Source organism: Dipodomys merriami, unplaced genomic scaffold (assembly GCF_024711535.1).
Source record: "Dipodomys merriami isolate MVZ:Mamm:240054 unplaced genomic scaffold, mDipMer1.0.p SCAF_70, whole genome shotgun sequence".
Lineage (NCBI taxonomy): Eukaryota > Metazoa > Chordata > Mammalia > Rodentia > Heteromyidae > Dipodomys > Dipodomys merriami.
In genome coordinates this window covers 6,953,417-7,095,582 of record NW_027206291.1, presented here as the reverse complement: position 1 = coordinate 7,095,582, position 142,166 = coordinate 6,953,417, and the positions used below count along the sequence as shown (strand labels likewise).

The 142,166-nt window shown below is 50.7% G+C and overlaps 1 protein-coding gene across 3 annotated transcripts; it reads left to right on the top strand.

Annotated features, from left to right (window-relative positions):
* Positions 1–41,885: 41,885 nt before the first annotated feature.
* On the top strand, positions 41,886–141,576 carry LOC138817640 (phospholipid-transporting ATPase IH). Of its 3 annotated transcripts, none has more exons than XM_070008134.1 (30): positions 41,887–42,052; positions 86,054–86,176; positions 91,952–92,041; positions 92,484–92,564; positions 94,399–94,506; positions 97,387–97,515; positions 99,226–99,329; positions 99,650–99,700; positions 102,813–102,877; positions 103,434–103,515; positions 104,496–104,646; positions 105,932–106,129; positions 109,047–109,220; positions 110,724–110,896; positions 112,567–112,638; positions 113,388–113,461; positions 115,214–115,317; positions 119,711–119,892; positions 121,817–122,068; positions 123,045–123,219; positions 124,806–124,908; positions 125,064–125,209; positions 125,714–125,773; positions 126,218–126,345; positions 127,940–128,075; positions 134,109–134,174; positions 134,751–134,854; positions 136,240–136,405; positions 137,660–137,744; positions 140,744–140,830. In XM_070008134.1, the coding sequence occupies exons 1-29, from the start codon at positions 42,014–42,016 to the stop codon at positions 137,735–137,737; spliced, it is 3,414 nt and encodes a 1,137-aa protein (XP_069864235.1). In that variant the 5' UTR covers positions 41,887–42,013; the 3' UTR covers positions 137,738–137,744; positions 140,744–140,830. The 3 variants fall into 3 exon arrangements, with proteins under 3 accessions (XP_069864233.1, XP_069864235.1, XP_069864234.1); XM_070008133.1 differs by lacking the exon at positions 137,660–137,744 and adding an exon at positions 139,580–139,683 and having other exon boundaries at positions 41,888–42,052; XM_070008132.1 differs by lacking the exon at positions 137,660–137,744 and having other exon boundaries at positions 41,886–42,052; positions 140,744–141,576.
* The last annotated feature ends 590 nt before the right edge of the window (positions 141,577–142,166 follow it).

The window sequence follows — 142,166 nt, the reverse complement described above, 5'->3', positions numbered from 1 at the left end:
TTTTGCTAGTAATTTTGGAGATGGAATCTAGTAGACTTTTCTGCCCAGGCTAGCCTCAAATTACAATTCTCCAGAACTCAGCCTCCTAATTAGCTAGGATTACAGGGATAAGCCACTGGCACCCAGCTTAGTGGTTTCTCCTATAAGCAAAATAGTTCTTTCCATGCTGATTAGCACTGTGGACATGGAGAGTTTGGACTGAACACTGGGGTGTCTTTCTGTCTTTCTGTGTGTTGTCAGCCCTGGATTCCTTAAACCTTCAAGGTTTATGATTATTAGGCTCATTGCCTTATGAATAAGATTAGTTGGGTTAATAAATTAAATGACTATAATCTGCTAGCCTGACTGTATTTTGTTGTTGTTGGTCGTGGGGCTTGAACTCTGGCCTGGGCACCGTCCCTTACCTCTTCAGCTCAAGGCGAGCGCTCTACCATTTGAGCCACAGCACCACTTCTGGTTTTCTCGTGGTTTAATTGGAGATAAGAATTTCACAGGCTTTCCTACCTGGGCTGGCTTTGAACTATAATCCTCACATCTCAGCCCCTGAGTAGCTAGGATTGCAGGCATAAGCCACTGGTACCCGGAACCTGACTGTATTTTAATGAGTCTTCTATAATACACGAATGATTCCTTCCATATTCTTTATTGCTGAAAAGTAAACTGCAGAGATTCTCCTCACTCCGCTGTAGTCCTCCCATACCACGCCATGCCTCTTTGCCACACTCATCTGAGAAGCCTTATTCGGCTGTTCACATGCATAGCTAGCTGAGGAGCAAGGTGCTCCTCCCCAGCTAGGCATGCTCTGAGCTCAGGTGAGTGAAGATTACCGGTTTCCAGGGGGGCACCAAGTGCACAGTCCAAACATGGCTTTGCAGCTGGAAGACATTCTCACCGAAGCCGCGTGCTCTAGTCCTCGTTTATCTAAGAGCTTTGATGCAACACCTGGAAGGCGGGCCTGAGGTAGCATAATGTCCGCCAGAAGTGCGAAGGGATGGGAAGAAGGAGCAAGAAAGTTTAACGTGAGATGACACAGGCTCCAAAGCCCTCTGTGTACATGCTCACAACACAAGACCTTCTCCGCAGTCTCGGGCAGATCAACGTCCTCTGGTCAGAGGGACAGGAACGGCAAGCTTAGAAACACTGCACACTCACTTTGCAAGTAGATACTTCATGTCCATGGGGTTTTGCTTACACTACTATTCTCGGAAGCCATTATATATTTTTTTTAACATTGTCCTTTAGTGGTACATTACTACATTGATTAGCACATTTAAATAATGAATAAGTGGTAAAAAATAAATTTGTTGAAAACAAAAGAAATATGTTCATGATTGTGTTCACAGTCAAATAAAGCAGCTGAGTTGGTGAAGCACGGAGCAGAAAAATTGTCAGTGTTTTGGATAAACCAGAACAACCCTCTGATAGGGGCGCTTGGTCATTAGGATGTTATGATTCTATAGACTGTCCAATCAGATCTGTTACAAACATCAAGAGTTCACACTTCCTTCCTTCCTTTCTTCCTTCCTTCCTTCCCTCCTTCCTTCCTTTTTTCGTTCTCTCTCCCTTCTTCCTTCCTCCCTCCCTCTCTCTTTTTCTTTCTTTCATTCTTTTTTTTAATTTTAATTTTAATTTTTATTGTGAAAATACTGTACAGAGGGGTTACAATTACATGGGCAAGATAAGAGTACATTTCTTTTTCTTTCTTTCTTTCTCTCTCATGTGTATGTGTATGGTTTGAACTCAGGGCTGAGTGCTTTTGCTCAGCTTTTTCACTTAAGACTACTCTACCACTTGGGCCACACCCCCACTTCTGGCTTTCTGCTGATTAATTGGAGACAATAGCCCCACAGATGTTTCCATCCAGGCTTGCCTGGAACTTTGATCCTTGACTCTCAGCCTCTTGAGTGGTTGGGATTCCAGGCTTGAGCCACCAGCCCCGCCTTGGGGCTTGTTTCTTTATACAAGAACCCATTCATTTCATAGTGAGACAGTTTTAAATATTCAGCCATATGCTTGAAATATTGATTGTAATCTATCTTTGTGGATTAACAAATTTCAATTCCTTAAATTGCTGTGTATTAAATAATTGTTCTGTTTTAAAAGTTCTACCTACCACCAATTGAATTTTGCCTCTCTAGAGTTCAGGGAGGATAAACAGACCAGAACACACCACTCACAGAAGCAGTGAGCACTTTGTTTATGCTGTGTGGTGGTACACACAGGGTCATGGCTCACACAGGGTCACGGCTCACACAGGGTCACGGCTCACATGGGGTCACAGCTCACATGGGGTCAAGGCTTACACAGGGTCATGGCTCACACGGGGTCATGGCGCACACAGGGTCACATGCATGTGATTCCCCAGGTAGGCACTCGTGTGTTTTCTTTCCCTGCATTCGTTCATACTGAACCTCACTTCAGACTTCAGTCAAGCTTTCTGCTATGTCCATGAAGAAGTAAATGAACCAGAATGTGAATCTGCTAACACTAATATTTGACTAAGATGCTCCTTTTACTTATGGTTTTTTCCTTGTTGGTTGTAGGGCTTGAACTCTGGGCCTGGGTGCTGTCCCTGAGCTCTTCAGCTCAAGGCGTGCACTCTACCACTTGAGCCACAGAGCCACTTCTGGTTTTCTGTGTAATTTATTGGAGATAAGAGTCTCATGGACTTTCCTCTCTGGGCTGACTTTCAACCATGATCCTCAGATCCCAGCCTCCTGAGTAGCTAGGATTACAGGCGTGAGCCACAGGCGCCCGGCAAGATGCTGCTTTTCTTTTGCCTGTTTTCAGACTGGCGATGTTTCTCCTCCATTAGTCTTTCATGAAGATTTCTCTACGGGCTTGAAAGTACTAATAGCCTTTTGGACTTTCCCTAGCTTTATTATTTATTCCTCAAGCTTGGCAATCAAAGGAATGTATAGATTTCCGGGTGCCGAAATTGGTCAGATGCTGTTTTCTGTCTGTTTCCAGCATCCTTCCTGATGAGACTCAGCAATATTCTGTGGCAATTTTTGTTGACCACAGCGGTACACAGCGTTTCGATTTCTCTGCCTGAGCTGGAACGCTTCACCTGAATGCCCCTCTTAACCTCAAGCTGGCTCATCTGGATCAAGCCCCATGCCTTCCCGCCCCTGTGTCTTCGTCCTTTCTCTCCTCAGTCTAGAGAGCTGGCATTGGTCTTTGATCCCTCCCTACCCAGTACTTGTCACCCAATACATCCATCTTTCCTTCCATACCTACCCTTCTCTCCATCCTCTATCCTTTCCACTTCCATTGCCAGACACCTCCTCCTCCTCCTTCTTCTCCCCTGCCTCCTCCTTCTTCAAGGGTGTCATTTATCCATGTCTTCTGCAGCCCAGAGCTTGGGCTCCAGAGAGGAGCAAGCCCTGGCCTGCTCCTCAACCCTCACAATGTAGTCACAATAGCACATAGCTGTGGACGAAGAGGACCATTGCCTTACACTGTGGTACACAGGCGAAACACCCTGCAGCCGTGGGGGTTTGCACTGAGCAGGGAGGTTTTTCCGCAGCTCATCCACACTGGCCTCTGCCCTCCCCCACTGTCTCCAGGATGCCTGGCACAGCAGTCAGTGGCCTGGGGACCCTCGCCCCAGACTCAGTGGCCTCCCCACTGAAGGACACAGATGCCTTTCCCAGGAGGGAAATCCATGCATGCTGCAGTGGGCAGACACTAAGACAATGGTCCTGTCGCCAGCCAGGCCTTCAGGTGGATACAGAAGGAAGCAGCATGGTCCCCAGACACAGGGCGGTGAGTGGGGCAGCAGCCAGGCTCCCTCTGTGGGAGCTGAATGTGGTTGCTGAAGGACAGACATGGGAACCTCAGGGTGCGGCTGCTGGGCGGGCTCAGGGCTCTGGTCAGGACTGAGTTCAGACAGCCAGGGCTCACAGGAGCCCCTGCCACGCTTGGGTCCAGGACCCCAGGCAAAGCCTCCACCATGCCCATCCACCTTCACACTCCACCTCTCCAGGGGTGCTTGCTCAGCCCAGAGAGTTTGAAAGCCCCTGCCACCGGCCCAGCACCATTTTCTCCTAGTGCTGCTCCCAGGCCCAGGGGTGCTGGAATCAAGTCAGAGGTGGTTCATTTCCAAGGGAAGACATCTGACCCAGCACACCAAGTTACTAGGAATTTTCTTCCACAATGACAGTGACATTGCAAAATTCGTGTCTGGTCCGTCGACAGACAGAGCAGAACCATAGGACGCCAGAGGCGGCTACCCCGCAGAGGGAGGGGATAACCACAATAAAACAAGAAAGCAAGTAAACACTGAGCATACTTGCACGTGCCCACAAAAGCCTTCCTGCACAAGAGAATGTTAGGCTTTGGTCATCTCCACCCCTTGGTTTTCACACTTTTCCCTGGACCCATCAAAACCAAGCCTGGAGGACAACCCACCATATAGGACAGCCTCCAGGAAGTGTGGACCGGGCCCGACCCCAGTGATGGGTGCACTTGCATTCACATTTCCAAATACCCTGCATGACACATGACATGAAGGCACTAATTCCCTCCTCGTCCACTCAGGATGGTGTGGAAGGTCAGGGAAGGTCATCCCAGGGCCTCCTGCTCTGGGCACAGAGAGAGAAGTGACCAGAACCCAAAGCATTGCGTCCTGGGAGAGCATCTCTGATGCCAGCAGGTCAGGGCCAACTCAGCCACATGCTGGGATCCCGGACAGAATGCAGCCACACCCAGGAATCTTGAGTGCCCGGATCCCGGGATGAAGCTGAACATCATTCAGAGGAGTATGTAGCAGAGCAAACCTGCCCACCTCATGGTGACCAGGAAGCAGAGGGACAATGCTTGCACAGGAGTCCTCTTCCTGTTCCTCTTCTGGTCCGTCTAGGCCCCCACTGGACTGCATGTGGACACCACATTCAGGAGAGGCCTGGCCCTCACAGTGAATCCTCTCTGGAGATGTCAAGAAACACCCAGAATGGCAGAACACTCTAGCCAAGCACACCCTGATCTGGGCCATAGTCTCTCTGAACACACCCTGGTCTGGGTCCCAGTGACAGGATACTGAGCCCTGTGCTTGGCTCTGCAGCTCTCCCGGGGTACAGGGGTGAGATGGGAGGGTGCTGAGCCCTGTGCCGGGCTTGCAGCTCCCCCGGAATTCAGGGGAGGGGTGGGAGGGTGCATTAGCATCTGTGGCCACTGTGGTGTTGGATAGAGAGGAAATGGCATAAGAGGAGAGTGGTTAGTTGGCTTTTAGAAGCCCTAGAAAAGGAAACAACAGACTGAGGTTGGCCATCTCTGCTCACATCAAGGTCACGGCGAAAGTCAGGAGGGGCTGACAGTTCACAGAGGGCCTCACAGCCTGCTGCGGAGGCCACTGCACTGGACACCAGTACCAGGGGCAGCGGCATTGAGCAGAGCCACAGGAAGCAGCATGAGTTGTGATGGCCATACCCAGGGCCAGGCCTGAGAGCAAGGAAGGAGCCCCAAGGGCTCATGTCCTGAGTGTCAGATGCCCTGTGCCCCAGACTAAGCAAGCAGAGAGGCTCCCTCCCCTGCTGGCCTGTGGGAGGTGTGCAGCCACAGTCTGTGTTCACGCTCATAAACTCTGGTGCCTGCTGCAGAGAAGGAACCCCAGGACTGGCTGAATACTTGTGGTCCCCAAATCCTACGTTCAAAACTGTCCTCAGAGGGAAGCGGTTAGGAGGTAGAGCCCGGGGCTGGTGCGAGGTCCCAGGATCTGCGCTCTTGTGTAGGGAACGGGGACCCCAGCGAGAGGCACCACCCATACCCTGCTCGTGCCAGGAGGGCAAGCACCTCCCCTAAGTCCTAAGGTGCTGCCCAGAAAGATGGGGCAGCGACTAAAGGCTGTAGGCAGACCGGCTGGAAAGAGCAGGGAGCTCAAGTGGGGGTGAGCAAGGTCTCCCTGGGATGCAGATATGACTGTGCTTCTGGCCATGTTGCTGTGTGCAGGTGGATTCTGACATGTGCCTACCTGTTCCTCAGCCACATCACTCAGAAAAGCCTGAGGGAAACCCACCTGCTTGACCCTCTGAGCAGAGCTCCCGGCCTCTCCAGCTCAGAATACTTGAGAAACCATGTGGGTTGCAGCTCCATGCCCACCAGTCTCTGGGATTCAAACACGATGCTAACCACCAGGTGCCAATGCAGATCACGCTGCCTATACCAAGACACCCCCTTTCAGATACCAATCACAAGCCCCCAGGTGACCCCCATATCCATCCAACTTGGCTATAAACTGGGGTTCCCCGACCCCTCATCAAGCCTGGTAACTTGTTATGATGGTTCACAAAACCTGGAGAGATGCCATGGCTGGTCTGTCACTGGGGGCAAGGGGCAGGAGGGAGAGTAGCTATCAGGTCTCAAGCACAGGGGCTCCGACCCCACACAGCCTGGAGCTGCAAGTTCTGTTAGGAGCCAGCCAAAAATACTCATTTTCCCTCCACATCTCACCTCTCAAACTAGCTTTTCACAAATTAGAAAAATAGCCGTGGGGGGGGGGTAGATATGAAGGGCAAATGCCACGTGTGGTACATCTCCAAAGAAGATTGTTCAACCGACATGTCTCAACGTGGTCAGAGGCTAAACTATTTGGAAAATCTGGAGCCTTGTAGCAGATTTTTTGAGGCAAGCACTGAGAATTTCCAAGTCCCTTTTGCCCCAGGTTTGCCTGCGGTGAACATTGGCCTGTCTGCTAGTTTAGCATTTCTGTTCTTTTGGTCCACAACACAAGATGTCTCCTGTGCACCTCCCCCACGCTATCTGAGAACGAGCCATGCTCTGTGCCCTCTGCACTGCCTTCTCCCACTGAACATCCATCCTCCCTGTAAGCATTTCAACGCACCTTCACCCTGACCACAGCACCGCTATCCATTTCAGCAAATCTGACACCAGCACTATATTTCCATCCCGTCTGCGTCCACATTCCACTTTTATCCCCGGCCCCACGTGCGCTGTCTTGTATTTTCCCCTGGGAACAGGGTCTATTCTAGGCTCCAGCGTCACATCAGGTCCCTTGTTTCTCAGCCCTCAGCTCTTCTGTCTTTGGTGACATTGGCGGAGTGCTTGCACCGATGACCCCGACAGACACATTTGTGACTCTGTAGCCGTGGTCCGATGAGACGTGGACCACAGTGACAAAGCTACAGGGGTGTTGGGGTGGACGCCGTCAGAGAGTGGCCCTGAGCCCCAGGCCCTCACCTGCGTCTCTTCCCTGAGGCTTTCTAGAACCTCTGTATGATGTTTCTGTCACGGAAACAGCCAGGCACAGCCCATGGGCCAAGGCCTCATCTCTGGTCTTCACCTGCACCTCCTTTGCCTCTTCCCTGCCCTTGATGGACAGGGCAGGGCAGGAGAGAAAGGAAAGCCCAGGAACCCCAACCCTCCCCACACAAGGCCCAGGTCACACCTGTCAACTTGGAGACCTGACCTGGGTCTCCAAGAGAGACATGGGCTGGCCTTGGCCAAGACTGCGCTCTGTGTTCTCTGTGCCCTGTGACAACCTGGGACCTCCATGGAGGGAGGCTGGGGTTCAGCTCTCCTGAAAGATCAGGGAAGAACTGTGCATTGTCTGCAGGTAAAGATACCCGGACATGTGCTTAGGTGATATTCACTCCTGGCTATCTGAACTTAATGGTAACCCCAACTATTTCAGGATTTTAAGCCTTCAAAGGAGCCCCTGTATGCATGGCGGGAGTGCGGGACTACAACTGGACACAGGAAGCCTGAACTGGATGATGGGAGGCCACAATGTCCCCAGACTGGGACCCGGGTGGCACCACTTAGTCACACGTGGAGATTCCAAACGTTTCTCTGAGAAGTAACAGCAGCGTCTTTCGTGGACAGAGCTCATCCTCCCTGAATTTAGCATGCACGACTGTCCTGGTTCTTTTCTGTTCTTTTCCACTCTTCCCCCAGCAGCTTTTCTCTTCTGCCGTACTCCTTACTGTTTCTGCCCAGCCCATGCTCAGGTATTTTCAATCCCTTTTGCCAATTAACCAAGTTGTCAGAGCAGAGGAGAAGAACTGCGTTTTCCTTCATATTTTAAGACGGTGAAGCCAGCTGCCGGTCAGCAAGTCCAGTGGCCAGCAGCAAGGCCAGTGTGAGGTAATCATGGTTGTGGACCACATGATCCTGTCCCAGCTGAGGGACAGAGCCCCCCACAGGTAGCACAACTGAGTTTCTATGCCAGCCCTGACTTGCGTAGGTGACTCTATCTTGTGTTGCCGATGAGGATTCTGGGGGCTCAGAGGGGCCAGGTTGCTGCCTGTCACACAGCAAATGCCATGTGCAGGCTGCCAGCAGCCCTGGTGTGTGTGTGTGAGCAGAGGTGGTCAAGTTCTAATGCTCACATAAAAGCTGCGTGCCGCCCAAGTAGCCCAGGTTAAGTTAACGGCTGCCATCCACCTGCCCCCTGAGCGTCCTCAGCTCCCTCTAGCGGGGCACCAGGAAGTCAAGGAGAACTCAGGAGCCCAGGCTGCTCTGGGTCTGCAGGGTACAGCTGACGTGGAGCAGGACCCGGGGGCTCTTGCTCCTGGCAAACCCATGGGGCTCAGCTAGAGCTCAGCTGGGTGAGCGTTGAGTGGCACAGAGGGGCAGGGATGGTGGAGAAGGGGAGATGGAGGGATCCATGGAGGAAGTGCAGAGACCCCTCTTCTCATGGGTCTGTTGTGGACTGGCTGAGATGCTGCAGGGAAAGGCGAGGTGCCCGGAGGAAGAGCAGGATCAAAGGAAGAGGCAAGGCAGCTTTCCTCCAGCACCTTGATATCAGCTGGAGGAGCCCCAGGCCTCCCAGAGGCAGTCCTGAGATGTGGCCACCTCCTTGATTCCTTGTGCAGGGTTCAGGAACACGGGCTGGGGGCTGTGGTTCAATCCATGGAGCATTGGCTCTGCAACCCAAGCATGCGAGGTGTGTGCACTCCGCACCCAGCCCTCTTCTGGTAAGAGGTGCCTGGATAGCCGGGGAAGTGCGAGGTGCCGGTCAGGGAGAGGGTGAGGGAGAGTTGGAAGCACAAAGCCGCCCTACCAGGGGGCTCCTCTCCCAGATCCGGTCAGTCCCTTTGGCTGCTCCTTGCTGTGCCTGAGTCAGCACCGCATAAAAATTGTACTGTTGTTTCCAATCAGCAAGAAACTAAAGGACACCACAATTAATAAGCCAAATGATAGGAGTCTTTGTTGTCCTGCACAGACCACGGCTGCTCAGAGGTCATGCTTCCCAAATTGGGCAGCTCCAAGACAGCTCCCAGTTAGTTTGTTAAAGACACAAATGGCAAAGCTTATACAGATGTGAAACTGAGCTTGATCAGTAAGTTTAGACTTGCTTCCTGGAATACTGGGCAGCTGAGATGCTTTGGGGAGATTTTTTTTCCAGAACCTGCTGAGTAAACAACAGTTCTGAGGCCAGGGACCTTTTTCTTTGGGGGACAATATGGCATCACTTCTTCAGGCATAACCCACTTCGCTATCAGATCAATTAGCTGCTGCCCAGTGCTCTGGCCACAGAGGCGGTAGCAGCCATCAGATGTATGGCATGGAGAAAGTTGTCCACTGACCCTGTGCATTTCCCATGACTCAGAACCAAAGCCTCGCTCTTTCCTTCCCCGGGTCAGAGCTTAACTCTACTAACTCCAGAGGTGGAAAAATAGATCAATTAATTTGCATTAAGCTCCAAGCAGACTGATAAAGCTTCCCATGTCTGCTTTCTATTCCATTAGCCACAGAACCTCGAATGATCTGTGGAGTGTGTTTGGAGACAATTCTCCCCAGGCTTCTCACATTTCCACATCTCATGAGCCTCTTGTCTTTCCTGGAAGTCTGCATAGCCAACAGCTTTGAAAGGCAGAAGCAGTGTCTGCTCCAGAGCCAAGGCCGGACAAACCCACAGCCGAGAGACCCGAGTCCCCTAAGCTCAGGGCCCAGGGTTGCCGTGCACACTCAGCCCAGCTTGTTCATGGGGCTGTGGGATTGAAGGCGTTAACACTGGGACCACAGTGGCTGCTCTGTCACGCTGATAAAGTCCTTCGTCTTGACTGGAGACTGGTGGCGGGCTGATGGCAGCTTGTAAATAGATTTAAGCCTTAGTCACATCACAGCTCTTACACTTTATTTGGCTAGCTGGGATATAGTTGTCAGAATAATGCCATACCCCAAATCATGAACAGCATTGTGTGTATGTGGAGAACGGGGTCTACTGGGGATTGAACTCAGGGCCTCCTATGCTGCCACTTGGACCAGGCCTTCAGTCCTCCTGATATTTTTCCCCCTCTTTGCTCCATCTGCTTTATAGCAGTGTGTGTGTGTGTGTGTGTGTGTGTGTGTGTGTGTGTGTGTGTGTGTGTGTGTGTGTGTGTGTGTGTGTGTGTGTGTGTGTGTGTGTGTGTGTGTGTGTGTGTGTGTGTGTGTGTGTGTGTGTGCTGCTTCTGGGGCTTAAATTCAGGGTATGGGTCCTGTCCCTGACCATAAACTCCACTTCCAGCTTTTTGGTGGTTAATTGGAGATAAAAGTCTCATCGAGTTTCCTGCCTGGGCTGGCTCCAAACTGCAATCCTCAGATCTCAGCCACTTGAATAGCTAGTTATAGGCGTGAGCCACTGGCACCTGACTATAGAAATACAGTAAAAAAAAAAAAAATCAATGCATAGCCTTCAAAACTAAAAAGGTGAGGGAGGGGGTGGGCTAGGAGGGTTAGATGAGAATGTTGAAAGGGGTGATGTTGATCAAGACACACTGTATTCTTAAACTGAGTTGAGGAACCACTACTCCTTTGGGCAACTATTTTAAGATAATAAAAATATTAAAAATGTATATTAGCATAAATTAATCATACTAAGGAATGTCATTGCTACCATTACATATATGCATGTATTGTCCTCAAATTCACCCTGTCTAGGTTACTTTTTCTTAACTCTCCTTCCTTCTCCACTCTCAGTTTTTAGTAAGTTTCAGAATGTTATTTTCATAATTATATCACTCGCTCACCTTCTCCCCCTCCCCTTCCTCCTTGTTCCTTCAGACAGTTCCCTTTTTTTTGGAGGGGGGGGTCAGTCATGGAGCTTGAACTCTGGGCCTAGGCGCTGAGCCTCAGCTCTTTAGCTCAAGGCTAGCACTCTACAACTGAAGCCACAGTACCACTTCCAGTTTTCTGGTGGTTTATTGGAGATAAGAATCTCAAGGACTTTCCTGCTTGGGCTGGCTCTGAATCCTGATCCTCAGATCTCAGCCTCCCGAGTAGCTGGGATTACAGGCATGAGCCACCAGCGCCCGACTAGGCAGTTCCCTTTTGCAATTATCATCATCATCATCATCAGGTCTAAACTCCCCACTGGAGCCAAAACATGCCACATTTATTTTTCTGAGCCTGACTTTTTGCTTTCAATTGTTTTTTGTTTTTGTTTTGTTTTTTGGGTCCAGTTATGGGGCCTGAACTCTGGGCCTGGGTGCTGTCCCTCAGCTCTTCAGCCCAAGGCTAGTGCACTACCACTTGAGCCACAGCACCACTTCCAGCTTTTTTCTTTTTGCTTATGTGGTGCTGAGGAATTGAACCCAGGGCCTCAAGCATGCAAGGCAAGCGCTCTACCACTGAGCCACCTTCCCAACCCTCAATTGTTTTTAGATAGAGTCTGGCTCTAATTTTGCCCCTGTTGGCCTTGAACCATGTCTTCCTTCCTCTATCCCTCAAGTAGCTGGGATTCCAAGTGTGTGACACCATACCCAGACTTTGAATCTTAGCAAGTCACTGAGTGAGAAAGTCTAAAAGTACTACAGCAAGTTCAGTACTGTTTACTGAGTCAAACACAGCTGGACCCACATTCATCAGGAATGTGTTAGAGTGCAAACCCATGTCAAATTGAAAGCATGGAAGGGTAGAGCAAACATGAAGCCAAGAGTTCAAACCACAGTACTACCAATAAAGAAATGAATAGGTAAATAAGGCCTGGGCTCTGAGAGGCCAGGCTGGGCCTGCAGGGCAGCAGCTGCTGCATCCCCAGGGCAAGGTCCATCTGCACCCGATACCCTGAAGAGGAAAAACAAATTCAGGCTTTCCCTGGGCCTGAGGGTAGGCTGATCTTCTGAGTTAATTTCCTTGAAAGGCAGATTTGCCCTGAGCTGAGGACGCTGTGGATGGAATTATGTGTGTGGTTTAAAATTAGCTAATAGGAAATAAAATATTAAACATGGAAAAGTGGAATTTTCAAGAGCCACTCAACCCAGGACCCTGTGGGGGACTCTCATGGCGTCACCTCAGCTCTCTGTAACCATGGTGAGTCACCTGACATAACAGACACATGAAGACAAAAGCCTCATTGTGGCTCAGCGTTGGGGTTGCAGCCAGCATGGAGTAGTCTATAGCTTTGGGGCTGTGGCAAAGCAGCACCTTGAGAGGAAGAGTGTGGGGTGTGCAAACTGCTCTTCTCATAGCCAGGAGGAAGAGGAAGAGAGGCTGAGGAAGGACCAGAACTCAAACCCCTTGAAGGGTTTGGAGGCTTGGTTCAGTTGGCAGAGCGCCAGTCCATGAGCAAAGGGTCAGGAACCAAGTTCAGGTTTCAGTCTCACAACCAAAAAAAGAAAAGGAACTCTCTTCCACTTCTTCTCACCCCTCAAGGACTCCCCTAGGTGGCATCCCTCAAAGTCCACAGGACCCCCCAGCAGCCCCACCCTAGGGGCCACCTTTGCCATATGGGCCTGCAGGTGTGGCTCGGGAATCTCAGCAGCCACCAGTCAGCCTCGAACCCCTGTGCCCGACTTCCCTCACTGCTCCTATCTGCTTGTGGGAAAGCATCCTCGGAAGAGCGAGCTGCCATCCCTGGGTGAAAGGCTGACGCCACTTGCTGGGCTTCACCGGGTTCACCATGCAGAGGCCTGGCCACAGGAGTGTGGCCTTTGCCGGGCAGCAGTGGCACAGAGGCCCCTTGAGCCCCTGCTGGTGGCTGACCTCACCTACCACCTCTGGCCCACATAGCCGTCGCCAGCCTGTGAGACGGGTCACGATGTCAGCAGGGCACGTGACCTCACCGAGGGACAGCGCTATATGAATACACTGTATTAAAAATAGACAGGAAACCAGGAGATGCTCAATTCAAGGGTAAACATTTCCTGTGTGGCTCGATAGGCCATGAACTTACCGAGGAAGCTGTGGATAGCTGAGGGTGAAGGGCAGGCCAGCTGGAAGGCCTGGCCTGAAGTCAGCTGTGAAGCACCAGGGACAACTGTGTGGCAGCAAGACACCAACTGTTGGCACGGAAGCCTCCGGGTCCCACTTCACAGAGGAGATGCCAGATGCCCAACATGGGCTCCGCTGCTTTGATAGATGGCTGGGTGACGGTGTCCTGCCACAGGCAAGATGAACACAGCCACCAGCAGGCCACGCCACAGCTCTGCCCCATGCACAGCGTGGTCCTGGGCGAGCTCCTGCTCTTCGCCTGGCCCTCGGCCTCTGCTGGCAGAGCATGCTGTGCTGCCAGCCCGCCTTGAGCTGGGGTGGCTTGGGCCAGCGTTGGTACAGTGAGCACTGAGGCTCTGGAGGCGGGGGGAGCAGAGGTCAGTGCTGCTGTGGTCCGTGTGCTGTCATGCTGGGGTATGCAGGTCTTGTTTTGTTTTGCTTTGTTTTTTTGGGTCCAGTCGTGGGACCTCTGGGCCTGGGCGCTGTCCCTCAGCTCTTCAGCTCAAGGCTAGTGCTCTACCACTTGAGCCACAGCACCACTTCCGGCTTTTTTCTTTTTGCTTATGTGGTGCTGAGGAATCGAACCCAGGGCCTTGAGCATGCAAGGCAAGCGCTCTACCACTGAGCCACCTTCCCAGCTCCGGTATGCAGGTCTTGTAAGCCACCATCTCCCACCCACTTCTCCCTGGAAACACAGAATTTAACAGACTTCATTTTCCACCCCGAATGCCAGGGGAACGTGACTAGTGGATGGGACAGCTGGACGCTATCCCACAGGCCTGCATGCTGTCGCTCAGTGGCTTGGGCTGTGTTTCCAGTGGCAGGCCACAGATCTGAGGGCCCCTGGGGCTGTTCGCAGGCCCCCCACAGATGTGGCACAGGACAAGGCTCAGAGGCAGCTAGTTTTGTCAGGATATTGGTTTTCAGTATTTCATTGTAAATAGTCTCACTAAAAAAACAAAAAAAAACAAAAAAAACAATTGCCTAACCTTAACTATTTGCTTTGTGTGTGTGGTGTGTGTGTATGCGAATATGTATTATGTATGCGTATATGTGTATGCAATATATATGAATGTGTGTATGTATGTATGCCTATATATGTGAATGTGTATATGTGTGCATATGTGCACACACGTGTGTATGTATATGTGTGTGCATATGTGTGCATGTGTGTGTGCTAGATCTTTCCATGGAGTCATCATGGTAAGCCACTCAGCTTGTCTCGGCACGCCTCTGGAAGATAAGATTCTCGCACAATGGAAGCATGCCTTACACCTTTGTGCCTCCTCTGTCCTATCCAAACTCAGGTGACACCTCCGTGGCCAGTGCCTAAATCTAGCCATAATCATGTGTGATTATTTTGCTTGTATATTTCTCTGGCTTTATATTCCAGTCTAGTGCCTTCTCTCAAACTTGCCCCTGTCTCTAATTTCACAGAGTTTTTTCTTGGAGAGACAGAGCCTGCGTTCAGGGGTCACACAATTGCCTCCTGTCATGTCTCTCTCTCCCCTATATTTCTGGTAAGCCATTGCTTGTAATCATCTATTGCTTGTCATTTCCAGGGCTGGGTATGGAAGCAGGCTTCTGTTTTTATTTTTAATTTGAAAGTAGTTTTGTTTCCTAATGAGAAAATTCCAGTTCCTTCCTGGCTGTCTGTGTCCTTTCTGCTCTTCCCAACCACTTCTCTTGCTGTTCTGGGGCTGCCTCGCATTTCTATTCCTGACCCTACTTCCTGCCCTCGGGACCCAGTCAGGACCTCTGGCTTCAGACTGGAAAGATTGGTCGGTGCACAGGTCAGCCAGCACCCCCAGGCCAGGCCCCACAGGACAGGGTCAGCTGGCACCCCCTAGGCAGGCCCTGCAGGACAGGTACCTGACCTTCTTCAGCAATTAGACATCAGCAGGGTAGGATGGGATCACGCAGGAGTGTCTGGGGACGGTGCCACTGCATTCACATGGGGAAATTGGCCACGCCAGGAGAGGCAGAGGCTGCAGGAATGTTCCACACCTCAAACACCAAGGCCAGTCTTCAGTCCCCAGAGGCTGGGGGACCAGAAAGGACCCTCTCCTGATACCTCAAGTTTTGGGGCTTCAGAGATTAAATAGAAGTCTGCAGGCGTTGGTGTGGGTGGCTCCCTGGGGCCACTCTAAGGAGGAAGTCACAAGTGATGTCCTGAGGGGCAGGGCCCTGTTTCCACAAGGTGAGCCTTGGGGAGGAAGGAGGGCACTGGGAGAAGTCACACCTGGGAACGGAAGAGGAAAGCTGACCTGGCCGGCTGAGTCTGCACACTTTGAAGCAGCCCAGGTTGAAGGACGGAGCCAGAGAGACTATGCAGAAATGTGACATCATGGGCTTCTTGTTTGAGTGCAATTCACACAAGACATCCTGGCCTGACTACTGACCCCACCCCATGAGGATGGTCACATGGCAAGTATTCCAATAACTATACTTCTGTGTGTCAGTACTGGGGCTTCAGGGCCAGGGCGCTGTCCCTGAGTTTTTTGTTGGTGGTGGTGGTGGTTGTGGGTCTTGAACTCTGGGCCTGGGTGCTGTCCCTCAGCTCTTCAGCTCAAGGCAAGCACTCTACCACTTGAGCCACAGCTCCACTTCTGGTTTTCTGATGGTTAATTGAAAATAGGAGTCTCATAGACTTTTCTGCCCGGGATGGCTTTGAACCTGGATCCTCAGCCTTCTGAGTAGCTAGGATTACAGGCATGAGCCACCGGTGCCCAGCTCCCTGAACTTTTTTGCTCAAGGCTGCTGCCTTACCACTTGATCCACAGCTCCACTTCTGGCTTTTGGTAGTTCATTGGAGATAAGAGGCTCATAGATTTTCCTGCCCAGACTGACTTCAAACTAGGAGCCTCAGATTTCAGCCTCCTGAGGAGCTAGGATTACAGGCATAAGTCACTGATGCCCAGCTTTGTAACTTTTAAAAGGATATATTTTTCTCCCTCCTTTTGGTCTCCTGGCTTACAGAGCACATGGCACTCCATTTCTTACCAGGGTTAACAGAGTCCCCCTAAAGATCACACTCCAGTCAATAGTTACTTTAAAAATAATTTTCAGCCGGGCGCTGGGGGCTCACGCCTGTAATCCTAGCTACTCAGAAGGCTGAGATCTGAGGATTGTAGTTCAAAGCCAGCCCAGGCTTTGAACAATTAACCACCAGAAAACCAGAAGTGGCACTGTGGCTCAAGTGGTAGAGCACTAGCCTTGAGCTAAAGAGCTGAGGCTTAGCACCCAGGCCCAGAGTTCAAGCCCCATGACTGACAAAAAAAAATAATAATAATTTTCAAATGAAGTAACTATGTTATTTTTTCCTTAAAGGGAAGGAAAGAAAGAAAAGGACAGTTGAAATGTCTTTTCCTTTGTAACCTTTCCTATCAGAGTAGGCCTTTTAAAATTATAGTCTGCCAAACCCCAGTTCTGCATGGCGGTGTGATTCTAGGAGGTGTGACTACAAAACAAGCCACAGCTAGGCTCCCCTGGAATGCACCTTTCCTAATGACCTCTCGGTTAGAGTTTGATTAAATATTGAAAGCAAACTCCAGAAATATCTAAAAGGAAGCATGCCAGCAATATTGTATCGATTGTGCTAGACTGATTAATAATTAATTGATTGGCCCGCCTTATGTTTGAATGTTCCTGCTCATTCCTCAGCACCAGAAAGAGTGAAGAGGGGCAGCTGGCAGCCCACATGTCCTCCGATGTGGCAGGCTGGGTCTTAGCCAAGCTTTGTCTGGGAAGAAGCAGAGTGCCCTGGCCTTCCGGGCTCTTCACACAAGCAAGGACACGGCTCTTAAGCAAGGGGCTGGCCCAGAGAAGGGCTCAGAGCCCCCTGTCAGACAAGTCAAAGCAGTGCATGACAGAGGGGGTCAGTAAGTGTCTGATCAACTGCCCAGGGCCTTGGCAAAACCAGAAGAGAGCCCAGTACCGAGCCTGGACACACAGATGCTGATCTTCCGGCTTGCATGTGGGATGGTGACTCACACAGACATCCGGTGAAACTCAGAACACTGGTCCTGGTCCATGCTGCATCTCCGCAGAAGTGACCTATGTCACCATCCAGCTACAGCATCACCCTCAGCAGTGACCTGTGTCACTGTCCAACCACAGCGTCACCCTCAGCAGTGTCCTATGTCACCTATCCATCCACAGTGTCACCCTCAGCAGTGTCCTGTGTCACTGTCCATCCATGGTGTCACCTTCAACAGTGTCCTGTGTCATTGTTCATCCACAGTGTCACCCTCAGCAGTGATCTGTGTCACTGTCCATCCATGGTGTCACCCTCAGCAGTGACCTGTGTCATTGTTCAACCACAGTGTCACCCTCAGCAGTGACCTGTGTCACTGTCCATCCATGGTATCACCCTCAGCAGTGTCCTGTGTCACTGTCCATCTACGGTGTCACCCTCAGCAATGTCCTGTGTCACTGTCCATCCATGATGTCACTCTCAGCAGTGACCTGTGTCACTGTCCATCCACAGTGTCACCCTCAGCCGTGACCTGTGTTATCCATCCATCCACAATGTCACCCTCAGCAATGTCCTGTGTCACTGTCCATCCATGTTGTCACCCTCAGCAGTGACCTGTGTCACTGTCCATTCACAGTGTCACCTTCAGCAGTGACCTGTGCCACTGTCCAACCACAGTTTCACCCTCAGCAGTGTCCTGTGTCACTGTCCAACCACAGTTTCACCCTCAGCAGTGTCCTGTGTCACTGTCCAACCACAGTTTCACCCTCAGCAGTGTCCTGTGTCACTGTCCAACCACAGTTTCACCCTCAGCAGTGTCCTGTGTCACTGTCCAACCACAGTGTCACCTTCAGCAGTTACCTGTGTCATTGTCTATTCACAGTGTCACCCTCAGCAGTGACTTGTTTCACCCATCCATCTACAGTGTCACCCTCAGCAGTGACCTGTGTCACTGTCCAACCAAAATGTCACTCTGAGCAGTGACCTGTCACCTGTCCAACTGAGCACTCCTGGACTGGAGGAAGAGGGATGTGCGCACAGCTATCTCCATTCATAATCAACCCTGAGCTCACAGAAAAGCTGGATGTCAGAGCAGGCTCTGTTTGCTGGGGTCTTACTTAATCTTAGCCTAATTGAATTACAAATTGAATAGCTACAGCTACACTAGTGGGAATAATTCTCTAGAGAACTCTGCCAACAGGAAGGGCTCAGGATGGCTCATTTCAGGTTTTTGTGTTGTTTCCTCAACCCACACAAAGCAACAAAGTCTTCCTTATTCCTGGCAGGAATCCCCTGGGGCCCAGCACACCAACAAAGGCCTTGGCCATACACCTGAAAGCATGTCCAAACCACTCAGACCAATGGAGGAGCGTGGGAACTGAAAGCAGAGCTATGGAGTTACAGAGGGATGGCAGTGACTGCAGGACCTCCAAGGAGCAAGGAGAGTGCTAACTGGGACCAGGTTAGGGAGAGTCTTGCTCTGTTGCTCTAACCTTTCTTAGTATCCAGTTTTAAGCACCATTTTATTAAGGTTAAGTCCTTGCATTACCCAGGACTTTGGAGTTTATTCAACTACCAACTACAGTTTGCCTCGGCCAGAGACCAAAGAAAACAGTATCATATCCACCCACCCATCCATCCATCCATCCATCCACTCATCCATTCATCCACCCATCCATCTACCCACCCACCAATCCATCTGTCCATCCAACCATCCATCCATCCACCCATCCATCCATCCATCCACCCACCCACCCACCCACCGATCTGGTGCACACTTGTTAGGGTGGAGCGAGAAGCAAGTATATGAAGCATTTACAGGGGCGTGTAGATACCTAGTGGCTCTGGGTCCATGGTGGCTCTGGGACTTTTCACCGCCGGACACCACCCTAATGCTGTCCCACCTAGCGCACCCACCTCTGAGAACAGTCTTGGGTGGGAGGTCCACAACTCAGAGCTCCACCCTAGTCCAGGGAATGCTGGCCTTGGCGCCACTGTCCTGAGAATGTCTAGTCTAAAGTCAGAAGTGAGTCCTCTCTGCCATGACAGCCCCATCCCCTAGAATTGTCAACACACCAGGTAAGGGAGCTCTCTGAATAACCCGCTGACAAATCTCGTCCCCTGCCTAGATGGGAAGTCTCGAAAGGCTGCAGGCCAGGTCCCCACCTCCATGGATGATCTGTCTCCTCTGACAGACTGCATGATCAACCCCTTCCCCCCGCACCTCACCTGCAGACAGGAAGTGTGGTAGTCCTCCTGCCCACCTTGAGCCCATGGCCAGCCCTTCCATGAGGTGGGACCACCCCTGTATAGACCACAGGAACCATCTCCAATGGACCCACTTCTGTATAGACCACAGGAACCCTCAGCAATGGACCCAAGACTGGAATAAAACATCTAGGATGAAATGCTGTCCCTGAAGAAACAACTTCACAAAAGGCTGGGAAAACTGGGGGACTGGGGGGCTTGCCTGATACCTTGCTTTAACCTCCCCTCCCTCAGCACAGCCATCCCACCTGGGAGAGGAAGGGCATGACCACTCTCATTCTATCCAGCTCTCAGCAGCAGGGGAGACTCTCTCTCTCTCTCTCTTTCTCTCTTTCTCTCTCTCTCTCTCTCTCTCTCTCTCTCTCTCTCTCTCTCTCTCTCTCTGTCTCTCTCTCATACACACACACACACACACACACACACATGCACACACACTCAGAGAGCAGGAAGTGTACACACACAGAGCAGAAAGTGCACACACAAACCAGAGGAAGAAGTACACAAACACACAGAGCAGGAAGTTTACACATAGAGCAGGAAATGCACACAGCAGAAAATGCATACACAGAGCAGGAAGTGCACACATACAGAGGAAGAGGTACACAAACACATAGAGCAGGAAGTACACACAGAGCAGGAAACACACACAACAGGAAGTGTACACAGCAGGAAGTGCACACACAAATGCAGAGGAAGAAGTACACAAAGAGAGAGAGGGAAGTACACACAGAGCAAGAAACACATAGCAGGAAGTGCATACACAGAACAGGAAGTGCATACACAGAACAGGAAGTATACTGCAGGAAGTATACATAAAAACACTGAGGAAGAAGTATACAACACGGCAGGAAATGCATACACAGAGCAGGAAGTACACATACAAACACTGAGGAAAAAGTACATAAACACATGACAGGAAATACACACACAGAGCAGGAAGTACACATAGCAGAAAGTATTCACACAGAAGAAGTACACACACACAGCAGGAAGTATACACACACACAGCAGGAAGTATACACACACACATACACACACATAGGCCCTAAGGCCATTCTTCCAGTGATCACAGGACCACCTAAGGACTTGTACCAGCAAGTCTCTCGATCTCTCCATCATCTGGCTAAAGGCGTCTAGCAAGAGGCTGAATTCTACTCTATTCCAGAACAGTGAAGAGACTGACGATTGTGGGCTGAGCACGCCCCCCCTGTTCAGAGCCTCCTTTTTCATACTAAAATGAAGCTCTTTGCTCACTTTTCTTGAAGTTCATGACCAGTTATGTGTAATAACATTGAGGGACTAATGGAGTTTTTTTTCCTTTTCTTTTTTTGGTGCTGGTACTATAGAACTCAGGGCCTGGGTGCTGTCCCTGAGCTATTTTGCTACTCTACCACTTGAGCCACATCTCTGCTTCCAGCTTTTTGGTAGTTTATTGGCCATAAGAGTCTCATGGACTGGGCTGGCTTTGAACATCAATCCTCAGATCTCAGCCTCCTGAGTAGCTAGGGTTACAGGCGTGAGCCACCAGTGCCCAGCCTGGACTTCCTTTTTTGGTTCTGCCATCCTCTCTACCATCTCTTTCAAGCCGGCCATCTTTGCTCTCCACAGTTTGCATGTTCTTGTTTGTCTCAGGCTTGGAGTTTAAAGCCAGCCATGTCTCTCTGCTATGCTGAAGCTGAGCACAGACCCAGAGAGAGCAAGGCCAGGGCGCACGCCTGCCCAGCCAGTCAGAAAGCGGTCCTCTGCGCCTTTGTAATTCAAAGACCAAGTGAAGGTGGAACTCAGCATAACCATCACAACTACCAACTTCCCTGGTGACCAGCGAAGCACTTCTGAATGACCGCTGATGTCACAGGGGAAGGAAGGAGACTTGGGGGCCAGCCTCCTGTGATTTCCCTATCTCCTTGCAAGTGCTCTGCCTGACAATCAGACTGGGAGGCAGAGCCAGAGGTGGGGAGGGGAGAAGAAAGTTCAAAGACAAGTCTTGGCTTATTAGGAAGCTTGCGCCCCAACCGCTGTGCAGACCTGAGACTCAAATACTCGGGAACTCTAGGGGACTCAGGTTTTTGGCAATCAATTTTTAACACTTGTCAAGCAGAGAAGGCCTTGAAAAACTTTCGAGCATGATTGGCATTTTGCCATTTGAAGCTCTAAATGAGCCGGAATCCTAAGACATCAGCCTTTGAAGTTTATTATTACCAGGCAGCCTCTTCCATAGAAAGCCTCACTGTCCTACTGAAATCCAGCTTCACGAGCCGCACAGAAAAAAAAAATCAGCTTTTATGGCACAAGAATCAAAAGACTCAAAATGAATATGAAATCGGTTACAAAATGCCTCTCCTCCCTTCATGTCTTATTCATGCCGTACCTCATCAGCATTTAGACCTCAGAGAAATTTGTACTCTAAGTAGAAATTCTAGAGAAAATGGCTAACTTAAAATCTCTGCCTTTAACTAGGTCTATGAATAATACATTGTGTACCGTCCAAGATGCTTATCAAGTTTGACTTAAAAAATGAAAGAGTAAATTAATGAGGTAAGAAGAAAATGGAAATCTCCAAACCTTTAAGTACACAAGATGCACAATAAAATATCATAAACACTGCAATGCAATGACCAAGAGAAGTTCTTCTCCTTGGTCATCCAGTGTGGGTCAGGGAGGAGTCACTTATATAGAAAGTCATTTAATCAAAGTGGCTTTCTGTATATCAGGTATATCTTGGTCTGTGGACAAAAATACAATTTCTTTCTGACACCAAATGCCTTAGGGGATCCTTAGCTTCTCTTCCAGTTGTCTGATAACACTATACAGAGAAATTCTCCTTTAAGAAACAGAGAGGTAGCTGGGTGTGTTGGCACATGCCTGTAATTCCAGCCTCTCAAGAAGTGGAGACTGGAGGCTTGAAGCTTAGCTGAACAAGAGTTAGCCAGACACTATCTGAAGCAAACCAATTGTGGTGTGCACACTCAATCCCAACTACTAGGGTGTAGTGGTGCACACTCGTATTCCCAGCTACTCAGGTGTGGTGGTGCACACTTGTAATCCCAGCTACTCAGGTGTGGTAGTACACACTTGTAATCCCAGTTACTAAAGAGAATGTTCCTGCCCAGCACTGGCCTCAGAGTGAAGCTAAGTAAAAAGGACTAGAGACCTGTCTGAGTCTGGGCCTAGCAACACAAACTGTATTCTATCCACAGTTCCATAAGAAAAGAGAATAGAGAACTTTTAAGAGTCTGATAGCCGGGCACTGGTGGCTCACGCCTGTAGTCCTAGCCACTCAGGAGGCTGAGAACTGAGAATCATGGTTCAAAGCCAGCCTGGGCAGGAAAGTCCATGAGACTCTGATCTCTAATACACCACTAGAGTGGCAGAGTACTCGCCTTGAGCTGAAGAGCTGAGGGACAGTGCCTAGGCCCAGAGTTCAGGCCCTATGACCCACCAAAAAAAAAAAATTAAAAGAGTCTGGTGGACTCTAGCTGGGCATCAGTGGCTCACGTTTGTAATTCTAGCTACCCGGGAGGTTGAGATCTGAGGACTGTGCTTCAAATCCAGTCTGGGCAGGAAAGTCTGTAAGACTCTCATCTCCAATTAACCACCAAGAAAACAGAAACTGGTGCTGTGGCTCAAAGTGGTAGAGCGCTTGTCTTGAGCTGAAGAGCTCAGGGTCAGCGCCCAGGCACTGAATTCAAGCCCCAGGACTGACAGAAGAAAAAAGGACTCTGGTAGGCCAAAACCATTCAGTTTCAGAAAAGACAGATTTAGAGCCCTATTAGGATGGTGGGGTGGGGAGCTCCCATAGGAAGACCCCAAGTCCAGTCCACAAGGCCCTCGCTCTTGGGCCAGCCCTCAGGTCCCTTTTGCCACCCTGAGGTAGGCACATCCTAGAGGCCTCTGGCAGTCCCGGGTACCTCCCCTGGGTGCCTCAGTTTCTCCAATTTCCCCTGCAGCTATCCAGGCTACTGGCAATCCTGAGCAACTCCCATGGGTGTCTCAGTATCTCCTCAAATAGTTAAGACCGCAAGGATCAGGGGCTGAAACTAGAAAACAGAGATAAAGATCAAAAGTAGAGTTAGCATGGTAGTACATGACTGTAATCCCAGTTCTAAGGAGGCTGGCATGGGAGGACTGCTTGAGTCCAAGAGCTCAACTCACCAGTCTCACATAGAGTCTGAGAGAGAGAAAAGAGAGAGGGAGAAGGAGAGGGAGATGAGAGGGAGAGGGAGGGGTGAGGAGAGAGAGAGATTGAAATGATGACATGGAGAGGAGAGAGAAGGCACTTCCTGGGCAAAGGTACTTCCTGCATGTACTCCACCTAGGCACATAGGAGAAAGCTGCACACAGTGAGACCAGCATCTCCCAGTGTAGGCAGAGGGCAGGGAAGAACAAGAAGAGAAAGGAAGGGAGGGGTATGGCTTTCAGGTAAAAAGTTTAGTTCAGGAACTTTGCGTTCCTTTCCAGTTCAAAACCTAATTCAGTGTTTCAGCGGCGGGCGTGTGGGCTGTGCTTCCTCATGTCAGGTAAATGGTCACATGGTGGCAATTCTATGTAGGTGACACTGTGTCACTGAGAGGGGCCACATTCGGGCCACATTCAGGCCCTCCACACTAACAAGAAAAGACTAAGCAAATCAGCGTCAAGTCCATACCTGGAGATGCTGGTCCTCACCGACAGGGCGCGAGCAAGGTGCTCCCGGCTCTCCCTGGACGTGAGTGTGCCATGTCCTGCTCTCCTTGTACGTAAGTGTGCCATGTCATGGGCTTACTGTGGATGTGAGTGTGCTGTGTCCCAGCTCTCTGTGGACGTGAGTGTGCCGTGTCCCAGGCAGGCGCAGCAGGTGTCTGCTCCCAGGACGTGTATGCAGGTGCAGATGGCCTGCCCTAGGCGGGGGTCCAGAACAGGCAGGGCTCAAAGGCAGCACTTCCCACACCCCATGGAGACGGCGCTCTCCACAGGTGACTTTGGTCATTGCCACAGAAACCCAGCAGCCTGGCTGGTTGTGTTTCTCCCTTATACAAGGGAGGAGGCAGGTGACTCCCTAGGGATGTCTGCCATGGAAGGGGGAGTCTGGGGTCCCCACCGGGAACTCCCAACTTCAAACTACATCAACACATGTTCACTCCATTCTCCCTGCTCCAGAGTTTTCTCCTGACCCTGACCTAGGTGCCTTCACAAGGTGGTAGGCAGTAAAGACTCAGGACTCAATGAAGATCGGGGGACTCTTTCCTGGTGGGAACTTGGGGGGTTCCGAGAGGCAGAGGAAGGCCTCAGCCTGGTAGGTGCTCAGGCAACCTGTCAGGGGGCCAATCTGTCCCCTTGTCTCAAACCAAGAGTTCCCAGAGGCAGGAATGGCAGTGTGAAAGCCTGGGATTGGGGGGTGGCGGGAGGCAGCATGCTGGTCGCCCAGGCCAGGCCTTATGTCTCTGTTCTCGCCACAGGGACCACCAGACTAACATGGCTGTCCCAACTGCCACTTCAAGTGGGACCCCATGAGTCCCACTTGGTGCAAGGCCTGGTTCCCCACTCATACTGGATTCCTACCATTCGCCTAAAAGGGTGAGGCTCTGGCATATTTATAGCAGTAAGTGCTTCTCAGAACGTGCATTAGCGGGACCCAAACACTGACAAAACTTCTCTATCGACTTACCAGTGCTCCTGCGGTGGGCGGCCAGGCTTCTGTGTGAACCCTAATTTCACATGTTAAATAATTCAAGACACTGTCAAGACATTTGCAAATGCCCTGCCTCTTGCTTAGGGTTCTCCTTCCAAACTTTGGTTTGAAAGAATGAAGCTTAAAAAGATTTCCTCTTTCCCCAGTGTGTGGTAGCCTGAAGAAAATGTCTTGAAGGTGATTGTAGGAAACAAAGTGAAAATTTGACACTTGTAGCTATATTGGCCCAAGAGAAGGAGGGAGGAAGGAAGGAGGGAGAGAGAGATAGAAAGAAAAAGAAGGGAGGGGGATAGAGAGGGAAGGAAGGAGAGAGGGAAGGATGAAGGGAGAAGAGGAAGGGAGAGATAGCAAAAGGAGGGGGGGTGAAGGAAGGGAAGAAACATAGGTACACAGATTTATATTATATGAATTACACACATACTCCCTTGGGATATACCAAGAATATGGAGTTGATATTAATAAAATTCACTACTACTCACATTTAAAGCTTGGAAATAAGACACATATATTTATGTGGTGCTTGGCCTTGAAGTGACCACATACACAAGCAGCAAGAATAAAGGGAAAAGTTTGTCCCCTGCAGGCAGAGGACAATGTCCACTGGGCCTCTGAGTCTACTCTGTGTCATTTCCCAACCTCTGCCTCCTTATGGGCATCAGCTCACCAGGCCTTAGTGTGTCCATCAGAGACCTAGCCCCCAACCCTCCCCGACCTCCATCAGAGACCTGGCCATGTTCCTTGCCAGGGGCTGTCAGTCCCCGCACACCCCCCGAGCAAGGCTCTCCTCGCTTTCCCTTGAACTCTGCCCCCATCTAACTGTCCCTTCATGGCTTGCTGCAAATCGTCCGGTTTGGCTGTAACACCTGCTTCTGCCTGTGACCTGGTTCTGACCAGTGAGAAATAAAGCCAGTAACTGAGACCATGCATTTTCTCACTGTTGAGTAAACTCCGAATGCCCTCATCACAAAAATATATTGAATAGTTGAGCCGATAAATATGTCAATTCTGTTGATTTAAGTATTCCACTGTTGTCAGCCCAGTGAGTTCCCTTCCCATAGCTTAGTCCACTTCTTCCCCTCTCTACAGCTTAGCATGCTACCTTCCTAGGCAACACTAGGCCCATGTAGTAAAGGCAGTAAATAATCAGCCTCTAACCCCCCTTTACCTTAGGATGGCACTTCTCTGGGACAGCTGCCACCATATAAGGCAGCAAGAGCCCCTTAGAGTGGCCTTCAGATCTGGGCAGTTGCAGGACCCTTATCTACTATTTGGACAGCAGCCACAATCCTAGTCCGCCATGATGAAGCCCCTGGCCCTCACATCTACAGCAGGGTCTCTGCCTCCTAGTCCCTTCTAGCCCTTCCTCCTAGGTTATGTAGGTCACCTCAGACAATAGCCTGTGCTTCTTCTCATTCCTCCCTTATGAGAAGGAGTCTTGCCAGTCCCCTTTCCAGGCAATAAACCTTCCTTTGTTCTCTGTACCTGGATATCTGCATGGTTTTCTGGCAAAAGTCTAAGATAATCTAATAACTGTATTAAAAATATAACATGAATTTGTATCTCATAAACACATAGACCTATAATTTATTGCTATGTAGGAACCAAGAAAGCAAAAAATGAGCAAAGAGCCAAGTGTCAGTGGCCCATTCCTGTGATCCTAACTACTCAGGAAGTTGAGATCTGAGGATTGTGGTTCAAAGTCAGCCTAGACAGGAAAGTCTGTGAGACTTTTATCCCCTCTCCCCTGCAAAAAAAAGCCAAGGTGGACCTGTGACTCAAGTAGAACACCAGTATGGAGTGAACTGGGACAGCGCCCAGGCCCTGAGTTCAAGCTTCAGTATACATACACACAGGTGTGCATATGTATGAAAACACACACACACACACACACACACACAGAGGCAGCTGCCTGAGGGGGAACACTAGGAGGGTGGGATGGAGCGACAGAATTGGGGGCGGGGCCAGGAACCAAGTCAGATTAGAGAGAAAGGAACATTGTCAAGAACTAAGAATAAACTCTGTGTTGTGAATAATTTGATGAAGAGCACACTTTTTTCTAAGCTCTGCACTCTAAGGCCTGCAATGTACCCTGGAGCAGCAGAGTTCTCCCCTTTCCAGTCTGGCTGATAAATGACCTGGAATCTAAGTGAGCTGATCTTTGAGAAGAACGTACTTGTTGCAAAAGCCTTCCCCCTCCCTCCTTGATCTAGTTACAGACAGCACATGCCTATGTTGTAAGGACCCCAACAGGACATAGCAGTTTCTGGCCCAATCAATAATAAAACTCTGTAACAGCAAGAATGGTTAAAATGTACCAGGTACCCAGAACAAAGAACAATCTAAAGAAATACTCAAACCAAAGTCCCTGCTCCACGCTGTCCAGTGGATACGCTAGGGCCTCTTGGCAGTGGTCTGATGTCTGCTCTCAGCCTAGGAGGCACCATCTTGGCTTTCTGCTTTGCTTGCTGATTACAACCTTGTTTCTAAACTTGAATTCTGTACTTCAACCCGTTGGGCCAAAGCTGGAGCAGCCTACCTCTAGATTCCTGCTCACCTCAGGTAGTGAAATACTTTTATGATTTAAGACAGAATTAGACAGGAGCCCATCTGTGTGCAGCTGGATGTGCCCTAAGGGACATGCGACATTAGTGTCCACCCATGACAATCCAGCGGGGCTGGGGTCAAGCATGTGGCATGTCTTCCAAGGACTTTTCCTCACATGTCCCTGTGTGGCCCTGTGTCCAGTGCCTGACTCACCAGGACACTCGCAGTGGAGCCATCCATCCTGGGTGCAGCGTTCACAGCTGCCACCTGCTGCTTCTCCATATTCCGGTCCATGACACCTCTGCTGCCCGCCTCCTGCAGCCTCCTCAAGTACCATACTGTGGCCTCGTGCACCGCGGCCTCGCCTGCCCGGCAGCTCACACTGGGCCACAGAGGGAAAAGTCTCCCCCTAGAAGGTTTCCTTTGGCGCTTCCGTCCTGGGCGCAGGTCCTACCTCTCCCCTTCTTCAAGCAAAGGGGTCCTGCAATCACCCTCCCTGGCGTGGCTCCCTCTAACAGCTTACTTTACTTCGAGAATCTTATCAGAATGGTTTTTTTTTCTGTAAAAAAAATTCTTCCAAAGGAGAAATGAAAATTTCATGCATTGTCATAGATGGTTCATCCTATGAAATGTGGTCATACAGGTTAATCAATTCATATATGACTCCAATTTTGTAAACATGCTCCAAATGAGCAAGCCAGTGGGGACAACAGAGGCCTGAGTACAGGGGCTCTGCTGCTTTCCCACCCCCTTCCCATGACTGCCACCTCCCTTGGCCCTGCATCACCATCTCCACTCGGGATGCTCTGTCCCTCCAAACAGCTTCTTCTGCAGCTTCTGCCTGGGAGCGGTGCAGGTGGGGCAGAATCCCGACCTATCAGCTAATTCCTGACCAAATCAAGGAAAGGCTAGGGGTTTAGGAGCCGATCATCAGCTCAGCACTCCTGTCTGCAGAGATTGTGGAAGGACATCTTCTCAAGGAGGCTGACTTCCTTCCTTGCTTGATGTTAAAGTCAGAATGCAGAGTGAGGAAGACTCCCTGCAGATCCGGCTGTCTGAGTCACCTGGACCCAGGTGGATCCCGCAGCGTCTTGGCCCAGCTGCTGTCCTGCGGGGAACAGTGCTCAGCCTGGTGCAGCGCTGCTAGGAAAATCTCCAGAGCCAGGTAGCTCTCCACATGTCTGCTTGGCCTGCTAGAAAGTTCTTCACTGCAGTTGTCACCCCAGCTTTTTCAGAGGGAGAAAGCAGGCTCCGAGTTTGAGCTGATTCTGGGCAAGATTTAGAGGAAGATTCTATTTCAAAAACATGCCAGGCACCCCAGCGTTCTCAGCTGCCGGGAAGGAGGAGGTAGGGGTCATGGTTTTTAGCCCAGGCAATGTTTGTGTGAGAGCGTACATGAGAAACAGACTATAAAAGAATAAGGACTGGGGAGTATGGCTCCAGTGGAGGAGTGTGGGGTGAGAGGGCCTGTGTTTCATCTCTAGGGGTGTGCAAATGTACACATGTGTATACACACATGTACACACACATTATGATGGCTCCAAGTGTGCTGGTGACCTTCGAGCAAAACTTGTGCCATCTGCTTTTGACCAGTGTGACTGTTAATAATAAGTTCTTTAAAAACTTTGCCAGGGGCTGGGAAGGTGGCTCAGTGGTAGACTGCTTGCCTTGCTTGCATGAGGCCCTGAGTTTGATTCCTCAGCACCACATAAGCAGAAAAAGCCGGAAGTGGCGCTGTAGCTCAAGTGGTAGAGTGCTAGCCTTGAGCTGAAGAGATGAGGGACGATGCCCAGGCCCAGACCAAAACAAAACAAAACAAAAAAACTTTGCCAGCTGGGAATATGGCTTAGTGGTAGAGTACCTACCTAGCATGCACAGAGCCCTGGGTTCGATTCCTTCGCACCATATAAACAGAAAAAGTGGGAAGTGGCACTGTGCCTTGTGCAAAAAGAAGCTCAGGGACAGTACTCAGGCCCTGAGTTCAAGCCCCAGGACTGGCAAAACAAAACAAAACAAAACTTCACCAGGCATTGGTGGCTCATGCCTATAATCCTAGCTACTCAGGAGGCTGAGATCTGAGTATCACAGTTCAAAGCCAGCCGAGGAGGAACATCAGTAAGACTCTTATATCCAATTAACCATCAGAAAACCAGAAGTGGAGCTGTGGCTCAGGTGGTAGAATAGCTGAGTTGAAGAGTTCAGGGACAGCACCCAGGTCCAGAGTTCAAGTCCCATAACCAACCAAAACAAAAACAAGAACAAAAACAAAAACTTTGACTTCTCTTGGTTTCTTCAAAATTGATTCAACATAATTCTTGATTGAACATGACAAGTTATCCCTAAAGGTCTGCAATGTCTTGAAACCTCGGTGGTGTTCCATATGAAATCTTGACCACAATTCTGTTGGACCCCACTTTCTGACATTGCTGTCTGACCTCTGCTCCCTGTCCTTTCCACAGGCATGATGGAGACTGCTGTCTGACCCCTGAAGCAGACATGCCAGGGAAGAGGAAACGTTTGCAATGTCCACTTGGGCCTGGGCATCACTAAGCCAAACCTCTCAGCCTCAGCCTCAGTGATGTCTGGGGTCATGGGCCCCTCCTGTATGCTGTGGGTGCTCGGCAGCCTCTGCCTGGTCTCTGCCCACGAGATGTCAGCAGCAAGCTTGCACTGTCTTGTAATTGAACAACAAAGGGTTAACGTCAGGTCGTAATTCATGCATAGCGCCTAACACACATGGCCAGCTGTGTTGCCAGCAGTCTTTCAGTGTGTTAATAATGCATTAGGAAATGTTTTCATCCCAAATAACTTGTTGGACAAGGGACTGGATGTACTCCATCTCCTCCAGGTCGTGCTGCTACCAGCTGTAAAAAACCAAGTGTGAGATGAGCTGTTCATTCTGAGGCCTACGCCCTGGGATGGGGGAGGGGCAGGCATGGGTCTGATCATGGTGGCTGGAGTAAGTGGAAGGTTGGGAGGGTTTAGAGCTCCCACCATCATGTCACGCAGTCTCCAGGTCAGCATCCTCAGCTGGGCGCCAATGCACCCTTGCACACCCACACATGTTCTGTCCAGAGTTCTGCACAGGGCCAAAGAGCAGAGCCCCCACACCGCCATCCACAGGGGCCAGCCCCACCACCATCGCTCCACGGAAGCCCCTCACAGAACCTTGGCACTGGTCCTCGGCACACCTGCGTGGAGAGGAGGCTGGGCCTCCTCAGCCACAGCAGGAGTGTGGCCAGGACATTGGGGCCAATGCGCTGTCCCTGCATGATGTATGCTGTGCAGGAGCGGGCCTGGGCGAAGGGAAGGCCGGCCAGTGGTGCTCGCCGACACGCAACACACACGGACATGAAGAATGGCCACAGTCCCAGCCACAATCACCAACCAATGATCTGTCACCAAGAGTGAAAACAGTGATCAAACCCAACTCCCCAAGGCCACCAGCCTGGGGACCTAGAAGATGAAATTGCTAGAGATGTGGCAGCTGCTGCTGCGGAGTGCATCCCATGCAACTCCGCACTCCATGCCTCACGCTTGCAGATGGAGGATGTTAGGGCTCTGAAGCCAGTCCACTGGCAGAGCCTCAGCATGGACTGCACCAAACAGGCCGCATCTTTGGACCAAGTGACTCCTCTCACGCTGTGGGCCCAGAAGACCAGCTCCACCTAGCACATGGCTGCTCCAGGACCAACCCTTTACACCACAGATGCCTGGAGGATAGTTAAGATCCAGACCATAACAGTGGACTCAAGAAATAAGGTCAGTGGCTTTAAGTTATTCAGTCAAACATCAGTCTGTAAAACAGTATGCATGAATGACCCCTTCATAGTCAAACATAGCAGATGAAATAATAACAAATATTCACATAATGGCACAAATTCAAGACATACTTGAGTCATGCAATCCCACATTTGAAGAGCAAAGGACTCGCTCTATCCCTGTTTTACATCAAGTCTTACAGAGCACACACATCGCAGCTCATGGTGCCCACTGGTAAGTGTCCTACCCAGGGTGTGAACCCAAGCAGCATGACCGCGAGTCTGCAATTGTGGTGATTACAATGACCATCTCCTTGTTGGGCTCCACCTGTCATCCTAGCTACTCAAGAAGCTGAGATCTAAGGATTGAGATTCAAAGCCAGCCTGAGCAGGAAAAGTCTGTGAGATTCTTATCTCCAATTAAGCACCCAAAAAATCTAGAAGTGGAGCTGTGGTTCAAGTGGTAAAGTGCTAGCCTTGAGTGAAAAAGCTCAGGGACAACACTCAGCCATCAAGTTTAAGCCCCAGTACAAACACACACACACACACACACACACACACACACACACACACACACACACACACACACACACACACACACACGACCAGCTCCAGATTACCACATGCATTACAGCTGCCATCAACACCACACAGGAGATGCAAAGACCTGGGAAAGGTCAATCTGACAGGGCTCACAGTCATAAGTAACAATAGCAAATCAATCCATCTTTCTACAGTTGTCAAAGCACATTAATTGTAGTTGTTAATGGGTGTCACAGAGCAGGCCCATAATGTGTGTGTGTATATCATGCTTTGTTCTCTCCCAATATTCCTTTTACCCCACAGCGCCCCCTCCGGCATCCTCCTACCTCCCCTCCTCCACCCTCGAACCTCCACCAGAGTCCCTCTACAACTTTGAAATCATCTCTCTCCATATATAAAAGTAGATATGTGATACTTGCCTTTTTTGGTCTGGCTTATCTTGCTTAACATATGACCTATGGTTCCATCCATTTCCCAGTGCCTGGTGGGAGGGCTGCCTGGGAGCGCCATTCTTCCTTAGGGCAGTTTCAGTCCTGATCATAAAGTTGCCCTTTCTAGATTCCCAGGTGGCTGCCAGGAGAGTGCCTTGGAGCAGAGGTGCACTAAATGCAGGCTGTAGTGCTTAGATTTCTCTTGCTTTTTGGTTAGTTCTTGAGCCCAAGTAAGTAGTCGGTGCTTTTCCTCAAAAAGAACTCTCAAGCACTGGTTATAGCGCTGCGTTTGGGTAACTTGTGCAAGAACAGAAGCTCTGCCCTCTGGTCAGACATCACCCGCTGGCTCAGAGTTACGCTGCTCCAGCTGAGAAGGAGGAACGGGGTAAAGATTAATCTGGAGTTGAGAATTCCTAAAGTAGTAAGAGGTGAGTGACAGCCAGGACCTACCCCCACCCTAGACTTTGCACAATGCAATGTCCTAATGAGGAGATCGGGGATTGCAGAAATCAAGCAGGGCGCAGGTAAAAAAAAAACAGTCTATAGGCCCTGCAACAGTCAATCCTGGATCCTGGCAGGGTGGCTGAGTGTGGCTGGCAGGTGAGGGCGCATGTTGCAGTCTCTAGGTATGGAGGAGGTGGGTGGCACAGCAGGGAGGGCATGGAAGGCCACCAAACAGGTCCATCTGCTCAGCTCACCAGCCCTGGTCATTTCTGTCAGATGCTATCCCAAGATCATGGTGGCACCCCTCACTGGGGAGGCACAGAAGCAGCCTTGCAAGGCCAACCAAGAGCCCCAGGAAGCCAATGTTTTCTTATTTCTACATAGCAAATAATCATGAACTTAAAATGACACCCATTTGCCACTCCCCATTTCTGAGGGTGAAGGGTGAGCTTGGCCAGGGAGGCCTGCTCAGATCTCCCAAGGGTCACCGTCACCCGGGTGCTCGGAGGCTTCCATCTTTTCTCAGCTCTGAGTTCAAATTTCCAAAAAGAGCCTGGGAACCTTGCTGGCTGTGGCAGAACTTGGCGCCTTGCAGCTGTGGCAGCGAGGTCTGTGTTCAGCACAGAGGGTGCATGGCGGTCCATCACCACCAGGAGTACTTCTCTACTGTTCTAATCCTCTGCCTGCTCCCAACTTTATCCAGGCCTCACAGAAGTTCCCTCCTGGATTGAACCCACAGGGACTGCTGGCACACTGAGCAGCTGGTTCCAAGCCTGGAGAGATGGCCCTCTGCAGGTACCATCTGAGGAAGGGACACCAGGGGACAGGCACGGCAGGACTGTGACTACCGGGAGCTACCCCAGGACCCACCTCCCTCCACACCACACAGCAGCATTCCTGTACAGGCTTGACCAGCGCACAGGAGAAAGGTCCCGGTGGGTGGCAAGAGAACGATGCTGACCACCACACGAAAGTCCACTATACAGATTGGGGGAGGCTCTGAAAACTACGAGGGCTATGTTTGCATTCCCTGCTATCAACGGGAATCTGAGCAAATTAATATTTCACCACTGATAGAGTAATTCTAAATTTAGTAATTGTATCTGGTTTTTATGGTCAAATCTAGGTAAGTAACATGACTTCATAATTATACTATAACAAACAGTGGAGTTTTAAAAATAGGCTCCCCCAAACGGGGCGCAAGTCTACGAGCTTACTGACTATGAGGCCAAAAAGCCACCCTCATCTAGGAAGCCAGGGCATCGTCTTTAAGGGTCACCCTGCCAGGGTGCTGTGACATCATTAGTTCCTGTAAAGCAAGGGGCAGGATGCATAAATGCCCCTCTTCTTCTGACACTGTTTTTCCTGAGCCTCTGGCACCAGGCCACAACCACGCTCTCAGGTCAGGCACAGGCATTCAACAGGTCATGGAAGGAGGAGAGGAGAGGAGGGGAGAAGAGACCAGAGAGCAGCGTAGAGAGACAGCAGCAGGAAAGTGAATCCTGTGGTTCAAGAAACCCAAGAGGTTCTGAGGCTCCTCACTGAGGCTTGCGGTCACCTGAGCCTCCCCAGGAACCCATGGGTCACCTGAGCCTCCCCTGGCTTTTACCAGTCTCTACTTTGTTTTCAAGTCCTCAAGAATAATCACAACCAAGAGTCAAACATTTTCCTCTTTTCACACGTTAATGTGCATGGAATTCTGAGTCCTGGGATCAGAGCCCTGGCAGGCGAGCAGCTCTGAGGCCAAGCAGAACTCTGCAGACCCGGGAGCATCTCTGGTCCCCTGCACCCAGCTTGTTACAGGCAGGACATGGGCAGAACTCCTGGCTGTTCACATCTCACCCGTCCTTGAAGGGACAGAGACAGCAATCTCCAGAGACAGCAGCTGCCTATACTTCCTGCAATTTTTCCTTCTTGCTTGTTAATTCTCCCCTGCAACAGATGGAAGAAATGGTGTCTATGTGGATGTGTAGATGTGAATGTGTGTATATGAGGGGCTTTGCCGATGGGAATTAGACACTGAGTCACTCTAGTGCACAATTACAGATGAAGGGAGAAAGAAAACGAGGCATAGCACAGGAGAGAGTATTATACAGCACTAAACAAGAGTAAAATCCTGTCACTGGCAGCAAAATGATAGGATGTGACAGAGAGACCGGTGCCACACATTCTCTCCTACAGGGGATCTAAAAGAAAGTTGACCTCAAAGTGGAATATGATGTCTAGGAACAGCAGAGTGTGTGGGCTGGTCTGAGCTCAGGGTGTGCATGTACACAACTTTCATGCTGCACCCTACTAATATTTACAGCTGTTGATAGAGAACAGTTTTCTTCTTACGAGCTTCGTCTTTGAGATAGAAGAAAACCTAAACAGAATGCTAAACAGCTAACCCTAAACACCATGCCTAAACAGAATGCTCTTAAAGTGATGATATTGACCTCCAAGTAACTAGCTCCAAGAGTAAGTATAAATTACTTTGAAGCTGAGGCTGGTGGCTCATGCCTATATATAATCCTAGCTACTCAGGAGGCTGAAATCTGAGAATCATGGTTCAAAGCCAACCAGGGAAAGAAAGTCCATGAAACTCTTATATCCCCAACTAACCATCAGAAAACCAAAGTGGAGCTGTGGCTTAAGGTGGTAGAGCACTAACTTTGAGCAGAAGAGCACAGGGACAGTGCTCAGGCCTTGAGTTCAAGCCCCACAATTAGTAACAACAACAACAAAAAGCTAGATAAGTATTTATTGTGCCTATTTCATGTGGCCTCTTAATTCATTGATCTTGTTTGAGAGCAGTAACAATCTCTACCCAAATTACTGTTTGAACAGTGAGCACAACGGGTTGGTGTCATTACCTTTATTGATAATTTTAAGCACCATAAAACTTGCTTAAAAACCATTTGTTTAAAGTCATGGCTCTTTCAGAGAAATACAAGAAAGAAGAAGGGTGTGTAAAACATCAATAAGGACAAAGGAAAGAATCTTGGTGTATTTTTTCCTTTTGTATAGTCTTCTGAAGAATGAGAGAAAACGGGGCCCTGAGAAAAGCAAGTTGAGTCTGATTAGCCCCACTCAGAGCTGGCCACTCTGGCTGGCTTCCCTTCGTCAGGTGTGAAATAGAGCCTCCAGCTTGGCTTCAGAAACTGCCCTGTCAGGGAACAGGACCCGAGGCTCAGTCCTGAGTGTCTGAACACCTGGAGGAAGACCATCAGGGAGAAGGCTCACAACATGGACGAGACGATCTCAAAGGCGGAATTAAGAAAGGTTGGTCTCTCACAATGGGGAGGTAGAGGGAACCAGGAAACTCCAGCCTCAAGCCTCACCATCTGGAAGACTGAATCTCCCTAATCCTTTAAGATTACTACTGTCTATTCACACATTTTGGAGCAAGAATTAGAATGAAATATAACTTGTTCCTTTTTCAATGCTTAGGTAATGAGCAGATCAAAGTACATTTTTAAAAGCAAGCCAAGTATGGCAGTGTACGCTCGAGGAGGCAGAAGCAGGAAGAGCTTGAGTCAGAGGCCAGCATGGTGATGTTTGTTTTCTCTGCCCATTAAGGAATCAACAGGCAGGAAAGTGTTTAAAGCAGACAGCAAATTCATTCAAAAGCAAAAGGGAAGCAGCAAAAGCCAAATAGGGGCCTCTGCGTTCACTGAGGACATCTGTGGAGGCCGATTGGGAGGGAAGATTTTATGTTCCTCGCGCCTCCCATATTTGCATGGATTAGTTGACAGCTGTGTAAGACTCTCCAAGTCTTTTCATTGGTTGAGCGGACACCTAGCGCCCTGTGGGAAGAAGGAGCATTTGATTGGAGCCCAAGCCACTTTGGGAACAAGAAGCAAGATATGCCAAAGTGAGACTTGTGCTATCTGCCACACATTAGGTCCACCACTCTAGGTGCCCCCCTCCCCACAGTTACTAGAGTTTGAACCCAGATCCTAGGCATTGTCTCTCAGCTTTTTTTCTTCCTCTCAAGGCTGGTGCTCTACCACTTGATCTACAGGCTCTACTTACACCTTCTTGATAGCTCATTGGAGGTAAGAGTCTCACAAACTTTCCTGCCCCAGCTGGCTTCAAACTGCAACCCTCAGATCTCAGCCTCCAAGTAGCTAGGATTATAGGCGTGCACCTCCACACCAGGCTTGTGTGCTGCTTCCATCTCCTCCTACCCAAGAGTTCCCTTTCTGTCCGCCCGTGGGCTGTATAGTGGTATTTTGCCTCAAAATAAGCAAATGAACAAACAATAACTCCCTGGCAGTGCTCTACAGCTGCCTCCAGGGCACATCCCATTCCAGGGCCATAGGGGGTCAGCAGGGAGGCAGAACATGGCATCTACCGGAATTCAAGACCATTCCGTGGGGGAACCTAGCTCTCACCGTGGCTCCCTGGCTACAAACTGCACTCTGGAGGGATTATCCTGGACTGCTAGCTTCTCTGCTTCAGGAGCCCACGCTATGCTTTCAGCATGGCCCGTCCACGCTGAGTGGCTGGAATGGTAGTTTAGGTCTAATAGAATCGTTCTCCAGTTGTTGAGCTTCTATGTGAACAAGACACCATGTGGGGCCTGAGTGGCCTTGTGGGCACCATCTACACATGCACCCTTCTCTGGGGAGATGTGCAGAGCAGGGGCGTCTAACATGGAATACCTGGGAGATTATGCAAAGTGCCAGTATGAGGGGCCTACTCCAAATCCTACTTGAACCAAAACATCCATGAGGAAAGAAGCCTCAGGGATATTAAGTGAGCATGATGTAGGAGAGACAGTATTTATAAGTGACAGTAAAGGATGAAGAACGGTGAGACAAAGGGGTGAAGATTGTTCCAGAAGAGAAGGGCCAGGGAGCTGGAGGGACTCTGGCATTCTAGGGCCACCCCAAGGGGAGAAAGCTGCCTCACTAATTCTGAAAGAGATGTGCACGGAAGATCTTACCAGCTTGGGGGGGGGGAGACTGTCCCCCACCCCCAGCCCAAGCTCTCTGCCCTGCAGTGGCCACTGCTCTTACACACCAGTGAATAATTTATGCTCCCTTTGTTTCCTGCAGTCAGCTTAGCTTCAGGCTTGCCACATGAAGTCTCAATGGCAATAGTTGTTCTGAATTGTTCTTACAGGAAAACTCCATCCTCCTCCCAGCCTGCCTTCCCTTCCTGAGTCTTTCCCCATTATGAGTCACAGTCTCATGTGGTTTATTTCCACCCAGGTTTCCAGCTCAGGGAAGTGTGGTGGGCAGGTATCGTGCGGCTGTGCACAGATGTGGATGTGGGGTTGGAGGCGGCCTGCAGCCTCCCCCTTGGGACCCACATCTCTTCAAGTGGCCACGTTTACCACCTCCTTACCCTGCCTGCATACTGAGCAATGTAACTCTTTGTGGGCCATGGCCTCCTCCGGATCATTTAATTCCCTTCAGGTATTATCAGGTCAGGGACTAACACCCACCAGGCTGAGACAGTGGACCCTAGATTCTGTCTCCCGGTGACTGGCTGGCCAGAAGTCAGTCAGGTGAAGGGAGTTGCTGGTGATGGTTTCACTTTGAACTCGCTCCACTATCGTTTAAGCCCTCACAAGTTCTCCCATCCAGGTCTGCACCATGTCTACTTTTGTTCTCAAAGGTGGTCTTAGAAGTCACTTTCACCGAGAGTGTGGTGAAGTAATGTTCTGGGACTGTGAACCTGAGCCTTAGAGATGGTACAAGGTCCATTTTGTCCCTCCTGGGATCCATTTGCCATGAAATTCAGGCTAGACCACTGAGCGTGCATGCTCACACACACCAATGTGTGTGCATTCACATACACACACACAGACACACATTACAGAGACCATTGAGCTCACATGATTACACATACAGATAACCCAGGTCTCTACTGACCTGAGGAAACACCAGATGCCCTAAGCCAGGGGCATCTTACAGCCCAGCTGGGTAGCACAGGTCTACCCCAGGTCCCAGGTGATGTAGATGGAGCCCAGATCCTGGGTAATTGCTGTTTCAGCTCCCAGTGGAGTTGCTTTGTTCTGCAACAATAACCAAATGGTTTGAAAGATAAGGTGGAGTTGATCCTCCTTTGAGAGAGTACTGACTTGTTTTCCTAAGTTTAAAGTTAAGATGTTGAGAACAATTACTAGTAGAAAATCCACTTTCCATGGTTTACAGGTATTTTATTTCCTCTCACAACTAGAAATTCCAGGTTAGGAGAGCAGCAGGATGAGTTAACGACCCCATGGTCTCACCAAGGACTTCCAATTTGTCCAGAAAGGCATCCCAATGTGAGTATGTTCCTCAGGCTGGACACTGTCACCTCCCCCACCCCCAAACCTACAGTCCATGGACAGGTTCAGCAGGATGAGAGGAGAGGAGGTTCTTCTCAAACAGCCACTAGCAGGTTTCCTACCAGGACACAGTGTGAATCTGTTTCACATTAATACTGGAAAGAAGCGAATTACCAAGGTGATATGAACTGGGTTTACCCCTAGCCACAGCGTGGACACCTGGATTTTTGTCAGTGGGGGTAACCAACAGTGTCTGTCACAACTAGAAAGGGGATCGATACCTCCAAATGAAGGTGACATTTCTGAAAGACAGGCAGCCTTTACCCAGTGGCCTAGGACAAGTCTCCCACCCCCAACTCCCAATATTAGTTTGCAGGATGAGACCTTAGTCAAAGTCCGGGGCCAGCTGTCAAGGCCTTGGTCATAAACCCTTTCCAGGAGGGTAGTGTTGAGACTGGGTCGTTAGGCCCCAAGGAATCCCCCAACTTAGGTCTGACCACTTATAAATAGGGAGGGTTGTGGGGCAGTGGTGAGAAAGGTATGCAGAGTTCAAACAGTTCCAGGTCACAGGTGTGGCCTGGTCTGCACTCAGTCTAGATCTGCAAAGGCCAGAGGGTGTTCTGTGGCCTTTGGCTGTGCTCTTCAAGGTAAGAAGGCAGAGCCTGTCTGCAGGGTAGTTTGCCATTTTGTGTGAAGATGCTAACAGGTGAATCCTGTTCTTGGGGCCCAAGGTGACTGAAAAGTGATGGTGGGAGAATGAATCATCGAAGGACACAGATGCTAGGGAACAGGGTGCTGGATGCCCGGCTTTTAGCTAGTTCACAGGCTGGCAAAAGCAGCTTTTCAGGGTCCTCTTAAGTAGGGGTTAGGAACCTGTGCTGAGGAACTGTGGATCCGGTGTCTGGGATCAGCGAACAGTGTGCCCAAGGGATGAGGATTGTGACCCGGAGGCTGCCCCAGCCAGGCCTCAGGCTGGGGTCCACCATCCCTGAGCAGGCACGCATTCCTGCGTCCCTTCGAAGGCAGAGCTGGGAAGGAGCAGGAAGAAAGACTCCAGCCCCACCGTCTGGTCTGTAGACCCTCTGCCTTGCAAGCACAAAGCAAGGACAGAAGGGGAGAAGGGAGATTTTGGTGAAAAATAGAAAAATAGTTGGCACAAAGAAGGATGAACTTTGTAAGGCAGAAGAGGGTTTATTGAGAGAGCAAACTGCACAAGATAGGAGGCATAGGTATCAAGAGAGCTTACTGGAGAGGGTAGGAGAGGGGCGTGGCCACGGGGACAGGCAGTGACCTTAGAGGGGTACCCCCACTGCCCTCAGGCATGCCAGCTGTGGGGGTTATAAGCACAAGCAAGACTTCTAGGGAAGTCCCTGTGGGGAGAGAACCAAGGGAGGGGGCTGTTTCTCCCCAGGGGACCTGACATGCTTTACTGTGGAATCACATCACTGTCCACCAACACTTTTTTGCTAGTGTCTAACCCAAAAGTGGGCGTTAACAATTCTCTGTGCAGTCAGAGCATGTGTGGGTCAGACCTAGAACACCTCTCCACTCTGGTCTGCCATGGACAGTGTTTTCTGTTTTAAAGAGATTACCTGAGGCAGCAGTGGGGCTTTGAAAGCAAAGCACACAGTGAGGTCTGGACTGATCACGGTGTGCAGGCAGCCTGACGGCCGGGAACAGGGGCACTGGGCAGTAGGCTGCTAACCTTGGTGGCATGGTCTTGTCCTGTCCTGTCCTGTCCTGTGGGAGGCAAGAGCATGAGGCACATGGCCCTGTCTGTCCTGTCCTGTCAGAGGCAGGGGACCCGAGGCATGTGCCCCTGTTCTGTCCCGTCCTGCCTGGGGCAGGGGACCAGAGGCAGACCTTGGTGACAGGGCCAGGGATTGGGCTTGGCCACAGGCACAGAGGTGCCTGGAGATGCCGGCCCCTGATGGAAATTACACTCAATGATGGTGATGGAGGCTCTGGGGCCCAGGCCGAAAGGCCAGCCAGCTGGGGGGCTGCCCCCCTCCTACCTCCATCCCCCCCACCTCCTTTCCCTCCTCCTACCTCCTTTCTCCCTTCCCCCCTTCCCCCCTCTTACCTCGGTCCCCCCTCCCACCTCCATCCCCCCATCTCCTCCCACCCCCTCCCACCCCTTCTCCCCCACGTCCTCCGCCCCCTCCTCTTCTCCCCTCCCGTCTTCTCCTCCCTCCTCTATTCTCCCCCTGGCCTGCGTCTTCTCCCTCCTCCTCTGCCCTCCCCCTGCCCTCCTCCTCCCCGCCGCGGGAAGATCGGTTCGGGCAGCCACCTGAGGAACGTGGGCCGACGGCCAGCAGGCGGGGCCGAGGTGCAGGCCAGCGGCCGGTCCGTCCCGCCCGCCACGCCCGGCGGAGGGTCCTGGGGGCGCCGTACCAAATTTCCCTGCGCGAGGGGAGGCTCCAGCCGGGTGCGCGTCCCCGCGGCTCTCCCGCGCGCTCCCGCGGCCCAGGCTCCGGGCGCGCGCCCCGCCCGAGGAGGCGGAAGCAACAGGGCGGCGCCCGCCCCCAGCTCCCGGCCGACCGCGCGGGCGCGCGAGGGGGGCGGGCCCGGCGCGTGCGCGCGGCGGGGGCGCGCGGCGGGCGGGGGCTGCGGCCGGGGCGCATGCTCACACGCGCCCGTGACGCGCCGGGCGGAGCGGGCCGAGCCGGCTTCAGAGGCGCGGCGGCCGCGGAGGAGGAGGCGGCGGGGCGGCGGCCGAGCAGCCGGGCGCAGGCCGCGCGGGTCCGACGGGAGCAGCGCCGGGCGCGGGAGCGCCGCCGCCTGCACGCGGGCGGGCCGCGTCAGGTCGCCGCCAGGCGGGCGGGCGGGCATGAGCGCGGAGGGGCCGCGGCCGCCCCCCGCACCGCCCAGGCCGTGACCGGGCGGGGGGCGGCCGCTCGCTCGGGGCCCATGGGCGCGCGGGGCCGGGGCCCGCGGCGCTGAGCGACCGGAGCAGCCATGGACTGCAGCCTCGTGCGGACGCTCGTGCGCAGATACGTGAGTGTGGCGCGAGCCGGGAACGCGGGGGCCGGCGGGGGGACCGGAGGGGAGACCGGCGGGGACCGGCGGGCGCCCCCGGGGGAGCATCGCGCGAAGGGCCGCTCCGAGCCGGCGTCCCGCGCTTCCGACGGCGCGGCTTCGTGCGCGTCCCAGTCTGCCCCGCGTCCGGGCTGGGAGCACGGAGAGCGGCGCATCGTCGTCCGCGCGGCCGGCGGGACGGGGCGGCTCTGGCGCGCCAGAAAAGTTTTCGGTTCCCACTGCCCGGAGCGGAGCGACGGCGGGGCGAGGGCGGCCCGGGCGCCCGGCGGGACCGCTGGGCCGACCGGGCGAAGTCGGTTCTGTGCGGCGCCCGCGCAGGGCTGCGGGGCGGGACGGGCTCCGGCGCCGGCGCTACCCGCTGTCGAAACCTGGGGTCCCCAGGGCCGCGGCGGAGCTCTCCGGGAGGAGCCCTCTGGCCGCGGCAGAGCCCCCGGGTAAGCCCCGGGCTCTGCGGGGCGGCAGGACTGGTGCGCGCCCTGAGGCGCGGCTGTGGGGGTGGCGGCGCGGGGCAGCTGGGGTCCCGCGTGCCCAGCCCGGGGCCCTGGGATCCCCGCGCTCGCCAACCCCTCGTGTAACGGGGTCGCGGTGTCCCCGTGTCTGTGGGGAACACGGAGGGGCGACCCCGCAGCCTTCCAGGCCAGGACCCTTCAGTGGTCTGCGCCCAGCCCCGTCCACGGAGTTCCTGCCCAGAGCAGGGACCCCGCTTTGATCCAGGTGTGGCTCCCCGGTTCCTGGTGAGCGCAGGTCCCATCACAGGCCAGCTGAACGGACCCGGTGTGGCAGTTGGAGGGGCGGGTGCCCCCTCCCTGTGCACTGCCCCCTCCCCATCGTCCAGTCTGTGCCCGGCCCCAGCCACCGGCCGGTCCATTCCCTTCCTGGCCAGGTCCCAGTGGAGGCAGGCAGGCTGTCACCCCTGTCCTCTGGGTATCTCCAGATAAACTGTTCTGTGTTGTCCTAGCTAGCTAGCTACGTTACACCGGGGACATCATTGTCTCTCAGACCTGGGCAGCCGGAACCTACATGTTACTTAATGATGTTCCTGGAACGCAAGTTGGTTCTACTTTTCTCACTTAGCATCCTTATTTGCTGCATAGTCATTTGCTTCCTTTCCTGTACTCGGGCATTCATGTCTGTGACTTTAAACTCCTGTCTAGGCTATTCAGGCTAATTTGACTTTTCCCAGAAACAGTCATGATCTGTTCTTGTCATTTGGTTGTCTTCTACTATGCAAGAGTAAGTGATATTTCCTTTTGCTAGAAGATTTAAAAAAAAAGAATGCTGGGTTTAATATTTGTATTCTCAGAATTTCTAGATGTAACTTGGCTTACAAAAGTGAGTATATAGTTTCTTATTCTTCACTGTTCACATTGTTAGAATTCTTCCAGCTCCCAGAGAGCCATAGGAATAGCCAAAGATGAAGAAAACATTGAAAACCTTGCCTGTTGGTGTTTTGTTCTGGGTTAGAGTGCCAGAACAGGTAGGTAAATGAGTGCATTGTCTTCCGGGTCAGGCCTATGTGTTTCCCTGTGTTTGGGTGACGCAATCCTTGTGTAGGACCACTGTGTACTTGGCAAGGGCACAGTGCCTACTTACCATGAAGTAGCTCAAGTGCATGGAGTAGTTTGATCTGCTGTTGTAACTTTTTAAAAGCTTGCAGAGGGCATGGGTGGTAAGTTAGCCTGGCTTCCTGTTTGAGGTGGAACATAAAGTCCAGTGGTAGGTGTTCCGAGGGGAAGTGGTAGAGCTCTGTGGGTTCCTGGCAGATGCTGCCTGAGGCTGCTTAGTGCCTGCCTGTCTCCCACTGCCGCCATGTAGCCTGGGCAGATGGCTAGCCTTGTCCTGCCCCAGTGCTCTTGTCTGAGGGTCACAGGGACCCATGGTGCTGTCCTGATTGACGTAGCACACCAGAGGAATTAGGAGTGGACCCTGGCCCTGAGGATGGGCTCCGCCAACTTGTCAGCACCCGCTGTCTGTAATAGGGTGCTGGCCCTGGGCAGTGTTGGCCAGGGAGAAAGCAAACAGGCCTGTTTTGTGGGGAGGCTCCGATCTGTGGGTGAGGGTCAACAAGTTCTCTTCAGAACAGTGTGGAGGGCTGTGTGTGTGTGTGTGTGTGTGTGTACGTGGAGGGCATCTGATTTTTCTTCACATGTCTGTATCTCAAGAGCTTGAGGTCACTGTGTGATTTGTTTTGTGATTCAGCCTGGAATGGAATTATTTGTTTGTTGTTTGTCAGTGTTTCTGACTAGATGGTGCTTTTACCCTTGGAAACTTGTAAGACAGCAGACTTTAGAAAGTCTGAAGGCTTTACTTGCCGACAGATTATTTATTTTTGGAACAATTGTGTGTTCCATTTGAGTTTTGTTATAATAGCAAAATAAATGGTTTTGGTCCCTGAGGATACCTTCCCAGAATCTTAGCCTGTGCCAGCATGCAGTTTTACCTGCTTCTCTTTATTACTACCAAATGGTTTGTAACATGGATACCAGTGGTGTTGGACCGTGAGCTTGTCCTCATAGACTTACTCATTTGGTGCAATTATGCCAGTTCTGCACAGTGTTGGTGTTGCTTTTCATAATCTAGCATTGATGGCAAATCAGAGTCTTCCTGTTGTTTATCCTGGGAGTCTGCATCCAACTTTAACCAGCACATCTTCAAGTGTTTGAAATAAGTGAATCCTCAGGCACACAGTCCCAGACTAACCCTTGGTCTGTCTGTCTCTAGCAGGGTGGTAGTGGTCTGTAGGATGGACTTGTAAAGTTTATAATTAACAAGGCAGCAGTCTGACTAGTTTGCTTAGTGCCTACCTGTCTTCAGGGACTCCTGTGTTCCAATTGGATGTTTCAGTGTAATTTGCCCAGCTATGTAATTTAACCTGTAGGTTAAATCCTCCCATTGTTCTGTGGAGCCCGTTGAATGCCTGCTCATTAGGGACAAGTGATCCTCAGATGCTTTCATTTCATGCCAGAGGCTGAATTTAATAACCTGAGGGAAAAGGGTTATGTTATTACAGTCAGTTAAATTTCTAGAGTTGAGGGCACAAGCTTCGATCACTGACAGTGGCATTGAATTTGCCCATGAATAGACATGCCCAATACTCAGGATGTCCTCTGTTTGGGGATGTGCTATACCCTGAAACCAAAATGTACAAATTGTCCTTTGGTGTTTGGGCCATGTGATCTAACAGAAACAGGGTTAATGAGAGATTCCCCAGTCTCACACTTACAAATGCACTTTTTTTTTGGCCGGGGGGGGGGGGGGTCGGTCCTGGGTCTTAAAATCCTGGCCTGGGTACTGTCCCTGAGCTCTTCAGCTCAAGGTTAGTGCTCTACCACTTGAGCCAGAGTGCCACTTCTGGTTTATTGAGTGGTTTACTGGAGATAGAGTTTCTGGGTTGTTCCTGCCCAGGCTGGCTTTGAACCACGATCCTCAGATCTCAGCCTCCTGAGTAGCTAGGATTACAGGCATGAGCCACTGGTACCCGGCTTACAAATGCACTTTTAACCATGTTTAGCTGCAATTTATCTTCCATACTCATCAACAGAAAGCTGTCTTTAAAGCACTGAATCAGCAAGATTGAACAGGCACTTGGATGTTGCTATCTGAGAAGTATCACCATATCATAGTGAAGAGATTCGGCACTAGTAACAGAACTGTACTCATCTCTCCTGGCCACTGTCTGAGATTGTGCTGCCCAGTGTAAAGGGGGCACCAAGGAGGGGACATTCGGTGGCTTTGAGACCAGCTGAATTTCTTTCCTTTCTTTCTTTTCTTTTCTTTTCTTTTCTTTGTCATGGGGCTTGAACTCTGGATCTAGGCACTGTCCCTCAGCTCTTCAGCTCAAGGCTACCACTCTACCACTTGAGCCACAGTGCCACTTCCAGTTTTCTGAGTGGTTTGTTGGAGATAAGAGTCTCATGGACTAGCCGGGCGCTGGTGGCTCACGCCTGTAATCCTAGCTACTCAGGAGGCTGAGATCTGAGGATCGCGGTTCAAAGCCAGCCCGGGCAGGAGAGACCGTGAGACTCCTATCTCCAATAAACCACCAGAAAACCGGAAGTGGCGCTGTAGCTCAAGTGGTAGAGCGCTCGCCTTGAGCTGAAGAGCTGAAGGACAGCGCCCAGGCCCAGAGTTCAAGCCCCACGACCGACAAAAAAAAAAAAAAAAAAGAGTCTCATGGACTTTCCTGCCCAGGCTGGCTTTGAACTGCAATTTTCAAATCTCAGCCTCCTGAGTAGCTAGGATTAAAGGCATGAGCCACCAGCACCTGGCCAGCTGAGTTTCTTATCAGTCCTAACGGTAGGCAAATGCTCACAAACGTCCACATTTCCCAACTCTTCTCAAGGTCAAGGCTAGGGTTAGGCAGTACTAGCCAGCTCTTGCCCTTGATGGTGTTGAGCCTGGAGGTCTAGTGCTGTATGCATGCCTCTCCTAGCTGTGTGGCCTGCCCCTGCATGCCCTATTCTGGTTGGCCTGATCCTGAGGAGTGTAAGAAAACCATTCTTCACTTTGATTTTCAAGTTCTTAATTGTGCCTTTCCTGCTTCTTGCCCTGTGACTGCTTGCTTGTATCTCACAGGATGTGAGGAGCAGGAGAAGGTTCCACTCACACACATCCTGAGAAGGAAGGGTCTACAGGGTGGACTCGGGGCCTTTTCTGTCTCCCTGTGGTGTCCTAGGCTCATGCTGGACCCTGTACATGAACACAGCAGCCGGCTAGTCATGCCTGTCTCTAGCCCAGTCCTTATATGTCTCCCCCGTGAGTGGAGTGGGGAGCTGAGTTTGCGCATGATGGCTGTTCACTGTTCTCCCCTGCACACACTGGATTTATCAGTGACACAGTTTTAATTATTTGTAGTTGCCTTTGTTCCCCATTTCCATCATTTACAGCACAGTGGAGGTGGTAATTTTCAAGGACAAAGGTGACTTAAATGTATATTTTCAAGTCTGGCTCAGATGTGCTTATTGACCACTTCTATCCACCTCTCCTGATTTGTTCTCGCACTTTTTTATTTTTCACTTTTGTGGCTGTCAGGACCAGGCCACATGGAAAGCTTTGCAGCAGGACCAGGGGGCCTGGGAGGCAGGTATGGCTGCATTGCTGGGGGTCACAGGTCTGTGGCTTGACTGCAGAGGAGTTGGGAGCGTCAGTGGCCACACGGGGGGCTGGTGGGCCACTGAGAGATGGGCAGAAAACGTTCTCAGAGGTAGAGTGTCACAGGCAAGAAGGCTCTGGTCCTTCACATGATTTACTTTGCCAAGTTGTGACTTCCCACATCTGGCAGCTGTTTTTTTCACAGAGCCCATGCTAACCTCAGTGAGATTGGCACATGTCATGGTTTTTGGGTGGCCTGGCAGCCTGATAAGTCCACTTATTGTGGACTTGAGTGTCCAGACAGGTTGTTGGTGGTACCTGCTGGACAGCTTACCAGGTCCACCTGTCTTGGCCTTTGGGTATCCAGACCGCTTGCTGGGTTGAGCCCACGGTGGTCTTCTGGTGGTCAGGCAGCGTGCAGGATTGTGCCACATTAAGTGCTTTGTTTTCACAGAGGCAGCTGAAAAATGAGAGTGATGGCCTTTGCCATCTCTGCTTCGCTAAGAGGAGAGGATCAGATGAACTAATGTACATGGATACAATCTGTACATTGTAAAGTGCTATAAAAATAACTCAGCAAAAGGCTTGTCAGTTTCTCCTGTCTCATGTGACAGGTAAAGGGAATGACAATAATATTTTTTAGGTTGGAGAGGGTAAGAAAAGATTTAAAGAGGTTTGCTACACCTGAAAGCAATTATTTGATCAGAGCTGGGAAGAGGGTACAGCCTTGGGTGTTTCCTCATCCTTGGTCTTTGCCCTCTACACAAAAGAGGAACCGGTCTGCATGGCATCTGGCTTATTGAGCAGACAGATGTTTTGGCTTATGTCACACAAGTGGATTGGGCAGGGCTGCTGCCTCACAAACAAGGAGGCTGCCGGCTGGTGAAGGGAAATGGAATTGTTTTCCAGGGCTTACTCGGGATATCTTACCAGGCAGGGTTGGGCAGCCATGGTTGGAAGTTGGTGCTCAGGTGCACAGGGAATAACTGGATGTTCCACTTTGTTTGCGGTTGTCCCGAGTGATGGAATCACGAAGGGGGTTCGATTAGTGACCGTACACATGTGCCAGTAGAGTACCCTTCTGGCTCCTCTAGACCAGCAGTAACTCCTCACACCAGCTGCAGACTTCACTTTTAGTGTGTGCTTGTTCTTTTAAATTACAAAAGTCTTACTTGTTATTTGCTGAAGTTACATCAGAAATGATACATGGTCTGTAGTGGTAGTTTGAAGAATTTTGGAGATTTTTTTTCTCTCGTTTGAGAAGATGTCAGCTGAGAGGGCCTGTGCTATCCAAAACCCTTGCTGCCATGTTTTGTGTGAAAGCTCCAGGCCCCAAGTCGCCTTCTCCTGCTTCCCCTCTATCCAATGCATGGTTGCAGAACCAGGCCCAGATGCTGCTTGGTGTAGACCTTGGGTTCCACAAGGATATGGGGGGTCTGGCTGGGGTTACCCACGTGCCCGCCCTCTGTCCCTGCTGCGTCAGGTATGGCCCAGCTCACCTGGGTGCTTTCTCTTCTCTGGACCTTCCTCCTGCCTGGGGAGGAGGCCTAGTTAAACATTTCAGTAATCTCCTTCCCTTAGAGAAAAGAGGATTTCCTCCGACCTATTTTCAGCAGAGGATTAGGGACAATGAAGTTCCACCACAGGGTGTCATCTAGATTTTGTGTTATTTTTCAAGGTCTGACATTCACTACTGCCCCCGTCAGTATCCTCAGAGGTGCTGATGAGGTCATGAGATGGTGTTTGGGGGTAAAGTGGAACCCCCTAGGTTTACAGTTGCTTTGAGTCAGAGGAATGTAAGACTTGACATTATTAGGTAGCCATGAATTTTTCACACATTTTTTTCTCAGTCATGAACAACTTTGATTCGAAACTGAAATCACATGTAGGTGAGAGCTGAAGTGATTGTCACAGAGGCTAGAGTTTCTGTCTCTCTGATGTAATTCAACTCATTTTAATCACTTTTTGGATGCAAAATGAAAGTCCAGTGGCATTGGAAAATGTATTTACAACCATCCCCACTGAGATTCTTATGAAGAAATGGCTTAGTACATGCCAGGTGCTTGACACTCATTGCTTTTCTGATGCTTATTGAGTACTGGCAATAGTGCAAACTGTTGGCAGTAGGAAGAAACGGTGAACACACGTGAACGAAGAAGGGGTGAGGCTGGGGACAAGAGGATGGCTGGGGTGAGAGGGGCCTCCAAGTGGACAGCAGCATGGCTCGCCAGCCCTCTGGGTCAGGAGGAGGATAGACACAGGATGGCCCTGATTGTGCTTTACTTCACAGGGTTCATGTTGGCTGCCCCTTAAGTTTTATGGCTTAACCTGTGGAATATGCATTACATTTTGATGAAGTTTTAAATTTAAGAATATGGCCAAGAAATTGTTACAGAATATCACAATAGAAACTTAGGAGGAATTTTTAAATTGAGTAATTTTTTTTGTTAATATATTTCCACCTTGAGACTTGCACATGCTTTTGGGCACTGTGTTGTACTTCCGTGCACGCGTACATGTGTAGTGCTGAGATGAGGATAGCTGACGTGTCTCTCACCTCACACATTTAGTATTTGGTGTTGGGAACATTCAAAGTCTTTTCTATGGACTATTTTGAAATATCCTAGTAATTGCCAGCCTTTGCCAGCTGCCTGTGCTTAAACTTCGGGAAGTAGTCCTCATAGCTAACCACAGTACTATACCCGACACCCATTCTTCCCTGCCTCCCTCACCCCTCCTCCCCACCCACCTCCTTTCCTCCTCTCCCCTCCCTCCCTACACACTTTGTAGCCTCTCTGAAGTGAGAGCTGTTGCACTAACTCTCTGAGATCAATATTTCCATGGTACCAGTAGTGCTGGGCCTTCTGCGGCTGACTTACTTTACTTAAAACAATGATTGTTAACATTGTAAAGATGTGTTGACTTATTGAATGAATAAACAAGTGATTGACCCTAGACAGCTTCTTATTGTATTAAAATTATGTTTTGAGCTGGGTGCTGGTGGCTCATCCCTGTAATCCTAGCTACTTAGGAGCTAAGATTGAAGCCAGCCTTGGCAGGAAAATCCATGAAACTCTTTATCTCCAATAAAAACTACCAGAAAGCTGAAGTGGTGCTATGGTAAAATGCTAGCTAGCCTTGAGCAAAAGAAGCCCAGAGACAGCACCCAGGACTGAATTCAAGCCTTAGGACTGGCACAAAAAAACCCCAACAAAATAAAAAGTCATATCCATGCTGTAAAGACTGTTTTGTATTTATCCTTTTGTGTTTGTGATGTGAAATTGACTATAAGTTCTACAGCCTGTCCTGCAGCTACACTGCCTTCGATATCTAGAACTTCCGCATCGTCCCAAACCAGAACCGACCTGTGGGCAATTTTACGTATGGAATTTATTGTTTGATATTGTATAGCTTGATTTTTTAGGAACACTTTTTAATCAGGAGAAACACTAGCAGGGTGATGAGAAGACTTCTTGAAACTTAAGCATCAATTAAATTTTAATGAAAAAATGTACCCAGATGGGAGGATTTTTTTCTCTTAAGTAATAGGTGATGGTAAGGGTTTAGGTGAGTCCTTGAGTGTGAGCGTTTGTGCAAGCCTGCTCTGAGCTGAGGTCTGAGACTCAGACTTTCAGACAGAAATAATTATTCCAGAGAGGAATGTCTTGATTAAACTTAGGCTGGATAATACTTTAGCAATAGGAGACAGACAGCAGCAGAACACATAGCTGCATGTTTGAGGTCAAGCCTCAGCCATTTTGTGGCCTCAGGAAGCTGTGGGCCCTCTCCCCAAGAGCAGCTGCATAACGGCAGTGCTGTGTGTGAGCATCCTTCCAGAAGTCCTCTTCTGCTAACAAGTTTTCTCTTTAACTTATAAAATTGATGATTTTATTATCTAGAAAATCCTTATTTCATGGATTCATCAGATTTATTTGTATTTGAATGCTGTCCTAAAAACTTGTAGGTTCTGTGAGTTTATTATTGTTGCTTCTCCAAAGGTGGTATAAATTTTTTGTTCTAAATTGATGTGATTTATTTCATCAGTTGCTGTTGCTTTTGAAAGGAAAGCATGGCTTCAGAAGTTACAGCCTTCTTCTTAGCACTTGCTTTGTTAATAAGACACTTTGTTGTACAATTGAAAGTTGGGGGACACTCACACATTTGCGCTGGAGAGCTATATGACCTAAAACTGATAGGTGAGTACAGGTCAGGAGCAAAAATGTACGTAGCTTCTTAGTCCCACATGAGCTCACTAAGCATCGTTGCTTCTCAGCTTGTTACCTTGCACCTTTGGAAGTGATGTAGGTCTGGTGGAGAGACCTACCAGCTGTGGCTTTCCCACTGACATGTGAGGTCTGGCATGGCCCTGAGGACTTGTCTGAACTCTGCCACAGTCAGGTCTTGCAAGTGTCTTATCTTCCTGGAGAGTGACCATCTGTTACCTGTATGCTAGACATGTTGAAGTTGAGTTTGCATAGAGAACTTAGGGTTGTATGTGTCTTGTTTTATTTGATTTGTTAGTGGTCTTGGGTAAAGGAGACAGGGAAAAAAAATTAGTTTGTGTCTTGGAGCAAAGGCTGGTAGTGGAGGACTTTCTCTTGAGCAGCTCTGATGTCAGGGTGCCGAGTGTTTATCAGGACTGTTTGTGCAAGGAGGAAGCAAGAGGATGGAGAAAGTCCTGTGCCACCACCAGCTGCCCAGCGGGACCCTTATATACTCTTGGGTCCTCTCTCTCACAAGGAGGAGCTATTCCCAGGGAATGACTGCAGGAGGCCTGAGGCTTAGTGCTGATGGCCCTTGAGCAGTGCTGACCATGGAGGCTGGCCATGTCTGCAGCTAGGCATCAGGGTTCAGTAGTGAGCATCTCCTGGATCCCACAGTTATTACATGGACCTGATACTCTCTACCAGTCCTCTCCATGGTCAGCACATGGACCTGGTGCTCTCCACCAGTCCCCGTGGTCAGCACATCATTGACCAGGTGCTCTCCACCAGTCCTCCCCATGGTCAGCACATGGACCTGGTGCTCTCCACCAGTCCTCTTTATGGTCAGCCCATGGACCTGGTGCTCTCCACCAGTCCCCGTGGTCAGCACATCATTGACCAGGTGCTCTCCACCAGTCCTCCCCATGGTCAGCACATGGACCTGGTGCTGTCCACCAGTCCTCCCCATGGTCAGCACATGGATCTGGTGCTGTCCACCAGTCCTCCCCATGGTCAGCACATGGATCTGGTGCTATCTATCAGTCCTCTTCATGGTCAACACATGGATCTGGTGCTATCTATCAGTCCTCTTCATGGTCAACACATGGATCTGGTGCTATCCACCAGTCCTCTTCATGGTCAACACATGGATCTGGTGCTATCCACCAGTCCTCTTCATGGTCAGCACATGGATCTGGTGCTATCCACCAGTCCTCTTCATGGTCAACACATGGATCTGGTGCTCTCTACCAATGCTCTTCATGGTCGGCCCATGGACCTGGTGCTCTCCACCAGTCCTCTTCATGGTCAACACATGGATCTGGTGCTCTCCACCAGTCCTCTTCATGGTCAGCACATGGATCTGGTGCTATCCACCAGTCCTCTTCATGGTCAGCCCATGGACCTGGTGCTCTCCACCAGTCCTCTTCATGGTCAGCCCATGGACCTGGTGCTCTCCACCAGTCCTCTTCATGGTCAACACATGGATCTGGTGCTATCCATCAGTCCTCTTCATGGTCAACACATGGATCTGGTGCTCTCCACCAGTCCTCTTCATGGTCAACACATGGACCTGGTGCTATTCACCAGTCCTCTTCATGGTCAACACATGGATCTGGTGCTCTCCACCAGTCCTCTTCATGGTCAACACATGGATCTGGTGCTCTCCACCAGTCCTCTTCATGGTCAGCCCATGGACCTGGTGCTCTCCACCAGTCCTCTTCATGGTCAACACATGGACCTGGTGCTCTCCACCAGTCCTCTTCATGGTCAGCACATGGATCTGGTGCTATCCACCAGTCCTCTTCATGGTCGACACATGGATCTGGTGCTCTCCACCAGTCCTCTTCATGGTCAGCACATGGATCTGGTGCTCTCCACCAGTCCTCTTCATGGTCAACACATGGATCTGGTGCTATCCACCAGTCCTCTTCATGGTCAACACATAGATCTGGTGCTGTCCACCAGTCCTCTTCATGGTCAGCACATGGACCTGGTGCTCTCCACCAGCTCCCTGCAGTTCTCTGGAACTGAGGTTCAAGATGTGGGAGACATGAAAGAACCGGAGCTAGACCTCAGGCAGTCCATTCACGAGCCTGCCATGTGCTCCTCAGTGTGGCAGCGTAGCCTGCTGCACCAGTATGGTATCTGTGGTTCTCTTTGCAGCTGTGTAGCATGTGGAGGGGATACATGACTTCCAGGTTGGCCTCATGGGCCTCAGAGAGAGAGAAGGCCAGCACATGGCCTTGCACACTCAAGATCCAAATGGCTGTCCCACTGTCAGCGAGTTTCTGCACTTGGTGTTGCCCTGGCATCATTCAGTCTGCAGATATGGGTTTCAGTTTTGGCATTGCCTGTGGAGTCGTTTGGCCTGCAGATTTGGTGTGCCTAGTGAAGCCTGGACTGTTTGGCACTGCTGGTAGAGTTATTCAGCCTGCAGACTCGGTGTGCTAGTGAAGCCTGGACTGCTGGCACTGCCGGCAGAACTGTTCAGACTGAATACGCAATGTGCTAGTGAAGCCTGGACCGAGAGGAATATAACTGCTGATGCACTTGACACCCCGGTGGGCATCAGTGCAGAACTGGCTTTTTCCAACAGGCTGTGACAGACGTGGGTGAGGCAGGCATAGCCACTCCCCAGCAAACAACCAGTGGGGATTTTCCTCTCTTCCTGATGCATGCCAGAGCTTTCAATACCAGGCTAGAACTTCATATCCAGCAGCCATGCCAGAGCCTTCTGGAGGAGGGCTTCCAGAGGAGGGCAAGGCCCCATGTGGTCAGCATGGTAGAAGGCCATCATTGAATGTTTACCACCAGGAGCAACGCAAGAGGTTGTTCACAGATTGCCAGCATGGACAGTGCAGGAAGAAGTTAGTTCCAGACAGTAACGTCATAACCATCTGCCATCCCTGTACGGTGGGCTCTCAGTGACCATCTTCTGCTGCCCTCTGTGATGGGCTCTGGTCCTTACCATGTGATTGGTGGTCTTGGGCCCTGTTCACCTAGGGGAGGGAAGAGGTTAGAGGAGGCCAGAGGGTCAGTCTGAGCCTGTCGCAGCTGTGGAGGAGCTCGTGGTGCTGGCCAGGTCATCAGGACCCACTGAGTGCCATCCTGGTGCTCACAGAAGAGAATCCCTGCCCCTGCCCGCTGAGTGTCATCCTGGTGCTCATAGAAGAGAATCCCTGCCCCCACCCACTGAGTGCCATTGCATTGCAGGCTGTCCTGCTGAGGCCCACCTTGTAAATTATGATGACATGTTCAGGAGTATAATCTATTTCACTGAGGTGATGAAAAGGAAAGGAAATGTAGAAGACTACATTTAGTGTGGCCTTACTGCATGTTCCTGATTATTTGTTTGAAATATTAACAAGTAAGCGTTGGGCTCACCTTATACGCTTTCTTGAGGTAAAGTAAATATTCTTGTCCCTATGTAGGAATTAAATATTCTTGTCCCTATGTAGGAATTAGCCCAGAAATCATGGCTTGTGTGCACAAAGATGATCATATTAAACATGCTCCTGATTCTTGTGAGGGAATGTGATGTGGGCTTTTCTTAGTTTCTTTGAGGCTGAGTCTCACTCTATAGCTCAGGCTGGCCAGGAACTCACTGTGTAGCTGAGCCTGTCCTTCGTCTCATCATACCTCCTGCCTCAGAGTGCTGGGATTACAGGCATAGGCCACTACGTCTGGCTTACAACAGTGTACACAGGAGATGTGCAGGACCACATGAGGATGTAGGGGGTGCCAGTGGAGTAGTGAAACAGTGTTGAGGATCCAATCCTGGGCCACCCTGCAGGACATAAACCTCTTTGTAGAAGATGCTACCTGCCACACTGAGGATGGCTCGTGGGTATAGGGTATGGGATATGGGGTAGGTCATTTGTCTGAGCTCCTGCTACAAAGAAGGTATAAGTGGGTAAAGGGGTCAGGAGAGATGCGGGCCCGCTATGATAGAGGGGCACATCCACACAGGAGCGGCTGGCACTATCCTTTGTCTGCAGGAAGACCCCCGGGGGCTCTGCCGGATATCTGAAGGCAGGGAGGAAGCCCTGCTGTGGGGATCAACTCAGTGGAAATTGTGCTCCTAAGAGCTCTTCCCAGGAGAGTCCCTGGTCCAACCAGTGCATGAACTCAGGCTAGTCGTTAGTCTGGCCCCTGCCTGTGTTGCCTGCGTGTCCTTACCACGCAGCCAGCCAGCCAGCCATGTTGCTGCTAGTGCCATGTTGGCAGGCAATAGAGAAAACCAGCTGCCCTAGCTTACACACTTGGAGAAATGTACATATTATGGGGGGTAATTTGAAGAGCTAAGAGGAGCAGAGAATCTGTGTAAGGTTTTAAAATTACTGTTTGTTTTGAAGAAAAGACCTGACAATAAAAACTGTGCTGTGTGTCCCTGGATACCCAGCTCTAGTGGCAAATGTGGCTAGTAGGAGAGGAAAGCTCATAGAGAGCTTGCAAATCTTTTGTCTGGTGGGGAATGCCTGGCCTGCAAGGACACAGGAGATCCACGGAATCAAGGGCCTACGACGGGACAGAACAGAGATGTGTGCCTCTCATCAGCTGCTGAGGCTGCCTGCCTATACTGATAATTTTCTGGTGCCCACAATTGATGTTATAAATACCCAAATGACTTTTTGCTGAAAAAAATGTTCCCCACCCTGTGCATTTTGAAAACTTACAGATATCACGTGCATATTGTGCACAACTTGGCATTATGTGCGTGGATAAGTCTGAACTGCTCCTAGTGATAGCTTGTTTTTAGCAGGTTTAACTACTATATTCTGCCAGTAATTACTGACAGTCCTCTAGAAATCAGCTACTGTGCTCAGTACCAGAAATACAGTAAACTAAACAAAAAAGGTGAGACCTGATCTTTCAAACAAGTGCCATATAGAAGTTGTCATAAGTGACATATTGTGCACAATACATCTTGCCTTGTCTTTGCCCAAGAGGAAGTTGGGTACCCAGTGGACTGGCCTGGTTCACTGCTAGTGCATGCATCCTTGAGGTCGGCTAGAGGGCTACCTCCACCTCCATAGGCTGCCTCTGCCTCCGCCGCCACCACAACTACCACCTCCTCCTCCTCCTCCTCCTCCTCCTCCTCCTCCTCCTCCTCCTCCTCCTCTTCCTCCTCCTCCTCCTCCTCCTCCTCCTCCTCCTCCTCCTTCTTCACCCCCACAGCCTGCCTCCGCCTCCTCCACCTCTACTACAGGCTGCCTGTTTCCTAAGGGTCACTGGCTACAAGGAGACCAATCAGGATGCCCAACTGAAATACAGATGACTTTGATGTTCTAGAACTAAATACTACAGTTGCCAGTCAACTGAAATACAGATGACTTTGGTCTTCTGGAACTAAACTATGGCAGTCAATCACACCAAGAGCTTAAGCAGCTGGGCAGCCAGGCATTTGGGTACAGGTTGAGCTACAGTCACCCACGTGCTTGTAGTCATCTCACTGATGAGCATAGGAAGTAGTCCTGTCTCTAGACAGGAGGGAGGGATTCAAGCTTTTTCTGGAATGAAAAGGAGAGATAGTAAGCATTGTAGAGGCCACATGGTCTGTACAGGACATGGCCAGGCAGGGTATTACGGATACAATGTCTGGGAACCAAGAAACTTTATGTAACAGTGTACTGATGCAGACTTTCTAAAGCTTTGTTTTGGTATGTGCATGGGTCTTAAGTCAGTCCAGGGTAGGTCCTTGACATCCTCAGAAACTTTCATCCAAGGCTAGAAGACTCCTTGTTAATGTAGAAGTTGGGGTGTGACTGCGGATGTGACAGTGGGTGATCCTGGTCCAGGAGCACAGCTATGTGTGACATGCCACCCCGTTATTGACCAGATACCATTGCTAGAACTTTTCACTATGTTTGTTTTCCTTCTGCCTGGTTCCCATGGTCTCTAACTGCTCCCTGAAGAGGGACAAGCCAGGCCAGCTCTTCATTCTGCCCTTACCTCAGTCTAGCCAGCGTGTCCGAGAGTGAGAGGTGTCGGGAGGAGCTGCCATGGCGCTTGGCTATTTTTAGTGACCCTGCTATCTTTAGCTGATGTTTTCAGGCCTTGTCTGACAAGGCCAGCAGCCACCACGACTCATGGGAACTTTAAGAAGTGGTGACACTAACCTCTACCCTGCTTTGAAACCAGCCTGTTTGGAGATTTGCTATTTGGAGATTACTTTTAAATAGCTCATAATAATGACTAAGTGAATACCTATATATAATAGTAATCTATACTTACAGCAGAGTTTATGCTATGCATTACAAAGAAAAGCAGAGTTCTTGGTTATAGATTTTGGAAGTGGAGCAGGGGTGGAGGTCCTCACTTCTGTCCTGTGCCCTGGTGCTGTGGACAGGCATGGGTCATCATGAATAACTCAGTGGAAGTGCACACATAGCGGGTCCCACAGGCCTTGGTCAGCTGTCTGAGGGCACGTGTTGACATGCAGTAATTAGAAAGTGCCTCCTAGAGGGGGCTCGGCTGCACTGTCAGCAGCTCAGGCAGCCTAGACTCCCTGTACTGGAAGGCTGCTCCCTGGTGCCACCTGGGTCCATGGTGCTCACTGAAGCTTTTGGAGTGAAGATGTAGAGGAGAAGATGGCAACAGCAAGTTTTGATGTGGGGCAGGCTGCCCTCAGAGCAGTGACTTGGACACTCACAGTATGCCACTGTTCCCTAGTGTGACAGAACAGGGGCTGGTACCCCAACAGTTTCCTAGTAAGTTAGGAAAAGACACTTGGGTTTGGAATGAATGGAATTTGGGAGATGGGTGAATCATCCATCACTGGATGGAGGAAGTAGATCACTGTAGGTGGAGGAAGTGGATCACTGCATGGTAGGGTGGATCACCGGATGGAAGATCTGGATCACTGGATGGTGGGGTGGATCACTGGATAGAGGAGGTAGATCATTATAGGTGGAGGAGGTGGATCACCAGATGGAGGAGGTAGGTCACTGGATGGTGGGGTGAATCACTGGATGGAGGGGGTGGATCACTATAGGTGGAGGAGGTGGATCACCAGATGGAGGGGATAGATCACCGGATGGAGGAAGTAGATCACTGGGTGGTGGGGTGGATCACTATAGGTGGAGGGGGTAGATTACTGGATGGTGGGGGTAGATCACTATAGGTAGAAGAGGTGGATCACTGGATGGTGGGTGGATCACTGGATGGAGGGGGTAGATCACCGGATGGAAGGGGTGGATCACTGGGTGGAGGAGGTGGATCATCGGATGGAGGGGTGAATCACTGGGTGGAAGGGGTACTTACAGTGGGACTTAGTGTGGGCATATGGCTCAAGATTATATAGGTGTTCATGTTGGGCAAACAGATACTGTTCTGCCTCCCAGTTGGAGCCAGGGATGGTTCACACCACGTATTTGTAGAAGACCTATACAATTGTAGTTTTCAGATATTTGGAGATGGGTTTCTGTAAAATTGCCAAATGGAAATTAGTAAATATCCCTTGGTTTGTTTACACAGATATAAGTATACACCATTTGTACTGAATATCCTTCACTTTGGGTTTTACCCAGTACTAGAGACAGCTGCAATTACCCACATGGTTTCTTTAGAAAGGTGTCAGTGGTGTCAGGCTGGTGGATGGGGAACCCAGGGCAGTCTATGAGTCTGGGGCCCTTGGTCACATGAAGGCAGTGCACCTTTTCATCAGAGGATTATTGGCTGGTTCTTGGATAGAAATGTAAGGTTTTATCTTAGATTTTATTACTAACTAAGTGCTGTAGAGCCAGCTAAGCTGGATTTCAGACTTGTGATAGCTGTCCATAGCATGTGCCACATTGCCTTATACTTCCCACTGGGCATAGCCCCATGGCTTGTTCCAGTCTGCTGTGGGCCGCCTGGCTTGCAGCCAGGTAGTTGCACAGAATCTGCTGGCTCTGTCTTGTTTTTTGTTTTTTGTTTGTTTGGCATTTTTAAGTGGGAACTCCTGTCAATCCATGCACACTGGTAACTGCCTGTGAACGGCCAGGCAGAGACAGCTGGCAGAGGAAAGAAGAGGAAAGAGGCTTGGCTCACATTCCCAGCTGTCCTGTGTAAGATCTGGGCAGGCGTGTAGCGCAGGTGGGGAAGGGAGATGGCCTGTCAGAGTCTGTGGAGCTGCAAAGAAGACGTCTTGCATCAAGAGCAAAGTGATGCCTCATAGTTGGAAGAAGTGAAGGAGGCAGATGAGCACCAGCATGATGAGTTGTGGGGCACAAGCCCCAGGGTGGAGCAGTGGTCAGGTGACTCCAGGGAGTGCTGCCCCCATGGGGTTGTGTGGCAGTTAGAGGCTCAGCAGGCTAGATCCTGTTGGGAGGGTGGAGGTGTGTCTTCTCAGAAGTGCTAGGTGCATGGTAGTGATCACCCCATATCCTCTCGTGTGCATGTATGGGGGAGGGGTTGTAAAAAGAATGTGCATTTCCAGTGTCCCGGTTTATTCAGAGGGCAGCACATTCAGAAAACAAACTCTGATCTATTGCTGAGCAGAAAGAAAGCTTTGCACCAAAAAAAAAAAAAGTAAGAATTAATAGAAAATTAAAAAGGATGGGGGTCTTCCCACCTCCCTTTTTCGCCCTTTCTCGTCTGCTTCCTCAGGTAGCTGTCCTTGGTGGTGGAGCCTTGAAATGGAAATGCCTGGGAACTCTGTCATAGGCACATCCACCTTTAAAAAAGCTAATTAGTCTTCGCATAACTCGGGCAGCAGATGTGGTGTTGCAGGCATCCAGTGTCGGGTTGGAGCAAGGGATAAATTGTGTCTTAATTTACACAAAGATTTATGTGCCTATTTTTCTTATAAAAATACATTGCATTGTTAAGAGTGAACTTCAGGAGCCAGGCAGGGTGATTCACGTCTGTACTTCAGGAGGTGGAGACTGGGGAGATGGCCAGATATGGAGGAAGGGAAAGTAATGAGAGCCCATCTCAACCAGTAAAGAACGCATGTGGTGGTGCATGCCTGTCATACCAGCTACACAGAAGTATAGTTCAGAGAATCACTGTTTAGGCTGACCTAGATAAAAAGTAAGACCCTATCAAAAAAAAGCAAGTAAAAAAGACTAGGGGCCTAAGTGGTAGGGTCCCTGCTTGGCAAATACAAGGCCTTGTGTTCAAACCCAAGTATTTCAAAAGAATTGAATTTCTGAGAATGAACAGTATGAAGATCCTGACTCCTAAGATTCTTGCACAAGTTTTTCTTGCATCCACTAGACACGCAGATGTGAAGTTCTAATCTTGCCAGCATTGAATATTGATATTTTAAATGCATTTTATATGGCAAATATTGATCTGCCTTCCATTTCTTCAGCTGAGCCTTATCTTTTTGGCTGGCTCTGTGACCAGCTTGTTTGACCTTCAGAGCTTTACCTGCCCTCCTTGCTGAGGGGCCGTGGTACAAGACTCCTCTCACAGACCCATTTGCTTGTGCATATGAAGCCTGCTAGAAACCCAAGCTCACTGTTGAATGAAGTCACATGACTATGCTTCTTACCTTCCCAGTGTTCATAGTCATAGGAGTCACATGGCCATGCCTTCTTCTCATATGGCCATGTTCATAGCTGCTTCCATTTCTCTCTGTTTCCATGTGTGCTCTGTTCCCTGCTGACAGTGCCGGGACTGCAGAGAGCAGAGAATGTTTCTCTGACTTCTGATTCCTACTTTAGAATTTTCTGGGTTCCATTGCAGTATTTTCTCTCTTTCCAATTCCACATCAGCATTTTCAAATTTTACTGAGAGATTGCTTCTTAGCCCAAAACTCCACCATTAGACTAGAGTTTTGCCTTATTTAGTTATATGGGAAATGATTTTATACAGATGGATGAGTTAAAGTGGTACCTAGAAAATGGAGCCACTCTGCAATGCTTGGTAAGAAATGTACGCATTATCCTGCCCATGTAATTGTAACTCCTCTGTACAGTATGTTCACAAATAAAATTAAATTAAATTAAAAAAAAAAAAGAAAATGGAGCCACTGAGAAGATGGGTGTACCAGTTTGCTTGATAATAGCTCTGCCTCAGGTGAGATTCTGTAGGTGAGATTCTGTATGGGTAAGCTCTCTGGGCATGAGGCAGTTCGGGGTGGGTGGGAGGGCTGGGGGCTGGGAGCACTTCATGTCTGGTGTGTTTCCAGTCACCTCTGGCTATATCACATACACCAGCTGTAATGTGGACATTACACTGCTGTAATGTGGGCAGCGTCCAACAGACTGTCCAGCACAGGAGCCGTTCTCTGGTCTCAGGCAGCACTGTTCCCATTGACCAGCTGGCCCTGTGCCTTGGCCTTTGGTGGCCACCGTTTCTCTCCACTTCAGAGAAACTTGAGATTCCACAGGTGGGGAAGGCCTTGGGAATCTTGTCCTTACTTATTTTTATTTTATTTTATTTTATTTTTGGTGCCTGTCCAGGGGCTTGAACTCAGAGCCTGTGTGCTATCCCTGAGCTTTTTTTTGCTCAAGGCTAATGCTCTAGCAGTTGAGCGACATCTCCACCTCCAGCTTTTTTTGGTAGTTAATTGGAGATGAGACTTTTTAAAAAAGTTCAGGCTGGCTTTGAACTACAATCTTCCTGAATAGCTAGGATTATAGGTATGAGCTACCAGTGACCAGTTTGTCTTTATTTCTTAACTGCAAGCCAAAAATTAAGTCTGGTTGGAAGCCAAGCTGAATTCCAGGTTACTAACCTCAGGTTCTGTGAACAGCCAAAGCCCACTGTGTTGGAATAAAACTCAATTTGCTAGTATGGAAAGTATCAGAAGTTAGAAGTGGGACTTGCAAGAGGTGTCTCAATGCTTCTCTTTGGTAATTTCCTTCTCGTTGACTTTTAAAAATAGAGTTTTCAGTAGGTAGGGATATGAACTTGTCTCTTGTTTGGTGAGACTTTGTTTTCTGGGACGCTGGCTGCGCCGTGGATGTGGACTGCAGGGGGAGGGGCTCCTTCTGGAGGCAGAAACCCAGCAGGCAGGCATCCTCTGAGCCTCAGCCTCAGGAGCACAGCACTGAGTCCTGCCAGCACCAGTGCTCTGAGACCTGGAGGGCCGTGCTGATGACAGGGAAGAAAACTGCTCATTAGGAGTCTGTCTTGCCATTTTCCAGGAGGGATTTGAAGTCGCTTACATAATATGCACAACATAAAAAAGAACTTTTGTTTAGTTTTTTCTTAAGAAAAAAAATAGAGCTGGGCACCAGGGGCCCACGCTTGTAATCCTGGCTACTCAGAAGGCTATCCAAGTACCACACTTCAAAGCCAGCCCAAGCCGGAAAGTCTATGAGACACTTAGTTCCAATTAACTACCAAAAAAGCTAGACGTGAGGCTATAGCTCAGGTGGTAGAGTGCTAGCCTTCCTTGGGCAAAATGATCAGGAACAGTATTCAGGCCCTGAGTTTAAGCCCCAGAACTGACATAAAAAAAGAAGAACAAAGAAAAAGGAAAAGGTTAGTGGACCTCAGAATGAATTAAGCTTCTTTCTTTCTTTTTTTTGTCCAGTCCTGGGGCTTGAATTTAGGGCCTGGGGACTGTCCTTGAGTTTCTTTTGCTCAAGGCTAGCACTCTACTACTTGAGCCACAGCGCCACTTGTGGCTTTTTCTGTGTATGTGGTACTGAGGAATCAAACCCAGGGCTTCATGCATGCTAGGCAGGCACTCTACCACTAAAGCACATTCCCAACCACCCAACCACGATCATTGGTTTTTAACTTGTGCTGTGGACACCTATGGGCTGTGGCATTGCTGGGTTCCTGAGTGGACCAGTGTTCTATAGGTGACTGTAGATACTTCACGCAAAAGAGTTATTCTGAAATATATAGAGGTTTTTTTTCAAGTGTTTATAAGTGAACATTAATTTGATCAAACTACTGAATTCATTGCAAATTTTCTCAGTTTGAGTAATAACTTGCCTTGTGTGTTCAGAAGATTTTGACATCTAGCTAGGCAGGTTCTTACTCAAATCACATGAACCATGAGAATTTAGAATGTCCTATCTTACACTAATACTTCACAGCATAGCAAAACCTGTAGCTTTATTAAGTAGAATCCTTTGTAGGCATTGTTACCCTGTGTGTGTTAAATCATATTATTTTGATGATATGAAGTACTTGAGGGCACTAAGGGCTCCTGACAGTCCTCAGATCCATGGCTGAGGTTGGCTGTGGTCCCCGTGTGGACTGGCCTTGTCACCTGACCCCCTGCCCTTGTGACCTGGGTGAGCAGTGTGGTATTCCAGCAGGCAGGTTGGTCCAGAATGCAGCAAGACTGGAAGGGCAGCACTGTGGTGGTACACACCTGGGCCAGAGGTGAGTGGGGGCCTGGGGGTGGAGCTGTCACCACTGTCCTACTGATGGTCATGCAGAGTGAGGCTGGATGGGCCAGAGGACTCCGGGTCTGGGCCCCGCCAGAGAGAAGGAGGCATGACCTGGAGTGGCATTTGCTGGGAGTTGACCTGTGGCACAAGGCAGGCTTACCTTGCCTCTCTCTGTGCTTCAGTGTTCTGATCTGCAAAGTAGAAGTAATGAGGATAGTGGAAAATGTGTAAAATAACATAGAAAGTAGTGAGGATTAACTGAGTTACATGCAGAGTGCTTAGCACAGTGCTGAGTACTAAGTAAGGACTCGTCCACACTGAAGATGTTGCCCTGTTTCAGTTATTCTCACTTCCAACTTGAAACCTTCCAGAGTTTGACCTGGCTATAGGCCAAGGTAGAAAGTACTCCATATTGCCTTGCAGTTCTAGATCTCTTCATCTTTCAGGAAGAACCTAACAAGGCCCTTGGGTGACTGTGTAGGAGGGTGGGTTCTGCTGTCCCAGCACACAGGCTGCCCCCCAACTCCTCGGCCTGGGGTGGGTTCTGCTCCCTCAGTTGTCCCCTCTCCTCCGACACCCCCCCAGCTCATTAGCCTGTGGTGGGGTTCGTCTTCATCCCTGTGGCTCTCCAGGATTCATGCTGCATGCACAGTATGTGCTGTTCTGCTCTGAAGCTCAGCTATTGCTGGGCAAAGGCAGGCAGCTGTTTACCTGCCTGTCTCGGTAGGCGACCTGTGCAACCCCCTATCCATCAGTGACCGTCCCACCCTTTATCTCCTTATCCGACCTCTGCCTTCTTAGGAAGGTATGCCTCTGTTCCCGGCCAGCGCTCCTGGCCTGGTGTGTCCTTGCTCCTCACCCCTGCAGGCGCTTGCCTCCCGAGCTCTCGGGAAGATGTGCTTCTGTCTGTGGCACCCCGAAGTGGATACAGATGTTCTCTGACTGGGTAGTCAGACCTGGCAACACCAGGATGTTAGGAATATCCTGCCTGCCACAGTGGGGCTAGCCCTGCGTATACTTCTGCTCTCCACAGTGAGCTGAGCTCACCCCACTTGTACACTCTTCCTGTCCAGTACCACCCCCTTGCTCACCTACAGGCTCCAGCATTGCACTCACATGCACTCAGTCCCTGTGTTCAGGGACAGCCAGGTACTGTCTGTGGTCCCTGGACTCTGAAGGTGCTGGCTGGATGGTTTGCCCTGGATCCACCTGTCATGTAGCCTTCCACCAGGGACAGCTCTGGGTGCGGGGTGAAGGTGGAGCTGCTTCTTTCCTGCAGTGGGTTCCCTACTTATGCGGCCCTGCCAGCTCTGAAAGCAGCAGGGATCCTGACATCCAGGATTGGCGGTGTCAGGCAGACCAGAGGGGCTATGGTAAGCCAATGTTGGGACTCAGTTGTAGAATGCTTGCCCTGGTGTACACCAAGACCTGAGTTGAATCCCAGGACCAAAGAACAAGTACATGAAGGAATACATGTGCAGGCCCAGTTAGAGATTGTTGAAGAGCATGACTGCCATGGAGTCAGATCCAGGGGCTAGGGGCAGAATGGCACTGGGTGCACCTGCAGCACCTGCCTCTGCTCTGGGTGGAGCCTGGAGTGTGGAGCTGTTGGCAGGAGCCGGGTAGCAGGGAGGGTGCTGGGTGCTGGAGCTCCTCCAGCGCTGGCACTGAGGTCTTCGGGTTCTCTGGTGTGGATTCTGCAGGTGTCTCTGTGACAGTAAAACTGCCATTGGTACTAGTTTTAGGTGCTAAATAGAAAACCCCAAAGGAGAAAAGGAAAACTAAAAACTGCTTGGTAGAAAATGATGCTAATTACAGTAATTTAGGCAGTATGTTGTTAGTGTTCATGGTACACATAGTACCAACTTCTTTCTCATGAGACACCAGGATGGCTCGTTCATTTTCTGTAGGCAGTGCACCCACACTTAGTGACCCATCTTCACTTGGCACCCTGTGGCTCAGAGGAGGTTCAATGAGCTTAGCTTGGAAGACTCTGCCCCTAGAGGTGCTGAGCATGGGGTGGACAGGGCCATCCCTTCCCATGTGCCGAGGGGTCCAAGGAGAGACCATCACCTGCTGCCAGGCTGGCCTGGTGTGGACCAGTGTCAGGCTGACAGCATGCTGATAATTAGAGTATGCACAACATATACATGTGTGTTTCATGCGTGGATATGCACATGCATGACCATATGTGTCCACATGTAGAGTGTCATGAACCCCTCTGTGAGCTCTGAGATGATCTTTTCTGCAGAAGTCTTTTCCTCTCAAGCTCTCAGGTGTGCCTGGGCTTTCACTCCCTTCTCAGCAAGCAAAGGCTGCGTCAGCCTTCCCAGGCCTTGCTCTGTGGCCCTCATGCTAATGAAAGTGTGTTGCGCTCACCTTCTTTGAGGGGATTTTGTTTGTAGCATTAGTGACTGGTCTTGGGCCAGGTCCTCAGTGCCCTCCTGGTGGTGGCGGTGCTGGTGCCCTTCTCTGCTGAGTCAGGACCCAGGTGTGCAGGGCTCTATCAGCATCGTGGCCTGACCTGACCTCCCAACCCCCCGTGCCCAAGGTTGTAGGCGGTGTACTGTGTTCTAAGTTCATGATGTTAGACTGAAATCTGATGCTGTTAATGGTTAAGAACCATGTCAAATGGGAAGAGGGCCCTCATAACGAGGGTAGTGTCTATGGTCAGTTGCAGCAGCACTGGTCTTCCTTCTCTTGGGTTCATTCCTCAAGTGTGGGCTGCCCCTCACCGTGCTCTGTCCTCTGAGAGGACTAAGCCCTGCCCCATCCCATGGACTCAGCCGGTGGATAGGGAGGGCCCCAACAGCAGCAGGAAGAACAAAGTTGACAGGAAGCCGCTGAGCTGTGCAGGAGGGCTTCTGGGAGCTGCCTGGAGACACGCCCCTCTCCTTTCCTGAGGAGACTCCTCTGGGGTCTGTGCTGTCACAGTCCTAGGAAGGACACAGGCCTGGGAAGCCTCTGGAACTGGGCTCTGTGCCCTGAGTCCTTCTGCTCTCCTGTGCTTGGCATGGGGAGCTCTGTCTGATGTGTGGGAGGGTGTCGCTAGGGCGGTTCTGAACCACAGGTGTAGTTCCCTCCATAGAATAAGCACGGTTGGTAGCCTGCCCTCAGGGTGTGTGTCCAGTCACCCGTTAGCACTGGTCCTCCCAGCACTCCCAGCACTAGGGGCCACATCCGAGAGTGGCAGTAGGGCCTGCTGTCTGGACAGGTGCTCAGGACCTGTTTCCCGGGTGAGCTGGCGTGAGCTCTTAGAGCTGCCGGAACTTGTTTGGTGACAACAGGTCATACATTTTTCATACAAGTTACTTTTCACTTAAAAAAACCACCCACAGCAGAAAGACGGCTTTGCCCAGCCAGTGTGCCGTGCTGACCTCTGTCCTCCCCAGTGGCCATTCACACCCCTCAGCCATGGGTGCAGAGGTAGACAGAGCCATGGTGCTGAGGGGCAGAGCTGACCTGTGCCTGACCCCACAATCAAAACCACAGGTTGTTGTCTTTCTCAGTCTTTTTCACACCCACACATACACAACACACACAGAGAGTAGTTCTACAACTCCGAGGAATGTGGCCAGAGGAAAGTTACGTGAGTTCTGTGCTAGCTCAGTGCTAGTTGAGGTCTGGGGGGTGGGGGTGGGGGTGGGGAAGGGGATTACAGTTGACTGAGCACAGGGAGGAGTTGCTGGTGACTGAGGTCAAAAGGAATTCTCACTTGCCACAGCTAGCTTGGATACCATTACCATGGTCCTTTAAATGTTGTTATTATTATTGTTTGCAATGCTGGGGATTACTCTTTAAAAATATTCTATCTCAGATGTGTGCCAGTGACTCATGCCTATAATCCTAGATACTCAGGAGGCTGAGATCTGAGGATCGTGGTTCAAAGCCATCCTGGGCAGGAAAGTCTGAGAGACTTTTATCTCCAATTAACTCCCAGAAAACTGGAAGTGGCACTGTAGCTCAAGTGGTAGAGCACTCGCCCTGAGCTGAAGAGCTCAGGGACGGCACCCAGGCCCAGAATTCAAACCCCATGATTGACCAAAAAACCAAAAAAAAAAAAAAAAAAAAACCAAAAAACTATCTCAAAAAATCCAAATTAAAAATTAAAATATTGCCAGATACCAGTGGCTCATGCCTGTAATCCTAGTTACTCAGGAGGCTGAGATTTGAGGATCTCGGTCCAGAGCCAGCCTTGTTAGAAAAGTCCCATGAGAATCTTGTCTCCAGTTAACCACTCAAAAGCTGGAAGTATCACCGTGGCTCAAGTGGTAGAGCGCTAAGCCTTGATCACAAAGAGGCCTAGGGACAACACCCACAATCAACGAATGAAGTATGTGGCTATGCTGTGGACAGCTGGTGGGGGTGAGGTGAGTGGCTACACTGGGGACAGCTGGTACAGGTGAGGTGGATCATTGCACATGTGGACAGCTGGTGCGGGTGAGGTGGGTGGCTGCACATGTGGACAGCTGGTGCAGGTGAGGTGGATCATTGCACATGTGGACAGCTGGTGCGGGTGAGGTGGGTGGCTGCACATGTGGACAGCTGGTGCGGGTGAGGTGGGTGGCTGCACATGTGGACAGCTGGTACAGGTGAGGTGGGTGGCTGCACATGTGGACAGCTGGTACAGGTGAGGTGGGTGGCTGCACATGTGGACAGCTGGTACAGGTGAGGTGGGTGGCTGCACATGTGGACAGCTGATGCAGGTGAGGTGGGTGGCTGCACATGTGGACAGCTGGTACAGGTGAGGTGGATCATTGCACATGTGGACAGCTGATGCAGGTGAGGTGGGTGGCTGCACATGTGGACAGCTGGTGCAGGTGAGGTGGGTGGCTACACATGTGGACAGCTGGTGCAGGTGAGGTGGGTGGCTGCACATGTGGACAGCTGGTGCGGGTGAGGTGGGTGGCTGCACATGTGGACAGCTGGTGTGGGTGAGGTGGGTGGCTGCACATGTGGACAGCTGGTGCAGGTGAGGTGGGTGGCTGCACATGTGGACAGCTGGTGCAGGTGAGGTGGATCATTGCACATGTGGACAGCTGGTACAGGTGAGGTGGATCATCGCACATGTGGACAGCTGGTGCGGGTGAGGTGGGTGGCTGCACATGTGGACAGCTGGTACGGGTGAGGTGGGTGGCTGCACATGTGGACAGCTAGTGCGGGTGAGGTGGGTGGCTGCACATGTGGACAGCTGGTGCAGGTGAGGTGGGTCATCACACAGGTGGACAGCTGGTGCAGGTGAGGTGGGCCATCACACATGTGGACAGCTGGTGCAGGTGAGGTGGGTGGCTACACATGTGGACAGCTGGTGCAGGTGAGGTGGGTGGCTGCACATGTGGACAGCTGGTGCAGGTGAGGTGGGTTATTGCACATGTGGACAGCTGGTGGGGGTGAGGTGGGTGGCTGCACTGGGGACAGCTGGTGCAGGTGAGGTGGATCATTGCACATGTGGACAGCTGATGCAGGTGAGGTGGATGGCTGCACATGTGGACAGCTGGTGCAGGTGAGGTGGATCATCGCACATGTGGACAGCTGGTGCAGGTGAGGTGGGTGGCTGCACATGTGGACAGCTGGTGGGGGTGAGGTGGGTGGCTGCACATGTGGACAGCTGGTGGGGGTGAGGTGGGTGGCTGCACATGTGGACAGCTGGTGCAGGTGAGGTGGGTGGCTGCACATGTGGACAGCTGGTGCAGGTGAGGTGGGTCATCGCACATGTGGACAGCTGGTGGGGGTGAGGTGGGTGGCTGCACATGTGGACAGCTGGTGCAGGTGAGGTGGGTGGCTGCACATGTGGACAGCTGGTGCAGGTGAGGTGGGTCATCACACATGTGGACAGCTGGTGCAGGTGAGGTGGGTCATCGCACATGTGGACAGCTGGTGGGGGTGAGGTGGGTGGCTGCACATGTGGACAGCTGGTGCAGGTGAGGTGGGCCATCACACATGTGGACAGTTGGTGCAGGTGAGGTGGGTCATTGCACATGTAGACAGCTGGTGCAGGTGAGGTGAGCCATCATGTGGACAGCTGGTGCAGGTGAGGTGGGCCATCACACATGTGGACAGCTGGTGCAGGTGAGGTGGGCCATCACACATGTGGACAGCTGGTGCAGGTGAGGTGGATGGCTGCACATGTGGACAGCTGGTGCAGGTGAGGTGGGTGGCTGCACATGTGGACAGCTGGTGCAGGTGAGGTGGGTCATCCCACATGTGGACAGCTGGTGCGGGTGAGGGGTCATCGCACATGTGGACAGCTGCTGCGGGCGAGGTGCGTGGTCGCATATGTGGACAGCAGTGTGTGACCACATGCCATCACTTGAGCTTGCTATTCTTTTACCTTGTGTGCTACCAGCTTGGGCCTTGGGGTGGGAACCTGGGTGGATGGTCAGGTGGGAAAGTGGAACGTTTATTCAGGTGTCATTCACTGTAGAAATAGCAAGGAATAAGAAGTGTGCTCAGAAAGGTTGATAGTGCCACTACATCACAGCATGCACAGCTAGGAGGAACAGCAAAGCGATGAGCAAATGAAGAGAATGACTCAAACTTTGCAAAGTATACCACACCTATGTGCATTATCAGTGTCCATTGCCTGCAAAGGCATTCTAGACTCCAAGAAGAGGAAACCCATTAGAAAAAGTGGGCTGACAGCCTGTAGGCCACTGGTCTGAGATCTAATCAAACTAGTCAAAGAGCCAACAAGTGCAAGAAGCCAAGTAGATGGATACATGAGGACATGGGAGGTAGTATGGCACCTCTGGTGCTTATGACCTGCAGATTGACTGTACTTGGTAGCAGGAACAGGAAACAGGGCCACACAGGCAAAGTACAGGACTTCCACTTAATCTGCAGTGTTGTCATTCTTAGACATAAAAGCATATACCACACACGGGGTTAGTATTTGCTAGGTTTGGATGGTGGAAATCTAGTCATTTTTACCTGCTGCGAGGTATTTTTTTCTTCATTAAAGAAATACATTCCCTTACAGACTTAATGCATAAGAAACCCTGTGTCTTTCCTGTTTCTGTTGTGAATTCATTAAGTTTGACAGGGTGACAGTCCATCTGTGCCCTTCTTGGAGTGGAAATTTCTCCTAGTCCCCATTTTGCTTCTCTCTCTCATCCCTTCTCTTTTTAAGTGGGAAGCTTTACAGGACAGTAAGTACAGAGCCTCCGGAGGCCCTGGCCAGCTGTGGTGTCCACTGCTGGATGGGTCCCTGGCCTCCTTGCTGCACAGTGAGCTTTGGGAGCCATTTGTGCACATCAGATGCCATTATTCATGCTGGTGTTGGCGGCTGCTCCTGAGTGAGGCAGTGTGGCAGCTCCTGAGCCTCTGTCCTCCATCGACATTGCTTCGGGCCTGCAGCAGAGGTTCTGACCAGGCTGAGAAGGACTCTCAGGGTTCCTCTCCTTCATCTGGGAAGAGAGAAGTTGCCTGCGGTCCTGTGTGCATAACAGAACCAGGCATGCCGTGTGGTCCTTCTTAGCTCCTCTGTCCTCACTGGTCAAACCCATTGCTGGGAAATGGTGACCTCCAGACCTGGTTTTGCTCAGGACAGTCTGGGCATAGTTTATAACAACTTTAAGATGTCAAAATCAATAAAAAATAAATTAATAATAAAATAAATGCATTGCAGTGGTAGACTCTGAAGGGTGATTAGTCCTAGTCCCTGTGACCCCCAGGGCGTGTGAAGACAACTTGGTGCCCTCTCCCAGCTCTGGCTCTCCTGCTTTGTTGCCCCCAGAGAGCCACCCTGCTCCCAAAAGAGAGGCTGTGCTCCATCAGCGCAGATGTTGGACATCCTGTCTCATCTGCCCCCTGCTTGTAGCTCACCTGAGGTGGGCTGTGAGAGTCAGTCACTCAAATAGGAACAACTGCTAAGATCTGAGTTCCTGTCCCAAGCTTTGAAGTGACTTTGATGAACTTCCAGGTCAGTGGACTCTGGGCCCTTCTTCCTCTCCTGACATCTTGAGATTGGTCTGGGCTGGCCGGCCAGCAGGTGCATCCTAGCAGGCCACGCCTCAGGAGAAGCCTCTTCTCCCCACCCCCCATTCCCTCGCCTCCACACACACTCAGGACTCCTGTTTCTAGGCTTCACAGAGTATGTGTTGACACACTCTCTTGATTACTAGAAATAGCTACTTTTTTTTTCTGTTCCTCAGGACTGATATGGATCTTCAGATTTTCTTTGCTGTTTTAGCTAAGCATTGTCTCAGCAGTGTAAACAAACTTCAACTGTCATTGAGTGGCAGGACTTCAGCTTGGTTTCTACCAACTCTGTAGTCTTAGTAGTGGGTCCTCATGGCCTGTGGCTGGAAATGTGCAGGTGCGCAGGCAGCCAGGGAGGACAGTGGGTGGACATCATGTGGACAGTGGGAGGGCTTCATGGCCTTTTCCCACCAGCACTAGTTCCACCCATTGTGGAGTCCTGGAGATGGGGCAGGAATGCTGGTCAGCAGCTCACTAGTGCTTTGTGCCACCTGGCAGAGTGGCTCTCTGTGCTGCTCTGCCATACCTGATTCTAACTGGGGTCAGAGGGCCAGTGCTGACCATCCACTACAGATGCCCTCAGCGGGGGCAGGACAGCCTGCCTCAGCTCTTGGTGCTCTGGCATACTGGGTGGTAGAGCAAGTGGCACTTGGGTATCTGGACAGAGTGTTTGTCCTCCTGCCATGTAGGGAGACAGCATGTGTGCTGACAGCTGTCCCACAGTCGCTCACCTGGACCTGGAGTTGTGTCCAGCTGGTTTTCATGCACTGCATTTCCAGGTATATCTGATAGTCGGACCTGGTTGGGACTAGGGGGATGGGGGGTGGGGAGGGGCTGCTTTGCCACTCAGGACAGGAAATTCCTGGAGGGAGTGAACTCTTCTTCTAGTGAGACTTTCCTCCAGAAACTCCCCAATCCAGAGTCCACACCTTCCTCCACGTGCTCTCATCCACTTCCCACCTTTAGACACCACACCTCTTTCCTTTTTCTTTCTTTCTTCCCTTCTTCTTCTTCTTCTTTTTTTTTTTTTTTTTTCAGTTGTGGGGCCTGAACTCTGCGCTTGGGCTCTGTCCCTCAGCTCCTCAGTTCAAGGCTAGTACTCTACCACTTGAGCCACAGCCCCACTTTGACTTTTTTTTTTCTACTTAAGTGGTGCTGAGGAATCGAACCCAGGGCCTTATGCATGCGAGGCAAGCACTCTACCACTGAGCCACCTTCCCAGCCCTCCACACCTCTTTTCTGACCACTGCCCTCCTCTAACCCAGGGCAGCATGGACACTCAGGACAGAGCCTGAGCCAGTGTTGGATTAACCAGACAGGCTGGGCCTCAGCCTGCTTGCCTTCTGTTCTTTGCCCTGGAAATGTCAGAAGTCTCATCTGGTACTCTCAGCAGCCTGCGTGGCATGAGCTGGTAGCATGGAAACGTTCTTCCTTCCTGACAGTAGTTTCCATGTATATCCGCCCTATCAATTCTGGTGCTGCTGGGCACTATGTGGGATGTTGCACGTTTTGTCTGGAACTGTGCCAGGAGCTGGGAGATGAGGTATACAGCCTGCAGTGGCATGCTGAGGGACATGTGCCTTGTAGAGTAGGGGTGTCTGTATGGGGCCATACTCTAAACTGGGTTGAGAAGGTGCAGGGGTGTCTGTGCAGTGTTGCCCGTGTTCATGGTGACATCTCGTCGGGCACCATGGTCTCTGGCTGATCTGTCCTCACTCTGCCTGCTCTGTTCTCATCCCCTCTGCCGCCCTACTTGGCCCCTCTCCTTGTCTGATTAGTATTCCTCTGAGGACATTTGTGTGACACAGTTAGGATTAAGAAACGGCTGAGAGAATGAAGGTAGCAGTGGGATTTTTACGTGAACTTTAGGCTCCAGATGAAACATTTTGTCAGGTTTTCATGGTAAATCACAGGCTTCAAGAAAACGCACAGGCGCTTGTTGGGAACCGTGACCCCCAACTCAGTCCCAGGAGAACCGTTCACCTGGGTATCGTTGGATTAACCAGATAAGAACAACTTGGCAACATTTCTTGGTGCTGATCCTAATGAAGCAGGAGCACAGGTTACTTCATTAATGGATGGATGGGAAACAACCCCCCTCCCGCCTCCGTTGGATGGCCTGTTCTGAAGGGGTGGTTTGGGCATTGATCTCCAGGTGGAGGTGCCTCAGGACATGATTGGCTTATAAGTGTGGATTTCAGGGATGTCCCCTTAGGGTTTTCGGATGTCACTGTTGTCAGACATGTACCACTTGAGGGCAGGGGTAGGGATGGTGAGGTTATCTGTCAGAGTCCAGCCAGGGCCAGCTTAGCATGACTTCACTTGCTGAGCTGTGTGCTCACTTTTCAGCCCCCACTGGTGGGGAGGACCTTTGAACCTCTGGGCCCCTGCTCTGCCCTGGGTCCTGCCTGCCTCCTGTCTGCTCACTGATCACCGTGCTTCCCTTGTGTTGTGCATCCTGGGAGCATAGGGTCTGGGCTGGCTTGTCAGCTGTGCACAGTCCTGAGGAGCTGTGGGGTGGGGTTTGCGATTGTGGGTGGCAGTAGTTCTCTGAACTCTGAAGGACATTGTGAATAAGGAAGGACTGTTGGAGACCCCAGCCATAAGGCACGGGGCTCCCCCGTGCCCCAAAATTCTGTGATTCTGGACAGTCTCCAGGCTGTTCCTGAAATCTTATCATGGCCGTTGGCTCAACCTCAAGAGTTCTTAAGTGGTATTTAGGAGCTGGCTTTACAGAAATACAAATGAGTAAGTCTGATATTCTGAAGAGATAAGTTTTCCTTACATCTTACTCATATAAAATTCCAGGGTCTCTGTGGAGGCTGAGATTGGGAGGGCTGCCCTTTCAGACCAGCCCTGGCAAAAGTTGACACAGACTTGCCTCCATGGAAGTAGCTGGGTGTGGTGGCGTGTGCCTTTTATCCTAGCCTTGACAGAAGCCAAACATAGGTGGATTGAGCTTGAGGTACATGCCTGGGTGAGAAGCAAGCTCCTGTTTCAACCCCTACAGGAAATGGTTGTGGGTGAGGCATAGAGCAGAGTGCTTGTGTGAAGCCCAGAGTTCAAATCCTAATGTTGCAAAAAAAAAAAAAAAAACACCTCTCTGCTGCCTCAGAGTTCTCCCCATTCCAGTTCCTCAGCATCTTCTGGCTTGAGGCCAAGCAGAGGCTTAAGTGTTGGCCTCAGAAGTTCGCTCCCTTGGGGCTGGGAAGGTGGCTCAGTGGTAGAGCGCTTGCCTTGCATGCCTGAGGCCCTGGGTTCGATTCCTCAGCACCACATAGGCAAAAAAAAAAAAAGCCGGAAGTGGCGCTGTGGCTCAAGTGGTAGAACGCTAGCCTTGAGCTGAAGAGCTGAGGGACAGCACCCAGGCCCAGAGTTCAGGCCTCATGACCGGACACCCCCCCCCCAAAAAAAGAAAATTCGCTCCCTTGTCCACAAGAGCTGAGGGACAGCACCCAGGCCCAGAGTTCAGGCCTCATGACCAGACACCCCCCCCCAAAAAAAAAGAAAATTCGCTCCCTTGTCCACAGGACTTACTGTGGCCCCTGTGGAGGTACAGAGAAGTTTGCACTAGCTGAGAATCGCTCCTGCACTCTGGGTGTCCTTGGGCACAATCCTGGTGGAGGGGTTCATCTCTAAGCCCCACCCCTGTATGCACAGTGACCCTCTCATTCTCAGGGCTGGACTTGAAAGGAGTGTGTGTGTGTGCAGGTAAGGGAGATGGAGTCTCCAAGCCAGATGCTTCCTTCTGTAGACTTGCAGTTGTGTGGAGGAAAAGTGGAAACAGTTAAGTGCGCATCTGAAGTCCCTGCAGAGTGGGCACCCTCCTATTCCCGGGTAAAGGGTCAGTTTGGTCTTTGCTGCCTTTTTAAAGTCAGAGAGGAGTAAACCATCAGATGCAAAATGAGCCATATATAGGCCATGGCAGAACCTGCTGTCAGAGGTGCGGAGCATTGGAGTCCAGGGGACTGGGGGCCACCGTATAAATCTGTAATACACAGCCTGAGAACATCCCACGCCCTTTGCGTGGTCATCTCCAAGAGCTGGCCTGACTTTCTGGGCTTTTGTTCTCTGCCCCAGCTTGACACTGGCTTCTGGCCGTCCCAGCTCTCAGCTCTGGCCTGTAGTTTCTTCCCTTCCTCTGAACATTTTGCGTTTCTGTTTCCCACCCATCCTGCATCTTTGTAGCTTGTTCTTCCCCTCATACCACCTCCCAAGATTGTGTCTGTCCTGCTGCTGTTCTCACAGCTCCCTCCCTGGCTTGAGAGCTGTGTACTGGGAGACAGCTCTGGTCTTCGGGCCACAGTGCTGTGCGGAGCCTGCGGCCTCCCACAGCCAGCTCCATGGCTGGTGGTGGCGATGTGCAGCTGAGGCTCTAGTGAGTTAGCGTCCCCTGGGTGGAGGCTGAAGTTTTAGGAATTTGCATGGATCACAGGCAGCTTATTCCTCAGCCCATAGCCAGCTGAACTGTGATTTCTGATGGTTCTGCGTATGTTGTTACCCAATTTGTCAGTGTTTTCACTAAACAGTGTGCCATAATTACTGACTCAGAGCTTTTTGTTGGCCTTCATTAGATATATATTCAATATTTTCAAGTAAGCATACAGTGCAGTGGGAGGCAAACCCACATGTAGACTCACATGTATTTGTTTGTGAATTTGGATGCCTTTGCTTGGCTTTCTGGCTAACTGGTCTTCAGAAGGGGAAACTCCGTACTGGTGATAACGCAGAAGTGGCCGGGTTTCCTCGCCTGCCATGTGACAGTTTCAGGCAGTTGCTTGGAGGACACTGGTCTAGATGCATGTTGTGGGCATTTGTCCTGTACTTGGTGGAACTTGCCACCCTCAGGGCTGTCCCTGCGGTGCGTTGGCTTCTTATTCTACTGTTGAGAATGGTTGGAGACACCTGAGGCTTGGGTGTGCATCTGTTGTGGTGCGTGGGTGATCGGTGGCAGGGCTTGGGTGGTTGTGAGCTGGGACGGCAGAGGCTTGACAGCCCCTGTCCTCAACGCTCTTGATCTTTGTCTTGCTCATGGAGCAGCACTGCTGTCCACACCCAACCTGGGCAGCATGCTGGTCACCTTTGCTGGCCACAGTGTACTCAGGCTTCCCCAGCACCAACCTGGGCTCCAACCCTGTTCCCAACAGACATAGAGGCCACGGGGCTACCCTGTGAGATCCAGGACTGTGGGCTTTGCCAGGGGCTAAGTACTTCCAAGGCAAACTGCAGGAGCAGGCATGAGAGCAGCATTCTTGGCATCCATGGCTAGAGGTTGGGCCCTATGGCTTCATGCTGCACCTTTCTCTCTGGTCTCTCCAGAGGCTGGGAAGGGGAGCCTGGCCTCAAAGGTGACACTATAACTGTCTCCACCCCTCACCCCCAGAGGCCTGAGCTCAGCAGAGTGAGGTGTTCCCAACTCTGTGAGCATAGACACGTGTGTAGCAAATCTGTGGAGGCAGTGTGCAGCATATCTGCAGCTTGAGTCTGTGAGCATAGACACTGTGTGTAACAACTCTGTGGAGGCAGTGTGTAGCGTGTGCAGCTTGAGTCTGTTGAGCATAGATGTGTGTGTAACAGCTCTGTGGAGGCAGTGTGCAGCATATCTGCAGCTTGAGTCTGTGAGCATAGATGCGTGTATTACAGCTCTGTGGAGGCAGTGTGCAGCATATCTGCAGATTGAGTCTGTGAGCATAGATGCGTGTGTAGCAGATCTGAGGAGGCAGTGGATGCAGTGTGTAGTGTATTGTAGCATGCATTCATGCCATGGCTGCAGGATGTTGCTGCATGGGTGAAAGGATACTGATGGCTTCCAGGCTATCCCTGTGTCTGTACAGGCAGGCATTAAGCATGGGATGCTCAGGTCTGAGGCTGGATGTATGGCTCATTTCCTGTTAGCCCAGCTCCTCAGGGGATTGCCAGATCTGGTAAGCCCAGGCTAGTCCTGGAAAAAGTTAGAGTTCATTTAATGAAAGAAGCCATGCAGGATGGTACATGCCTTTACTCCCAGCTACCTAGGAGGCTCCAGGTAGAGGATCACCATCCAGGCTAACCCCAGGGGAAAGACAAAGTATACTATCTGAAAAAAGGATTAAGTGGTATAGCTCTTTTTAAGCAAGCACAAGGTTCTGAGTTCAAACCCAATACTGCCAAGATATAAAAATAAAAGCCAGTGTAGTGTGGGAGGCTGATGAAAACTAGTTCTGCTGGCCATTTCCTTACTGCCTTTGCCTGTTTCCCAGGAAAGCCAGTCTGGCCCTGTCATCCCCAGCTGCTTCTGCTGGGCACAAGTTGGGAGATTTCTGTTACCATGTGGTGAATCAGGTGAAACTGGCTATTTGGACTCCCGCTGCGTGGCCTGATAACCGGAGAGTATGTCAGGGGCCGGTTCTTGTGCGTCTGTCCTGCCTGCCCCGGTCCCCGAACCCTGGGATCCCAGTGTGTCTTTCGGGTCCCAGACTGAAGTGGGCCCTGAGAAAGCCCCAGTCACCTATTACAATTCATGTTTCTTTCCAGTTCTAGAGCTGGAAAATCATGACCTAGGTCAGCCAGTGTTTAATGATGTCCAGCAACTGGATGATCAATGTGCTTTTGTGTCTAAATGATGTGTGTTTAAAAATACCTTCCTGGAAACAATGGAGGGGGTAACAATGTTCAAGAGGAAGTGTACTCATTACCCCACTCATGTAACTGTAACCCTCTGTATAGAATCTTTACAATAAAAAAATTAAAAAAAAAAATTAAACATAAAAAAAAAAAAGAATGATGCTCTGAGGTCAAACCCTGGTTCTATAATAAAGGATACATTATATGAAGATCAAAAAAAAAAATACCTTCCTGGGCCATCAGGAGCCTCACATATACCCAAGATTACTAGGCAAAGGAGACAAACCCAGTCATGCTCACTGATCGTTGGCTAATCAGATGTCCGTGGTGTACATCCACAGTAAGAAGTGAAGGACAGGCTCAGGGTCCTGCCTCACCCACAGTGTCCCTTGTCTTTGACCACAAGTGGCCCCAGGCCCCCAACTGCAAAGATTGGCAGACGATGCCTGGGGAGGGGCAGCCTCATCCCCACCGCTTTCCTTGGGCATCCCATGTGGAAACACCCCAGCAAGCCTGGAGAGGGGCAGCCTCATCCCCGCAGTGCTTCTCGGGCATCCCATGTAGAAGCATGGAGCATTACACCCCAGCCAGCCTGGCTTGGGAATGAAGATGATCACCTTAGGTAGACATGGCTGGACTCAGGCAGAGGAAGGGAGGCCCAGGGGCTTCAGCATTGGCTGAGACTGAGCACATTAGGGGGCTGGGCATTAGTCTTTAATCACACAGGCCCCTGAGGCAGGAACTTCACAGCTCCAAGCAGACACCTCCGTGAGACTGGCTCTGCCATCTGATGCCTGGAAATTTGAACCTTGTCCCAGGAGTCACTGCCTCTAAAATTGATCTGTAATTGAGGCTCAATGACATGCTTGTTCTCTCCCCACAAGGTAATTTGGTTAGTGGGTTTTGCTTGTTTCAGCTGAAATTTAAAACTTCCATAAGGAGACCAGTGTGGGTGCTGGTTTCCAGCCTCTCATCTAAAGCTCACCTTGCCCGTGGTCCTTCTTTTTAGCCACTCTGCTTAGCCGAGGCTGTGGATGGACACACCTGCTGTGGTGGCTTGCAGTATTTCCTGGTTGAATCAGGAATTTGGAAGCATTTTGCCTCCTCCTAAGTGCAGAGAGGTGGCAGTGCATGCTGGGCAGAGGGGACTGTGGACGTGTGTGTCCTGTTGGCTTCAGTTGGGAGTGGGTGACCTTTCCAGTCTGTGGCCTGTTGGGGGTTGCTAAACAGCGTGGTCTTCCCTGTCCATGGCCTGTTGGGGGATGCTGGGCAGTGTGGTCTTCCCTGTCCGTGGCCTGTTGGGGGTGGCTGAACAGCATGGTCTTCCCTGTCCATAATCTCCTGTTAGCTTGAGTTGGTGGCTGGACAGCATGATTTTCCTTGTCCATGGCCTGTTGGGGTGGCTGGACAGAGTGGCCTTCCCTGTACATGGCCTCACCTTATTCTCTCTTCTTCCCAGTGTCTCCCCCCTAGAGCCCCACCAGACACTGGAATACCTTGTGGAAAACAAGCTTTGTTTGTTTGCCTAAAGCTTGCGGGGATCCCACCCACAGTATATTAAGAACTGTGCGTTGTTTTGCTAGGAGAGGTGGGGAGAAGGAAGCTTAGAAGATGGAGGGACTGGAGCTGCCCTGGCCAAGGAGAGTAATGGCTGTTTGGAGTCCCCACAGGAGGGCAGAAGGGCTTTGTTGAGGTGGGACCTGTGTTCCAAGATCCACATGTCTCAAGGGTACAACTCAGGAGCTGGGCGCTGGTGGCTCACGCCTGTAACCCTAGCTATTAAGAGGCTGAGATCTGAAGATCACAGTTAAAGTCCAGCCCGGACAAGAAAGTCTATGAGACTCTTATCTCCTGTTAACCACCAAAAAGCTGGAGGTGGAGCTGTAGCTAAAGTGGTAGAGTGTTAGCCTTAAGTGAAAAAAAGTTCAGGGACAGTGTCCAGGCACTAAGTCCAAACCCTAGGACTGGTGTGCACTTGTGCGTGCACACATACACATATAAAGATGCCCAGGGTCTGGATGTTTGCGTTCTCAGGATCTAGGTATCCAGGGATGATAGCCTCCCTACAGTAGTAGGCAGCTGCATCTTCTCTTCATTTGCTGTCCAGGGTTTTTCTTAGAGAAGTGTTAAACTGTGGCTTCACATTTGTTAGGCAGGTGCTGTTCCACTTGAGCCATACTTTTAGACCATTTTGCTCTGGTTAGCTTTGAGACTGGGTATTACTTTTTTCCCAGGCCAGCCTGGACCTCAGTCCTCTCATTTATGCTTAATGCCACAGTTGAAATGACAGGCCTACACTGCCACAACCAGCCTTTTTCTGGAGCTAGGAGCTCATGAACCTTGTGCCTGGATTGGCCTGAAACCATGATCCTCTCTATCTCAGCCCCTGACTGGCTGAGACCAGTGCTCTGAATTTTTAAGAAGAGGGAGAAGGCAAATACTTTGGAATTTCTTTTTTAAAAAGTATATTTTGAATTTAGTTCTATGAAAGTGTTTATCTGATATAAATATGGCAAAAGCATTAACATTTGTAGTCTTGGTGGCTCGTTCTAAACTCTAGTTTTCTGTGTGAGTTATTTCAAAATGCCCTCCTCTGATCTGAGTGGAAGAACTTAAAAGTGTGTCCCATCCTTAGTGGTCAGGGACCAAATCCAGACCTCAAGCTATGACAAAGTCCCATCCACATCATCTGCACTAGGCAGAAGATAGTCACGGCTGTTTTGGGTCCCGATTGCCAGTCAGGTCCAGTGAGGACAGATCAGGTGTCCTTCCCAAGCCCACTGGGGGCCTTCCTGCACTTAGGCTGCCCACCCCATGGCCCAGACTGCGGCCTCCTGCTGCTGCTTTCCGTATCTGCCTCCTCTATGCCACAGCATCAAAGCATGTCCCTCCACTGTCCGATCACCCCGAATCTGCTCAGATGCCATACAAGAAGTGAGGGTAAAGGGCAGAGCCTAGCTCAGATGCTGAACAGGAAGTGAGAGCACAGGGTGGAGTCTGGCTCCTTTGTGCTGTTGTGAAGCTCATGGGTCTTCTCCTTGTCCACCAGGCGCTCTCCTTTGTACTGTCTGCCAGAAGTACTGCTCTACTCCTCTTAGGACTTGAAGAATCAGTCATTGTGGGCAAAGTCACATGGCTGGCCCAGACTGGCACTATTACTGAGAGAAAAAATGTGTATGTGTGTGCGTGCACGCTGGCCGAGCCCAGCCACAGGAGCCTGCCGCTCACCTGTCCTGTTCAGTGTTTTGTGCAGAAGCCTGTGCTTTGTGGTGATCTGCAGTTCTGGTATTTCTCTGTGGGATGGAAATGACCCCAAGTTCTATTTAAAGAAAGAAAGTTGTTCACATGATTATAGGAGTAGTTGCATCCCCTTGTCCAGAGGTTAGGAGGTTAGGAGAGCAGGAATTAATCTTCACCTTGATGCTTCTGTTGCTCAGTATTGCCAGAGTTGCCTTGCCCGGAATGTCACCACAGGAGCTGTGTCTGTATGGCCACAGTGATGCTGTCTCCAACCCTTGGTCCTGGGTGGGTGTCTAGTCTCCTGAGCACCCTTACTTGGGGGGAGCTAGAATCTTCCAGGATGGGCTTCTACCACCCTGCCTCTTCCCTCCTGGCTGGCCCTGCTCTCTCCCCTCCCGCCCTGCCTGCTCCTGTGCCCACCCTTTGGCCCAGCCCAGCCCCCTCTTCCTTAGCTACAGTCAGTTCTGGTGCTTCTCTCCACTGAGCTCTTACGCTTGCAGGAAAAAGGTGGTGGTGAGATCCAGGGCCCATGGGGCATGGCTTTCTCTATTGGGCCCCTCCCACTGGGCACTCCTGTCTCCATTGGGCCCCTCCTTCTGCCCTTGTGCCTTTTGTAGTCTTGTTGTGTGAGCCTTGGGAATGGGCTGTGCTGGTGCACCTGACAGCCTCTCCCTCACAGCTTTTGTTTGGTTCTTAGGCCTGTGAGCCTCCTGCAGAGGATAGGACCCCACATCAGCATCATGGTGCCTCTCCCCAGTGTAGCAGGGTGTCCAGGGTATGCAATTGTGGCGGGGTGCAGGGCCCCCGAGCACAGGCACTCGGGAGGTGCAGTGGTCCAGCTGGTAGCTAGGAAGTTCCTGCAAGCACCAGCCTTGTGTTGAGTTACACTGTAGGATGTGGTAAAGGACCACACAAGACATACTGCAGTTTGGCCAATGACGTGGCCTCATTTTTTAACTGAAGTAATTTATCACATGCTCAGGAATTGATAGGTAAAGAACTATCTCTGAACTCTGTCTGAATTGCTTCCTGTCTGCACCCAAGTGGTTCCCCTCCTGGAAGAGTTTTCTCCCTAGGTTTCTAGAACTTACTTGGAAGCCTGAAAAGGGGATGTAGTTCAGATAGCTCCAAATGGCTGTTCCCTCTGAGGCCAGGGGGTGCACATGCAACAGAGGCAGGCAGAAGATAACAGCAAGGTAGGAGTACTGGTAGTTACCAGATTGCCCATGGAAACCTGTTATGTTCCCCAGAGGAAGAAGAAAGTATAGGAATAATCACTGTGTGTGCCAGCAGAATGTGCATAGGAATAATCACTGTGTGTGCCAGCAGACTGTGCACAGGAATAATCACCGTGTGTGCCAGCAGACTGTGCATAGGAATAATCACTGTGTGTGCTAGCAGACTGCATAGGAATTGTCACTGTGTGCGCAAGCAGACCATGCATAGGAATAATCGCCGCCTGTGCCAACAGACTGTGCATAGTAATAATCACTGTGTGTGCTAGCAGATTGCATAGGAATTGTCACTGTGTGCGCAAGCAGACTATGCATAGGAATAATCACTGTGTGAGCAAGCAGACCATGCATAGGAATAATCGCCGCCTGTGCCAACAGACTGTGCATAGTAATAATCACTGTGTGTGCTAGCAGACTGCATAGGAATTGTCACTGTGTGCGCAAGCAGACTATGCATAGGAATAATTGCTGCCTGTGCCAGCAGACTGTGCATAGGAATAATCACTGTGTGTGCAAGCGGATTGTACATAGGAATAATCACCATGTGTGCCAGCAGACTGTGCATAGGAATAATCACCATGTGTGCCAGCAGACTGTGCATAGGAATAATCACTGTATGTGCCAGCAGACTGCATAGGAATAATCACTGTATGTGCCAGCAGACTGTGCATAGGAATAATCACCATGTGTGCCAACAGACTGTGCATAGGAATAATCACTGTATGTGCCAGCAGACTGTGCATAGGAATAATCACCATGTGTGCCAGCAGACTGTGCATAGGAATAATCACCATGTGTGCCAACAGACTGTGCATAGGAATAATCACTGTATGTGCCAGCAGACTGTGCATAGGAATAATCACTGTATGTGCCAGCAGACTGTGCATAGGAATAATCACTGTATGTGCCAGCAGACTGTGCATAGGAATAATCACCACGTGTGCCAGCAGACTGTGCATAGGAATAATCACTATGTGTGCAAGCAGACTGTGCATCAGAATAATCACTGTGTGTGCCAGCAGATTGTGCATCAGAATAATCACTGTGTGTGCCAGCAGACTGTGTATGGGAATAATCGCCTCCTGTGCCAGCAGACTGTGCATAGGAATAATCACTGTGTGCCAGCAGACTGTGCTAGGAATAATCACTGTGTAAGCAGACTGTGTATAGGAATAATCACTGTGTGCAAGGGACTGACCCTCTTCAGCAGACAGGTGATGGATATGCCTTGTCTGTATCCTGTTCACATGCATGCTGGTGAGCACAGTTGATTGGGCACTGTAACTTCTCACATGTCCAGCACTGATGCTGTCCTCGGCTGTCACCCTGGGGACAGCGAGGAGCCACGGGCATCCTCCAGGTCCCAGGTCCTCTCTTCACCCTTTGGTGGGCCACTGAACACGGCTTTCTTGTGTAGGATTCACCTTGCATCTAACATGCATCTAGTTCATTCTCAAGTGAGTTTTTGTTTTAAGGTCGAGACAAATCCTGCTTCATGCTGCTGGGCAGTGTATTTCCTAATCTGTCTCACAGAAGTAAATCCCACATTTCTTACTTAAAGTGCATGAAGTTGTCATGCTTGAGTTGTTTAATAAGAGCATCTATTTGACAGTGTTAAGGACACAGTGTTAATAAACTGCCTCTGGCTAACAGTGCCTTGCGGGGCCTGCTCCCTCCAACCAGGCTCCTCTCAAAGCTGGTGCAGTAGCAGCCAGGCTCATGGCTATCCTGAAGTTCAGCCGTTGCCTGGCAAACTAAGACTTAAAGGTTGCTGGGAGGGTCAGTCTGTGTTAAGAAGGCAGGCCTGTACTTTTCTTCATAGACTGTCTCTTCACGGTGATGTCCTCCCATGATGAGGAGGAGTGTCTGGCTGCATTCTAGGGAGGGGTTCAGGCTTCTCCTGGCCTGCTGTACATTTGCTTGTGAGCCTCGCCAAGGAAGTTTGGGGTCATGTCACACTTCTTGGCCTCCCTGCAAATTGGCAGGGAAGCCTGTGCCCTGAGCTGAGGCACCAGTGGCCTTTGGCCTGAGTGGGCAGTGCTGTGGGCATCAGATGTGGTAGAAGAACTCCCTCTGAGGAGCCAAGCTGAGGTCTTGCAAAGGAAGAGTGCACCTGGTTTCTGTGGCATGGAGCTCAGGGCTAGCAGAGGCGCAGTCATGCGTGCGACTGTCCCCAGGACCTGAGACGCCTCAGCGGCGCTGGAGGTGACATCCCTTGTCTTTGCTGAGAACCTGGCTGCAGTTCTCAGGGGTGGGTTGATCTGGTTTTTCTGTTAGTACAGACAGTTCTGTAGAAGTCGGCCCTAACATAGGAGGTGCAAGTAGACAGGTATACATCCACTCACTGGGGAAGTCAGACGTTTATGTACCAGCAGTGTGTAGGTTTGGCCCAGCAGGAGGGGCTTCTATCTTCAGAAAGTAGTCAGATAAGTGGGTAGAGGGGCTAATGGTATAAATAAGACCAAGAAGGAGTCGGGGGAGGGTTGCACAGCCACGAGCAGACACATGGCAGTGTTGCTGTCCCCACCCCATTGCTCCTGTGGGCCGTGGGCTGTAGGCGGGGAGAATTCTCCCAGGCATCAGAGGGCCACCAGTGAGAAGCAAAACCTCAGTGGCTTCTGCTCTGCTGGGCCAGGTACTGCCATTGGCTTTGTTCCTGCTGCCTCAGATGCCTCCCTGAGCCGCCGATTGAGGCACCCACCTGTCCAGGGCAGTACAGCCACATGTGGCCCAGACAACACAGGAGGCTCTGAGAGGGGCTTGGTGTTTACCTGTGCGACTTCAGTGCACATGGCTGTGGCCCGTTGGTGGGTGTGGAAAGGCCCTCTGTGAGCCTAAGGGGCTCCTTGCCTCCCTAACGCTGAGCTCTGCCTCTCGTTCTCATTCCAGGAAAGTCTGCTTACTCAACGCTGATGTGCGAGCACAGGTCATTCTTTACCATTTCAAGTTTCTCTTTCGCATGTCATTTGACACCTCCTTCCAAATCATCTTGTCTCTTCCAGAAGCCCCCAGGCTTTGCTGTTGCATGTATTTCAAACATACCCACTCGACTATGTCGAACAGCCAGCTTTTGTAAGACCCGGGGCCTCTCCCTGGGCACAGATGGACACTCCTGTTATCTGCTGTCCACTTGGGGGATGGCCAAGAAACCATTTTGGCAAGTGAGCACTCAAGCTTTTGGAAGGGCTCAAGAGCAGCCGAGGCTCTCCACATACGCAGGCAGGGTCTTTGTTTTAATGCCAGGTACCGGGGTAGGGGCGAGGAGAGGACTTGCGCTGCGGGCTCCAAGGCTCATGCTGACTGCTCTTCCCTCCACAGTGTGCAGGAGAAGAGAACTGGGTGGACAGTCGGACCATCTATGTGGGACACAAGGAACCCCCTCCAGGAGCTGAGGCCTACATTCCACAGAGATACCCCGACAACAGAATTGTCTCCTCCAAGGTAGACTTGTCCTCCGTTTTGCATGGTCCTTCTTGCCACGGGATGAGGCATGTTCTGAGCAGAAACAGCGTTCCTGGTGCTATTAAAATGCTACTCCACTCCATGAGGACCCCAGAGAGCACGGCAGTAACCCCCTTTTCTGTGCACTCGGCAGGCTCCCTTCTCTGTCCATTCAGCAGTAGTTCCCCTTCTTTGTCCACTCGACAGTATGCTCCCTTCTCTGTCCACTCAGCAGGGTTTCTCCTTCTCTGTCCACTCGGCAGTACCCCCTTCTCTGTCCACTTGACAGTACCCCCCTTCTCTCTCCACTCAGCAGTACCCCCCTTCTCTCTCCACTCAGCAGTACCCCCCTTCTCTGTCCACTCAACAGTACCCCCCTTCTCTGTCCACTCAGCAGTACCCCCCTTCTCTGTCCACTCAGCAGGGTTTCCCCTTCTCTGTCCACTCAGCAGTACCCCCCTTCGCTGTCCACTCAACAGTACCCCCCTTCTCTGCCCACTCAACAGTTACCCCCCTTCTCTGCCCACTCAGTAGGCCTCCCTTCTCTGTGCACTCGGCAGGGCCTCCCTTCTCTGTGCACTCAGGGGGCCCCCCACTTCTCTGTCCACTCTGCAGTACCTCCCCTTTTCTGTCCAAATGTCAGGGCCTCACCTTCTGAGGCCCATTCACTTCACACCACCCTTGCATCTTTTCAGCACACCACAGAACTGTCTGGCCAGCCCTATGTACTGACTGCCCTGGGCCAAAATAAGGTAGAGGTAAGAGCGGCCACCACAAGAGAGCAAATGAAGAGAGAGATGCCAGCACTCCCAGCCCTCCCCCCAAACATAGAGAAGAGAGGAATTCTTCCTGGAGTGCCCCGAATGCTGAGGAGGTGTCTGATGGTGTCACACCTACACCTTTTCCTCAGTGGGCGTGGAAGTGCAGACGTGCTTCACATGTAGAAACCAGCTTGGGAAATGGATCTGACAGTGCTGGGTGCAAGTGAGAGGGTGAAGGGTGTTTTTAGATGACACCTCCTCCGAGGCACACAACCCAATCATCTGAGGATGTGTGCATGTGGTGTAGGGGTGTGTGTGTGTGTGTGTGTGTGTGTGTGTGTGTAGGTGTGTAGGTGTGTAGGTGTGTAGGTGTAGAGGGGTGTGTGTGTGTGTGTGTGTGTGTGTGAAGGTGAAGTCCCCAGGGGGAGGCTGCATAATTCCTATGTGTAGACCCACATGTTAGAACGATGTAGTACACACATACTTTCCTGTGTGTAGACCTACTTTGCACACCCTTGGTTTCCTGTGTGTAGACCTACTTTGTACACCCATGGTTTCCTGTGTGTAGACCTGGGAAGCAGGTGCAGTTTGGTCACATGTGGTTCCCAGGTGGGGTCTTCTTAATTCACACCTGGTGTAGTCCCACTTAGCTCACACAGTTTCCTGGATATAGACCTGTGGTGGACTTGCTAAATGCTTTCTGTGAACTTCCAGCGTCCGTTGTGTGTCAGAAAAGGTTATCGTCATTTCAAATCCCATTTTATGGCTGTTTAGATTGTAACAGATGTTTAAAAACTTACAGTAGCTTTCATCTTTTTTGTCCAAGACAAGGACTCAAACTAAGTATCTGATTCATTGGCTGGTGCTCTACCACCTGAGCCAGGCCTCCAACCAGATAATAGCTTTAGTGTAGAAACACAATGTGTAATCTAGAAAAGTATGCCCCAAACAAAATTCCAACCAAAGGAGTGTACTCTGTGATTACAGAAGCTTAGTAAGTGAAGAAGAAATAAATTGAAAAGGAAATTTACATTCAAACACATACCTTCTCCAACCTGTTTATAATCTGAGATACTTTGAAGTAACTCACACTTTTTCTGTGCTTGAATGTGTCTCAGTAACCCATAAGGAAGGGGTCAGAAAACATCCAGAAACCTGATGTATTTCTTAAAATCAGCTCATATCCAAGGCTGGGAACAGGGCTGTTCCATGTGTACAGGGTACACGGGGCTGTGCTGGGTATATGCCTGGCCCTCGCCCATGCCCCAGAGCCTTTTCCTTCCCAGCCATGTCAGCTCCAGTGACAGCCCTTCATTGGTATAGAAAGTTCTGTATAGACTTTTGGGGACGCTGCAGCATTTCCTGACTGACCAAGGTGGGAAACGGAAGAGGGATTTGCTTCTTATAAGCACCTTGCTAGCCAGTCCTTTGCACACCCCACCTTGGCCTCCTCTCCCCCAACGCCACCCACCCCCCACCTACTTTCTCAGTCATTTGAGGCCCATCTATCATTTTTCTGGGCTTATCAAATTCTCCTGCAGGGAGTGGTTTGTACTGACCCTGAGAGGCCTTGTCTTTCTGGCTCCCTGGGGATCCTGAACTGGAAGGCCCTATAAGCTTCTGGTAAAGGAGACCTGCTGGATGTTTGTCCAGGAAGTGCAGAAAACCATCTCTCCTAGAGAGCTCTTCACACCAGGAACCAGTAGAACTAAGTCAACATGAGTGGCCCCAAGGCCAGGCCTGGGCATCAGCAGAGCCCTTGAACAGCTCTGAGCTCAGCCTCTAGTGGGCTCTCAGCATGCCTGAGCACTGAGCACCCCTTACCCTTCAGAAAGGAGAGCTGGCATGAAGTGTTCCCAGAAGGCACAGGGGGCAAGTGTGCTGATCAGATCCGGGAAGGTCTGGCAGACCTCAGGGCGGGGGTGTGGGGTGGGAGTAGGGAGGTGTGGGGGGGAGGGTGGCGCTGGAGCTCAGCTAGTGCTGAGCTGGAGATCAGGGCAAGATGTGAATGTTTTTGCTTAAATAACAGCTCAAGTTATGTGAATATTCTTTAATATGTGAGGTACAACTTTACATCAGATGTGGAGTATATATGTCTTTTGTTGAAAGGAAGTTTTCTGTAACTAATCAGTTTTCAAGTGCCCTAACACCTGACTGGGAGTTTACTCCAGCTAGACCCATGGTGTGGAAGGCCCGTTATGTGAGGACCACTCTTCTCATTTGGAGCACTGCCGTGAGGCACAAATGCAAGCCTTGGTGCTCAGTGACTGGCTGGGGTGTGTTTCCTTTTGGGGGAATCCATGTCTTGCAGAATAAAGAAAGCAAGACCTTGTGATCTCCCCACCGCCCTCTCCTCAACCCTTGCATGTGTAGTACCTCCCCTCCTGAGCCCCTAAGAGGGATGGTTTGCTGCTGCCGTGAAAAATTATCCCAGGCACAAAATACACAGCATTTCTCTGCTTTGCCCTAAGAAAGTTGTAGAACTAAATACCAGCTTACTCTGCACTGTCATTCTGTGCCTTAAAGAAAGCTGAATTTAAATCATTAGGAAATAGAGCATTGCCTCCACTAATGCGCAAATATATTTTACTGACTGATATTTGTATAAATGACTTTCATATTCAGAATTTACTTTGAGTTCCAGAATAACACTATGAAGCCACAAGTACTTATTTCCAAGTAAAGAGACAGAGGCTTCTAGGCCTCTGGAGGGGATTTGCAGCCCTCAGCTGCACTGTCCTGAGCCCACAGTTCCAATGCGGTCTTATGCTCCACCTGTGCCTCCTCACAATGCACCAGCAGTCCAGCATTCGCCCTGCCTCCTGCCTATACATCCACTTCTCTGTAACAGTGAGAGAGATGCCTGATCCACACAGGGTGGGCACCCTGGGGACGTCTTCTCTGCACTGCTCATGCCCTGGCTTTTGAGTGGGCCAGAATCCAGTCTCCTGGATCTTCTAGACAGTCAGGTGCACACCTGTGGGATTGGATCCGCTTCAGACAGATGATACCCCAGGCTTCCTGGTGCTTATCTTGCTGGCAGAGTACAGCTTCCAGTTCCCCCCAGGCCTCATTCCATGTGACTGTGAGATCACGGGTAGAAAAGCTGGGGCCTCTACAGGCCACACTCCAGACCAGTAACATGAAACCAGAGATTGGCTTACCAAGGAGCAGGTGGCTGTAGGCACCCGCTCAGTGCTGGCATAGCACTTGTAGCTTAGGGAAGAAAATGGCCTTGTAGACCTAGAGGTGAGTCTTTTGACTTGTCTCGTGATTCAAGTGCCTTGAAAGGTCTGTGCAGAAAGAATATCTGTGGTCTCCCGACTTCTTACGCTTGCTTCCTTACCATCGAAATAGCCATGGCTTTGATACCAGAGTTTTTCCAGGATTAAATAGTTCTCTGATGATATCAGAGTAGCAGTAGGAAGGACTTGTTACCCAAATGCAGGTCAGTGTAGACATTGCATGGTGGCCCACCTGCCTAGACAGATACTTCAACTATGACCATTCAGCCATGGTCAGTTTTCCAGTAAAATGCTGGTGTTGTTTTATTTCGGCCTACCTTGACCATTTTCTGTGTACTTGCAGAAGGTTAGATGATTTCTTCTACAGCATTTCAGGTTAGCACTGGTAACTGTATGATTTACTCTTACCTTCAGGGCTCGCTCAGAACCGATGGACAGTTTAGTGGCTTTTAATTCCACAGTGGTCCTGGTTCCTTGATAGGTGTTAGAATTTGGGGTTCAGGGGTCCTAGAACAGTAACACACAGCTGGCGAGGGCATGGGAATCTGCTTTTCACATGGCTGTTCTGTGCGCCCCTGCTGTGGTGCTGTGGGCCGTGCAGGTGGGAGCTTGCTTGGCTCTGCCTCAGCGTGTCCTTTACCCCAAGTGCAGTTTTGCAGAGCCCATCAGCCAGATTGTGGCTCTGGCACAAAACAAGTTTACCTTGCAGTAAGCAGTTGAGCCACCACTAGGACCTCAAAACTAAGTGTCCTTACATCTGCCGCAGCTCCGCAGCGCTCCCACAGACTCAAAGCACCTTTGCAGGTCCTTCTACAGCTGCGTAGATCTATTTCTCTGCACTGATAAAAACCCCAGCCTGGAAGTGGCGCTGTGACTCAAGTGGTAGAGTGCTAGCGTTGAGCTGAAGAGCTCAGGGACAGCACCCCGGCCCAGAGTTCAAGCCCCACAACTGACAAAAAAAAAAAAAAAAACAGTCTTCCCTTGTTCTCTGGCCTCTACTTACAATCCATTTCATTCTCAGATACATGTTCCTTTGTGGGAGGTTCATTTCTGTATTTTGTTTGAGTTTGGCAGGTGAATAAATTTGATCTGCATCTAGAAGAACGTAGAAGGTGATATTTTATCTCACGCATATTGTTATAACGTCTTCATACGGAAACTTGTAAGCCGGCAGTTCCCACATCGCCACCCCTTCTCTTTTAGAGCCTAAGATCACATAGAAGGAATCCTAGACCCCAGATGACTGTCACCTGAAACATTCCAGTGGGTAAAAGATGGAATGTTAATGTTACTCTTTCTCTTGATGTGCCTTTGTTACTGAGTGAATGCATTCTAGACATCTGGGGAGGTGTTTCAGTTAATTAATGAGTGGAAGGTTGTGCCCTGGATGAGGAGACTTAGGATGGCTTCCTGGAGAGGGGTCTAAGCTATTCCATTTCGGAAATATATGAAGACTAAGAGATATCCATTACAGATCATATCTGTTAAGAGATTATTCTTCTTTTAAGAGAAGAGCTACTTTGTATTTATTTTATCTTGAGTCCTTGAAAATCAGGTAATTTGCATATGTAGTTTTGGAATACACCTTCTTAAATAAGTTTTGGGGAGTTAACACAGATAAAATGTCAGAAATCAATTTTGAATGAAGAATTGGTGCCTAAAACTGAAATTTCCTCTGAAATCCACCACTGCTCATTATACTCTAGAAGAACACTACCCGAAAGTAGAATCTGCTGCAAGTGACTTACTGTTGCTTTTCTTTTACACAGTACACATTTTGGAACTTCATTCCCAAGAACTTATTTGAACAATTCAGGAGAATAGCCAACTTTTATTTTCTCATCATCTTTCTCGTACAGGTAAGGCAGTCCTAGTTTTCCATCTCATCAAATGTAAATCTAATTAAGTGACTTTGATTCTCAACTGATTGCCATACAGATTGCTAATAAAAAGATCAGGGACTCAAGGCCTCTTGTCTACAGTTCACCCAGTCCATTCTTTGAGGCTTATCTCAGTGAAAGTACACATGAGATAAGAGCACTGTGTGCACACAGGCATCTGAGTGGTGCGTGTCATGAGTTAAATGTATCAGCACATCAGACTTGCGTCTTTGCCACATGTTAAACCTGGTTCTTCAGCACACCTCTTAAGGGGCTTCCCTGGCTGCAGCAAGACAATGGGGAGTCAGCAGAGTGATTGAATTAGGCACAAGCAGCAAGAGGTGGCTGTGGTACCTGGCAGTGGGCTATCAAGGTCGCTGGCAATATCACTGATGGGTGTTTTGCTCTCTCCTCACTGCAGTTGATCATCGACACCCCCACAAGTCCAGTGACCAGTGGGCTCCCTCTCTTCTTTGTCATCACCGTCACCGCCATCAAGCAGGTAAGAAGTTCATGGACTAGAGAAAGGCAGTGCCAGCCTTGGCACATGTCAAGGAAGCCTTCCATTCAGATCTACAGTCTGGTTTGTTTCAGCTAGCTCATAGAAAAGTTAAATTGTAGAGGTTTATTTTTCAATTGCTTTGGATTACTGTTTGAATTAAAATCAAAGAGCTAGTTACTAGCTCTGCCTCCTGAGCCAACCAGAGACTGCCACAAGTCAGACACTGCAGAGTTGTGAGGCCTGCACTGTCTCTCCCAAAGCCTGCTCCTGCTGATAACGTAGCACCACTTTCTGTAGGTTTATCAGGTCGTAGTTCATCTTAGGAACAAGCGATGTTTGTGTTAGAAAAGTGGGATATCCCATGTTAGGAAAGAGTGAAGTCCTGTGTTGGAATGAACAGTGTTCTGTGTTAGGAGCATCTTTAGATCCTTCATCCGTGTTAAGTTGTGCTTTGTCTTCCTCTGGACAAGTCACTTGTGGAATTGTCATGCATTCTTGGTAGGAGGCGCTTGCCTACTGCAAACCACTTATCCTGGAAATTGGAATTTCAGGTCATTTTTCACTTGAGTCATCTGGGCAATTTATAGAATGGCAGCTTCTAACTCAGTTCTAGGGCCTTGTGCTTGGTGGACTGGTATTTTATTGCTGAGCCACATTTCCACCCCTGACTTTCCCTGGTCACTTTTAGGCTAGGTTCTCACTTCTTATAAGCTTTCCTCCATAGAATGAAGTCACAGACTTTTCCGCCTGGGGTAACTGGAGCCATGACCCTCCTGGTCCAGCTCCCTGAGTGACTTAGGATAACAGGTGCACATCACTCTGCCTTACTTAGCAGAGCCCCTCCCTTTCCTCTCTGCAGTACTGGGGTTTTGAACTCAGGACCTCATGCTTGCTAAGCAGGCATTTTACTACTGCTGAACCATACCTCTAGCCTTAATTTCTGCTGGTTATTTTTGAGTGCTATTTTGAGGGTCTTATTTCCTGGGTTCAGTACACCTATATTAGGCTTCCAGTAGCCAAGATGACAGGCGAATGCCTATCCTGGTCTTTGTTGAGACAGTTCTCTCAAACTTTTTTCTTTTCTGTCAGGCTGGCCTTAAACTACAAACCCTAGTAATCTCAGCTTTCAAGTAGCCACATTACAGGTGTGCACTACAGCACTTGGCTTTGCCTGAAATACTGTTGCATAGACATGGAATGAGTATAGCCCTCAGTCAAGAGGTAGTGTGGAGACATTGCCACGATTTGCTCTGATTTGTAACAGGTGTGGATGGTCCATGTTCCCTGAGGGGGGAGTGGTGTGTGTGTGTGTGGAGGTGTGTTGTGTTCTCCCACTGGGAGTTCAGACCCTAACTTGTTTTTTTTTAGAACACAATTGTGCAGAGTATTCCAGTTACTGTGAACTCATTTTGTGTCTCATCTGACAGTAATCTGGAAATACAGGTTTGAAAACAATACCTGTCTTTCCCAGGCCTATTCTGATGGCTATCCCAGTCCTGTTCTGTTGGCTTGTGGAGGTGTGCGGCACAAATAGGGGTGAGCGTGGTGGGCAGACACCATCACCTGTGACCGAGGAACCAATCAGATCACTGTGTCACAGCCGAGGGCTAAGAGTCCTGCCCAACTTTTGACTCAGACACTTCCTTTTTAGGAATTTATCTTGAGGAGATGTCATGGGTCATGTCACAAACGTGTAGTTATAAACACTTGGATCATATTTCTAATCTCATGAACATAAAGCAAGTCAAAGTATGGTGGGGAAATGTCTTGGTGTGTCCAGCAGACCATGTGGAGTACATGTTTGTGCAGCTAACTTGGGGGTGTCTCTTTTCAGGGTTATGAAGACTGGCTTCGTCACAAGGCAGATAATGCTATGAACCAGTGTCCTGTGCACTTCATCCAGCATGGCAAGCTGGTTCGGAAGCAGAGCCGGAAGCTGAGGGTAATGCACCATGCATGCACCTGGCTTAACCGCAGCTTTCAAAGGAACTTGGAAGTGTCCTATGAATATAACATATCGCTGAAGGTTTTGTGTGTGTTTTGATTATTTAGTGGGTCACATTTGGGCCTATCTGACCATTCAGAAGTACCTGTGTGTACAGAAATGCCTGTATGTGCACAAGTGACTCTGTGTGTGTGTGTGTGTGTGTGTGTGTGTGTGTGTGTGTGTGTGTGTGTGTGTGTGTGTGTGTGTGTGTGTGTGTGTGTGTGTGTGTGTGTGTGTGTGTGTGTGTGTGTGTGTGTTGCATGCGCGCAGAGAATAAGAGTTCCAAAGCTTGTCCCAGTGTAAGTAAACCCATTACTTCAGTCCTGACCAGACTGTGAACTCAGATTCCATTCCCCAGCTTTATCTCCAGCCACCTCTTCCTCCATATACACCTTGCCCTGTGCAGGCCTCACCCCACACTCTTGTCCTACAGCTCTGTCCTGTGTCCTGGCTGCTTGCCTGATGGAGTGATTGGGATCAAATCAGAGAGCATGGCAGTCCCAGGGAAAGACGTCTCCTCTTAGCCTAGCATGACAGCTGGACAGCTGGTCATCCTCAGGGTGTGTCTTGGGCCAGCCACAGCTCCCTACCCCACCACCACACATTTGCTCTGTGTATGGTGGGATGACGCGATCACAAACACCCCCAGGGCAGCACAGGGCTGTGTGTTAGTGTGTGTTGGTGCATTACTCTTGTTTCTAAGTAGCATCATGTTTGTGCTGCTAAGGGCGCTTTCCCTTTGGTGGGCCAGCTTGGGGTGTTTTCCCAGTGTCATGGAGTTAGATGACCACTGGGCTGGAACCAGACAACACGTCTACATCAACAAACTCAGAGTCGAGGCTTGGTGCAGTCCGTGTAATGACGGCATTTCCTGGCAGACACCTGTGCTTCTAGATATACATCCTTCTTTATAAAGCAGGATGCAGAGAAGGGAATGTTTGGGGTCTGGGGTTTGTAGCTGAACAAGTAAGCCAGCTGCCTTTGCCTTTGAAGGTACGAGAGGGTACTCGGAAATTAGCCCTTCTTGACGTTTTGTTTTGGATGGTTATGGTATCATGGGTGGTCATGGTGGGCAGGACTAGGCCCCGGGGAGCCTGCTCCAGTCTGTTCTCTCTCTTGGATTTGGTCATTTCTGGTCACACTGTCAACATTGCAGGACTGCCATTCCAAGGGGGCCTTCCCCCTTCCTCCACCCCAGCCTCTCGTCTGGCCTGTGTGGCCTCCCCTTTCCCCTCTGCCCCAGTGAGTTCCGCCCTTGGTGTCCACACAGCCAAGCTGGGAGTCACTTGCTGCTCAAGGGGCGTGAGGTGTTTCTGCTTTTGCTGTAACCAGAGGGTGTTGTGTGAAGACAGACTTTGTGTCTTTGGATTGGAGGCTGGGGCTTGGCTGCCCCACTCTTTGGGAGGCTGTGCTTTGGCTCAGGAGGAATGTCCTGGCGCTCCTGCTGTGGCTGCCACTTAGGGTTCCCACAGCATGAAGAGCCACCGTGCGGCCCCAACCAACCTGGAGGCTCTGCTTTTGCCCTAGACACCCGCTCACTTCAAGGGTGTGAGGACCGTGGCTAGCCTTCCCGGTGCCCAACCACCCTGGACTCCTCATGCTGTGGCTGTCCCTTTGTTCTCCTGCCTGCTAGTAGGCAGTGGAGGTTCTGTCACCTTTTTGAGTGTGTGTTCCATCATGTGACATATAGTGCTTTGCAGAGCAGAAGCTTTAACTTGAAGAAGTCTGACTTCTCAGCTTCCCCATAAGGCTCTGTTTTCCAGGTGTGAAACACCCAGGTGTTTGACCTTGTCTTGTTCTTCTAAACACCTGTGGTTTCATATTTTACATGTTAATGTTTCTGGTCCCAGTTGAGTGAGGCTCTGATGTGGGAGTTTGGTCAAGGGTCCTGTTAGCTCCAGCATCATTTGTGAACGTGCAGTCTGCACCAGTCCTGAGGACCAGGCCCTTCCCTGAGGTGTCTCATGGTGCTCACAATGCTCACTGTGCTCACCATGCAGACAGTGTCTGTGCTGTCCCACCCCACTGCCCACCGCTCCTCCAGGATCATCTCAGCTGGTTATGGCCTGTGCCTTTCCATTTGCATTTCATAGTAGCTCATCTGCTCTGAATCCTGGGTGGGATTTGATGGAAGGTTCTCCAGAGGTCTATTTTGGAATGTGTGCATGTTGTGGTGAGCCTCATTTGCAGGTAGACAAGAGCTAGGAGCCCCAGGAGCAGCAGCAAGGCTGTCCAAGGAGGCCTCACAGCCATTGCTCCCCCTGATCACTGGGGTTCAGTGATTGCTTGCCTTCCAAATCACACCTGTTTCCCTGGCATTGGACGACTCTTGGAGGGGCCCTTGTCCCCACCCTCAGCTGTCAAGAAGATCCCCTCCCTGGGGATGTAAAGCCTAGGGAATGACTTCCTTTTGAAGTCTGTGTGATTCTCTGCTGTGGCTGCTCCTCCCCTTGGGAGGCAGGGGGGAGGGGGAGGGAGTGGTCTGCTCACAAGGTGCTGAGAACTCTCACACCTGCTGTCAACATCCTCCTGAGTGACACTTCCCTCTCCACCCTTCATCAGACATTGGAGTTCCTCATATTTGGTCCAGATTAGCAATGGCCATGCTAGAGTGAGTGGTCCATCTAACAGGATTTCGTTGTACCCAGTCTCCCTGGTGTGCCGTGGGGCTTCTGAGCCAATGGTGTGGTATCAAGTGAGAACTGAACACCACAGAGGAAAGAACTCCAGCACAGGGGGCCATCCTGCGAGGGGGCTCCAGCCCAGCCTGTGAAGGGGACTCGTGGCCCTTTCTCCCCATCCCATGATGGGGCTCCGCTCCCCTCTGTCTTTCAGGTCGGGGACATCGTCATGGTCAAGGAGGATGAGACCTTCCCCTGTGACTTGATCTTCCTTTCCAGCAACCGAGCCGACGGGACCTGCCACGTCACCACCGCCAGCCTCGACGGAGAGTCCAGTCATAAAGTAACGTGCCTGTGTTGGGTGCAGTCAGAGTTTCAGCAGCTAGCCAAGCTGCTGGTGGGGACCTGGCCGCTATGTGCAGATGCTGTTGGTGTCTGCGGGGGCCTGGACTTGCACCTGCCAGCTTTCCTCCCATTTTTCCACTCAGCATCTGTAACTACTGCTAGCTCTGGTGGTTTGGGGCTGGGAAGGTGGCTCAGTGGTAGAGTGCTTGCCTTGCATGCCAGAGGCCCTGGGTTCGATTCCTCAGCACCACATAAGCAAAAAAGAAAAAAAGCCGGGAGTGGCACTGTGACTCAAGTGGTAGAGTGCTAGCCTTGAGCTGAAGAGCTGAGGGACAGCGCCCAGGCCCAGAGTTCAGGCCCCACTACAAGACCCCCCCCAAAAAAAAAGAAATGGTTGCCATGTTAGCCCAGGTCATTTAGTAGCAAAATGGACAGATGGATCTTTAAAGGTTTCTACTTTACTAGTCAAAATTGGTATCTTTCCTAGCATAGGATTGGGTGGAAAGTCACACAGTTATAGATTTTTGCCTGAGTGTTCTACAGTAAGTATCTTTTTGCTAAAAATGTTCTTAAAAGGATTTTCTAAAGCTGTAATTAGTTTGTCACACTTGGTATAGAATTCTACATGGGCAGAATTCTATATACGCTACAGAAGTTTTAATTGACAATCATAGAAAAAAACGTAGCGCTGTTTATCTTCCAGGATGTCTTCTCTTTGCTTAAAAGGTCTGGATGTTCCCAAGCTGAGGAAAGTGAGAATAGCTCACGAATCTGCAGGTCCAAAACAGTGCTTATATAGTCCCTGTCAGTGAGGCAGCTTCTTCTACAGATGGGGACACTGTCTTCACAGAACACCAGCAGATGTGCCAGTCTCTCATGCAGTAGTTCATATCATTGTAGAAAGTCCTTGGGATTTTTAGTGTTTATTTTCACATTTTCTCTATAGCGTATCCCAAGGGAGTGAACCTTCTGCCATAAGCACTTGCACATTGCAGGACTTCCACTGGACGTGGAGGGGGGGGCCCTAGATGAAGGGAGGATTTATTCTGAGCCTGAGAAGAGGCCTGATCCAGCCTTCAAGACTATGGGAGCCACTGGCGCTCTGTTTTCCAAGGACTGCTGTTTGGACTGGTCCCAGGGAAACCATTGCTGGTCCAGTGGAAGGCTTAAAGGTGTCTAACGCTCTGTTAGCACACTGCTGGAGATGAAGCAGGGGGCTATTGTCCCATTTGGGAGCTGAATGTGTTAGAATGGTTGTTGTATGCTAGCTGCTAGTGTGTTTGTACTTAGCATCCTACCTGTGCCATTGGTGCATTCTGAGGACTACAGTTGAACCATAGCCTTGAAGACAGAGCAGGACAGAGGAGTCCCTGGATGTCTTAACTCTGGGGAGTCCTGCGCTACTCTTGAGACTTGAGTGGGCTTTTCACCCTGTCTGACTTCTCACATCTGTGTAAGGGGGACAGAGCTGATTGTCAAGGCCTGTTGTGAAGATAAGAGAACTTCCCAAAGTGCTGCGGAATCTCTAACTCTCCATCCTGATCTAACAAAGGGCTAGCCTAGGAATCCTTCAAAACCTGTCCTCTGGGGTGCAGTGGGAGGTGGCCGCGGCCTGGTGGTCCTCATGTGGCCCCTGGGGTCAGACGGTGCCCCAGCAGCCTGGGTGGAGCGATGCAGGCTGTGAGCTGGTGTTGTCATCTGCCTGCAGACCCACTATGCGGTGCCGGACACCAAGGGCTTCCACACGGAGGAGGATGTCGACAGGCTGCATGCCACCATTGAGTGCGAGCAGCCACAGCCCGACCTCTACAAGTAAGTTCACCCCACCTTGGAGAGCACGGCCTGCAGACGTGGGCCGCCAGTCTCTGTGGACAGGCAGCTCCACTACAAATTCCAGGCAGTGTCCACACATACCCCAGCGGCCTGCAGGTTAAACTTAGGGGAGGAAGGCTGCTCCCTGTCCAGGCAGTTTGTCAAGAAATGGTTGAGGAGCATCTAAGCCCTGGCAGGTTTGCTGAGGAGGGGAATGACCTTTCCACAGGCATCTGTTCTCAATGGGGCCTGCCTGACAAGAGTGCACCCCTGAGGGGCCCCTTCCCCGCGAGTCATTAACCGGGCTTCTCTGTTGCCAGGTTTGTGGGACGCATCAATGTTTACAATGAGCAGCACGACCCTGTGGTGAGGTGAGTCGTGGGAATCCTGGCAGCACTGTGGTATGAGGAGCTCCTTCTTGTCTTGGTCTGAGCGTCTCCTCTTGCTGATCTGTTCTGTTTGGAAAGTAGGATTCAGCCTCACAGAGAACAGGCTCTGTTCTCAGTCCTGAGTTTGTCTTTGCTTGTGTGTTGGAATAATGATGCTCCACAAGACTGCCCAGAGTGGCCACCTGGGCAGGGCACAGAGCCATGCATTGTGTGTGACAAGACTTATGCTGCGAAGTTGGTTTCCACTTGGGAGGCCATTTTATCAGATGTGTTAGTATACTTGGGCTGGTCACTAGAGCAGGTCTTACTCGAAGCTCTCGCCAGCCCACATAGGAAGGTAGGTAGCTGCTGCCTGTCAGGAGGCAGGTGGATGGCCATTGTTGGGTGTGCTGTCCCTCAGGCTGGTGGATGACCATTGCAGGGTGAGCTGTCCATCGCAGGGTCTGTGTCAACACTGCAGTCCCCCACTGTGCATCCACAGCTCCACATCACCTTCAGATGTCCAGCTGAGAGCTACCCGCTTCCCTTTTCCATCTGATGCTGTTTTGAGTCTAGCAGTTATTTATAAAATGATAACTTGCATTTTTAGTTTAGGAAATTAGCCTATAAGTAGGTTTTAAAAAAGAAATGTCAGGTAATGAGTACATGTCTTTTTGGACAATGTCATGCTTTCCATCACTTCCTATTTCCCCGTCCTGTCCCTGCCCTCAAAATGCATAGTGCATTTTCCACATCATGTTTACCGAGTGCCATGCCTGAGGTTGATCATCCGAGTGCCATGCCTGCAGTTGTTCATCTGTCCTCCCTCCCGTTACCAGCCTTCTTTAGACCCCTGCAAAAGTGTAGCAGGCTTCAAAGCTGCTTCTCCATAAACAGAGAATTTTTCCTTAGATTCAAGCGGTTTCTATATCCTCAATACTGTTATTATCGTATATTAAAATGTTTTCTCAGAAGTAGAAACACTGCAAAATAGTTACCAAAATATCCCTTGGTCCCTAGGGATTGCCTCCCATGGGGCTCAGAGCTGTTGTTTCAAGGAAGCAATTTGCCTTCCACGTGTTCCATTGTCACCCAGCACAGTGGGTGGCTGTTAGCACCATACCTCTCCAGATGTATTAGAGATGTTGCTGTGTTCTTCCTCAGTATATATTATTGCAGAATCGCTTGTGTTTCTCTGTTCTTTGTGGTGCTCTGTTTTCTTTTGTTTCCTGCTACCAAGTTTTTTGTTTTGTTTTGTTTTGTTTTTGCTGGTCGTGGGGCCTGAACTCTGGGCCTGGGCACTATCCCTTAGCTCTTCAGCTCAAGGCTAGCGCTCTACCACTTGAGCCACAACACCACTTCTGGCTTTTTCTGCTTATGTGGTGCTGAAGAATCGAACCCAGGGCCTCATGTATGCAAGGCAAGCACTCTTCCACTGAGCCACCTTCCCAGCCCTGCTACCAAGTTTTGAACTGAGGAACTCACATGTGCTAGTCAATCACTTTGTCCCTTAAGCCATGTTCCCTGCCCTTTGATGCATGTGTTATTTTTCAGACCAGGTCTCACTTTTCCCTGATTGGTTTGGGACTTGTTTCCTGCCTCTACCTCAAGGCACTTTAAGCATGCAGCGTTTACATGGCTAGTTTGAGTTGATAGGTTAATCCCTATGGGCCTTGGGATAGATCTAGAGTCAGCCCTGCCAACCAGGTTCTGTGTGGAGACATGCTCCCTGCCCGTGGGGAGGGGCCCACGGGTGCCATGTTACCCAACCTTTAGTTTACCCAACCTTTAGTGTTGATATTGATGCTACTCAGTAAACTTTGAATATTTGAATCTTTAAAGATGCTCATAATGCTGGAAGAAACTGACTATTTTGAGTTACTCACTTCTTAGTCCCCTCAAGTGTATTTCTTCTTCCATCTGTCCAAACTAGAAGCAAGTTCTTGGTTGAGTCTCTTATTTTTAGACTTCCCAGAGACCCATTTTAAATGGGCCATTTGTTTTCATTAACGCCTATGACATGAATTATTGTAAGTGTATTGCTAACAGAAGCTGACAGCCCTGTGCAGCTCAGGGAGCCACATCTTCAGAGGTGGTCAGGCAGAGGGAACGGGCTGCCAGCTGCCAGCCACAGCCATACCTCCCTGGGGTACCCCAGCAGGCAGCCCCTACCGTGCTTCCAGCTGGGTGCTGGCTGAGCTGCCTTGGCTGGATGCACTGGCTGCATGTTAAGGTTGTGATACTCAAGTTCTCAACCACATTAAAACGAAATTAAATACAAACCAAAAACAGCAAAGACAAACCTCTGCAAATACTTGTCAACTCTCTGCCTCTGCCCTCCAGAGAGACCAAGAAGGTGTTAGTAATAGGGAAATTTGTACATTTGAATGTACTTCTAAAGAGAACAGGAGGAACCGATGTTTCCAGCCCCCAGGTACTGGCTTCCCCTGGCACAGCTCGGAGCTGCCTCTGTGGCTCACTGCCCAGGGCCGGCCAGCACTGTCTCCTAGAGTGTGTTTAGGATCCTTGGCTGTGGCTCGTTCCCCAAGGCAGCCAGGTATGGATTATAGCCACACGCGTGACAGCAATGGCCTCCTAGCCTTATCCTGCCCTGCCCTTATCCTTAACATGATGGAGCCAAGCAGGACTCCTGAGTGTCATGAGGATAAGACAGAAATAACTGAGGGGTGAACGAAACTCTGCAGAAGATCCTGAGATCCCTTAGCATAGCCGTTCTCAAACTTCAGCTGGTTGGGGGAGGACTGGTCCCACCTCAGGGTCACTGTTGAAGGTTGGGGGTGACAATTCTGATGTGGCCCAGGTACTGCTAACTGGCCCACCAGAAGGAATCTGACGTGTGACCTCGAGCAGGAGTGCTGTCAAAACTTTTAGATGCCCGGTCAGAGACCTTGTCCTGCTTCCCTGCTCTCCTGGTGATGGGGCTACTGTTGCCACAAGTCACTATCCCCAGAAAGAGCCTGCATGCCTCACACAGCCCTGTGGCGAGGCCAGGCTGACTGGGGGGGTGGGGGGAGGGTGGGGGTGGAGTGTTCTCATGGAAGGCACGGCCTCTGAAGATGGTTTCCCTCACACTCTCTCATCCTTGTCTTCTCAGGCCACTGGGGTCAGAAAACTTGCTTCTCCGAGGAGCCACGCTCAAGAATACGGAGAAGATCTTCGGTAAATATTCCAGTTAGTTAGTGACTTACAATAGCTTGTAAAGTTAACATTCCACCAAGCAAGCCTGCAACCTTCAGCGTAGTCTAGGTGCACTGCTTCCAGGTACAGTGCTTCGGAGTGCAGAGCCCGGCACAGGACCCGCCTCTCCAGGAAGCCTTGGGGGGTGGCGGGGGGGGGGCGGGAAATGGGACTAAGCCACCAAACAGGACGCAGAGGGCAAGCGTGGAAACCGACAGTTATGTCCTTGAAGAGATTCACACAACTCCAGCCCAGAGGAACTTGCTTTAGGTCTGCATGCCTTCTCTGGTATCCCCACTTCTATGTGCTGTTGTCTGTTTTCATGAAAAGTACAAATGTGGCCACGGTCAGAAAACTCAGTACGTTAACATCTGAATTTAAACAATTAGAGCAGACTTCAGAACTCTGTCTGAAATGTCCTGTCCCATGACTAACCGACAGTTTGCCTACCTGGGAAATGAGAAGTGCAGCTGGTTCCCCCGTGGGCGACGTGGGGCTCGCGGCGGTCCAGGTGCCAAGTTCAGCCCTCTGCTTCCAGGTGTGGCAATCTACACAGGCATGGAGACCAAGATGGCCTTGAACTATCAGTCCAAGTCCCAGAAGCGCTCTGCTGTGGAAAAGTAAGGTCCCTCCCCTTCCCTGTCACTGCTATTGGCCATCGCTAAGTGCTGTACACAGTGTTTCCCCTGACCTGTTCCTTTCCTCCAAGGTCCTGACCCCTGCAGAGCTGATTCTGTAGGTGTAAGAGCTCAGCCTTGAACTCCTGCCCTAGATCCCAGGGCCCAGACCAGCACAGCTGTTACCACCACAAACTCACGCAGGCCTCAAAAATGGGGTTATTTAATCTGGGGACTTGGTGAGAGCCAGCATTTTCTGCTGGGAGAGTGAACAGGCTCTTCATGAGACACTACACCTGACAACAGTGCGCCAGGGTGATGGCTGGGTTTGCAGGGAAATGTGTCTTGGGGTTTGGTCCTCTTTGCTCCATGTTAAAATGTGCCCTGCTCGAGGTGGGGTGCTGAGTGCTTCCCGTACCCCGCTGTAGAGCTGCTAGAGCTGCATGGAGGACTGACAGCAGGGATCCTGGCCCCTGAGAGGGCCTGGACGTGCTGTCCCAGGCCTCTGCTATCCTGGCTCAAGTATAAAGGTGGAGCCTGATTGTAGAAAATAAGCCTCTGTCCCACAGCTGAAGTTGGGCTCTTCCCACCTGAACATTTCCCCTCCCTTCTGACTGTGCCCCTCCCTCCTGACTTTGCCCCTTCCTCTCCTTAAGGGAAGTAATCACTGAATTTTGACTCCCTTGTTGATGCTTCCTGGTGGAAGCTTCTGGGCTTTCTTTAAAGTGGTAGCATTCCAGCCACACAGAGTGTTTTTGCTGTTTCTCCCTTGCTCCTTGCAGCCCTTCCCACTGTCTGGTGGGGCGCTGCCATCTTTGGGGTGCCTTGGTGGGTGGCTTGGCTCTTCCTCACATAGTGAAGCCCTGCTTGGGGGGTGGGGGGGGGGGACAGTAAGAGTTCCTTCGGTGCTGTGAGGGAGGTAGGAAGAGCTCCGCCCCTGCTGTGTGAAGAGGTCTAACTACCTCCCTCTCCGTGTGCTCCAGGTCAATGAATGCCTTCCTCATTGTGTACCTCTGCATCCTAATCAGCAAGGCCCTGGTCAACACTGTCCTGAAGTACGTGTGGCAGAGCGAGCCATTCAGAGATGAACCCTGGTACAACCAGAAAACCGAGTCCGAGAGACAGCGGAGTCTGGTATGGAGGCTGCCCTGCCAAGGGACTGTCACAAAAGATAATGCTGGAAAACCACAACAGGCTTGGTACAGGGCTGATCATGCAGGCTTGAATGGATCCTTAGAGGTCAGCTGACGCTGCTGTTCTGCTGGCTTTGGGTCCTTGAGTAACGAGTCTGAAGATGTGTAAGAACAGTGTCTGAAATTCTTAGGGTGTTTCCTATAAGCCCTGGCCCAGAAAACCACTCAGACACAGACATGTAGAAGCTGACAGGCTCTCTCTCTCGGGATAGAGAGTAGCAAAGCTACTCTCAGGCAGGGGAGATAGTTATAGTATGAAGAGGAGCCCAAACCAGGGGAAGGGGCTGGAAGGAGGAAATCTTTGTAGTCGCAGCTGGACCCTGGAGACATCAGCTAGCCAGGGCAGGACATTCTGTAGCTGGCTTGTTGCCAGGGAAAGCACTCTGTGTCTGGCACGTAGCTGGGACAACGCATCTTGCGTCTGACACTAGAAATAGTGTGTGACCAGAAATGGGCATCCTAGCGGCAACATGTTGCTGATGCAGCTGGGGCTGGGGGCACCTGCAGTTGGTAGGAATGGGCAAGGTGACCCATGGGCTTTGGGATGACCCAAGGTAAAGGCGGTCAACCCAAAATAGGGGTGCATATGCTGACATCTACAAAATCCAGCATAGCACCCCATGTTGATGGCATGCTCAGCGATGCTTATTCATTATTGGGACATAAATGGTGCGTGTCATGGTGCATGTCAGAAAAAAGCTTGCTCTGCCTTCAGAGCAGGGCCGTGTACAGACCCAGATGCTGTTCCAAGGCTTTCCTCTTGTGTCACTTTGCCTCTCCCTCCCTAAAACTGGCATGCCTTCAGGCCTCGAAATAAGACTATGGAAAAGTCATTCTTACCAGGCACTTCTACTTTGTGTGGCTTCTGGGTTGTTTCTTAGTAGCTTTGGTAATTTGTCAGTTACAAAGAGAGGTCATGAATTCTCAGTCATGAAGTTGCATAGACTGGCCCGTGCCAAGGCAGTGCGCTTACTTGTGTAACCTCCTGATAGTGCAGCTGAACACTCCTACTCCTGGCCGGGGCAGTCTGAAAATGGTGTGGTCCCAAATTACACTACCATTTATGCCTCCGGGTAAGATCTTAGTACTCCCCCTGCAGTAAGGGCTCAATAAGCTTCCTCCCCCCTCCCCCCTCCAGTATGGTCTTGATATTCAGTACTCCCCAGTGCAACAAGGTGCTTGGTACTTGGTACTTACACTGTCTCTGATGCAGCCCCTGCTCTCAGTTCCTCAGGGCCTTCACCGACTTCCTGGCCTTCATGGTCCTTTTCAACTACATCATCCCCGTGTCCATGTACGTCACAGTCGAGATGCAGAAGTTCCTGGGCTCCTACTTCATCACCTGGGATGAAGACATGTTTGATGAGGAGATGGGCGAGGGACCCCTGGTCAACACTTCTGACCTCAATGAGGAGCTGGGGCAGGTCAGTATCTGCTGGCATCTCCCATACTTTGCTAGTTCCGTGCCAACCTCCTGTGCGTCTCCAGATCTGATTCTCTGTGGCTCCCGCTGTGCTAAGTCATCCTGAGGTCAGATGAGACCTTTTCCACTGTCATGCATGCATTTAGACCCGCTGAAGGGCTGGCTTTGAACTTCTATCTGCCTAACAACTGGCAGTTTATAACCTATGCCAAATTAATTGCATTAACCAAGTCTGGATTTTTTTCCTGTTTCTGGGCCTTACTGTTGTGTGGATGGGAACGGCAAGATCGCCTACCCTCTGCTTTTGTAGGTGATAATTAATCCTTACAGCCTCTTGTATCTTCTCTTTAAAGAAGACAGATGAGTGGCACATCATGTGGCACAGAGTTCGGAATGCCTGGGTTTAGACTAGGGTGGCAGCCACATGAGATCAGGACCCTCATCTATACCCCCGAGGTGTCTTGTTCTGTGGGTATGGGAAACCACGGGTGCTACCTGGCTAGACATGGTGCAGATGACACAAAATGGTGGAGAGTGACTCAGAACCACTGGGGGTGGGAGGCTGTGCTGCCCATCCCACATACATACTGTGTCCCTGCAGCATGAGGTCCCGTCTGGTTTTAGTGCTACCTGGGAACACAGAAGCGCAGAAAGTCGCACCCTGTCCTGACAGAAAGACCATTTGGTAGATGACACTCATTGTCCTCTGATCCAGCCTGAGGTACTGGTGGTTGCCATGGGCCCAGAGGGCCCAGCAGCGATGGTCCTGGGCTTGAGCTGCCTCCGGTGAGAAGTACCCTTCACCAGAAATGAGGATTGCCTGGTGGCTGGTTTGGCATTTGGTACTTTCTTCTAGCACATTCTACAACCTGGTTGGGCTGCTTCTTCCTGGCAGCAATGCCTGAGTCAGGGCTGAGGGAAGAGCCCCCTGCAGCCGCGCAGCACACACGGCCTGTTTTGTGTGTTCCTGAGACACCTACTGGGAAAGGTTTTGCTCTAAGAGGAACATTAAGCAGTGCTAAGACCCTCGAGCCCTGTCTAGAGTCCACTGCGACAAGACTTGACCTGTGCTCTCCTGAGCTAGGCTGCAGTGCTGGTTATAGGGAAGTCCCGAGGTCAGGACAGGCGGGCACTTCGAGGCCACCTGTTGCCATCAGCATCCAGTCAGATGATGCCTGCTCTCCGCAGGCATGTAAGGTGCTGTGCGAGGCACAAGTCTGCTTCTCAGGGGAAGATGCAGCCCAGAGGTCAGCGCCACCACCTCCATTTCCAGAGGGGAAACTGAGGCTCAGAAGATTGTCCAACTGTCCATCCCAGAGGCCATGCTGCCTCGGAGTGGCAGGCTCTGTGCATGGTTGTATTGGAGCCTGCAGAGCCAGCAGCTGTTCCTGGCAGAGGAGGACACGCCTGTGTTGAGCACAGAGTGAAGAAAGAAGAAAGCCACTGTCCCTACTGGGCAGAGATGCAAACCCCACGATGAACAATGACAAACAAGACCACCAGCCCCAAGAAGACCAGGCACCGAGACCAGGTGCCAGAGTGACTCCACAAGCCCTGCGACCAGGCAGACCCACCCAATTCCACATGGCTCCCCAGTGCACATCAAGAATCAATGTAGCACACTGGCAGAAGAACAAGACAACAGGACAATGCAGAAAAAGCAACTGATGAGAAGCACCTGCCCTTCCTTCCATTCCTAACAGCCAGGTGTGGAAGGAAGTTCCTCAGCATACCTGAAAATGGTGTGGCCAGCCCTCAGCCAGAGGTCAGGAGTGGTCCAGGCCCCTGCTCATGCAGGACAGTCGGGCAAAAGAAAGAAATAAAGGGCATCCCAGGGAGAAGAGGAAGTTGGACTGTCCCCGTTTGCAGATGATATGATCTTATCTGTTGAAAACTAAGGATTCTGCCACCAATCTGTTAGAAATAATGAATTCACATGAAGCCAAAAGCATTTCTGAACAACAAACTGTCTGAAAAACAAATCAAGGGCTCTCACAGACTTGGTCTAGTCGAAATGAAGGTGTCTCCTGGCTGTTCCTGGTTATCAGAACAATTTTCAGCCTGTCTCCATGATTGTAGAACTGGGGTAATGATGGTTAATAGGATTAAATGAGATAACCTCAGTGCTTGGTAGATGTGAAGAGGTTAACATGTGGCGGTTGTAGTTTTCTGTTGTTAGTTATCACAGGTACAATCCCTAGAAATGTGCTTCCTGTTTAGCTGTAGTTGAGCAAGTGGATAAATCCAACATCTTAACATTTATTCTTTTCTGTTTGACCCTTTTAAAAATGATGTTAGGGCGTAAAGCACACAGTAAGAAAGAATAACATTGTGCTATGGCTTTATAGAAATAGGTTTGTAGCCTATTTCAGGCGGAAGGGGCTGCAGCGGGCTGCTCCCTTCTGTCCCTGTGTACTTTAATCTGACTTCAACCCCAGCTCTCCTGCCAGCACCCACCTTGTCGGGCAGGGACAGTGCAGGCTAAGTGTCACCTTGTTCACCTTGCGGTGTGGCCCAGAACCTGCTTCTTAGAGCTCCTCATGAAGAATATTTAACCCAAATTTAGGGTTTAAATGAGTAGCTATGTCTTCACCATGGTCTGTGCTTTGTCCATAGTCTATTTTGTCCTTTCCGTTGTTGGGCTCCTGTCTTCTAAACCTTGCATGGTCTTGAGTCTCGACTGCAGATGTTATGATGACGTTACAGTGCTTTCTGTTGTTGCTCGGTGAGATCGCCCCCAGCCCACATTGTGCTGGCTCCTGAGGGAAGGACCTTCAACAAGGCCACGTTCTTTTCTGCTCAGCCTTGGTCACTCCTGTTAGGCGTGTGTGCTCCTGGGCCCTGTCTGGGCTGTGAGGGTAGCCTGGTGTCAAAGGATGAGAGAAGCCCCCGTCTCACCTGTGTGTGCACTGCCCCAGGTGGAGTACATCTTCACGGACAAGACAGGCACGCTCACGGAGAACAACATGGCCTTCAGGGAGTGCTGCATTGAAGGCCATGTCTACGTGCCCCACGTCGTCTGCAATGGGCAGGTCCTCCCCGACTCAGCCGGCATCGACATGATCGACTCCTCCCCGGGAGTCAGTGGGAAGGTACGCACCAGTGTGGGCACATGTGCGCAGCCAGTGCCTGTTCAGCATGTGAGTGTGCATGGCTCTTGACACATCTGCGCGGGCAGCACCTATTCAGCATGTGAGTGTGCATGGCTCTTGACACGTGTGTGCATGCAATGCCTATTCAGAATATGAGTGTGCGTGGCTCTTGACACATGTATGTGTGCAGCGCCTGTTCAGGATGTGAGTGTACATAGTTCTTGACACGTGTGCTTGGGCAGCACCTGTTCAGGATGTGAGTGTGCATGGCTCTTGACAGGTGTGTGCATGCAACGCCTATTCAGGATATGAGTGTGCGTGGCTCTTGACATGTGTATATGTGCAGCGCCTGTTCAGGATGTGAGTGTGTGTGGTTCTTGACACGTGTGCTTGGGCAGTGCCTGTTCAGGATGTGAGTGTGCTAGGCTCTTGACACGTGTACATGTGCAGTGCCTGTTCAGGTTGTGAGTGTGAGTGGCTCCTGACGCCTGTACATGTGCAGCACCTGTTCAGGATGTGAGTCTTGTGGCTCTTGCTCACAAAAGCCATCCCCTTTCATTCAGGGTGTCTGAAAAAGGCAGGGCTATCTGTGGTACCTCTGTGAGCCCATGGTGTGATGTCACTGCAATACTCTGTTCCCTGGGGGGGACAGTTATTCACACACTAGAATTGACTTCTTGGAAACACTGTGTGTACAGAAAAGGCTGTGACCCAGAGTAACGTGTGAGCATTACATGTGTGTGCGCACCCTTGTGTACAGGCACACATGTTTATGGATACATATGTGCACACCCACATACACGGGTGGTGACCACACTCACGGCCCTTAGCAGGATGGCTCCAGCTCCTGGCATCTGTGGGTAGGAGTTTAACACATAACACGACCAGGACACATTCTCTAACGTGAGCACCCCAGAGAGGAGGGAGGGGTCAGGTGTCCTGTGGCTGCTGTAGATCAGCCTCCTTCCAATCCCCCCCCCCCCCCCAGCTTCCCTACACACACACAGAGTCAGCCCTTCCTCTACTGCTCTGGCTGTACACAGGTTCCAGACCCTCCAGACCTCAGCTTCCATGTGCAGCAGGCAGCATGAAAGGAGTTATGCTTATGGGCAGAGGGCTGCAGTCAGCCTGCTGGGACCCAGCACACCAGTTCTGGCTCCTTTCTTGGGAGCTGAGGCTGCTGGCACACTGTACATAGGCGTCTCCGTCCTGCACGGTGCGGGGTGCTGTTTGTTACCAGGAATGACAGCCCATCCAGGGTGTGGCTCTCGCATGTGACTTTCCCAAACTTGAAGCCATCACTTGCCATTTTGAGTGTCTCACAGTTCCTGGCAGTGTCATGCTGGCCAGAGCCCCTGCCCTCAGTCTGTCTCCTGTAATTTCACAGCTGGAAGACAGAGGAGCCAAATGTAGACCAGTGGAGGGCCGGGCCAGTGGCTGTCTCTTGGAGGCCAGGCCTTCTGTCAGTGGTCTTGTAGATTTGTCTTGCCTGTGTTTGGACAGGAGCGGGAGGAGCTGTTTTTCCGGGCTCTCTGCCTCTGCCACACCGTCCAAGTGAAGGAAGATGACCATGTGGACCTTGGTGATGGCCCCGGGAAGTCGCCAGATTCAGCCAAGTCCTGTGTGTACATATCTTCCTCGCCTGACGAGGTGGCGCTGGTTGAAGGTGTGCAGAGGTGGGTCGGCCCCTCCAGCCTGGGTCTTAGAGCAGGTGGTGCTCGTAGCATGGGCTGTCTAACACAGACCATACCCCGATTTATTCTGGAAAGCACCACTCACCCTCTGTGCTCAGCCAGGCCCGTCGGGGGGTGACCCTTGATGAAAAGCAGTGTGGCTTTTGTGCTCTCCTGGCCATTTTCCAATCATCTACAGTAAGCTAGTTCAGGCCATCTCCAGTGTCCTGGCATTCTAGGTGGGAGCCTTCCCCTCTCCAGTCTTCCTCCTGATGCTGGAACACTGAGGCCCAGCTGTCCACAGTATTTCCAGTCATATCACTGGAAAGAAGTATTGGTGCAAGGTTCTGCCTGTTTTTTTTGTGACTAATCATCCAAACAAAGCTTTTGCGCCCAATGTGGAGTCTTGTTTTCAGAGGGTCTTTGTTGAGGCCTCTTGGAGAGACATGCCAGTGTCTGTAGATGCTCAGGAAGGTGCTTCAGGCATCCCAGACACAGGGCACAGTTCCAGTCAGTGACAGTCCCTGACTGTTGGGAGTACTCAGCACTCCGGGTCTTCTCTGCCACTAAGAGCCAGGTGCTACCCGCAGGGTGAAGCACAAGCTCTGTGCACTCATGCGTCCCAGCGCTGATGTACACTGCCGCACTCTCCTGTGCTACAGCTCAGGCTTGGTGTTCACGTGAGGCACATGCATGAGGTTCCTGGGCTAGGTCAAGCTGTTGACAGATTTGCACAGGATTAAATAAGCCACAGTCCCCTGCAGACAGGCCTTCCCTATGGGCTCATGATTTCTGTAGGGCCTTCTCCTCTGCTCTGGTTCCCACCTGGCACTATTAAGTGATGGGTTCCATCCCCATCTTTAGTGGGGTCCTCGGCCCTCTCCTTGCTCTCCCAGCAAGTGCCCTGCACCTGGAAAGGTGTGGCACTCCTCCACTGGGGTGCCAGTCAGCACTGTGCAGACCACACACCGACTGCTTCCCTGCACTGTGCATCCTGGCAGGCCGCTGATGGCTGGCTGTGCGTAGACAGAGTTCTCATAAGAGACACAGTGGGTCATTAGTGTAATTACAGTTCTGTAACTGTATTTTTCACAGTTCAGGCTGAAAAGTCCAGGGCCAAGGTGACAGCCTTCAGCTGTGTCCTTAAATGGCAGTGGCAGGGAGGGAGGGCTGGAGAGGAGGGGTGACACAGCATGGAGAGGGTGACACTGCATGGAGAGGGACGACACCACATGCCATATGCAGAGGCAGTACCCTCATGGCTGGGCTGCCATGGGTAGTCAGCTTCCCAGGCCAGGGCTGGGGGAGCCTGGAGCCACAGCAGGCGGCCTCTGAGGTCTTCCTCATCCTGACACCCACTAAACAGTATAAAGAGTAGCAGAAATAGGAACCTAGTCCAGAGCCCTGCTGTCCTCTTTCTGAAAACCATCACACAGAATGACCCCTGTGTCTGGTGTGGGGAGGACAGTGGTAAGCTGGAGACTTTGCTTGGAGCATTTTCTGAGTTGACAATACATTAGCTTTATGATCCCTTAACTGCATTTTGCAACCTCTGTTTCGCTGGAAGGGTTTCTTCAAAAAGCAGCCTTTCTCTCGCTCAGTGTGAGAAGCGTTGGGTGCTGGTTGGATTCTGCATTTCAGATTCAGCCAAGCCTTTGCCTTCTCTGTTGCAGGCTTGGCTTCACGTACTTAAGGCTGAAAGATAATTTCATGGAGATACTAAACAGAGACAACGACCTGGAGAGGTAAGGACACCATGATCTCCCATCGCAGAACCTTCTAGATACCTGCATGGTAGAAGGGGCAGGGGATTGATGATGTCATGGGGTGATCCTACCTAGTGTTTTCCTTGGAGGTAAACTGGTGTTCAGTGAAGAAAGTTTCATTATCATGTATTTTTGGTCAACTCAGGAGTTCTCAAGGCTTCTAGAATATTCCGAGCTCCCAGACTCCTGTGACAGTCCATGAAGGGGATGGTTCGCACCGGTCCCCCATGTGTGGGTGGTGGAGCAGGTGTTCCTGAAGGCACTTTATACAACTGTGCCTTTGATCTCCATTGGGGACCACTCCAGTGTCAGTCACATTACCTCTCCCTGAGACCACAGATTCGTCAGATGAGTGGGGTCATGTCTCCTCACAATTGATTGCAAAGGCAGGAGGTTTGTGTTGAAGGCATCAGAAAACAGGGTTGGTTGTCATATCGCATACAGGTTGATGCTGTCTTCCAGTCCATTTCACCACCTCCCTCAGCAGCTCAACCATTTTCATAGCTGGCCTCAGTGCAGATCTCTGGTCAGCTTTCCACATCCACAGAGAAGTTATGTGTTGCCCCAGCAGAGGCTGAGCTGGGCATTCTGGGAGATCCAGAGTCTTCAAGGAGCGACCCACACAGGGTGGGCAGGGCTGGCAGAGAGCGGAGGGTGCTGCCACCCTGCTGTGGGTTTGGCACTCCACAGACCTGGAGGACAGTAAACTTGTTACTTTTCTTTTTCAGATTTGAATTACTGGAAGTTCTGAGTTTTGACTCTGTGAGGAGGAGAATGAGTGTAATTGTAAAATCTGCGGCAGGTAGGAATTTCTCCTAATTTTTGAAATTGTACATAATTATGGCTTTATTCTGATGGCTAAATTCTGTAGGACCTTTAAAGTTTAAGATTTAAGAACTCCTTTTTTTTTTTGAGGCTAGAGTAAGCCCTGACATGGTGACAGGTTGGGAAGGAAATGGGTGCTGGCGTCCAGCATAGTTGCATCTCTGTGGTGTCTTCCCAGGATCATCTCACACAGTGTGCATTGTATTTCTCTTGTGAGAGTCCCTGGCACTGCCACATGTCTGTCTGAATAATATACAACTTTACTGCTTTTGGCAAGACTGGGATTTGAACTCAGGGCCTTGAACTTACTAAGTAGGTGCTCTACTACCTGAACCACCCCTCCTCTCCATCTTTGAATTCCCTGGGCTTTTCTAAGTAACAACACACTTAAGCGCTGTTTGAACCACGTGCTATCGTTGGGAATAGATTCTAAATCGGCCTGCTTGGTGTCAGTAGCCCCAGCACCTGCTGCCCGTGGCGAGTGCCTAGGACCTGCGGGTAAACTCTCATTCCATGATTCCGTGAGCACCGAGGGGTGGGACCTGTGGCTTCCTCACACTGCTGTTTCCTCCAGCTCTTCTCTAGCCTTTGCTTGGCCACAGGCTCTGCCCAGGCACTCAAAACAGGTTTCCTGGTGCTGTCCCTTTCTGGCCGTGGTTGGCCTTAGCTGTGGCTACAATCCCAGGCTTGTCATACCAGTGTTTCAGATGCTTTTGTGCATCTCAGCACTTAGTACCTCCTAAAATCTAGAAGGCAAGGTGGGCTCCTAACATACCACCAAGCCATGGTCTTTGGTCCTTGTCAGCAGTCTAGAAATGTTTTTCTTCCCCTCCCCCCCTACTGGAGGAGGTAACCCAGCTGGGTACTTGCCTGCCAGCCTCTGGTGCCCTCTAAACTTGTCTGCTGCATATGTCTAAGGGCTCACAGCATCAGGGGCCTGTCCGTGCCTGGGGAAAAGTGTCCGAGCTTCCTGGGAACTTCACGTGGATGATAGTGTGCCCCTTCTGCAGCCCCCTGACCACCGTGGTGCTGCATGGTGGCATTTCTATGACGACATGCAGCAGTGAGCTGCAGGCCCTGCAGGCCTGTGGCACGCACCTGAGGATGGGCTCCCTGCCCCATCAGAACTAGCACCCCACCAGAGCGCAGTTTCCGCTGGAGCAGAGAAATGCTTTGTCTTGAGGAGTAAAAATCATGTAGGCACAGCACAGAGTTGTTCCAAATTGGCAAATGTGACGGGAGGTATGTGGGGAAGATCTTGTTTCTCATGACTAAGAGAAAAGATGGACGGCCTTGTTCCATGCCAGGGCGCTCACAGGGATTTTGTGTCTGCCTAGAGCTTCAGCAAACTGCAACCCTCCTCTGCGGTCAGACACGTGCCCTAGCCTTGCTGCACCTCCACCACCGCCCTGGTCCCAGGGCATTTTGTTCCTTACTGATGTCTGTGCCAGAGAGGAGAAGGAGACCAAGCACCCAGAGCCAACTTTTGTTTGCGATTCCTTTCTCCGACATTTTTGAATTTTGCAAGTTAAATGAGGTTTTGGTATAGTCCATGGATTTATTTTTTTCCTGATATTACTCTTTTACAAATTAAATGAGGCTTTGTTACAGCCTATAGATTTAATATTTTTCCCGATACTACTATGTTAACTGATCCAATAAAATCTTTAAAACAGTATCATTATTTCTGTCATGTGTTAAATTCAAATGATTTTTTTTCACTTTACAGGAGAAATTTACCTGTTTTGTAAAGGAGCAGACTCTTCTATATTTCCCAGAGTCATAGAGGGCAAAGTGGACCAGATCCGCTCCAGAGTGGAGCGCAATGCGGTGGTGAGTGCTCACTGAGCTCTGGCTCCTGCCTCTGCTCATGGTAGCAAACTTCTTTCAGCTCTGATGCTTTCTGACACCAAAGGTAGCCTTGGTGCTATCTGTAATGACAGCACTCATTCCTCCTTGTTGATGCTTTGAGCCTGAGATCTGGGGACAGAGCTCCTGAGGAGGACTCACACCCTCAGGGACAGAGAGGCACACAGGCCCTCATGCCCTGGAGTAAGACAGTGTGAGGACACTACCCCCAGAGCCCCAAGCTAATGTAAATGTTCTTTCTATTCTGCGCCTTTTACCTGACCTCAAATGAACATTCTTAAACAGCTTTGAGCAGAGTAAGTTGGGCTTCGTGGAATTTTCCAAGGCACTGTTCTTGAAATCTTGCTGTTAAGTGAAGTCTCAGATGGAGGATCTGCTCCTTCAGGATCACTCCGACAGACACTGGGGCAGACTGATGCTGCTCATACTTCCGTGTGTTCTGGAGGATTCTCCCTTATCTAGGAGAGAACTATTTTTCCTTGAAAGGGTGGAAGCCTGCATTGTATTAATTATGAATTGAAGTCCATCTGCTTTTTCAGAAAGACATTTACAGAGGTCTGGTTGACACATACGAGAGTGATACATGCATGCATAAAGAGTGTGTAAAAGTGACAAGTTTTCAGTCAGAAAAGCGTTGGCCCTAAATTACCCACTCGTTGCATGCCCTGTCTGGATCCCTGCTTCAACTGTTGTCTTCTAGAGTTTCTATTGGTACAGTCAGGAAACACATACTAATTTATCTGGCTTTCACTGTACCTAAGTATTTTGAGATTCATTACAGGTGTGGGTACCAATTGTTCACTCCTATTTTTGCTGAGTAATGCAGTCCATTGCATATTGTGTGAATGGATCACAACATGTTTATTCATTTACTCATTGGTGGACATGGGATTTTTTTTCCACCCTGAGGTTGAGTGAAACTACTGTGAGTTGTTTGGTGTACATTTTTGGTTTGAAAGAGCGTGGATTTTTCTCTTGAGAAACCCACGTCATAATTGTTCTTGTTCCTCTGTATGCAGTATATCTTCTTTTTCTTTGTGCTTTGAGCTTTTCTTCATGATATGCCTTAGTATCATAAGGGTGTTGGCTTTTCAGCATCTTAGACATGTAAGTCTTCATCAAGATTGGAAATTTTAGCTGGGTGCCAGTGGCTTCACGCCTATAATCATAGATACTCAGGAGGCTGAGATACAGGGATCATGGTTTGAGGCCAGCCCAGGCAGGAGAGGCCACAGACTCTTATCTCCAGTTAACTAGTTAAGAGCTGAAAATGGAGCTTTGGCACTAGTGGTAGAGTGCTAGCGGGCTTTCTCCTCTGCTCCTTTTGATGACTCGTGCCTGGCCTCTGTGCATTTGCTCACCTGTTCGTGGTCTTCTGTTCTCTGCCGGACACTCGGGCATCTCTTGCTGCCTGGAGCTCTGTTCTGAGGCTTGTCCTGACTCTCAGGCCCCTCCCACACCACAGAGAACTCGTCTCTGCACTGGAGTCCCCTTCCATGAGCACCAGACCATTCCAGACACTGAGCCAAGGCACTCACAGGCCCTACCTGGATAATAACAGTGGATTTTTTTTTTTTTACATTATTACAGATGGTGGAAGTAAAGCTAGTTGCAAAGATAGTACAGAAAAGACGATTGTATCCTCCAAATCCAGTTACCTTAAGATTGCCCCTGTGTTTTTTTCCTATGAGTTTCATGGCGTTAGCTCTTAAATTTAGGACTTTGATCCATTTGAGACAGTTTCATATGACGTTAGGTAAGGGCTTAATTAATTCTTTCATGCGTGAATGTCTTCCCACCATTTATTAAGGAGACTGAGTGGTTGTACGCACATTGAAGGGTACATATGTCAGTGACTTATTTTTGGCTCTCAATTCTGCCCACTCTTCTTCACTGTCAATGTTTATTGTCTCTTTCTAGTAAGTTCTGAAGCCAGAATAGGAGTGTTGTCTGACTGTCTTCTTTTGCAGAACTATGTGGTCATTGTGAGTGCCTTATTATTCAGTGTTGATCTCTGCCTGGGTTTTTCCATTCTGCAGAAATACAAGTAGGGTTTTGTTAAGGGTTTTGATAGGGATGACATTGAATCTGTAGTTTTCTTGAGTAGTAGTGTGATCTGAAATCAATTTGAAGTCTTCTAATTCACAAACATGATTTCTTTCCTTTACTGGAGGCTTCTGTTTTGTGGTTTTTAGTCTAGGATTATTTTCCATGATTACACCTACTCTCAAGTATTTTTCTCCTTTTGGTGCTTTTGTGCATGGAACAATCCTGTTAATTTCCTCTTCTAGTTGTGTCTTGGGGGTGTATGAAAACGCAGTCGGCCTTGGTGCACTGCTGTGGTTGGGTGTGCTCTTGCTGGACTCACTGCTGAGTTCTAACCATTTGTGTGGCAAGATGGTCGTCCTTCATGTTTTCATCTGCAAATGGTCTTTAGCAAGGCTTTATTTCTAATCTGGGTATATTTACCAAGCAGGCAAGTCTTTGTCTTGTTCTTTTCTTGAAGAAAATCTCTGCCTTTCACCATTGAGGGTAAGGTTAGCTGTTGATTGTTCAGATGCGGTTTTTCTCACATTGAATGAGTACCTTCTAATCTGCACTTATTGAGTGGATGCTCGTGAAATGGCTCTTAATTTTTTTTCAAGTGTTTTTTCTCCAGTTCACATAATATCATTTTTTTTCTTTCATCCTGTTAATGTCTCATATTGTCTTGGGTGACTTCATGTGTGAATTCCACTTGGCCTCAGTGTATAGTCCTGTTGTGTTGGGTTTTCTGGCACTGTGGAAGATTTCTGCATCCATATTCTGAGTGGACCGTGGACAGGTACAGATACTGTTCTGAAGATTCCTGTTGCCTGCTTATCTGGCTTGTGTTGCTCACATCGGGGTGCTTGGTGTGCAATAGGCAGGACTCCAGCAGTGCTGAGCAGGAGGAATGGGGAAAGCACTTTTGCCCCTGAACCTATAAGAGAAGTTCCTAGTCTGCTTTTAAAAACAAACACCTATTTATTTCTGAAAGCCTCTGCTTACCTTGCACTCCACCTTCTGGGGGCAACTCTGGATTATTGTCCTTGTCATGTAGTTTTTCTGGCTGAGAAAAAGCCATCTGCCTTGCTTCCGAGAATTCTGTTTTTTTCTGGCTCTCAAGGGCCATTAACCCAGCAGTGGACAAGCTTGGATGTCTGAGCGGCGCAAGCAGTGGGAAGTGGTCCTCAGTTGTGAGATGTTTCGGCATGTAGTGGGAAGTCTTTTTAAAAACCTTAAACATTTTCTCAGAATTCAGAAGGCTTCTGTTGGAGGATTATGGTTCTCTCACTGTCATGAGGGGAGGCATGGGGAGAAGGTAGGGTCCGGGAGAGCAATGGCCACTCCTTTACAGCGGCCTGGAGTGCCAGGGCCTGCACGAGGGCCTTCCGTCTCAGCACCTGGCTCAGCCTTCCTTGTTGTCTGGTACTGTGTGTTCTCCACAGATAGAGACATCAAGGATTAGGATCATATCATAGGACCTCTTATCCCTAAATTCTGGTTTTCGTTTTCTGTATACCCAGTAATGTGAACAAATGGTTTTATCATCTTCCTTCAGTGAGCACTAAATAAGATAAAACCACTCCACATGCTCCCCCCCCCACACACAGTGTACTTAATTTACAAATACCAAATAATATTGACCACAGCATTGCAGATTTAAATATCCCACTAAAATTGCCAGACACAGTATAGTATGCCTGTAATCCAGCACTCAGGAGGCTGAGACGGGAGGCTTTTGAGCTCAAGTCCAATATAGGCTTCATAGTCAATTAGTTTAAGGTAAATCAGAGCTTTTGTAATAATCAGTACACACACACACACACACACACACACACACACACACACACACACACACACACACACACACACACACACACACACACACACACACACACACACACACACACACACACACACACACACACACACACACACACACACACACACACACACACACACACACGTATAATCCTAAATAAGGTTTAAACTGAATGTTGCATTTGGCAAAATAAAGATGCAAAATATCTTTTTGTATCATGGCCTGACTTAAGTTATTACCTCTACCTTTTTAGTTTGGAAGACTCATAATCCATATTGATGATTCATTTTTAATATAAATATAAATAATTTATTTGTAGCTGACTCTGCTCAGGGCTGGCTGGGCTGTGATTCCCCAGCTTGTCATTATTTGTAGCTGACTCTTCTCAGGGCTGGCTGGGTTGTGATTCCCTGTCTTGTCATCTGGTTAGAGGGGCTTTGCAGAAGTCTGGAAATGGCGTTCGGCAGGCAACGTTGGATTCTCCTTGAAACACTGCTTTGTGTCCTATAGGAGGGGCTCCGAACCCTGTGTGTGGCCTACAAACAGCTCGCTCCAGAGGAGTATGAAGGTGCCTGTGCACTGCTACAGGCTGCCAAGGTGGCCCTTCAAGACCGAGAGAAAAAGCTGGCAGAAGCCTACGAGCAGATCGAGAAAGACCTTGTTCTGCTTGGTGCTACAGCTGTTGAGGACCGGTAAATGCAGCACGCTGTAGGGGTGGGGAGGGAGGGCACTCAGCACACACTAGGCCGGCTCAGGTTTTAAGAGAGTGAGGCTGTCTTGTCCCTAGCCTGACACTAGGGACGAGGCTCCCACTCAGGGTTTGGGAGGTTATTTTTCTTGTTTGGTTGGGTTTTTTTGGCAGTCTGAAATTCCAGCTCAGGGCCTTGTACCTGCTAGGCAGACTGCGTGAGTCCTGCCCCAGACACCCTCCTTCACTGCTTGTTGGGAAGACAGGGCTCCTTAGTAGGACAGTTACCCAGGACACAGTGGTTCAGGAAGCAGGGGCTACTCTGGCAAGACAGCGTCTGTGCAGTGTGCAGGGGCTCTGGAAGCAGCTGAGGTAGGTCATGTCTGAATCCATAATTGGAACTCAGTGCATGAGAGTTAACAGCCAGGGGCAGGAGGTTGTGGCATGATAGTATCTGATCATCAGACTTTGCAAGCTGTTGCAGGCCTAGATGCCTTTTCAAAAATTATAAAGACTGCCAGATGCTGGTGGCTCACACCTGTAATCCTAGCTACTCAGGAGGCTGAGATCTGAGGATCACAGTTCGAAGCCAGCTTAGGCAGGAAAGTCCATGAAACTCATCTCCAATTAACCACCAGAAAACTGGAAGTGGCACTGTTGCTCAAAGTGGTAGAGCACTCGCCTTGAGCAAAGAAGTTCAGGGATAGTGCCTAGGCCTGAGTTGAAGCTTTACGACCACCATTGCCACCACCAACAAAAACCATAAAAGACCAAGCTGTTTTTCCTTATCTCCAGAATCTGTGGTTGTATGGTCTTTGCCCTTTGATTTAAGAAATCCTTTCCAGAATCTCTGAGAATCCTTCCTTTCCTCTGCATCTTTCATTGAGCACTCATAGGAACAAGGATGTGTCCCATGTTTCTGAAAAGTGAGACTGAATCTAGAGAATTTCGGCGCCCATGGTGGCTAGCCGGTGCCTGTCCTCCACACATCTGTGAGCCTCTGCAGCCTTGCCCATGGCGGCCAGCCAGTGCCTCTTCTCCACACATCTGTGAGCCTCAGTGGCCTTGGCTCTCCCTGTGTAACTGATGGTGGTGAAGTCTGATGCTGCAGAGTTATGCTGGGGAAAGGTCCTGCACACTGGGCTTCACATGGTCTCTGCATATGCTAAACTTGTGACACACACATCTACCTGTGCTAAACCTGTGACACACATAAGCTAACTGTACGACCACTGGTCTCACTATCAGGAGCTGGTGTTATCTAGAGGCCCCTGGGCTCCAGTTTAATAAGCAACATTTATTTTACAGCAAAAGAGCGTATCATGGATACTGCTGGCCACCTCTTACACTGATGCTGTTCCCCTCTTATGACTTTTGTGTTGGGCCTGGGAAGGTGGCTCAAGTGGGAGAGTGCTTGTCTCGCATGCATGAAGCCCTGGGTTCGATTCCTCAGCATCACATAAACAGAAAAAGCCAGAAGTGGCACTGTGGCTCAAGTGGTAGAGAGTTAGCCTTGAACTGAAGAGCTGAGGTACAGCACCCAGGCCCAGAGTTCAAGCCCCATGACCAACAACAACAACAAAAAAAGACTTGTGTTGACTTAGGCTCTGGAAGGAACTCCTAGCTCAGTGCAAATGGGCATAAATGGTGAGATTCAGCCAGACAGAAAACCGCGGTGGACAGCCTGGAAAACAGCCTCCTTGTTCTAGATGCCTTGTGTTTGTGGGGCTGGTGACATGTGTATTTGTGAGAGTGGGCTCGGGGTCTCGCCTGTCCTTTGCACAGGGACCGTGAGCAGTGCCTTACCGGCTCATGCCATGTGCCAAGTTACTGTTGTCCTGAGAGCCACACTGCTTGGTTGGCTCCATGTTTCTGAAACTCTGGTGGTCTTTTTCAGTCCTCATTCCCATGTCCACCCACTCTGACAGGCTCCAGGAGAAGGCTGCAGACACCATCGAGGCTCTGCAGAAGGCTGGCATCAAGGTCTGGGTGCTCACTGGGGACAAGATGGAGACCGCCGCGGCCACCTGCTATGCCTGCAAGCTGTTCCGGAGAGGCACACAGCTACTGGAGCTGACCACCAAGAGGATGGAGGAGCAAAGCCTGCACGATGTGCTGTTTGAGCTGAGCAAGACAGTGCTGCGCTGCAGTGGGAGCCTGACCAGGGACACCTTCTCGGGGTAGGCGGCAGGGGCCTCATCTTTCCAGCCAGATCCTCATTACACACAGGAAGCCCACTTTTCCTGTACTGATGATAGTTCATGTAAATGCTCATCTCTGTACGGTTGCTAGACCCATCTTCTTGCACATGTGTGCATGTGTACAGTTCAGACTGCTAGGGAAGAGTGCAGAAAGATAGGAATGGTGAAATATATTGATTGGGATCATTCCCATCAACTCCTAAGACGCAGGGCTGTGTTACAGATCCCTTCACTCTCCCAGAGGGCCAGGCAGTATTAATAATTCAGGGTGCCTGTCTGAAACACAGCAGGATGCCCCCAAGTTGTTTCTTTCCAAGAACATCCAGCACTTAGGCAGACATGCCTTGTAACCGCTGCCCTGGACTATGTCTGATGCATCCTCTGAGATTAGGTCTTATCTCATTAATGTCAGTAAAGGCAAATCATCTTTCTAATCATACACATCTTAAATTATCCTTAAATAGCAAAAAGATATTGCCATGTAACCCATCAGCAGAATTCCTTTTAGGGATTAGAGTTTGTTTTGGGTTTTTTTTTTTTTTTTAAGCCTAGCACAGAGGAAATTTTGATCACGTTCTAATAGCTGAGGTCATCTGGACAAAAACCTGAGGAGATAATTAGCTATGTAGACAGACTAAGGCTAGCATGGGAGCCCAGGAAGACCACAATACAGACTGACTTCTCTAAAGGCCAGATGAATACTCCCATGTGAGTCCAAGATTCCTGGAGTTCCAGGACGAATACATGGGGAGCTGCGTGGCTTCCACAGAGTTCAGTAAGAATGCCATGAAGCGGGTTCCAGGCGGGCTGGAGTGTCCACCATGCTAGGTTGTCTAAATAAAATGAAGAGCTTCTTGGTTCCAGAGATCTGTGAGCATCTGTAGATTCCCCAGAGTGTAGTGTTCTCAAATGTGTAGGCTTAGTGACTGATCTTTCTGTTTCTATGATCTCATAGACTTTCAACAGACATGCATGACTACGGTTTAATCATCGATGGAGCCGCACTGTCCTTAATAATGAAGCCACGAGAAGATGGGAGTTCCAGCAACTACCGCGAGCTCTTCCTGGAGATCTGCCGGAACTGCAGCGCTGTGCTGTGCTGCCGCATGGCGCCTCTGCAGAAGGCCCAGGTCACAGCCCTTTCTGTTCCTCTGCGGTGGAGGGTGGGAGACCCTAGAACAACTTCGAGAAAGTGAGGCAAAAATGCTATGTAAAAACTAAATTTTAATCACTAGAGTTTTTTTTTTTTTTGGTCAGTTGTGGGGACTGAACTCTGGGTGTGGGTGCTATCCCTCAGTTCTTCAGCTCAAGGCTAGCTTTCTACCACTTGAGCCACAGCGCCACTTCCTACTTTTTCTGTTTATGTGGTGCTGAGGAATGGAACCCAGGACCTCATACATGAGAGGCAGTTACTATACCACTGTTACTATACCACTGAGCCATCTTTCCAGCCCCCAAAACTGAATTTTAGATCTCTTGAGAAGCAGTGAGTCCAGTGGACCCTGGAGAGAGACACCATGTGGGGCTCACAAATATCGACCCACAAGGGTCTCCCGGTGGGGAGACAATGCTGACTGACCTGTGCCACCCATAGGCAGCAGTGCGTCTGCCTTCAGAATGTTAGAAGATGAGGTTAGCCTCGTTTTACAAGCTGGGCTATCTCGTCCAAAAGTATGCAGGACTTGTCTGTTGTACTCCAAATTATGCCTCTGCACTCCCCATTCTTGTGGAAAACGTACCTGAAACATTTCTTAAATGCTTTCTAATGCATCATGGAACACACATGATAGGGCTGGGTTGCTCCGGTGCCTTGAAGTGGACGGTCTGGTTTCAGGACGCCACATTTTAGGTGCAGTGCACTGGTTCACCTTGCATTGTTCATGAAAGGAACTCATACCTGCTTAGCCTGGAGAATGAGACTACACAGACTGAGAAATGGGTCTCAGGAGGCCCCTCAGTCACCCGCTCCACTAACCTATCAGCATCCCCATGGGACTCTCAAAGAAGATAAGCTGAAATAGCTGGGAGTTGAGGGGCTCTATTCCCACTCCAAGCTCTCCTCTACAGAACCTATAACCATTTCCAGAAGTTAGCTTGTTTGTTCAAGTGGTGCTGAAAAGTTTAATGGGAGCAAACGTGTGCTTCAGCCTCTCACGTTGAACCCAGAAGCTGACCGCACTCCTATCTCTCAGGCCTTGGGCTCCACACAGTTGCACATGGATACATGGGCAAGGCACGCGGATGGGGAAACAGAAATTGACCAAACACTTAGAAATTATTCATTGCGTTAAGTCGCTAGATTTGATTTTTTTACACCTGACAGGTTGAAAATTAAAATCGTATCAGGATCACTTAAACTGTTTTTTTTACTTGGTACTACATCCCTTGGGACTGCATCACAGTACCATGTCACAGAACGCAAAGTCGGTTTGTGCGGGCTACTTGGATTCGGAAGTGTGAGGACAGCTCTGCACAGCCCTCCAGTCAGGGCACTGCAGTCCACTCTTAGTAACCCTACTGGGCTTCATCTTGCTTTCACTATGAACAGGATTTTGTCCTCTATGGAAGAATTGAGTGTCCTAAATTAGCTCTTTTCAAACAACTTTTTCCTCTTTGTAGACTAACTTTGCATATTAGCTTTGCCTACTAGTAATTAACTGGTTCTTTTTTTTAAAAAATGAAATTGACAACATTTCTACATTTATTTACTTTCCAGATTGTTAAGTTAATCAAATTTTCAAAAGAGCACCCTATCACATTAGCCATTGGTGATGGAGCAAACGACGTCAGCATGATCCTGGAGGCCCACGTGGGTATAGGTACGCTGTCGCTGTCAGATAGGGGTCCATTGCAGTGGTGCACAGAGAACCTCTGGGCAGCCACCTGTGGTTAGCGCATGGGTGGTGGGGACACCGTGGGTGCGGCCCTTGCCTCCATGGGCTCTGCTCACCAGCCTGCCCTTCCTCCCTCCCAGGCGTCATTGGCAAGGAGGGCCGACAGGCGGCAAGGAACAGCGACTATGCAATACCGAAGTTCAAACACTTGAAGAAGATGCTTCTTGTTCACGGGCATTTCTATTACATTAGGATATCTGAGCTTGTGCAGTACTTCTTTTATAAGGTAGGACGATGCCTTTTCTGCTCATCCAGTGGCATGTAGCACTGGACGCAGTGGTCTCTGTCAAGGCAGGCCATCTCTACCATGGTCCTTCACCTAAAAATAAAAGTGACTGTCGGGGCACCTCGGCCCCTCTGCTGCATGACACATCAGGCTCCATGCATGGAGCTTCTAGCTCCTTAAGAAACAGGAAGAATCAGTTGTGGGATGTTGGGTGATAGTCCTCTGTTTCCCCCACTAGGCAGGCAGTGTCTTTGCTGCCACTGTCTTGGCTCCATTAACTAACTCTTTATGTTGTTTCTGCTCAGGATAGCACAACAGTCAGAGTAGTTGCGCACACATTTTAGTCATCATTGTAATTAGAAATACAGAAGCCCATTGTGTTGTTTTGTAAGGTCCACCCCTGGAGCCCCTGTGTGGGCAGCAGGCTGCGCCTACCATGCTGGGAGCCCCGGGCAGGCCTGGCCCCTCGCCTGTACCCACTAACACTGGTGGCTTGCCTTTCAGAATGTCTGCTTCATTTTCCCTCAGTTTTTATACCAGTTCTTCTGTGGATTCTCACAGCAGGTGAGTCCTATGTCCTAAGTGGGAAGTTTGCCTGATCCTGATCCTGGGGAGGTTTCCTGGGGAGCGAGGACTTGGGATATGCGAATGAAGGAGGGGGGCAGAAATGTGGATATGAGACCTCAGGCAGGTGAGGCCCCCTCTGTCCCCCCCACCCCCACAGCATCTGGGCCAGCAGACCCAAGCTGGAGGTGGTGATCACAGTTACAGGCTTTGAGACTCTGAGCAGGTTTGCAAGAGTAGAGCTGTTGTTTAGCCCTGCCTGGTGGATAGGGTGGGTGGAGCTTTCACAATTGCCCTGGGCCTTGTTTCTGTGGAAAGAACGGCTCTTGACAAGTATTTTGCACTGCTTGTGCTGCTTTGTAAATTAGAAAATACCATCATAGTGAGCCAACACAACTGTGAAAGTGCCTGGGGTGCTGTTCAGCTGACTTTTCCTCCCTGCAGACTTTGTACGATACTGCGTATCTGACTCTCTACAATATCAGCTTCACTTCCCTGCCCATTCTTCTGTACAGCCTGATGGAGCAACATGTCAGCATGGATGTGCTGAAGAGAGACCCAACCCTTTACAGGTGTGCACCCAGACCCTCTGCACACATAGCACAGACCTTGTGAGTAGGCAGGACTGATTTCTCCCAGGAGTTGCCTGGCAGATGTTAAAAAACAGAAACACCCAAAACCAGCTCATAAGGCTCATTTCTACAGGCGGTCTTCACACAGAAGGGAGGTCTTCACACAGGAGGCACACACAGGAGACACACACACAGGAGACACACACAGGAGGCACATAGGAGGCCTTCACACAGGAGGTCTTCACACAGGAGGTTTTCACACAGGAGGCACACAAAAGAGGCCTTCACACAGGAGTCCTTCACACAGGAGGCACACACAGGAAGTCTTTACACAGGAGGTCTTCACCCAGAAGGCCTTCACACTGGAGGCAAACATAAGAGGCCTTCACACAGGAGGCCTTCACACAGGAGGCACACACAGGAAGTCTTCACACAGGAGTCCTTCACACAGGAGGCCTTCATACAGGAGGCACAAGACCTTGCAGCACAGGTGAATGTGGATTGTTCTGTTCTTCACTCGCTTTGCTGCTAGGGAGTTGGGGAGCAGCCACGGGACTGTGCTGACCCTCCTAAAGCCCGGAGGCTCGTGGCCCACACTGCCCTGTGGTTGGTCCAGTTCAGAAGGGCTCACTGGTCCCATGTGTGTGCTCTTTACTCCTGAGTTTTATTGTTTTTGTTCTAAGTAATAAGGAAAAGATTCACAACTGCTCCAGGATCTTTGGCAGCTTCAGTATCCTCGTGCATTGTGTGTGTGTGTGTGTGTGTGTGTGTGTGTGTGTGTGTGCTGCAGCTTGAACTCAGGGCCTTGTACACTTTCTTGGCTTGCTCACAGAGGACAGTACTCTTGCCACTGGAGCCTCTCCTCCTGCCAGCACTTTGGTTGTTTGACTAGAAATGGATTTCCTTGAACCTCTGATCCCAGACTTCAGAGTAGCTAGGACTTTGTGTGTGTGTCTCCAGCACCTGGCTTGTAGCAGCCTTTTAAATTAAGCTCTAGTTTTTAGACCATTTAGACACACATGTAGCTGTAAGAAATAAGTACTACTGGGAAGTGCCTATGCTTTTTTCTAGTTTCCCCCTGTGGTTCAGGTCAGAGGCTGCCACAGCCAGCCAACATCAGGTTCATCTTTCACCACCTCCTGACTTCCCAGGGTCACCTGTACAGCTATATGTACAAGTGAGCATGTGCACAGTTAGTTCTCAATCTCCACCTATATTGGTCCCAGAGCCACTCCACCCTTAGCCTCTCTGCCTCTGTTAGAGCACTTGGCCACATAAGCAGCCTTGACATTTAAAGATCTAGAAGCTGCCCATTGCTTGAGACATGAATCCAAGGTGACACTGTAGCTGAGACCTGGTGGGGTGCACAGTAGGCCCAGGTTCTCTGACATCACATGTGTGTTAGTTACTTTCAGAAGACAGGATGTGCACATCTTGTAATGACATTACAGTTTAGTGTTGATGGGAAAATTTGGCATCAGACTTGTGTGCTGCCATGCAGGGGTGGTTACTGCAGAGGTGGAAGTGGCACGCATGGGCAGGTCTGTGCAATGTCACAGTGTCATTAATATTTTCTATCTCTTTCCTTATACAGAGACATCGCCAAGAACGCACTGCTCCGCTGGCGGGTGTTCATTTACTGGACATTCCTAGGAGTATTTGATGCGTTGGTATTTTTCTTTGGTGCTTATTTCATGTTTGAAAACACTCCAGTGACCAGCAACGGACAGGTCAGTCCTGAGCTTGATCTTGTTGGCTTGCCTGCTTAGTCATAAACCCCACCTGTGTGGTCATTTTGTGAGAACAGCAGTACAGCTCAGCCTGGGGTTAGGTGGTGGGCCCCTGTGTGTGGCAGGACATGTTACATCAGTGTGGCGGCTGTGCCATTCCGCAGGCAGCCGCTGACAGCTGTGGATTCATTCCTTGGGTTTGCCCGGCTGATTTGTAACTTTACCTTCCACCCTTAGCTAGTGACAATTCCATTCAGGCCTGGCTCTTCCCTGTGGGAGTTGGTGTGGTCTCTCCTGGGACTGCTTCTGTGTGCCTCCTTTGCAATGAGTAAATCTGTAGTTTTCTAGTGGACGTTCAGCGCTAGTTGTTTGCGTACTTTCTGGGGTTTGTTTTATGCGTATCTCGCTTTTTTCTCTTTGCCACTTGCCTCACTTCCACCCTCAGATAATGACCACCAACACACACATGGTAAGACAATCTGGGTTTGTCCTCTCTGTGTTTTTTGGAGTGCCTTACAAATAAAATATTTCTCGAAAATATTTTCAAACGTGACTCCTTCTGTGTGTTTTGTCGGTAGAGATGCTGTTAGCCGCTCCTACCTCCCCTGGCGTCAGAGCTGCGCACACGCGTTCTGACCGCCTCCCAGGTGGGTCCTCTCCTGGATCTGTGTTGGGGCTGCAGTGGAGACTGGCTGTGTTCAATGGCCTCCATATGCCACTGTAAATGAGGATATAGGTGGCTTGTTGGGGACCCTGCTCTGGTGGCTGCCTTCACTGGCCAGGGTGGCCGAGAGGCGTCAGGCAGTCCTTACATTGTCCCCAAGGTACCAGACTGGATGTTCAGACAGACACTGCTTGAGCATCAGAAAAAATCCCTCTCAGCCACCACTTCAGGGCAGCAAATGAAACAGAAATGCTTTACATTTCTCGTTTAACCCCATTACCACTCCCCTCCCCACTGTTGTCTGCCCTGTGTCCATCCCCTAGACTATTGCAGTGAAACCTGAAACTGGGTGCATGTCCTGGCTGTGTGTTTACCCCTTGTTTCTCTTTGCTCATTACAAAATGGTGCTGATATCTTTCATTATTAGTTAATTCACTTTGGCTAAATCAGTTCTGATAATTTGAAACTTCACTTCTCTAAAAATGTGATGTTTTTCTCTCATTGATCCTTTGTCTCAGCTTACTTTAATCAGCCAGCTTCTGAGTGCTGCCAGACTTTATGTGTAGATAGAGCTACTGTGGGTTCTCACAGATTTGTCCATGCTCAGGCTTTAGATTTGTGTCTTGTCTGTATTTTAAACATCTGTCCTGAGGACTTGACTCCACACCATGATGGTGTTTTGTCTCAGTTCAGTCCCTGTCAGCGTGCGGTTGCTGGCCTGAGGAGGTTAGAAGCAAGTTTTTGCAAGGTCAGATGATAGTGAGAGGCGGGCTCAGAACTCAGGCCATGATTTGTGCCAGCATCTGCCTGGTCCTTGCTGCCTTGAGTACCTGTGGTCCCAGCATCTCAAGGACAGTGGCAGCCACTCCCTGTTCCAGAAGGGTGAGCAGAGTGCTGTGTCCAGCCTTCCCAGAGCTGCCCACCATGCCCCTCCCATCCTCTCCCACTTGCTGTGGCTGCAGCTGGCTGGTGAGTACGCCCCGCGGGGAATTATAGGGTGCCCTGCCCACAAGACTCATCCTCCACCCCCTGCACCTGCAGGTCTCCTCCTGGGAGGATGCACCTTGGTGGCCCTGCTGTGTCCCCACCTGTCACATGACTGTCATCAGCCTTATTAGTCAGATCTTGAAATGAGAAGAGAACAGAGTTCAAGGCAGGAGTGCACGGGGCCAGTGTAGCAGCCCTCAGAGCCTGCCACTGATGGAGGACTTCAATGGCCCTCTTCCATACATGCTGGCCTGATGGTAGAGGCTTAGAGGGCAAGACAGGCCTCTCATTACATAAGTGCTCCTGAGAATCTTGGGTCAGGAACATGGGCAGTGCCCAGGGCACCAGAATCAGGCATGGAGACAGGATGCTGCGAGGTACCAGGCTCTGAGCAGACCTGGGGCTGGACTGAACCTGGCCCCAGGCATCAATAGGCCTTCAGAAGTGATTCAGGGGAAGGCGTTGGAGGAATTCGGATTACCAAGCCCCCTCTGTGGGCAGCGAGTGGCCAGTGGATACCTCTGCCTCCATCTCTGGATATGTGCTGCCCACTCTGCCCCAGGCTTCTGGGGCCCCTCTTCCTGGACAGATTAGTGTGTGTGTCTAGGGCAATGAGGTTGTTCACTTACACTACTAAACTAAAAGCAGTGTCTCAGGCAGGTTTTTCAAGTCAGTAGCATTGACCAGGTCAGGTTGACCTGGTCCTGGGGTCACAGCTTGGTGATTGTGATCTCAGTGTTTACTGTGGTGACCTGGTCCTGAGGTCGCAGCTTGGCAATTGTGATCTCAGTTCACTATGGTGACCTGGTCCTGGGGTCACAGCTTGGCGATTGTGATCTCTATTCACTGTGGTGATCTGGTCCTGAGGTCACAGCTTGGCAATTGTGATCTTGTTCACTGTCATGACCTGGTCCTGAGCTCACAGGTTGGCAGTTGTGATCTCAGTGTTCACTGTGGTGACCTGGTCCTGAGGTCACAGCTTGGTGATTGTGATCTCAGTGTTCACTGTGGTGACCTGGTCCTGAGGTCGCAGCTTAGTGATTGTGATCTCTGTTCACTGTGGTGACCTGGTCTTGGGGTCACAGCTTGGCGATTGTGATCTCAGTGTTTGCTGCCAATCTAGGTTATATTGTATAGATGAGGCGGTTTATAAGCCTCATTCTTCTTGTGAGTGCGAGGGGAAAACGACTTATTTTTAAGGACTAGTGAATATTTATAGAGCACATGTGATATTGAGGGAGCAGAGAATTATCAACATGATTGTAAAAGACATCTTATTTAGGAGCATTTTCTTCCCAGACATCAAATGCCGTGATGATTTCTCATTCTGGCTCCCCAGAGGCAGTAACTGCTCCTGCTGAGCAGAGCTGTTCCTGCACAGGCACCCAGGCCAGAAGGTAGCTGAGATGGGGTTGTCAGTGTTGGGTGATCACAGGCAGTTGATGGGTCATGCAATGCAAAGGTGGTGTGACTGTGACCTCTAGAAGATCCAGCCATGTCTGTTGTGAGATACTTCTGCACAAAGAGATTAAGTTGATTTTAGTTGCAGGGTTTTTTTGAGCAGAAATATCCCATGAAAATGCTTCTCCTCAAAGGGAATGGTTGGTCAAAGTAATGGCGCTAGACTGGTGCCAAGTGTAGAGGACTCTGACCCAAGGACAGAACTTCATGACTGGCTCAGCTATCAGCCACACCATCAGTGGGGGTGTGCTATGGATGTGTGAGTCAGTGACCTGCGGTGGAGGTGTGAGTCATTGACTGTCAGTGGAGGTATGCTGTGGAGGTGTGAATTAGTGGAGGTATGCTGTGGAGGTGTGAGTCAGTGACCCATGGTGGAGGTGTGAGTGACCCACGGTAGAGGTGTGCTGTGGAGGTGTGAGTCAGTGACCCATGGTGGAGGTGTAGAGGTGTGAGTCAGTGAGCCACGGTAGAGGTGTGCTGTGGTGGTGTGAGTCAGTGACCCACGGTGGAGGTGTGCTATGGAGGTGTGAGTCAGTGACCCATGGTGGAGGTGTGCTGTGGAGGTGTGAGTCAGTGACCCATGGTGGAGGTATGTTGTGGAAGTGTTAGTTGTCAGAAAGTGTTTTCTCAGTAGGACAATGCTGAAGAGGTCACAAACCTTATAATTTGGAGGTGGGAAAAGATGTCTTTGGCAGCCCTGAGAAGGGGTACCAGTATCCTGGGACTTACTCCCACTTCTCACCCAGATCCTGATGGAATCATGGGCCTGGGCAGCTGAAGGAGTTGGGGCTCCCAAGAGATAGCTCCAGACCATCTGTCTCAGGAAGCTGGTACCACCAGCTGAGGACCATGGACTCAGGGAGAGTAGGCCATTGTGCTTTCTGGCTTTCACACTGAGGAGGCTGTGCCTCATTTCTGTCTGCCCAGAGGACTGTGGTGGTGCATGTTTCCTGGACTTGGGGCTGAACAGCACCCTAAGTTGGACGTTCACTACACCTCAGGAGACTTAGCAGGAAGGAGGCTGAGGGACTATTTCCTGCCTTATAAGCAAGCACGGGGAAGGGGCGGGGGGGCCGGCGGACTGCTGAAGGTTAAAGGGCAGCCCAGATGTGTGACATCATTCCCTTGACTCCTACACACCTTGGCCACAGAGTGCTCTTGCCTGGTTTCCTTAGAGCCCACTGTGTTTCCTCCCTCACTGTGATTCCTGCGGGGTACGGTGTGGACAGCTCTCTTCCAGTTGCTCAAGCCCATAGCCGCTCACTCTCACCCTTATTCCTGGCTGCAGAGGTGAACTCCAGAGGGGAGATCACTAGGATTTGAACTCAGGCTTGCTAAGCAGGTGCTCCACCACTGAGCCATGTCTCCAGCCCTTTTATTGTGCTCACTGGCTTTGAGAGGTCTTGCTCTCTGTCCTGAGCAGTGCATAAACTTCAGTCTTCTGGTTTTGAGGTCCTGCCATAGCTAGGACGCAGGCACACCACTCCACCCCCCCCCACCCCCCACCCCCGCCACTGCCTTTTCTGTATTGCAATGGAGTCCTCTGAACTCTGCTCTGAGATGGGCTAGAATGGTGTTCCAGTCTCAGCTTCCCAAGTAGCCTGGACAGATTGAGCTACTGTGCCTGGCCAGAGAGCACTGTGACAAGTGTCCATCGAGTTTTTGAATAGACACTGGCCCTTTGGGGCCGGGTCTTCCTCCCAGGAGGCGTCCTGTGCACTTTGGAGCCAAGTCTTCCTCCCAGGATGTGTCCTGTGCACTTTGGGACTGTGTCTGCCTCTCTGGATGCGTCCTGTGTGCTTGGCCTTGTGTTGGCCTCAGCCCATTGGCTGCAGCAGCATGCTATCCCAGCACCCACAGGGGCCAAAGGGATAATCAGAAATGTCTACTGAAGTGGCTGGGCGTCCCAGGGCTGTCATCTGGCTGAGGAGCACTGTGGGCTGGAAGTTTCCAAGTCACCATAGGACAAAGGGAGCAGAAGTCGTTGGATTCCTTGAGTAAAGTCCTAACACTTTCACATGGCAGGCATCCCTCCCCCAGTGTTCCCTCCCCCCTCACACGGGCACTGAGTTGTGAGGCACGCAGTAAGCATAATTCTTTGATTTAAAGTAACTAAGGAAAGCCATTAGTGTCTAGCACTTTGAATCTGTGTAAACTAGGACTCATTTTCTTTTACGAAGAAGTACTAGGAATTCTTTCAGAACCACAGTTTGTGGACCAAGCTGTAAGTGCCTGCTTACGGGAAACAGCCATTCCAGGAAGCCTTCTGGGTTGCAGCCTCGAACTGCAGTGTCTGCATCTAGGAGGAAACGTGTCACCAGGACTCCCGCCCGTACTCCTGAGAGGGCAGCCCCACAGCCTGCAGTCTTCCCTTCCTCGTGGGTCTGGCTGGCTATTGGTGGCTCTGGCTGTAGGGCTGGTCTCTGGAAGGGTGGTTTCTGTCTGACTCTGTCCCACCTGTCTGCTGCTTCTCTGTCTTGCTGTTTTCCCTGGAGGGCCCACCTTGATGCTGTCTCCCGTGTGTCTGGGTATCCCTGGCTGTTACCCCAGCAGTGGGCAGCTCATGCTTCCCTGAGCTTGTTCTTGAGCCAGACAGAGCAGGGAATGGGGTGAATGTCTCTTTGACAGAAAATGGAGTAGGAGGTGCCCAAGTTTGTCCCATGTACTTACCTAACTCCGTTGGGAGGGGCTCTCTGTGCGTGGCAGAGGCCATTTGCCCTGTGCAGATACTGAGGTCAGCAGCAGGGCTGGTAGGAGGTCTGATGGGCAGCCTGGAGTCGGTCTGCATCACTCAGCTGACTAGGGCTTCACCAGCCACATCTCCATAATCTTTGGGCCAGTGTGCATAAGCCAAGAGGTATAGAACGAGTATGCAGGAGGACAGAGTGGGGTCACAAGCTCACCAACTCTCTTCCCCACAGATGTTTGGGAACTGGACCTTCGGGACCCTGGTGTTCACCGTGATGGTGTTCACCGTTACTCTGAAGGTGAGTAGCAGCACCTAGAGGTGTCCACATGGTAGGGTAGGGGTGGTGCCCACTACCTGAGCCCTTGCACCCCTGTCCAGGGCCCCTGGGTCCCCAGGGAACCTGGGTGATGCTACACACAAACCTGAAGAATGGCTCAGGAGTGAAGGAAGTGATGAGGCTCTCCTTTGGAAAGGGAAAGGAGTCTTTGTGACAGGATTCACTTATTTAAATGAGATGTAGCCCCATCAATATGATCGAAGTGTAACTTTGTGTGGACAGATGAGCACATTTTGAAAATACCAGCCCTATTTGAAGTCCAGTCGAACTTTGTAAGGAGACTGAGTTGACAGAGATGCAGGCAGGTCTCCTGTGTTCGTGTGACCATTGTCATGGCCATTGACAGCAGCTTGGCCTGCCACACTTGCCCCCCAAGGTCCCAGGGGCTGCCTGCAGCGGAAGCCAGGGTTTGGTCTGAATTTTCCCAGAAAGCTCTGTGTAGACACTGGTTGTTGGTGAGTTTGGGTTCTGGCTTTGCAATCTCTTCTGTGGATGTCCAGAGAGGGCACCGTTAACAGCCTCTTCTTCTCCCTGCAGCTGGCATTGGACACACACTACTGGACCTGGATCAACCACTTTGTCATCTGGGGGTCACTGCTGTTCTACATCGTCTTCTCCTTGCTCTGGGGAGGGATAATCTGGTAAGAAGCGGGAAGCTATCAGGGGATGAGTACTGTTTAGCACCTTGCCTTCAGGGCCGGGTCAGTGCTTGGGGGTGTGCCTGCTGGCCAGCCCTCGCCGTCTGCGCCTGCTGCTCAGCAGGATGCCTGCGGCTGAGTGGTTGCTAATAAATGTGAGCTTCTTTATCCCAGAGCTCTGAAGGCTGGAAGTCAGAGAGCAAGGCTCCAGCATCTCCTGGGCACCTGGGGAGGACCCTTTGCTCTACCCGACACGCCAAGGCTGTCACATGAGGGGCAGTGTTCCAGCTCCACTAACACCACTGGGGCCCCACCTCAGGGCCTCACCTAGTCCTATCACCTTCCAAAGGCCACTTGGGTCACAGGTCCAAATGGGCTTTGTAGGACACATTTAATCCAGAGCCCTGGGATGCTCCCTGCTAAGACATGCTCTCCCAGAAGGAGAGGCACCATTACAGGCTGTGGTGGGCTACAGGACACAGGCAGCAAGCTGCAGCTCTGGAAAGTCAGGGATAGACAGCAGGGGCACAACCAGCAAGCTGCAGCCCTGGAAGGCCAAAGACAACCTCAGAGAAAGTTGTCGTTTGCAATGAAGTGAGGGACGTCCCCACCGTTGAGCGTGCCTCCTCTAGTGAGGCCCTGTCGGCCTGGGTCTCCACACCGCATGCTCTGCACACCACAGTAACAGCTGCCACACTGTAGGCGGATCAGCAAGCTGGCGTCTGGGTCACAGCAGCCTCCGGTTCTAAGAGCAGGAAAGCGCTTTCCCAAAGTGGCTGCACGTAAAAAGGCCCTGGAGCAGACGGAAGTCTGAGCAGATCAGGGCCCTGCGGGAATGGGTCCGCACCGTGTTAGTTGGGGTCTTGGTGGGCCCCAGCCTCTTCCTGGTCATCTTCCAACCGTAAATCTGTGTTCCCCTAGAGAGGAGCTGCCTCCAAGAATCAGTGAAATGTTTTTTGTGGCCCATGCTCTCCTCCTCCCCACAGTGTGGCCAGCTGGAGCCCTCTTGTGTTCAAAAGACATATCACAGGCTCCCAGAGCCTGGGGAAGGCTGAGAGGAAGGTCTAGATGGTTCCCCAGCCCTGACCAGAGCCGCAGAACCCGAGTCCTGATGGCTGGGAAGCCGGGAATCTGAGGGGCTTTCTTCCTCAGCCTCTGCCCTGGGCAAGGCCCCAGGGACCCCTGTTTCTTGGGATGTTTCTTGGGATGTGCATATCCTCCCTCCCTTTCCCGCTCATCAGACCCCCATGTTCTTAACAAGGAGGAGCCTGACAGATTGATAGTGAGTGGGTGCGGTGGCTCGTCCAGTGCAGCCTCCAAAGGAAGGGACAGAGACGCGTATCAGTGTCCCTTCTGCACGGTCTGACCTCACCGTCTCCCTCTCACAGGCCTTTCCTTAGCTACCAAAGGATGTACTATGTGTTCATACACATGCTGTCCAGCGGGCCCTCCTGGCTAGCCATTGTCCTGCTCATCATCGTCAGCCTCCTCCCGGACGTGCTGAAGAAGGTCCTGTGCAGGCAGCTGTGGCCCACAGCAACTGAGAAAACCCAGGTACGTAGCCTGCCGCTCCAGCCCACTCACCTGAGTACCTAGGCTACAGCAGGGAAGTAATAGCTGAGATAGAGCATGGAAGGTTTAGGTTTCATAACACCAATCATTCTCATCCTACTAATGTAATCCTAATGATGCATGATTTGAAACATTAAGTCTAATGAATGTCAAGAAAAACGACATTTAATTTGATGTTTATACCTAATCAGGGGATACAAGAAAAGAATCAGAGAACAAGGGTTAAATACAAAAATTAATTTTTTTAAATCCACAAAAACCTGAATTAATCATCACTTTTAAAGATTAAATCCTGTTGTCTTTAAGGGTGTGAATATGACCCAGTTTGCATTAACACCAGGGAACCCTGGCCCTGGGGCAGCTGCTTGTTTTACACCCTCCCAAAGTGGCCAAGAGCTCAGGAAGAGCCGTCACACAGCCATGCTGTGAAGTAGGTATGGTGAGGACTTGGCCCTGGCCCATGTGAGCTAAGCGTGCTCGGGCCTTTGCCATGTGGACCAAGCCACGTCTCACCAGGATGTTGGCAACATCCACTGTGACCAACCTTTAAGGAATGTCTGATCAGACTATCTAATCTCCCATGAGATGGAGGCCGGTGCAGGGGACCTCCATGGAACCCCATGGAAGGGGGAAGGCAGTGGCCACAGCAACTCCTGTGAGTGGGAGCCAGCCCGACCCATGCCACCAGATGCAGACACCAGGACTCCAGTCCCTGGGTAGTGCTAGCAGGCCACATTGAGGGTGAAAAACAGGCAGACCTGCCCTACTGCTGATCCCAAAGTGGGACTGGCTTGTAGGCATTCCTAGAACCTTGCTGACTCAGATGCTGAGAGCCATGCCACCTGCTCCACTCTCCACCCTTTATGTCATGGCTGTCGAGCAGGCCTGCCAGAGCAGGCATTTGTCTAGAGTTTTGCCTGGGCCTGCCACAGACCCCGCTCTGTGAGAGGCTGCTGGGTGGGCATCCTGAGGAGGGGGATGGGGATGTTGTCCCTGCAGTGTGTGCAGGCCTGCTGCTGAGCCGAGAGAGGCAGCCTACTAGGCATAAAGCCAGGAGGGAGCGGGCGGCATCATGGAGAGTCCTGTGCTTCACACTGTGTGCGCAGGACAGTGGCTTGAATGCGCTAGGAAATGTTTGCCTATAACCAACTCACCTGTCTTCTCTCTTTCCTCCTCTTTGTCCTCCATGCTTTGCCTAAATAACCACCACTTGTGTAATCGCTCCCCGGCCCACAGGCCCGGAACCGGTGCCGTTCGGTTGAGCAGCCCACCGTCTTTATGCTTTCCCAGACCACCAGTGGTCTCAGTTTCTGACCAACAGGTGACCTTCTCCGCCTTTTCCTAAGCTGGGGGCCATGGCCACGGCCACGGGGGGACTTAGTGCTGAGACCAGTGCACACAGTGACACGTAGACAGTAAGCAGCTCACCCACTGACTAGGCTACACCCTCTTCGGCAGCAGCCCGGTGTCCATCAGCAAGTTTAGTGCTCCTGCTCAGTGCTCCCCGCGCCACTGGGGCTCAGGAGTTCAGGCCCAGGCCCACCCTGAGCAGTCCATACAGCCTGCAAGCAGCCTTGCCAGCCAGAACACAGCAGCCACAGTGTAGCCCTTCTCTGCCTGTCCCTGGGACCGTAGCAAGGCTGCTCACCTACACTTCTGAGGGGGCAGGGGAACTGAGGAAGATCCAGAGGGAGCAGTTTGCTCACAGACCCACAGAGCATCGCAGGCTGAGGCCCCCTGACTGTGAGCACATACGTGCCAGAGTCCCTTTCCACCATTTTTAAAAGATTTTCAGAAAAAGCCTTCTCCTGGGCTTTCAGTGACCTCCACAGCCCTCTGGACATCTGAGCCAGGACAGGCTGACCATGTCTGGAAGAGGCGCTGTGACTGTTCAACTTTCGTTCCCCAGCGCGGACATGGCTCCCAGAGCTGCCCAGGCCAGCGGTGCCAACACATGTGTCTGCATTCTTGCCCTCCTATCCCACTCCTGAAGCAGGACATTCTAGAGCAAAGGACAGGTGTTTCTCCCCCTTTCAGTGGCAGTTCATCTTTTATAGCTTTTAAACTAACAAGACAGTATATTTTTAAGGCCAAGTAAACCATTGAAATTTTAGAATAAATATATACATAATTTCGGCCTACTGTTGGATGAGATGGTTAAGAGCACTGATAAATGCTTAGGAAACGGATAAGCACATGGAAGCAGCTAAGTGTGGGCCTTCCGTGCATTCACGGAAGCTAGACTCCACCTGCTGAGCAAGCCTCGGCCTCAGATGGGAGCACAGAGGCCTTGCTGCACAAGTTCCAGGCACACATCACAGACAAGTGCTCTGTTCACATAAAGCCATTCTGCAAAACTTTGGAGGAACCAACGGTGTCAAGCCCTGGTGGAGTGGATTTTTCCAGACAGCAGGGTGCATGCTGTCTGTACACTGTCCACACACAGTGCAGTGCACACCCTCCCTCCCTGTCTGTTCCCATTGGGTCGTGCAATATCTTCTGCAGCACCCGCTGTGAGGTTGCCGCTCCTCCCCCACTCCCTCTCCTCACTGGTCACTCACCAGTTCCAACCTGCCTCTGCAATTCCAACCTGTACCTCTTCGAGTCTGCGATTCCAACCTGTACCTCTTCAGCTCCTCCAGTGCCCTCGCTCCTTGTTCTTGAGGGCTAGAAGCCTTGTGTTCAGGTGCCACCCAGGCCCAGGCCTGAGCTGACTGTCTTTAGGACATGGGTCCGAGTCAGGACACTCCACCTGTAGGGCAGGATGGACAGACACTGCCCCTGGCTCAGCCCAGAAAGTGGACCACATGCTCAGAGGGGGCAGGGCTGAAAGTGCTCCCTGCATCCACAGTTGTGTTAGGGCCAGCAGCCTCCAGCTACTGCCCTTGGGTGGTTCCTTAGCTCTGCCACCAGCTCTGCTCCTGGCACAGGTATCTCAGGGGAGCACCTTTTGGAGAGCAGTCTGTTGTCCTTACCAAGAAACAGCTTGGAAGCCATGTCTGGTGGCAGCACTTTGCAGGCACTGTAAACAATGCAGGAGTGTGGAAACAGTACCGGCCGGTGCCCACAGGGCCACGGTGTGCAGCAGCCCAGGCACCGGACGCCGGCCCCCGCCCACCGCAGGCCTAGGTCTCAGTGTCTTTCCTCGCCTTGCAGAGGAGTGCACAGCTCAAAGCTCCAGTCGATGCCACGCCGAGCCGCGACGGGCCACTTCTGAAGAACCTCTTAGCGCGGCCGAGGCACGCGTAGCTCAGCACTAGGTAACTGAGGCCGCTGCCTGTGTGCACGGCCAGTGTGCGGTGACTCTCAGACTGTCCGTTTTTCCTCCAAAGTTTTGCTGTGTTGTGCCTTTTCTATAACAGAGCTTCATGATGGAAACACAACACACACATACACATCCATGCACACAATTTGTGTCCCAGGTAAGTGACACAGCTGAGAGCTGCTTGCGTAAGGAGCCTGGGCACCTCTCCTGGGATTGTGTGGGGAACACAGGCACACAGTCTCCTGCCGCTGTGCAAGCTTGCTGTGACCACAGCGGGCTGCTGCAGGAAGCCACACAGGCCACTGTGTCAGGAAACACTAGGCTGAGGGCATGCTGGTCAGCACGTGTGTTCCATGTCTGAGTGTTCAGAGCCTTTCCGCCTTCTCTGAACATGGTGGTGTTTACAAGAAGGCCTTGTGCCCACCCCTGGGCACTGACAGCCACAGGGGGTGAGCCCTCTGCACTGACCATCTGCCAAAATGGCCTGAGATGGTAGAGGACCTAGGGGTGCTAGTGTTGGGTAGAGGTCCCGTGGGTGTTGGTGTTGGGTAGAGACGTTGGGTAGATCCCATGGGTTCTGGTGTCAGGCAGAGGTCCCATGGGTGCTGGTGTCGGGTAGAGGTCCCATGGGTTCTGGTGTCAGGCAGAGATCCCATGGGTTCTGTTGTTGAGTAGAGATCCCATGGGTTCTAGTGTCAGGTAGAGGTCCCGTGGGTTCTGGTGTCAGGCAGAGATCCCATGGGTTCTGTTGTTGAGTAGAGATCCCATGAGTTCTGGTGTCAGGTAGAGGTCCCGTGGGTTCTGGTGTCAGGTAGAGATCCCATGGGTTCTGGTGTTGGGTAGAGACTGGGTTCTAGTATCAGGCATAGACTGTGGGTTCTTGTGTCTGGTAGAGATCCCGTGGATTCTGGTGTCAGGCAGAGATCCCGTGGGTTCTGGTGTCAGACAGAGATCCCGTGGGTTCTGGTGTCAGGTAGAGGTCCCGTGGGCACTGATGTTGGGTAGATCAGCCACAAGAACTGCCAGTTGACTGTGTCTTCTGTTCTCTTTGGCAGAACGTGCAGTTCCAGAACCATGTCTCAGAATTCACCCCTCTTACCTCTTTGCAGAGCCCCAGCTCTCAGCACCCTGGGTGCGTGGTCACCCCACGTGGCTCTTTCCCTAGGCCCGTGACCTGTGTATTCTGGAGGAGCGAGGAGTACTCTGCTCTCTCGCCCTTCCCAGGCCTCCCAGCCTACTGCAGATCCAGTGTGAGGCTTGGCTGCTGGGGGTCCGACCTGGAGACCCCACACAATGGCCCCGGACCCTAAGAATACCCCAGGGGCATGGTGCAGACTGCATGCTGGCGTGGAGCACTGCAGTCTGTGTCCTGGGCCTGGTGGCTCTGCATCCTGTGGACTGTGAAAAGGGACCCTTGCCCTGGTCCTGTCTTGTGTCCTGCCGCACAAGGCTGACCCTGCTTGGGTGTCTGCCCTCCTGTCACTGTCGTTGTCTGCTGTCCCTCGAAGAACCGTCCACTGGTCTGTGGCCCTGTGGGTCCATGTCCGTCCTGCAATCATGTCCTTCTGCTCCACACTGGCCATTCTCCTGAGAACTCTGTCCTTCTCCCGTGGGAAGTGGCCATGTCAAGCATGGCTGGTGGTGTCTGCGCTTGACCCACAGCCCTGTGGTGCCCACATCCAAGTCTAAGTGATTTCTCCAGCTGTGTCCAATTTGTGTCTAAGCAGCGGCTCAAGGCCAGGACTTCAGTCCCCAGCACTTGCTGCTCTGGAGGAGGACCTTGTGGGGGGACAGGCCGCACAGCCAGACCAGCCCCTCAAAAGCATTGCAGCAGCCACCTGCTACTCACCGGGGTGACAGGTTCGGTGTGCCTGGTTGCAAAACTGGGTGATGGAGGAGTGGCTTGGATACCTGGGAAGACCTGCCCTCAGCTGGGGTGAGCCTGGCCCCCGAAACCTGTCCCAACCCCATGTGGCCCTCTGGTCCTGGCAGCAGCGCCCTGCTCAGCACCTCCCGTGCCAGCGTGCCAGTGAACCACCCGCCGCTCCCTCCTTGCAAGCCCTCCTGTGCCCGAGGATTCCGTCCAGGGTTTTTTTGGGTGAATGGGCAATCAGAATGCTGCTAGACTGCGGAGTTCCTGTTACTTCCAACACCATGATTTCTACTTATAGAAGAATATGCAATTAGCCTTAATGTTCTTAACTTAGAGAAGGTTTCAGTGTGAGGCTCAAGCCTCAGACGTGAATTAGAAGGCCTTAGCCCAGGGCAGCTGCAGCTGGCCGCGCAGCAGCTGGCAGGGGTGGTGATGGCGTCGTGGCTCCATCTCCGCTCGAGAGCTGATACTTGGGACTGCAGATGCGACTTGTGTGTTTGAGCTGGGTGGGGGGGGGGGGGGCGGGTTAAAGCAGGAGCAGGGGTCGGGGGAGGGCAGCAGGAGAGAAAGCACCACACCAAAGATGGGGGTCGGAAGAGGCAGCT

What these genes read in the sequence shown, in the direction of transcription:
- LOC138817640 (XM_070008132.1), top strand. Translation starts at nt 42,014, where the DNA reads ATGGACTGCAGCCTCGTGCGGACGCTCGTGCGCAGATAC. An exon ending in CTGGTTGAAGGTGTGCAGAG is followed by an intron (nt 110,897 to 112,566) that starts GTGGGTCGGCCC and finishes TCTCTGTTGCAG; the next exon opens with GCTTGGCTTCACGTACTTAA. An exon ending in AATTGTAAAATCTGCGGCAG is followed by an intron (nt 113,462 to 115,213) that starts GTAGGAATTTCT and finishes TTCACTTTACAG; the next exon opens with GAGAAATTTACCTGTTTTGT.